The following is a 144,179-nucleotide window of genomic DNA, read 5'->3' as shown; positions in this document are numbered from 1 at the left end:
CAACTTATGTTGTTGTAGCACCCCCATGCCCATTCCTTTTAATGGTGGTCTTGTGCCTTTAATGTGTGTTGATCTGGGCAGTCTCTCTCTTTTAAGGAGGCAACTTATGTTGTTGTAGCACCCCCATGCCCATCCATTTTAATGGTGGTTTTGTGTCTTTAATGCGTGTTGATATGGGCAGTTTCTCTCTCTTTTAAGGAGACACTTATCCCAAGAAATGCTAACATGCATTGAGATGCCAGCCTTTTAAAAATGTGACCAGAGGTAACAATGAGGACCATTGTCGAGGTTTTTGTAGAAAAACTCCTGTTTTTGAAAGTAAAAAAAAGTCGTAAGAAAGTCACGCAAGGTACAAAAAAGTCGCGGAAAATACGATTGGACCGATCAAGCGAACGGTCGGAGCGTTCATGGATAAGTAAATGTGCCCCATAGTCAATTACTAGTGATACAGGTGTCCATTATCATTTTATATAATAATTAGCTTCCACCGGCTGAAAAGGGTGGATGCTGCTCTGAAGCCTAGAACACAAGACCCCAGTAAAAATGAATGAATGATGACCTAGTGCAAGGTGTAGTAGAACTAGAAAAATCAACACAGGGATGACAGACTGCAGGGTAGAACTAAATGCATGAATGAAACGACATTACAGAATGCCCTAAAGAGACCAGCCCTTTAGTATAAGTCGGGGAAGAGGGACCCGTGAATGAGCTAATTAAAAGAGATGGATTAGCAACTGCACTAGTACATTCTAGGGGGGCATAATTATTATTATTATAGTGTGTAAGCCAACATCACCAGTGATGTTGCCCATTGCAACCAATTAGCAATTAGAATTGAATGGTCACCTACAAGACAGAAAACAAAAGCAAAGATCTAATGGTTGCTATGGGCAACATCACCTGTGATGTTGGCTTACACACTATAATAAATATGCCTCACATGTAAGTTAGACAGTTTAAGCTACAAAGAGCAGCACTGAGCTCCAAAATACTGGCGTTAAAATTAAGGACCACAGTAAGTTTCCTGCTTGAGGATCTGGACCACTAGATGGCATAGACAGTCACTATTTAGTGGGCTGGTGGGGTGCTGCTTGGGCCTCTGTGTACTTGAAAAGTCAGGGCCTATTTTGAATAATCCAGACCTGAAATAAACCTATGTTTATGGTTTATAAACCTCTGGTGTTCTAATACACTGATTTCACAGCATGAAAGATGTAGTTCAACACACTGCTCCCATTCTCCACACAAAATCATGAGAACACAGCTGAGAGAGAGGGTCATAGTGTAACTGTACTCTACCTCCAATCTAGCTTGAGCCTTGTTTTGGGCCAAGTAAGGGTTACAACTGCTTTAAAACAAATTGCTTGCATACTAACTAACTATTTTGTTATGTAGATTCACATTATCATTATTTTTTATTGTTTTAGTCTGCTACAATGCAATTTCTTATGTGACTTCATAGTGATGGAATCAAATAATGGCATGAGATCACAAAAGCAATATGAAAAACTGTACTACAGTCTTTTGAAATGTAAAATATGATCTGGGTGTATATCTATCATATAATCAGACAAATAGGAGACCACTTTCAGATATTATGAAGACTAAAGGCACTATATCTTGAGAATGCAGCATTTATGTTGTGGATGGTTAAACCCATAAAAGTGTTCATGACTGAACGAGAATCGCCCATTGGTTGCAATTCTGACTCCAGGCAACCATGGGATGGGAAAATAACAGTAATGAAGTCATAGTGAAAAATATCAGCATCATGATTAATCTTTAGCACTGTCCCAAATGATTATTACACTAAAGCTTTACATGGACCTTTGATGCAAGATGCACTAGCAATATGAAGCTGCCTATAAAGACAAATCTTTGTAAAATGTGTTTTAAAGCGTAAAATCAGGTTTACAGGCTGTCCTGAAAATGTCATAAAACAGGGGCCTGATCTGGGCTGCACCTTCCGAGCTCCATATGGGCTCCAAAACAAAATACAGAAGCCAGCGGATATTTGCACACAACCAAGCACAGCATAAACAGAGCAAAAAATGGCCAATTGCAGCCTATATTTGTTCTTGCCACACTTGCCCATGGGTTCTTGTTTTTATTACCTAAGAAACTTGTGTTGATATTGCAAATTAATAAAAAAAAAGCCATATGGCCCACTGCAAATGCATTAGACAATTTTAATAATAACCTTATATTTTACTTTATCCCCAGAAGCCAAACCCTTACATTACTTAATAAGGTGTAATAGGGTCATGATGCCATGTTATATACTTTAACTATTCATTTTAAGTAAAGTATGTTTATAAAGTAAATGATAAGAAAAATGTTAAGGTACTTTAAGAAAAAATATTAAACTACATAAAATGCTTTTGATAAAATGTGCTGCTGGTGAAACTCTACATTTCAAGTGAACTCATTCATTTAAGGCTTTGTCCTGCCTTTCACAACATGTATCAGTGAAAAAAATCCATCAATTTTTCAGAGCCTTTAAAATCTACTCTTCTAAAATGCCTAAGGATCTGTCATCTACACATGTTAATTATGGCAACCCAATTCTCGCCAATAGAGTTGCTGTCAGTTTGGCATGTGAATCCCACTCTCTGTAACAGCCTGCCCGTATTAAATTTCTACATTCTGATTATCTACTGAGTCCTGTTCTGTTTTTAAACCTGTACGCTAGAGAAACAGGGTAAGAATCAACTAGACAATCCCGATTAGACTTTACATGCTTTAATTGAATTGGGAAAACCACTTGAAATGAAAAAGAAGAAAGGTACTGACATATGGTCCTTAATGAGGCAAATAAGATATGAGAAAGTAACAAATGTCAGGGAACATTAGAAGAATTGGCATCTGATGAGAGAGGGAATTCATCAGCATAGTATTTCCATTTGGGATTGGAGCTTATGGCCCATTCTTCCTTTGAGCAAGATGAAGGTTCTGATTCCTTGACTATTAGTGTCAGATACTAGGCAAGTTAATGACAAATAAGTAGTACTCTCTAAGTCCCTAATGTTGATTCCTAAAGCTTGGAAGTATTGTGTTGTGATTGAATGATCCAATGTGTCTTGCTGCAATAAACAGACAAAAAAAAAGGAAACAATGAGTAGTGTGCAAGAATGTATAATGAGGCAACCTCATTTGTTTTTACAGAGATGCACCCGTATTGGCATATACCAGCAGCTTATGGCAAAAGCAGTCCTTAAACTGTTTGATCCTGGCAGGGGGCAGGAGTGAGTGGTTTGGTGCTGCAAGCCAACATTGCTTTTGGATTTTGGAATTCTGTGAAAAGGAGTAGTCATTTGAATTTGGAACAAATGTGACCATAACTGACAATTGCTTTACAGTCTACAACAGTTGTTAGCTTCAGTACGAAAATGACACACATGAAATAGATATACCCATACTGTGTAATCAGTGACTACAGGGTGATCATATAAGAATGAAAATATACCATCTGCAAAATGAATTCCATAAATGGATGAAAACTGCATGCTTTTCCACATTTAGTAGTGCAATACTTACTTTTTGCAGGTCAGCACCTGTCCCACAAATCAACATATATCAAATGTTAACCACAGCACCAAGGCTAGGCAAGATACTTTCATGTACAATTATTTTATTCCCTATGATGAAAAACAGCTCTTGAATAAGCTAGAATGAGCTCACTCATTAGAAACGTGAGGCTACAGTGCCTCTCTAGCAACAGACAGTTTCTGCACTGTGTGCTACCAGAAAGCACTTACTGTGGGAGCTATTAACTTGTAAGGTCAGTTTCTAACTTTAAACACCACAGAAATCTATATTTTTTGTATGGAATAGTTCCTTTATTGCTATCCTGTGGGGCTTGGAGCAGCCAAGGGTTGTCCAGTCAGGTGTGCTGGTCAGTTGAGCAGAGAGACTCTGGTCACACTTGGTATGTATCAGGTCATCATCCAGAATGCACAGGCCACACACAAGCATGCCTTCAATAATATGTTTTACCAACTTTCAGCAAACTTTTCCCATGCTGCCTCAGATTCTCTAAAATCTTTGCCTACCTTCTTTATTGCTTGCTTTTGCACATCTTTATTTCTATTATATTCCATCCCCTCTGACCAGTCTCAAGAGCTTCACAAAATAAGAGACAATAAGCTCAGCAGGTGCAATTAATAGGGATAGGCGTGTATTAAAGGAACAGTACCCTATTTTTTACATTAAACTTATGCCTTCTACACACTTTTATTAGCATATTTAAAATACAGAAATGTTAATAGCATAAGTAGATTTTAAACAAAGACCATTACCAGGTATTCTCAGGGCTCAGGCTGCAGCACTTCGTTTGACACACTTCTGGGCAGCTTCCCCCTCCCTCTCCCCGTACAATGTCAGAAGTGCGCTCCGCTCACACAGAAATACAAACAGAGCAGGAGATAAGAGGTCCTCCATTTCCCAACCCTCTCCCTAACCAATACAAAAAAAACCCTATAAATAACTTTTAAAGCAGTCTCCTCATGCTGGAAAATGCAGGAAACTAACTTCCGGTTTTAACAGGAAGTCGCCATATCGCCTTTTTAGCTGTGCCCTATACAGCCAAGGTAATGATTTTTATTAAATAACCACTTATAATATTTAAATTTCGGTCTGTTATATATGTTAGTTAAAGTGTTTAAAATGTATATTTGTAATGTAAAAAAATTGTGTTACTTTTCCTTTAAAGAGGTCACTGCAAAACTCCTAATATGCCATTTTATAGGAAAAACATAAAATATAATTAAAATATATTAAAAGAAGAAGGAAGGCAAAAAGCAATACAACAAAAAACATTCTTACAATATTAATTCAAGAAAAAGTTAAAAGAATAAGTAACAAGGCAATTTTATATCAGTGTTCTCAAACATCAAGTACCAGCCCTGGCTCTTAACGGATTGGTTCATATTTGATCCTTGGGCTTGGTAAACCAATGAATGAAATGGGAATTTGAGACAAGAGAATACAATATTAATCAGTCTGTCAAAACCCTCATTGCCCTTTACAAATGTTTTTCTAGCAAACTTTTTCTAGTCAAACTAACAGGCCTATAGTTTTCAGGATCTCTTTTAGAAAAGTGGCACCACATTTTAAACTCACCAACCTTTAGGGTTCAAGGAATCCTGAAAAATGCAGTAAAGAGGTTTGAAAATCACAACGCTAAGCTCGATTTGTCCCCTGGGATGAATACCATTGGGTCCTGGTCCATTATTTACCATTAGATAATCTAGTCTCTTATTCTATTGAACAAAACACATAGTGCTTTCAAGAGGTACTGCTCCTGCCTTTTTAGTGCACTGGGCTCAAGGCAGAATGTGCCTTTAGTAGTAACCCTAAAGGAGGTATTTTATACAGGACTCCAGATTTGCTTGCATTCACAAGTACATTAAAGGAGTGTCTTGTGAAAGGGGCACAGATAAGGGGAGGGCAGGGGAGTCTAAGTCCCACACACACGATACACTTTCCTCGATAGATATCAATGCCATAGTAACTTGTTTTACCACTGGGTACTGGGTATCATGGGGACCACAAATGTAGAATTTCTGTTGCATTAAAAATCTTAGATTCCTAAACAGATTCTGTATATTAGCACTGCTGCTCTAACATACTTCCCAACTATTTTTGCGGGACAGTCCCTCTTTTAACAGCTCAGCCCGCAGTCCCGGATTCTTACTGAAAAGTCCCTCATTTCCCTTTGATCTCCTTCTCTGAGCGCTAAGAAAGATACAATGTTTCTCAAACTTAATTAAACAGGTAGCTTTTGGCAAAGAGCCCAGAAATCTTAACAAGCTACACCTCCACCTAGATACAATTGTAACTAATAAGCTAAATAGGTCTCTTGTGGGAACTGAGCTTAAAGGGCACTTTTACCTTTTTAGAAAAACTGTAATAACACATAAAACGACCCCAAAACCCCCAGAAATGTGTTCAAGCTTTAAATAATCTGCCAAAGTTAGTAAAATGGAAGTGGTATATAGGGGTGTGGTCGCAAAAATCGACGTGGGCAAAAAATTTTCACTGCACTATGCGCGCCATTTCTTTTTGTCCGTCTTTACATTTCCCATGTGGTATGCTCTAATGCAGATTATTATTTCACAAAATGTTTTGCAGGAGTACCTGTATCTGGTACTGTCATGGCTGGATGAGGTCTGGCTATCATGGCTTTAGGAGTGGTACCTCCACTTTTAACACAGGGTTTGATTAAAAGTGCATTATTGAGTGGCTGATTAAGAAAAATTGTTGTTGTGACATTTCACAATGACAATATACTGCAGGAGTTTTTCTATGTAATGAACTCATACATTACGAGTATGCCTGTTTAACTGCTTCATACATTACCAGGATCCTACAATAAAAAAGTTGTTATCATCAATGTGTTCTTCTGTTTAGGGCCTTTGATTCAATTTCATCTGTTTTGTGTCTTCTTTCCGCCTTTAGTGTCTAAACATTTGAGGTGTACCTTGAAATATCATCACTTAGTGAGACTGTTATGCAGGGTAACAACAATGAACAAACGTGACTTTTCATTAATGTATTAAGCAGCAGCAGATCATAAGGGAATTAAAAGATTATAAGTAGGAGATATAGGGAGAGGTCACTTGGCAGAAAATGCCCATTTCCTACACTAATATTCCATGGACATATTTCCAGAGAAGCCAGGTTTAAGAATAGTTCATTAAAGAATTGAAAGAATTAATTGGAGAATAGAGAAGGTCATAAGGGGTCCTATTTCAAAGAGATGTATGTGCTGTACTCCATTATGTTGTAATCAGCCATTTGCTTTCATCCTAGGAATTTTAATAGTTCTTACTAATACTGAGGATTCAGAAAACAGATTTTTTTTTTGTAAACCTTAAGGAAAAATGCTATATTCAGCTTCAAACACTTGGCTGTTTCTGCATTTTTTGAAAGAGGTTGTATTGACTTCACAGGCATTTTTTTTTCTGCTTAATAAAAAAAAAAAACATCCAAATGCTTGTAATTTTGCTACCATAGCAAACCGCATTTAATAGATGAGCCTTGCTCCATAGATGACACAGCGAACATCAATCATTGCTGGGTTTTATTCCGATTTGTTATGGTTGCTGTCTAGGTAAAAAAATGCTTATATCGTGTAAATGTCTCCAACTATATATATGCACATAATGTATTCACGAGGGGATCGTTTATGAGTGAAAACATATCTGCTCCAAGTACATGTACTGCCAACATTATGTCACAGATTCGCTAAAGTACCCAGTAACCAAGCTATCTAGATTCATCTGTATTTTTTTTTTTAAAAGGAGTAAAAAATAAATTATTTTTCACGTTCGACTCTACAGTGGAAAGCAATTTCTAAGAAAATGCAGTGGTTAAATTGCATGCTTATTTTCAAGCTTACTACTGAATACTAATGGGAAATGCCAATCTTTGCCAAATTCTGAATACATTTAAGCCAAGACCTACTTTTGCAGCTTAATTGTATAACCCTTATTCCAACTACTCCTGTTTCTAAAGAGGCAAAGGGCAGAATTCCCACTGATTTTCCAGTTGTGATTCAGACAAGAATATTATTTGCATGGTCTGAATATTTTTCTTATATTTGTGTAGGGGTGCTTCCTCACGTCAAATAAAAGAGGGAGATTTACTGGATCCTGATTATTTCAGTAATACAGTATGCATGTAAGTATGATAGGGACCTCAGACTGCAAGCTCCACTGGGGCAAAGGCTGACATGACTGATGAACATTTAAAGTGAAGTGCTACGTTATATGTCAGATGCACATAAATAAAGTATGATGCAAAATTATATCACACATGCTTTTTTAATAAGAGGTCCTTCTCCCTTCTTCCTTCTGACTGTTGACACTTCCCATCTATTACCTGGTAATCAACACCAATCTGTTCACTAACATGTGCATAGTCTTATCGTCATTCCCTACTGAAATGCCTTTTTAGAGAACAGTGTGTTTAAAATTAACTTTAACTATTAAGTCTATGTTTTTTACATTTCTGCTTTCTCTTAATCTAGTGAAATTAAACCTGACACAGATTACAATGACAAACACCAAATTTAAAGCTGCATTTGCAATTTATCTTGTTTGTATCTTTGGCATTATGTAATTAATATGGTTAATTGTATAAAAAATGTGATTAAAAGAATCTCATGAACACTTTGATTTGCATGTCAGTTTTCTGTTAGTCCGCCTTTCCAAATATCCTGCCAGCAATTGGGCAGGTTTAGGAATATTACGGGTATAGTATGTTGCTGGGCAACACATTTTTACTGTAGCGTAACCGCAAACGCAGACACCTAGATTCTATGTTCCAGCAGGTGGTTACTTTCCTCGTTGGCAGGTAAAGGAATGCATTTCACAACATTTAAAAAAACACATGTGATATCACAGGGTGTAATATTAAATGAAATAGAAGCATAAAAAAAATGTGTTAAAATAAAATAACTATTTGCTTAGATATAAAAATATGCTGGAAAAATCATACTTTAGAAACAGCACATAATTTATATATCTTTTTTATATATCAGTGACAAGATAATCTGAACTATACAGTCACTGTTTATTTCTTGTACAGCCTCTGCCCTAGTTTTTGATCTATAATTTATATATATTGTCCCATTATATACTTGTAAAGAGTAATAATGTGTCTTCACAAGTGCCTTTGCTCTAGAGAGAACAACCTCATCCCAATAGTCCTCATAGTTAAATTGTTCCATTCCTTTTTATCAGTTTAGTTGCATGTGCACTCCTTACAATATCCTTCTTAAGGACTGGTGCCAACTGAAATGCCCCCTTTGCAAGTTATTTTATTCACTTTAGTAGCCACTGACTGACACTGTCTACATTAACATAGTTTGTTATCCACAGAAATCACCAAATTCTTTGAATTAAGGAGGCCCGAAACAAAACATTATTTTATATATATTTAGAACTAGTATTTGTTATTTCTTCTAAAGTGCATAACATTTCATTTGTCAACATTGAACCTAATTTTTGAGTTTGCTGCCCAATTTTAAAATTTAGTTAAATCTCTCTGCAAAGAGGCAACCTCCTATATAGAACATTTTTGGATCAATTTAGTATCATCAACAAAAACAGATATAGTACTAACAATGTCCACCTCAAGGTAATTAATAATTATCAATCAATAAGTAAAAGACCATGGACAAACCCCTGAGATTCAATGCTAACAATACTGGTCGAATAAAAAGGATTTTCCATGTACCACCGCTATTTGTAATATATTTTTCAGCCAGTTCTCTTTACAATTACAAAACTTATGTAAAATGATGTTCCTGATTAATATCCCTTAACTTAATCAATAACTTTATGGAAGTTATTGTATCAAATGATTTAGTAAACTCTACAGTAAGTAGATCACATCCACTGCTACCCCAAAGTCTAGGCTTCTGCCAATCTTCTTATAGAAGGCAATTACATTTTTCTGGCAAAATGTATTTTCTGTAAAACCTTGCTGGCACCAACTCACAGTATTGTGAGTTTTAGGCAATCCCTCAGCACCAAGACAGACTTAAAAGAAAATTAAATTGGTTGGAAATCCCAGAGTTGAGCTTTTATAGTACCTTAGGGTAAATACTATCCATTTTTGGACCTCTGTTTACTTTAACATGTTCTAGTCTATTTTAAACTTCCTCTTGTGTCAACCACCCATCAAAAGTTAAATTATTATAGTTGGTTCTGTAAAAAAAGATCCCTTCACTAGCTGGTAATTTGGTTTTGTAAATAGATGAACATAGTTCAAATGTTTTTCTTCCCTTTGATAAAAAGGGTCTCAACCTTTTTTGTTTCATTTCATTTTTACATAACTAAAACATAATTACGGGTTTATATTACTAATCACTGCAATGACTTTTCTCAGTCTTTATTTTAACTTGTCTTATTGTATTTTTGCATGTTTTATCATCCTTTTGTACTTTCAGCAGTCCCAACTAAGCTGTATGCCTTAATGCACATTTTTTCTAACCTTTCTATCAAACCATAATGGTTTGCTTTGCTACACCTTTCCTTGCTTATAATTATTGTTCCTTAAATGCCCACCCATGACATTTAGCATATTAATAAACCTTAGTTACCTTAGTTACCCCAACTCACCAATAATAACAACCTCACCTAGTTGTAGGCATAATTCTCCTCATTTATTTGCCTTCTTCAGCCTCTTTACAGCTCTCACATGGTGGTCACTGACCCCAGCATACATAAACTATTGCTTTGAGAGGCTATTTTGTAACTTAAACTTTTATTTAATATAGTTGTTTTTAAAAATGCTTACCTACGTGGGATGTTGAACAAAATGACAAAAATGAAAAAGGGAAAAGTGAAAATGAAAAGGGAAAATACAATACAGGAAATAGAAAAAAAACAGCAAAGAGATACCTAAAAGAACAATGAAGTCATTTCTACTATAGTCACTAGTCATTCGGGTTACCTATGTTCATCTTCCAGTCTCTTATAAAAACTAATGCGTGGTTGCTAGAGTAAATAATTCAAAAAACAAAAAAACAACCCAATAAATAAAGACTTCTTGCAAATTGTCTCACTCAATCACTGTCTACATAATACTTAGGGGGGCATTTACTAAAGGGTTTTTTTTGGGGTGTAGCTTTTTGTTGCCAAAAACCTGAATTTGATGTAGAAAAACCCCCAATTTTTTTGCAATTTGTTATGCAACAAAACCGCAACAGATCTGAATATGTAAATACACCATCTAAAACCTCTTAAGATCATGTATAAGTCAATGGCAGATGTCCCTTTAACTACTGGAAGATCTTTCTTTGCTTCATGGTTTTAGAGGTTTTTAGGGTTTTTTTGTGCAACTGTATAAAAAAGTTGCGGGTTTTTGTCCCTTTTTCCTGTTTTTTCAGTTCGGATCTTTTGATACATGACTGCTATTTGTGGAAATTAGTTAATTTGTGGTTTTAAATAAATATAAATCCAAAAATAATTTGTTTTAGTAACCGCCCCCCAGAAATTAAGGTAACAGTAAACTACTACTTTTGGCCAAATTGTCGGAAGCACTTTGCTGACCCTTCTGCATCCAATGTATTTATACTGAATAGTAGTAAACTATCACTGCCATGAACGTGACACACAATGATCAGTAAATGGCTTCCATTACACAGTTATGGAATTCTGTCTGTCAGTACAGTATAGAAAATGTTTTCACAGGTTTGTAAATCAGCTGGCTTCTGCTGCAAGAGTCAGATCTAGCAGAAAAGGACAGATAAGAAATCACATTTACAAATATTATTAAAACCATTGAAATTTTTATAACTGTACATTGCAAAGATTCTTAGAATTACATTTTATTTTTATAACAAAATAACAAAGCTTGGGTAGAGCACCCCTTTAAATATGGTTTTAGCACAATTTTTTCACAGTGCCAATTTGCCATTCGGCGCATAAATGTACCAATAGCCCCATATGTCTTGACTAGCATTAGATAAAGAGATAAACGTCCTCTGCAAAGAACATAAATGTCCTTGGAATGATGTACATAATCTCTAGGGTACAGTTGTAAAGTGGCGTACAAAAAAGAAGCACAATATTACAATTTCTATTGCTGCTTTTTTACACCACAGTTTTCTGGTTAAGTTTCAGTAAGCTTATAACATTGTGTAGTGATGCTGTAGCCATGTTTAAGTTAGTAAAATAAGTAAAGTGAAGCTTGCAAAGAAGCCAGAACAAGATAGTAGTTATGTTGCTTTTTACACTTGTCGCTTTGTATTCAAGGAATTCACAAAGCAGAGTGAGATATAATAACTACACAAATCCCTATATAACTCTGCCAGTGGCTCTATTATAAATAGCCAAAGGAACGTGGAGCTTTGACATAAAGAATTTATACAAAAGGAAAAATATGATTTTACATACTGAAACTTGAAATCTGTATACAATTTTTTACCTATATTTTCAATTTCTGTTTGGCATAAAATTAACAGTGCAAGACTAATAAAAAGGCCCCTCAATCTATAGTTACAAAGATTCACTCATCTCTTGCATACAAAGCAAATTTAACAAAACAGTCATCTACCATAAAATAATTTTCCATAAATTAAGTAATGTTTAGCGGCACTCTGAAAATAGTAATAACATGAATGTTAACATAACTGCATTCAAATCTGATATTTTGAATCTATGCTAACAAAAATCGTATTAAAAACATATTTTCGTTCAAAGTTCATTTGGGAAAAATCTGGTGCATTTTATTTACAGCACAGGAAATGTTGCAATAATCTATATTTTATAAACATCTATATAGAGTAAAAGCATGACACATTGTATAATTACATTTCACAATAGACCCTTAGTATAAAATATTTATAACACATATTGCTAATGCTATGAAGCTGATACTATTTTCCTGCAATATGTGACAGGGTTATTACATTAGTTACAAGACCCATCATAAAAAGTAATGCCCAATTTGACACACTGTGCCACAATATAATGTTTGCAGTAGCCAGTAAAATATATGCATTTCTTGAAGACTCCAAGTTATAATAAATTTCAATATTTTCACCTAGGACATCATAATCATTTTCAGTCTTTTTCATATCTGCATCTGAAAATGATTACCACATGTGACTTTTCAAAGCCACCTTTTATGATAAGTGTGAGCAGCTGCACGCATTTTAACCTTTGGGTCCCTAAAATTACACTGATATAATTAAAGTGGACCTGTCACCCAGACATAAAAAGCTGTATAATAAAAGCCCTTTTCAAATTAAACATGAAACCCAAAATAATTTTTTTATTACCACATCCATACCCATTATAAAAGCATTTTAAAATCCCAGCTGTCAATCATGTAATGCCTGCCCCGCCTCTATGCCTTAGGCATAGAGGTGGGGCAGACAGTTACTTTCACTTTCAATTCAGAACTTCTTAGATGTCACTGCACTCCTGACATTCCTCCTCCCTCCTCACCATCTAATTGTGTAACCAGTGCATGGACATGGGTATCAGGTCCCCCCATACTGGCACAGAAACAAGATATTGGCAGGATGCAATGCCTGCTTTGATAAAAGTGTCCACAAAATGGCCCCTGCCTGCTTGCTGCAATTGTGAATTCAAAGGCTGAAGAAAATAAGATTAAAATAATTTATATAGTGTAAGTAAAGTTTATTTTGCTTGCCAAACACAATAGAAAACAATTTGAAATTATTTCTTAAGGTGACAGGTCCACTTTAAGCTTCAAAAGAATGTGTCAGAAAATGCTAAAAGTCTACATTGGGTTTACTGTAAAAAGCACGCTAACATTTTAACGTCAAAACTCAAAGAAATATTTATAGGCTTAAACAAATAGTTCTAATATAACAGAACTACACTATACAAGATTACAAGTACCCATCATCTCATAAACTGCAAGCTCTTTAGGAAAGGTTGATCCAAACCTCTTATATGATTGGTGTTCACATTAACAAATGGTTTTAAAGGAGAAAAAAAAATGTTAGACACCCTCTAGTGACTACAACGGCTTACTTGAGATTTTCAATGCATATGTGCTATGAATAACATAGCACTAATAGGAATTATATTTAGAGAAAGTATAGTAATCATATTTATATATTTAGAGTAAGCATCTGTAATAAAGTTTGGTATGTTTACTTAGGAAAACTAGGGAGTACAAATGGGAAACTAGCAGAGAAGGTTTATGTCCCTCTTAATCAAACTGATGTTCTCCATGGCCAGTGTTCCCTTAATGTTCCCTATTCTTTTATCATGAAATCATTGTGAAAATATTACATATTTCTTCTAGTTCCAAACAGCTACACAACTATGCATTTGTACTTATCATATGTAATACATAAAGCACATTAGTAAATAAACAGGATTCTTTATATGGCAGATAACATTGTTTTCCCCATTTCTTTGTCAATTTCAATGAATGTAAACCAATACCAAATTACTAGAAAAAAAATCCACACACCAACGCTATTTATTTTTAAAACTGTTATGGAAATTTAGATACCGGAGCTCATTTGAGGTAGAGGAAGGTAAGGCTTATCAGGACTAAAGAACAAAGACAGCACAGTGTTTTTATAGACTTTGTAACTCATGAGCATACAACATAGAAATGTATGAGTATAGATGTTGCCAGTTTACCAGTTTATGTAAGCGCATAGAGATTTGGCTCCACAGCACAGAAAACAAATAACTGCTCTTACAGCCAAACATTTGGCTCTTTCTTCAAGGCCATGGTAGTAGTAACCAAGATTGGCTTAAGAACAAAATCCGTCCAAGTCGGGGGGAGAAGCTGTGGGTAAATCTGCACACACAGAATTCATTCCTTATCAAAGTACATTAATAACACACATCTATGTTTATACTTAAGTATATGTGTTTTACACAGCCAGCACAGTTGGGAAACTCAATAACTAAACATCTATAGCACGCAAGAACAGTTAATTTGGGCGGCAAAAATTTGACTGCAGTTTATGGGTCACCAAAGATAAGTGGTATTTAGAGATAAAACTAAAAAGCATTGGTAGAGGACAAACCATAATACTGACTGTTATTCTATTATTTTCTGGTTGTGGTAATTATATTGGGACAGTATAAATCATAAATAATTATGTTCATTTTTTATAGAATTAAATATTAGGGTTGATTCACTAAACTGCGTTAAAACGAACGTTATTTATAGCATGCGATAAAAATTTTATCGCGTCTATTTTTCCGCGTCTTAACGCACGATTCCCTAAAAGGATATTTGCGTTACTTTAGACGCAATGCTGTGTGCGTTATTTAAGTTGCGAAGACTATTTTTGTCCGGTATTCGACGCAACACACGCTAATTTACGTGTGCGTGCTACTTGTCGCGTGCACACGTGGGCTACTTTTCGCGCGCACGCCATATTAGTCATACACAGCATTACGTTCGTAAAACTACTTTTTTTTCAAATGACCATGTCCCTGCAAACTGGAGGCTACATCACTCTAGGGCCAACACAGACTTGAATAAATCACATTACAAAGACCTTATTGTGTTGCCAAAAGCTCATGAACTGTACTTTTCTATAATTACCGCCTGCTCCAAGTAGGTGTTAATTTTCGCATAGAGTAATGCGATATTTAGCAAGTGTTTGTGAATCATGCGCTAGTATTAACGCAATGCGGTAAAATTAGCGCATGCGGTTGCGCGCTAATTAACGCACGCAATATGCAACTTAACACATGCGATAATACTATAGCGAATCGCACTTTTTTTCTATTTTAACACAAAAAAACATGCGATATGCGTTATCGCGCTTTAGTGAATCAACCCTATTGTGTTTCAGTTAAATAACAGGTAACTGTGAAACTTTTCAGCCCATCTCACCCTAACCTTACCCTGAAACTTTTCAGCCCATCTCACCCTAACCTTACCAGTGGAACAAAAAGGCTTTATAAACTGCACACTCTTCCAGACCAGAAAGCATGTAAATATCATAGCCAGCATTGCAGTAGCTTACAGGTCCCATGCAGAAACAGTTTGTCAAGTCTTATCAAACATCAGCAATTCTGGGGTTTTTAGTGCTGTGGCTTTGCATGGGTATATGGATGCATTGCTATTTTTATCTTTAAAGGGATACTGTCTTGATTTTTATGGTATACTTTTTCTTTCTAAATGACACATAGCAAATAATTCACTCTGCCATCTCAGTGCATTGTTCCTGTGTCTGAGCTTTTATAAAAAAAACAGTGCTACACATTCGATCTGTGTTCAGGTAACCTATTATTTCTCCTACTCCCATGTAACTGGAGGAGTCCCAAGCCAGACTTTGATTTCTTACTTTTGAGTGCTATTCTGATATCTACTGGGAACTGCTATCTTGCTACCTTTCCATTGTTCTGCTGATTGGTTGCTGCAGGAAGTGGGGGAAGGCAGGGGGGTGATATCACTCCAACTTGCAGCTCAGCAGTAAAGTGTGACTGAAGTTTAGCAGAGCACAGGTCACATGGTTGGGCTAGCCCAATCTGAAATTTCAAAATTGAATATAAAAAAAAATCTGGAATTCAATTACTCTCATCAACCCTCACTGTTCACAGTCCTTCAATGTGTCTATTGTAGCCACTAGTGATGAGTGAAATTTTTTGCCAGGCATGGACTCACAGCGAATTTCCGCGTTTCGCAATTGGCGAATTTTTTTTACAATTTTGCAAACCGAAACAGGACAAATTCGCTCATCACTAATAGCCACATGATATCCTAATCCCAGCATTCTCCCTTTATACTGATGCACAAAAACCCTATCACTCCAACCTGTGATTGCTGATTAAAAAGGGATGTGCTCTTGCTAGGTGAGGCTTTATTAAGAGGTTACTCCATTTCAAACACCAATTATTTAATTTCAGCCCAACTGATGGCGATGTTTTATTGTTGCCTTTAGTAAACTTCCTTTTGTGCTACGGGATCATGGGTAATACTGCAAGGATTCACTTTTTTATTGTTTTAACATTGTTAAATGAGGTTTCTCCTGATATGGCTGATTTCTTGTTATTAACTAGAAAAGATCAAATAAATATTAGATAGGATAGACCTCTCAGGACTGTCCAGATGAACAATGAAAACTATATGGCACCTTTCCATTAAAGTAGCTATATCTTATATTTTCCTCAAATACGTCCTTATAATTTTAAAAGAAAAATCTCACTCTATTATGAAAATTTACAGATTATTATAATAAATTATAATTATGCCCTACATGAAGAACATACCAATAATCCTTTACCCTACAGAAAACATGACCTTTGCGCTCTTTTCCACAAAATCAAAGATAATCCTGATGTACGAAGGAAAATAAATCAGATACAAGAAAATAACGAGCTGGACATAATTTAATTACTAAAAGGACATAGCAAGACAAACCTAATAATCTAAATTCTCTAGATGGCCATCAGTGCTGAAAGACATACTGCTGATTTCCCATATTTTTTCCAATAGCGCTTCAAGCACTTCTTTGGTAACACAACCCTGTCAACAGTATAAAAGACCTAATGTTTAAGGGAAAATTTGTTCATGCACAAGATAAAACTATAATCAGAAAAAAAGCAGACTTTTTAAAATTTACTCAATCACAAGACCACTTTCCCAGAATGAATGTAATTTTCTATAACCATGGGTATACATTATGAAATGACATATAATTAACCTAAAAATATACACATCAGCTGAATCTCATATACATACAGTGCCACTGACTGGCTGCCAGTCCAAATATACAATGCTATTATAATGCTTTGCTAAGAAATGGTTACATATTTTATTTAAGGACAATGAAAAAAATACAAAAATGAAACAGCAGAAATTGCTTTATACAGAACACCTCACAGAAATATCATCAGAGCAATTGGAGTGTGACCCCTTTGTGACTGGTTAGTTTCTCCCATACATACAGTCAGCTCAGATGTATAACTTTCTACAGCCATAGCTGAAACCTCGTGTAGGTTGCTCTACAATATACTAAAAGTTAATATAAAGGTGAATGCTCCCTTTAATTGCATTTGTCCTCCAGATGGTGAAAGCTTTATTCAGCCATGACATGAGGTGATTACTAATGAGATGCCGCATGAGCTTCAGCTTAAAGTGGACAGTGTACTGTTGTTTTATCCATTCCTATAAGAATGTTGTGTATATCTTTATATGCCTCTTCTGCTCACAACTGGGAGGAGAATTGAGAAAAGATTTAGATACAGGATGGGGAAGTGAGAAGGAGGAGCAGAGAGTAGGGAGAAAGGCAAGAAATGAAATAGAAATAAAAATGTTTCTTCCCTGCAGCCTGGCTTCCACATGTGGTGGATTATTCTATTGCTGTTGCACAGTGTAAAAGGATAACTTTTTATTATAAAAATTCATCAAACTGTACTAGGTATTTAAAGGAGAACTCCACCCAAACACAGCTTAAGCTTTTTTAAAAATAAACATAATTTTAAAGGAGAGAGAGGACTAGGAAAGGTAAAAACTAAGTAAGCTTTATTAGAAAGGTCTATATACAGTAAATACAGCCATAAGCACTCACAGAAACGCTGCACTGACTTCTCTGTCACTTTCTTTTCCTGTGCCAGAGACACGCAGCTCTCTCCCCCTCTCCTGCTCCCTCCTCCCTCAAGAATGTCTTACAAACTGGGCATGTACACCAGTCTTGGTCTTGCTGCAGAAGCGATGCATTATGTGAACTTTCTTTACAGAGCTCAGCTTTTTTTTTCTATGAGACTTCTGATCATCTTAACAGGCGAAATATGGGGAGACTTAAGGGCACCATTGAGAGAACTGAAGGTATGCCTGCAGCTTGAGATTAACACTTTATAAGCCTTTCCTTCTCCTTTAAGCAACTTTGCAATGTACTGTACATCAGTTAAAAAACATGCAGCCTTTTTCATGATTTTTAATTTAATAATATGGTTTTGAACAGTTACCTAAGCCTAGCCCCCTGTTCTACTGCTGATCTGGCTGACTACTTTGAGATTTAAAAGAAAAATAACAGTAATCGACTGTCCTCAACCTGCCCTCAGCCGACATTCTCAAAATCCCAAAAAAAAGTTAACAATGTATGTGTCCCTCAACCAAAGATTTTTTTCCTAGCTGCAACCAACACTCTCATGCTGTGAGTCACTGCCACATTTCACCTGCTCTAACTGGCTGCTTTAGCAGTTTGCAATGCATTACTGACACCCAGCATGGTTGAGATGTTATAGGGGGAAAATGTAGGTTAAAACACATTAACAAACCAATTATATCTCAAAAACTATAAAAAAAAATCCACAGCCAGATTTTTTAATACCTTTCCCCTTTCTAGTTGTTATATTTGTACACAAATGCCTTGGTCAACGAATGCTCATCTCACAAAGTATTGGTGCATAGGTGTGTTCCATCTGTCTAGTTGCTTTTTAAATATGGAAAAACATGGGCAAATTTGAAGTTTTTGTCTAGGACATGATTTATTTATTTTTCTCGACACTTTGCAATTCTATGTGTTTTTGATGAATTTAAAGCAAGTTATATGCAGGTCAATTAAGGAATTATAAAAAATATGGACTGTACGAAAAAAGCAGAAGTCTCAGCATATCTTTAAAAATATAATTAACCCATATTTGAGAAATTATATGATGAGTTATGGGCTGCCATCTAGTGGGGAATATCACAAGTTGAAGGAATTTTTTTACTAGATAGATTTAACATCCTGGCATGATACCTTATGAAATTATTTTTATATCAAAATTTTAAAGGAGCAGAAGCTGTTTACCAGACAGAAATGCAACTAAGAAAAGTCCTATGTAAAATTGCAGACAGGGTGCTGTGGTAGCTATGGTAGGCAAGTAAGCAGAGGGCCTGAAGCATAAGAGACAGGGGCACCAATTCTTTAGCGCCAATTCTTCCCAGCATAAGTCAGTTCATAAACAGTTCCACACTGTGGAACCTTTACGGGGTTTCACACCATCCCCAGTGACTTTCTCACATCCACGGTGACTCTCGTGAACACTCACGCTTCACCTTAAGCCTTGCTAACTCCTCTCAGCTGTCATCCGCCTGGTCACGACTCTCAGTGGCTCCTCGCAGTGGCAGGTGGCACCCCCAGCCCCTCTGGGAGTTCCTCACACAGTCAGGCAGCCTTCCTGCCCTGTGCCCTGTTCTGAGAGACCTTTCCGTGACTCCTGGCACTTCTCTGGGTGACTCCTCACTTGGTTACTGCTCTCTCTGCTTCTTGCAGAGGCAGGTGGCACCCCCCACTCCTCTGGGAGTTCCTAGCACAGGCCGGCAGCCTTCCTGCCCTGTGCCCTGCTCTGAGAGTCACCTACTCTGAGTAAAGCACCAATTCAACTCAACCCCCTACTGTGTAATCACACAGCCCTTTTATTTGCTGCTCCCCTGCAGCCTAATCAGGCAGCTCCTTACAGCTGGGCCAACTGAAGACGTTAAGTGGAGTTTGGAATGGAAGGTCTTTCCTGCTCTCCCTCCATTCATTCCAGGGACCTATTAATATGGCTTTTCCTAAGCCAGTAACTTCCCTCCAAAATCTCCAAAAACCCTACTAGTCCCACCGATCTATTCCCCTTCTTGCTGCCTCCTTTCCCAGGCTGTGCAGGGGAGCCAGTGGCACTCAGCACACTGCACAATGAAATTCCAATGTAATTTGCAACTTGATTTTCATTTTATAATTTTTGTGCTTTTTGAAATCAGTTATTTTCCATGTTACATGTTTTTTTTTATTATTATTATTAATGGGGCTTTAAGAAGTATTGACCAAGACGACCTAAGAATATTTCTAATCTGCAAGTGTTCTGCATGGAGTGGGCAAACTACTGTTAATGGGAGAAAAACTGTTAGGTGGCTGCAAGAAACATTTGCAGGTTGTACATTCCACCAAAAACATTGGTACTAAGTACTAAATGGCGGAAAAAACTAAATGAAATTTGACTAAGGTTAAGTCCAAATAAACATTTTATTAATGTTAAGAGATTGCCATTTATTTAAAGAATTAATTCAGCATTTCTATGGGCAGCAGATTTTTGTGGTCACAGGATCAATATTGTGTGCAATTAGACATATGGCTTTGAATACATGAGAAATTGTCTATGAAATATCCATTAATAGACATATCAAGAAGTAGTTAATTGTATGGCCTCATGAACAAATTCATATTTATTTTACCTTGGAGGTCAGCAGCCATTTTTCTTGTCAGTGTGATCTCATTGGATACAACTGCTAATGTGTTAAAATTGGTCAGTGGGCGAAAAGTACCAATGTGCTTGTGGTCTACAGTATATCCAATACACCCTTTTCTACCATGCATGTAGATTCTACATTGCTGGCAAGGTAGGTTAATTGTCAACTGGATTCTAGTTTACACTGTGGGATAAAATTCCTTGAGTGAAGCTTTTACAATTTCCTACACCTGAGCATCAACCAATGCTTCTGTCATACTCATATGTATTTTGGCAGTGATGTTTCTGCCATGAAGCAAGCTGGAAACCTTAAAGGAGACATATAGCATATGTTAAAAAAAGCAATAATGAATAATATATGGGTGGATATCTGGGTGGGTCAAAAGCATGGTAGGAGGGGGATAGCCAATTACAGCTCTGCAATCACATAAGTAAAGACATGCTTCAGTTTCCTATGAGGCTGACCTAGTTGCTGGTTCCTATCCAACAGTGCAGCCTGGGAAAGGAAACAGCAGGAAGTGGAAAATAAATCATTGCAAAACATCTTTTTTAAGCACTTTCCTTTTATTTTAGACAAGTATATTACATTGGCACATTTGTGTTTTTTTTTTACAAAATACAGTTTATCTCCTTTTAACCACAATAAACAGCCAACTTCCAAAGTGTTAAGTAATGGAATCTCTGCTGGTCAAGAAGCTCAAACACATCAAATGCAGTCTCCAAAAGCACTTCCCAACACTAGGATAGTTCCTTAAAAGAGAAGGCAAGGTAAAAACTAAGTAAGCTTTATCAGAACGGTCTATGTAAATACAGCCTTAAGCACTAACAGAAAAGTCCTCAATCAAAAGAAACACAGAATTTATTATCTTCTTTTTTGTAAACATGTTCTTCGCAATCAGATTTCCTGCTCTCAGAAAAATCTTTCAGGACACGGCACAAATCTGCTCAGTTTGCTCCTCTCTCCCAAACGTGCTGTGTAATCAAGTTTAGCACAAAAAAAAAACACAAATCGTTAAAAAATACCACCACTAATAAATGGCCCCCTTAAAGTTAAGATACTTTATAGTCCTGGACAAGCCCCCACCCTCGAACAGCCCCAGTGATGTGATGACCACGGGGGGGGGGCACCATTGCACCCTAGTCAATGTCATATATATATATATATATATATATACCTGTATATAAATATTATTTTATTATTTCCCCCAACCGGAGTGCAGGCTCTAATAGCCCGCACCTCAGGGTGACAGGTGCCCTTTAAAAGAAGTACTAGTCAGTTGCAATGGTGGTATGCAGCTAAACTGCTCATTCTGTAAGTTGGTAGTGTTAAGGAATATTTCTTAGCTCTAAAATTCTTTTTATTGTTAACATAAGAGTATAGTTTAATGTCAAAAGTATTATTTGCCTCTTTTTATGTTAATAACCCTTTAGGTACCAGTAATGCTGTTTGTGCTGTGCAACTCTTGTCTGTCAATATCTCTTACAGGGAGTGGATGCCCACGTTTTTCTCCTTGTAATAGAAGTTCTCTTGCGATCGTGTCTCTGGGTCGCTGAGTTCACTGTTGTTGTTATCATGTTTACCAACCTCATTACTCATTATTTTAGAATAAGGGTTCTCTTCATCCATTTATTTTCTTTAAAAAAAATCCATCTCCATTAATCATTTTTTTCTACAGTATTGTTTACCAGATTGTGTTGTATTTCAGAAGATGCATTTGAACTGCCCATAACTGAAGACTGTAAATTGAATTATAAATTAAATAAACATATAAGTGGAACAGAAAATTAACTGATGTTTTCATTTTTTTAAATGTTCCTGATTCAAGGAAATGGTTTGTATTTCTATGAATTTGCTCTGTAATCATCAATGTCTGGCTTCAAAGTCACCTTAAACTATCTGCAATAGCATACAGTACATCTTAAATATGGTAAACAGTTTGGTAAACTGTAAAGTGCATGAACCATACACCTGTGCTCCTGTTATGTAGGCTGGGGGCACGCAGTACACTGCACTGTAGGACAGAAACCAATCAGCAGCGAGGCTGACCTGATAGGGAACTGAAGCCTGTTTTTGCTTGTGTGACTGCAGGGCTGTGATTGGCTATCCCCCTCCAATTGTGCTTCTAGCAGGGACCATTAGGGCACTCCCACCCCCCATTTAAAACACAGACAGAAACCATAGCAGATGCATATGGGGCTCCAATAAAAGGGACCATTTTTACAGATAGTATAACATTTTAGCCCAGAGTTAAACCAACAAGATTTTTTTCATTTATCCTATATGTCTCCTGGGCAACTTGTGTTTTTCTCCAGTCAGATGTGCACAAATCCACTTTCATTTAGAGAACTTGCGTCAAATTCACTCTTTGTAGTGATGAGCAAATCTTTTTGGCAGGCATGCATTTGCAGCAAAATTCTGCATTTCGCCATCAGCAAATTTTTTCACTAAACTGTGGCAAAAATTTGCCGTTAAAAAATGTACTGAGACAAAAATGAGGCTGATACAAGAAATGCCCACTGACTTTAATGCATTTGGAGTGAGAAAAAAACGGCCACTGACTTTAATGCATATGGAGTATGAAAAAAAAAATATCGCCCATGTAAAATTTGTCAATGCGTTTTTTAATTTTTTTTACTGTTTTGGCGAATTTTTCAGCAGTTTTGCTGATTTCTCGGCGGATCAAAACAGGACAGATTTGTTCATCACTAGCTCTTTGCGCTCAATGTAATGTAGTTGTGCTCGGTGTCACTCAGTCCTTCCTGCCTTCCATTTCAAATTGGGCGCTGCTGCAACACAAGACACTAGGTGCAGCGCAGTTGTGCCAAAAGAATAGGGGACACACATCATTGCACGCCAAACACAGTAAGTGACACCAGGCAGACTTAGAAAATATTCGATGCAACTGCAGACGATTAGCAACAAGGCACACTCGCATTTGTGTCCATTTTGGTGAATCGGGGGCTACTGTAACAAGAGATTCACTTCATCTGGGAGAAACATGGCCACTGGGCTCAAAATTAAAATTTGCATACTGCGTTATTGTAGGCGAATGCCAACTTATGTGTTCATTGTATCAAATTGACTGCACTGGCTGAATGTGATTGCTAGAAAATGTTTTCTCATTTTGTTTTTTTTTTGTAATGGCTGTATGTTGTTTGCTGCAAGTCTTGCCATATTAGCCCTGGATATACAGATACACTGTATTTAAACATTCATCTACATCAGAAACTCCATGTATTTCAATGACAAACAAGACAATTGTGTCAGCTAAAAAAATGCAGTGTGAAGAATTCCCTTTTAGCAATCATGTTTTGTGTATTGTGCATATCAGATTTTAACATCAGGTAATCTTTATATATTAGCAAATATGTATTACTTGCAATCTGTTGATGTGAGGACATACAACAAAAGTTGTAGTTTAGGCTGTAGTCAACTAACAGAAAACTGATTATGCTTTGTACCCTACCATCACACAAGGAGCAGTGTGGGCTACTATCAAATCAATATCACATTTACTTGCAACATGGAAGGGGTCATAATTCACATAATTCATGATCAATGACATTGAAAAATCTGTACAACTAGTTTTAGCGTGAAAAGTTGTAATTGCCTGCAGATCTGTTGCCTGAAGTAATTTTTATTCCTTTTTCATGTTTTCCTATTAATTCTATTATTTTACAAGGAAAAGTTATGCATAAAGTTGATTCATTTTATGTATTACAGGAAATTATTTATTTTTAACAGTTTACGCATATTCATCTGTTCATTTTAAAACCCATAAATAAATAAGATAGTTGTTGTAAAAATGAATTATTAAAATATGTTCTTTGAAATAATGTTCACTGTTTACTCAAATGCTGATTTCACATGGAATTTGAACTAATATAGGTGATATTTGCACTTTTAATTTCCTTGTACATATTTTATGGATATGAAACTAATATATTCTGTCACTGCTGCGTAAGTAATCTATGGTAATAATTATGCATGCACACACTGTGAACTATTTGAATCAGTAAATAAAAATGTACTGCTCTTGCATGGCCTATATTTATAGACAATTTCATTTTGCAAGTCTAAGTTTGTTGCTTTAAGATTTCTATTTTGTGCACTAAAAAATATACCGTAGACTAAACACATTGCAGTTCAGGCTAAACATTACTTCTTAACTACTCTAAAATAAACCATGTGACAAAATCGGATTAGGATAAAACAAAAATGGAGATAAATTACCATTTTTGATCTGCGTTGATCTGATCCTCTTTTTCCCTGTGCACTTGATCTGCCTTTGCTTTCATTGCATAACAAACATATTCTCAACTCCCAAATGTGCAAAAGGGATAGAGAGAATTCTTCTGGATACACAGAGAAATGTATGCCTTGCAGACACAAAAAGCCTTCAAAGAGCTTAAAGAGGGGCTGCCTAAAGCTGATCTGAGATACCCAGTCTATTTAAAGGAATTATTAAAGGCACAGTTTTGATTGCTTTGTTTTTCATATGAAAATCATTGTTGTTTCTGATTTTAATATACAATTTTTTTGAAGTTCTGTAATGTTAACGCCACAACGGCACGTTAAGTTAAAAAGGATATTGCATAGATTTTATCTTCTCATTAGTCGAAACGATAGTAAACAGAATTCTAAAAGCTGACAATAAACCGAAAATGAGGTTATTCTGCAGCACTGTGGTTGTCAGAGTTCTGAGCATAGTTTAGTGGTTCCATTCATGACTCTATATTACCAAATTACTCCCTGATGATGTCTCAGATGTGCTTTTGTCTGCAAATGAGAAGGCATAAAATACCAAGACATTAACGTTAAATTACAATCGTTAATGATGTAAATACGAAAATAATTACTCTATCATACCATCAATTGCTTTATGTTCATTACACACGATCCTTTAAGGCCTTAATTTTCTTGTTATAACACTTTCCTCTATTTTTAGCTGATTATTTTATAGCCGCAAAACAGTACTTTAGCATTGTTCAGCAGTTACACATTTCATTTAATTCTGTTTAAAGCTTCATTGAAACTTCATTTGTGCGACACATATAGGGCCATGTATTATTGGCAAATATTTCACTTACTTGCTAACAAGAAGTTAGAGAGAATCATGGGGAAAAGATATGTACATTGTTAGCACTGTGGATAAACCTAAAATATATAACCGACACATCAAAGTAAGAGCTTAGAATTGTGTTTAGAAAGAAGAAAGAAATGGCATATGGGCAGTTAGTGGTGGTGCAGGCAGCATCAGTTAAATTTCTGAAGCAATTAGTAGCAGGCCACAGTTGAAACAATGAGTATATATTAACATCAGGAAAACATACATGGTAAGTAAGAACTGAATACCGAACACATACTGTACCTAAAGTCAAGCAAATGTTGTCATAATATTATAAGTCCAAAGTTAATATTTTTCAGGGAAAAATATATAATGGTCCAAATGTTAAAAAATATAAAGAATGTTAGTAACGGTCATAAGCAAGGCTTCCATTCGCACATTATAGGTTTTTAAATAAAAATAATTATTTAAAAACCAAATAAGGGTCATGGCTGTATATACCCTAAAAAACACAGTGGAGAGCTTATTACTCTTTATCTTCTTAAAGTACCATGCGAGCAGGCAGCCCAAAATTTATAGACAACAGATATACATATTTATGAAAATTATTTTTCTTTAAGACATTTTAGACTTAAAACAAGAAACAATAATAAGCACTTTCCTTAACATTTTGCCCATAGAAAATTATCACCATGCCTCCAAGTCCAGAGGCATTATAGTGAAAAATGAAATTTAGTGCCACAGAGTGTTGACTCAGGGGCCAATACTAATTTCCTTACATTCCCTACAGTAAAATATAGATAAAATGACCTTACTCAATCCAGATCTAGGGACAGGAAGCCCAATAATTATAACAGTCCAGCAACTTTATCATCCATACAACAACCTGAAACAGATAATTCTGTGAGAATCACATACTACTGACAGGGTTGAATGGGAGAATATCTATGTTTACAGCAGGGTTCTCATCCGCTATGACATATTGATATAAACTTAACAAAATATGGAACAGTAAATTATGCTTTAAGATATAAGAAGTTATATGCATTTTACAGTTTGCTATTATCAGGTTGCATATTCAATATGGTTGAAGAGAAATATAGATTGCATTATATTGAGGACAAAAACTACAACATATACAGGTATAGGACCCATTATCCAGAATGCTCGGGACCAAGGGCATTCTGGATAAGGGGTCTTTCCGTAATCTGGATCTCAATACCTTAAGTCTACTAAAAAATCAATAAAACATTAATTAAACCCAATAGGATTGTTTTGCATCCAATAAGGATTATTTATATCTTAGTTGGGATCAGTTACAAGGTATTGTTTTATTTCTACATAGAAAAAGGAAATCAATTTTAAAATTCTGAATTATTTGATTAAAATGGAGTCTATGGGAGACGGGCTTTCCGTAATTCGGAGCTTTCTGGATAACGGGTTTCCGGATAAGGGGTCCGATACCTGTATTAAGAACTGAGATTGCATATGTGGCGCAATACAGAAAGCCAGATGGTTTTTGCAAGGTCACTTACTCAAAATGCTGAGCGGTGTAATACAACTCAATATTTGTGGTATTTTACTAACTTTGCCTCTGTTACCTGTATTTATAGTTCCTAATTCGAACCCCCTGCACAGACAATCACTTTGACTTAAATAAATACTCAAAAAATTAAAGAATACTTGTTTTTAATTCTCTAAAATTACTATGTACAGCCCTGAGAATAACATACCTTTCTCCCTACATGCAGATTTATTTTGTTTTTCTATTACAAGCAGCTGAAAGGGAGCCTGTCATCCAGAGATAAAAAGTTATAGAATTAAAGTCCTTTTCAAATGAAACTTGACACCTTATTTCTCTTGTTTTTATAAAAGCATCCGAAACGTGACACCCTATTTCTCTTGTTTTTATGAAAGCAACCGCAAGTGTTAGAAACTCATTTAGAAATGTCAGCTGTCAATCATAATTGCCTTCTCCACCTCTATGCCTCAAGATTACATGTATATGCCAACTAACGGAATAAATAAGCAGCAGAATCAAGCAAATATACATACCTACATAAATACCATGGTTTTACACCGGGGCGGGCCCATGTGGGCTTACCTAGGACAAACAAAGTTTTTCACCACTTTGGAAGTGTGATGTCCACTTTCTTCTGTTGCCAGATTCTATATACTTAGGTACATTTAGTAAACAATCTATTATCCAGACAATAATTATTCAAAATATTTCAAACCAGCATAGTTACTCCAAACAGTATGTATTGTTATGAAATAATTTTACCAGGTTATTTGCTTCTCTCTAACAACAATGTTTGATATGTTGATATAAGTGTATATTCATAAAACAGTGTTACTGTTACATGGAGTGGGGAGGCCTCTTAAAAAAGGTTGTGTAAGGACTTGCAAATCCACCAGTCAGCTTAGGTCATCTGCCTAATATGTGCTTAGCATCGGCAGGATAACGAGAGATATACGCTCCCATTAACCATAACCTTCTTATAAGCTAAAGGGGGGGGAGCTTTACTTTTCTTTTTTCCCATAGACCAATTATTGGTCTAAAGGGTGCGAAACAGAGAGAACCTCTATTATCTAATACTAGGTAAACTGCATACAGGGAAACAAATAACCTCATGACCTGGAATTAATTTTATAGACATAGATTTGCTAAGGAGTAACATGAAATTACAGTATGCATCTGTATATTAAACACCAAACATTGACAGAAAATAAAATATTCTCTGAGCCGTATCAAAATTGTGGTCTTTCATCAAATTGCATGGAGCCCTTCATGGCTAGAGGCCCTCCTCATACATGATATGCCATTATACCTGCTCTAGATACAGCTTTCTAACTAAAATAGATGCTATGGATGTTTTGCTTTATAATTTCAGGAGCTAAAGATGTTATAGCATAATTTAAGAATTGCATATCATATTATATGGAGTGCCATCCGGCACACACTTCAAAGACCACAACAGAGGCACTTGCCCTGTCAATCCTCATTATTATCCATCTGAATATACCCTTGCACATGGTGATCTTGAAGCATGAGTTAGTAGGTCATTGTTTCAGTATAAGAACCAAAGATTTACAGATATAAAGAAGGTCACATGCCCTTAACACAAAAGTGGCAAAAATAATTATAGAAACTGTTTGTTTGGTGACTTGGAGGAGGGGAAGGGATGACCTCCTGTTGTAATCACTACGGCTAATGCACTAATGCAATTAAAGGATCGGAAGCATGGGGTCATGGAGGGCACAATGACCCAGCTCTGACATTATACACAATATGGTTATTAGCAGGTGGACAAGAGATGTCGCACGACATGGGAAATTACTAATAAATTAGTGTCGCTGTCTTTGCATTATAATATGGTACCAGGAATCATGATGTTAAATTGTAAACATAATCTTTGCAAGCGAGAGCAAACCATGAGGCATTCAAAAGTGACCATCCTGCAATCATTCATTTATTGCTAAGTTACAAAACTTTGCATCTTGCAGCTGCTACTTTTAGAGCTGAAAACCTTAACCCGATATCATTGTTATGTTGTCATAGTTATAGTATAGGTTACTAGCGACTAGATCATACACTCTGGTAGTGGGAAACAATATATATATATATTTTTTTTTTTTTTTTTTTTTAATTGCCCCATGCAAGTGCTACGCTGCCTATGCATCTGCCTAAAAATCAAGAGCTGGGGCACTATGCATGGTGTCTCGATAAGGCCGTCCCCAGAAGGAATTCCTTCCCAGTGCTGGTGGCTTAGAGCTTAGATAACAATTGTTTCCCCCAACTGGAGTAAGGGCTCCACTAGCCTGCAGCTTAGGTGGGGGAAACATTTTTTTGACAATAGGTCAGAGGTGGCCCTAAGCAACCCGGTCGGCCACCTTGCCACCACCTCTTCATCCCTCTCCTCCACCCCCAGCGCAGGGACGCCGTAGAGGGGGAGCGCAGCACGCAAACACTGTGCAGCAGGGGAGCAATGGGTAATCAGCTATGGCGGTAAGAGATCCCAGACTAGAGGTTGGAAACAGAGGCACCTTCTTGTCTAGTGCCCCCTCACTGTTGCGCTCTAGGCAGGTGCCTCTTCTACCTACCCCTAGTTCCGGCCCTGCTGCAGGTACCCTTTAAAGGAACAGTAACATCAAAAAAATTAAGTGTTTTAAAGTAATTAAAATATAATGTGCTGTTGCACTGCAAAAAACTGGTGTTTTTGCTACAGAAAAGCTACTATATAAATAAGCTGCTGTGTAGCCCCGGGGGCAGCCATTCAAGCTGGAAAAAAGGCACAGGTTACATAGCAGATAACTAGTAGATAAGCCCCATATAATGGGGGTTTATCTGTTATCTGCTAAGTAACCTGTGCCTTTTCTCCTTTGAATGGCTGCCCCCATGGCTACACAGCAGCTTACTTATATAAACTATAGTAGTCTTTCTGAGGCAAACACACCAGTTGTAGCAATGCAGGGCAACAGTACATTATATTGTAATTACTTTTATACACTTTCATTTTTTGTGTTACTGTTCCTTTAAGGTTGGAATTGTAAATACAAATTCAGTATCTCAGCAACATATCTGTACACTACTTACTGCAAGATCAGTTATATTTTAATAAAAAAGACAAGAAGCTATAAAGTTTATGACACACACAAGATCAAAATGCCCTGTTCTGCCATAGTTATTTATGGGTAACTTTTGTTGCAGTGACAAAAGGAGCTCAGAAATCATAAGCAAGCCATTCATCTACTGATAAAATTGTACAAGTTAAATTTGTATGAATTTTGGTAGTATGGTGAGTGGACAATTCTGATGCATTGTTACCTACAGATATTGGTCAGTTCATGGACTGGATTTAAAAAACTTCACCTGCCAGTGCACAAGTGCATAGTGTCCCAAGAGGAGCAATAGTTCCTCTTCAGTTCCTACTTTTCTGATTGTTTGGGCTGTCAAGCCAAATAAACAAAATAGCAATGTGGCCAAACCTTGTAGGGCTACTCAAACAGTAATGCGCCTTCTGCCCACAGGCTAGTGGGTCATATAGCATACAGAATCAGCCAGTGGGTGACCACGTTAAGTTAGGGTTTCTGAGCAGCAGACACCCTTTAACATCACCTCTGCATCTAGCTATATGGGAAGCTCTATGGGAAGTGACGATAGGTGCACAGGGGCATTTAAATTGCCACTGTTTTCCACTTAATTACACTGATGGTTAAAATGCCATAGGTTTGATACAGTAGATGAAGGTTTAAGGCTGGGAGAGATAAGAAACATTTATCAAAGCAAATGAGCATCCAATCCAAAATATCCAAATATGTCAAATACATGAATTATAAAAACTTGATCTCTTACAAGAAAGAGGAAAATGGTGACATGTGGACATATCATTCTTTTATTATGAATATCAAAATTCAACACCATGAGTTGCCTCTCGCTCACTGTGTGCATTTAAAATAAATGGTCCTTTCTGAACACACATATATACAGGGGTGAAAACATATTAACGAGGTTCATTAATGAAGGGAAAAAAAAAAATCTAGTGAAGACTGTGATAAGTATAGAAAAAGTAAAGTCTGTAGTTAAACTGATTTTAGTACTTGTGTATTTAGCAGAAAATACATATACAAGTTAGTGTAAAAGTCTAGATTTTAAAGCCAGAGTATTGAATCATGCATTGACTGGTGGTTAAAACAATTCAACTAACAGCCCTCCAGCTGTTGGATTCAGCTCCCTGCACCTTTCAGTTTGTGGTGCCAGCTAATGCTGGACAGGCACAGTTTGGAAATCCCATATGTAGTACATATTTTTTAAGCCTTAAACATTTTTGATAATTTTACTACTGTTGTATGATCAATGTCATTAGAAATGGCCTTATAATAATTTTCCTGCCCAGTCTTCGCTAGGCAATTCTCATTTAAATAAACCTCAACAGGGGTCCATTAATACAGACATTGATATGAAGTCAGTGGAAGAGTGCAATCTAAAACTGCCACTAGAGTGAAAGATATATTAAGGCACAAACAGATGCTGTAGATATGTGGGAATATGTGTGTATTTTCCCATTATACATATTGGTAGATATCATGTATAATTTAGATTTTATTATCATGTATTTTAAGATTATAATATAAAAATCAATATACATAGATATAGATGATAGGTTGATAGATTGATAGGTTGATAGATTGATAGATACAGATTAAAAAAATCAACCTAAAGCAGCCACGTGTTTGTGGAGTAGAAGATGACAGGGGGCAGGATGAAGATTAGACTTTCTCACTAGTATCAGATGTAACAGGTAGCTCCCCCCAGTCCTGTCCCACCAGGATAAAAGAGCCAGACAACACACACATGCCCATCAATAACTTAGCCTGCCGCCTCCGATCCCCCCCTGCCAGCAGTAGCGGAGATCAGTGCGTGTGTGCCTGCACCAGAATGCACAGAGTGCCATCACCCACCGCTTGCTGCCTGCACTGGCAGTTTTACAAAGCGCAGGATGCTCAGGTTACCTGCATGGGATGCGGCGTCTCCCAGGGCTGTCCTACTCCAAGCAGACCTCGGAAAGCTGCAAGAGCAGCAGCGGGAGGGCTAGTGCAGCGATGACAGAGGCGGCACGGCAACAGCATCAGAGAGCTCCTTTGGTCCGCAGGAGCCCGGCTCCCTCCCCTCCCGCTCAGTGAGAGGAGCCGGGCTAGTGCGCATGTGCGGAGGTGCCTGCCGCTCCTGCCTCATACCTGAGCATGCTGCCTCTACCGCAACTTCTATGGTACGTCAGCGCGGGAAAGTGGAAGCTAGCAACTCAGTCAAATTATTATTAAGTCAGGATGTTTCAAGGAATTAAGATTCTTTGTTAAGCTGACCATAAAACTATACAATTTCTGAATATTTCTCAAAGGAGTAAACTGTTGTCCTAAGAATGTAGCCATTTTTAACCTAAAAATGGCCCACACCAACTGGGCATGGCAACTACATACTTCTACTAGAATGTAGTGTCTAGTTCATTCTGCTGAGGGGCAGCTTAAAATTTAGGATAGTAGAGAAAATGTCATTCTTCTCTTTACTACTCCCACATCAGTTGCCCTTCTTACCACCCTGTGACATACCTCCCAACATGTTGAAAAAGGAAAGGGAAAAAAATAAATGCTGCGTGCATGACCACGCCCATTTTTGAAACCACACCCCCTAAATGTCACTCCCATTTGACTAAATTTGGCAGGTTATTTAAAGTTTGATCACATTTCTGGGGGGTTAGGGATCCTGTTTTATTTGTTATTACAGTTTTGCTGAAAAAGATGAAATTGCCCTTTAAGCTGCAAGTCTCAGTTCCCCCAAGAGACCTGTATAGTTACAATTATATCTAAGTGCAGGTGGGGCTTTTTACCTTTCCGGGCTCTCTGCCAAAAGCCCACTAAGGCCAGGCCCGGATTTGTGGAAAGGCCACAAAGGCCCGGGCCTAGGGCGGCCCCGCTGCAACTAAATTTTTGAATTTTGCTCCCATACGGAGCAATGGGGACCTCTCCCCACTGCTCCGTATGGGAGTTTAAATGTATTGTGTGCGCAGGTGAGGGCAACCCGTGGGGGCGGCCTAGGGGCGCCCGGAACACGAATCCGGCGATGACTAGGGCTAATGTCAGACTAGGCGTCTGGCGTATATATTCGGCAAGCGGAAAAGCGCTTGCATTTTCATTAGCCTTATTTAATTAAAAGTGGGAAACAATGTTTCTAAGTGCAGGTGACGCTTGTTAAGATTTCTGGGCTCTCTGCCAAAAGCTACTTTTAATTAAATTTGTATCTTTTTTAGCTTCAGTGCAGGAGATCAAAGGGAGATGATGGACTTTTCAGTAAGAATCTGGGACTGTGGGTTGAGCTGTCAAAAGAGGGACTGTCCCGCGAAATTCGGGACAGTTGGGAGGTATGCTATGTGCATACTGCCTGACAGATACTATTTCCTGTTAGTCCTGCTGATATGCTACATATGCCTTCAATTCTGTATTTAGGTTTGGCGCTGATCCAGGCAAGGGACTGCAGCACCCTCCTCCTCTTCTTTCTATTATCAGCAAGCCAGCACAAGTGTTGGGCAACATGGGTGGGGCATTTATTTTTTCAGTCCTTTTTTTCAATATCAGTACCCAAGGTCCCTAAAGTTGCCTCTGTATATAAAAATTTGGCACTGTATGTAATAAACTTTAGGGTGAACAATTATTATCTTTTATTTCTATAATTCATAATAGAAATGCACCTGTTGTACTGTGAGCAAAGAAATATGGGAAAGTGCAACTGATTTTGGAAATGCAGCACCCCTTTATTAAATGAACATTGTTTTGTACTGTGTTCATAAGTCGCTCATTGCATGTAATGTATCAGGGCATGAGCATGCACTCAGCAGGCAGCTCACTGTGGAACGTGCTTGATCTGTTAGCAACCACTGCACAATATGCTTGAGGAGCCAGGACCAACTATATCAATATAAATGTAGGGGATCAGGTCACCCTTCCCCCTGTCTGCCTGTGATATTATTCAGCCCAGTTACAGGCAGGGGAACAATCTGATTAGATTGGCACCCCAGTATATATCTGGGAAAAGAGGAATGCCCAGAGAGACTATGGGGTATATTTATCAAAGAGTGAAGTAAGAGCATTTTTAAGCCCACTAGAGTGAAATTCCACCTTCCAATCATTTGTATAGGATTTCTTAAAGAGTATTTATCAATGAGTGAAAGTTTACCCTTTTATACAAGCAAGGATAGAAGATGTGGGGGACCTGTGTGAGGACAGGTGTTGATTATATACCTGCTACATGGGAGTTGCTACTAAGTCTAAGGGTGGAGACACACAGAGCTACTACTAAGTGTGTTTTACGAGAGGCAATTCTCAGTATTGTCAATGGCAAGGTATTTTCTGGAGTTAAGTAGCTGTGAAAAAGTAGCAGCTACTAGTAGCTCCATGTGTGCCAGAGCCCTAAGAGCTTTTGAGAAAGGACATTTTGCATTGACCTGACTGCCTTATCTAATCCTCTCTGGAGTTGATTGTGGGATTGTTAGGGCTCTGGTACACGGGGACTCACGAGGCTTTTTCGGCGATTTCCCGAAATCGCCCAGCCGCGTCTGCCATCCCGCCGGCGACTTACATGTTCGCCGGTGGGATGGCAGGGGGAAGGCAACTCGGGGAGATTAGTCGCCCGCGAGCAGGGAGTTTTGCCGCGGGCGACTAATCTCCCCGTGTACCAGAGCCCTTATAGTAAAAGGACAGTGCTAGTTAGACAGTGTGTTTGTTGTGTCTGCTTGTGAGACAGATAGGTCCCCAACTGCCCCCATTGCAGGATTATTATCGGTATCAGACACTTATTGTTTTTCTTTACTTTTATACAAGGTACATTTTTTTTGCTGCAAACTGTGTGGTTTTTTGTTTTTCTAGTGAAATTCCCCTGAGGTGTACTACTCAGTGCTCAGTGGAGGCACTGCGCTATTAATCCCAGTTCAATAAACAAAAAGGTTTCAAGGCTTCTGTATTGTCATATATACCAGCCAAGAAAAGTGAGTGTGATCCTATTCTACTGGAGTGTGCCAAGAAAGGGTTACATAAATAATAATACTTTATTATACCAAAGCCTGGCTGTAGTACTATTAACTCAAGCATACTGTTGCCACCTGATGGCTTACTTCTCCTGTATCGGTTTCAAAGTCACCTCTGCAAAATATATTAGATTGTTTGGCAAATAAATATAGAGCTCATTCTCGATCATGGATTTATTCCTCACTAATTTAAAATAAAAAATAAGATTGTTATACATTTCAGACTTGGCAGACAAGAAGTGGAAAGAATATTTAGAAGCCCCCTGTGTAATATTCTTACTTACAAGTCAGTTTTCTCAAATAATTATGTTGCATCAGTCTTACATTAGGGGGTACGTTTATGTGCCTAGTTTTTTAAATATACTTATTTTAGAGGGCATTTGTGGTATGTCTATCAATAATAAGCCAGTTCATAAAAAAAAACAAAAAATAAACACATCAGCAGATAAAAGAAGATTAGCATTGAGAGGGCTGGGTCAAGGTTTGATAAACAGAATCTTAGCAAGCAGCAAAATAGATGTGAAGACTAAGCAACACATTAGTTTGGTACATTAACTGGTCGGGCAGGCAGTTGACTTGTGCTTTGTGTAAGACCTTACAACGTATGGCTTTTAAATTATGTGTTTTTGATACAGACACCAAAAAAATTAACTTTCTTCCATTCAGTTTGTTTGCTTAGGGTCCAAAAGGCAAAGGCGATGGAGACATTAAGATCTGGAATGAAAGACAATATTTATCATTTAAAGTTTAAATGCTGTCGTATGGCATTGTTTAATGTAAAGAAGAAATATACAGCATATTTTGGAATTTCTACATAAAGGTATATATTTAATACAAAAAGCTTGTAATTATGTATTCTGCAAAAACGCTATTCTTTATATTTTGTTATTTATATGGGTAGGGAATGCCATTTTGCTTGTGACAAGAAAAACTTTATCTGTGGGCTCCAGTAAAACAGTCTACAAGGTTTACCACACTGGCAATAAAAATTAAAGCATTCTTCTTTAGCATTTCCAAAGCTCAATAAAACCTACTTACAGCTAAAATTGTGTTTGAAATTCATAAGTAGGCATTAGCAATGTTTTTTTTTTAAAGTGACAGTATAATCTAAATAAAGTTTATATTTGTGCCAAAAAGGCTTATGCTAATTTGTGAAGTGCTGTAAAAAAAGATATTTAGTAATCTCTTTGTTAAATAATTACAACATTATTCTTATGCTTAAGGGGTGCTGTTCTCCCTCTATGCTACTTTATGTTCATATTAATGTAGTATGGGAGATTAAAAATGCATGGCACAACTGTAAGGCTTTTTCCTATTGTGTTTTACACAGTTACATAATAGAAAAATAATGCATAATACAAAGAAATGACAGTGCCTTATATATTAGTGGAGGCTCTCTGGAATACATATTGTTCACTTATACGTATTGTTCTCTACACATAACTATATTTCACATTACCAGTAATTTTAATAGTGCACAAGTACATGTGGCAATATACAGAGCTTCCTGTGTTCAGCAGTACTGTGTTTATTAGGGGGGCTTGAGGGTTACGTAGTTGTCCCTTTTCCTGCCCACTACCCTTTCCTTAACTAAATAACACTCAAGTTAGGGAACGCCATCGGACAAAGGGCACAAAGGAACTCTTTCTAGCAGTGGGCTCTGCAGTTCTTTTTAGATTTTTTTATCTGAACAAGTGCCGGGGAAGTGAGCAATAAGGAGTATGATTTTATTCCACTTAATGTTTTAGCACTTTTGTCTAGTGCACTGATAAATGACCCATCTTTTTTTATTTGGGGGAGGCATATTTGAAACGAGAGTCTGTTAGAGATGCATCATGTGCATTCTGGGTTTAATCAGCCTTAACCTGCCTCTAATGGCTAGACTTTAGTTATATGAAGATATACTGTAATTCCCCAAAAGGTGTTCCTAAAATGTAAAATAATTATCCAGTTACCACTTCTCTGTGTAACTGCAGCTGTCATGTAATGTGATTTAACTGTATGCTCTTTCCTAGAATTCAGTACTTTAGTAGCGCTAATTCTTATTCACTGGACCCCTGCTCCCTACTCCCCACCCTGGAACTCCACATATACCCCTACTGAAAGTGCCTCCAGCACTGCAGCCACTGGCAACCTCACCACCACTGTCTGACCTGCTGGTGGTCAAATGATCCCTTTAAGATGTGCACTCATGCACATGAACACACATATTTTAAGATCAGCAAACACAAGTTGTGTTGTGAAAGCACACAAATTATTACTTATTCCAACATCCAACCTTTGCGCACACAAACATAGCACAAGTGGGTGAAGTGGGAACATCTCTCCCAATAAGTCTTCTCTTTGTCTATCTGTATACATTTATCCTGGAATACTATCCTGTGATGTCCTAAACCCTTTCTGTCATGTACCTAGACCCTGATGCTGGACCTCTTGCCTCCTTATTGTTTTGTGTCCTGAACCCTTTCTGCCTTGCACCTAATCCCTTATATTGGTTCTCTCTTGCCTCCTTTTCCTGTCCTGCCCTGAACCCTTCCTTCCATGTACCTAGTCTCTAACCTTGATCCTCTTTTGCCTCCATTTTCTGTTCTGTCCTGAACCCTTCCTGCCATGTACCTAGTGTCTGATCCTGGTCCTCTTTTGCCTCCATTGTCTGTTCTGTCCTGAACCATTTCCACCTAGTCTCTGATCTTGGTCCAATTTTGCCTCCTTCTTCTGTTGTGTCCTGAACTCTTCCTGCCATGTACCTGTAATGTAATTCCTGCCCCCGGTGCCTCCTACTCCTTGTCTGATTAATAGTCCTTCAAACATAAAAAGGGCAACACATTAAGGCTTTAATGTTTTTTATATTAATTAATGTATAAATGAAGCATGATGGAAGTGTGACAGACCTGGCCAAATTTACTTAACCCATACAAAAAAAAGGGTTTTGATCAATGTCTTAAATAAGTGTTGATCTCAGAAATTCTTCCTAATAAAATCTACAGCAGAGGAGGATTAGATTTGAGACCAGTTGTTTGTTCAAAATGCAACTAAGAAAGGATGTGCCAACCCATGACTATGCCCATCAGAGGTTGATGGTTAGGATCTTTAGGTTGATATAATGGTGGCTTAGCAACTTTATGAACTATATGAAAGAATTAATTATTTATAAAGCATATTATGCAAGTTAATATGTGATGTCGGTTTCCCTTTTTGTCCTTAGTTTAGCAATGTATTTATGACACATATTTTTCTTAAATATGTTTATTAATGCTCTGTAGGGAACAATCCCTCAATCTCTTCAAACAGAAGCTACCTTTTGGAGCACTAGAACATTATCTATTCAAGTCCAGTCCTAGCATTTGAGGGTCAATTCCCAAACCTTTTTGCAGTTTTGTCCTCCAATTTGTGTCTGTATGTTATCCATCCTCTTAGGGGGTTTTGTGATAAAAGGGACTAAGTTTGACCAGGAGCAGGTAACCCATAGCAATCAATCAGCAGGTAGAATTTACTGGTCACCTGTTTAAAAGCAAACATATGATTGTTTACTATAGGTTACCGCTACTGGGCAAACTTTAATTTCATATGAGGGTAAGCTGTAGGTTCTAAGGGGCAGCCAGGGATCTCCTTCCTACTGTGTCTTATTCTTATTTATATAATACTGATATAGAATCTGGTTGCTAGGGCAGTTTTTTAGACTTTGACAATATCTTCCTATTTCCTATACATATTCATCCCTACTAATCCACACCTGTCTTGACCATATGTTATTAATGCCTACATCTGACTAGCCATTTGAATATTTTCCTTTCTTTATATATTCACACCTAAATTAACTCTGGGGAATCCAAGCAACCAGTATAAACAATTGTAAACTTTGCCTTGTAATGAGGTGAGAAAAATCTCTGCTCGCCACAGCAGCGTGCTCACATTGCTGTCACAGTTAAAGGAAAGAATTCTCTGTACGGGAAACATTGTTTTTGCATTGTTAGGTGAACTGAAATCTTCAGAGATAAACAAAGCCCTAAAATTGTTTGAGATGTGACAGCTCTAATGAGTTCACACAAGAATTATGCAAACATTATTAAGTGTAATAAACGCATGTCAGCAGGCAATGCTGTTGAACTGTTTATGAAAGCAACATGAACACTTTATTAATAATGTCTTTTTAACTTTATGCAGAGGGTGTAATAAGCTTTTAGCTTTGCTGTTGCTTCGAAGGAAAATCATTACATGATAAAAGATGAGCCTGTTCAGGAGAGCCACTGTGGTACTGTACTCCCTCATTCATAAACGCTGTATACAGGAGGAAATAGCAGGAAGCCTGCCAACATTTCCCATTTAATTATTATGCTGCCAGATCTTGACTTCTTGTTACTACTTCCTGAGGCAACATCTGGTGGCAATAAGAAAAACAAAGCAAATAAATAAAAAGCATAAAAAATCTAACACTCGTGATAATTTTTCTTTATGCATCTCCTGATGAATCATCAGATAAAATGCAAAGCTGGTTAGTGAAAAGCACAATGCTTGGTTGTGGAAACCTTTGTGTGTTTGAATTTGCTAATACAATTATAAAATCAGAAAATGATATTTCAAAATGAATGTATTGCCTCGGATTTTGTACCTGTTTAGAACAATACAAACTCAACTTCCCCCGAGATATATCAAACTGTTACAAAACCAAATGAATGCATTTATCTGGCAGGGGAAAAAACCAAGAATAGCAGCTAGAGTACTCCAACAACCCAAATTAAGCGGGGGCATGGGAGTACCAAACTTATTCTATTACAATAAAGCCTCACTGCTGGAAACTGCCGTCAGAATGCACTGCCCACCAGAACTGAATAAATGGACTCTAATAGAAACGGACTATACTGACAAACTAACGCTGCCAAACCTGCTGTGGCTACCACCAAAACTTGGACCCAGAAACCTAGCAATACTGCCAACAACTGGATTAATCCTACAGACCTGGGACAATACCAATAAAAACGGGAAACTGGGAAAATTTCCCTCACCAATTACTCCCATAACCAACTTACAATTCCTTATACAAGACCTCCCCATACAAAGATGGACAAACATCAGTATAAACACACTGGCGGACCTATATTCCATCAGAAACTATCTAACATTTCAACAACTGCAAGAAAAGTACCAACTCCCCAGCAAGGAATACTTCACCCATGCCAGGATTACAAATTACTTAAGCAAACACACACGAGACTATAAAAACAAAAGGCAACTCACCGAAATCGAACGACTATGTAGAATTGCCCAAAATGGTCCCAGAGGAATACTATCCACATGCTACCGAGCTCTCTTGGAACTGCCAACAGAACATAAACATGCATTCATGGAAAGATGGGAAACAGACTTACAAATTACCTTAACCCCAGAACAATGGACCACCATCCTAGAATCAACTTCTGGAGCAACAAGATGCACAAACCACCTCGAAGCTTACAAAAAACTACTGTACAGATGGCATCTAACCCCAACTAAAATAAATAAAATAACAAACACCTACTCCCCCCTGTGCTGGAGAGGATGTGGGCACCCAGGCACCTTACTGCACATGTGGTGGCAATGCCCACCGGTAGCAGAAATTTGGAGACTGGTGTTCAAACTAATAACTTCAGACCTGGAAAAACCATTACCAAACAAACCAGAAGTAGCTCTACTTCTACACCTACCAGAACAGACGTCACATCCATGGAGAAAACTACTATTCCATATATTCAACGCAACCACAATGCACATAGCAAAACACTGGAAAACTGGGGGCCCGCTCAGCATAAATCAGATCATCCAAGGACTTAACACAAGAGCGACAATGGAAAAAATGGCAGCTAGCAAAGAAAACAAGCTTGATCAACATGAAACAACCTGGGGTCCATGGACCACCTACCAAGATAAAAGTAACAACCCAAAAGCATCTGACGGCAGTACCACAACCCTAAGCTAAACAAAGATGAGGCCGCATCCAAAATGGTTTTTCCCATATGTATCCCCCTCCCTGAAAGAATATTGATACTAACCTTTTTTTTCATTCTCTTCTTAACAACCACTAACAAAATGACAAACCGTGTGTCGCCATAGAAATTGTATAAACTTTGCAATACTTTATTGAGTTAAATGTTTACTTTTTCCCTGTTTCCCCTCCCACTACTACACTACCTTCCCACTTTCCGCATCTCTTTTACCTGGATCCCAATAGGCAGATCCCGAGGCGTTCCTTTCCCCTTTCTTTTTCCCTAGGAAAAGAGTACAAACAACGATTAAAGGAAACATTTTTTAAAAAAAGAATGTATAACTACAAAACAACTGTGAATTGTAACAATACAGTAAAAAATGTTTATTTTCTCTGATATACCTGCACAATAAAAGAAAATGATATTTCCATAACCAATGTGATATTTTAGAACAGTAAATTGTAAGTTCTGTGGGGCAGGGACCTCCTTCTGCTTGTATCTTGAATGTGACTGTACTTTGTACTTATTTGTATTTGTTATTGTATAGCCCCCTGTTTGTTATATCAAATGTATTATTCTGCTGTACAAAAGTATCACCATGTAACGTAAAATATGTACAATATATATATATATATATATACACACACACACATTTTAAACGTCACTTTCTAACTTCAGACAATTAATAGAGCTATTGAGGAATTCCTATTGAGGAATTTTATTGCCAATAGATAAGCCACAGTATTGCAAGCTAGAACGCTATATTTATTCTACGGAATGCTTTACCATACCTGAGCAAACAGCTATAGATGTTCCCTCTGTTTGTTTAAGATAGCAGCTGCCATTTTAGCTTGGTCTGACTGCACATCCATGCTTGCACTCTTCTGCCTGGAACTGCTTTTAGCTCAGACAACAACATAGAGGGGAGGGGGAGGAGAAGAAGGGAGGGGGGAGAGGAGCAAAATAAGCAGGCTTGTGCCGTGCCCTGTGCCCTGAAGGATTTTGCTGAAGATCATGTACACAAAACAGAAAGAAATGTTGTGTTTCTTTTCACTGAGGGCTCAGAGCAGCAATTTTGTAAGAGTTTATGGATGTATTTACATAGACCTTAGGAATAAGTTGTGGGCAATCACATACTTCCCCATAAGTGCAGCAGGTTGTGAGTAGCCAATTGCAGCTCAGTCTTGATGCAGGGACAGATGAACTGCAGCTTCCTGGTAAAATTTACAATAAAGTAGAAGAAAAAACATATTTATTTTCTTTTAGAGATGTACAATTAAATTGCAAATATTGTTCTTCCTTACAGCATGTCTCTTTTAAAGTTGCCAATATCTCACATACAGTATATGCATAACCAATACTTACTTTAACAAATATGCTTTCTTCCTCTTCTAGCTGTCACAGCTTTGGTGAGTGAAGAACATGTCCAGTTTAATGGGATTGATGGCCTCAGAACATTGCTGAACAACGGTCACAACTGGTAGAAGCAAGAACTGACACTAATGTAAGGTAATCGCTATTATATTAGAAACATATTGGTGACAACAAAAGCAAAATATGTTTAGTGAAATATTAAATAAGAGGTGACTTCATACTTTTTGTATCCTGCAGCATCATGACTCACAAACAATATGACACATAAGGTAGTGATCAAATTCATATTCCACCATAAAAACAAGCACTTGGTATCAGTGGTCACCAATGACAAAAGCAAGAGCTGATACTAAAGTCACTGAGAAATTCAACCTTAAAATCATATCTGTTATATTAGTGACTTAAAATATATCAAAATATACTACTTAGCGAAATGATAAATAAGATGCATCATTTTTTGCAGCATAATCAAACAAGGATCCACAATGTGGCACACAAGTTAGCTGAACAGAGGATTAAGCATTCAATTCTGCCATAAACACAAAAAAGCATTTTGTTTACACCTGAAGATGTGTAATAATTAGTTAATTAGAATACTGCAAAAAAATTACTTAACTTCACTCTTTCTAGTTCTATAAACAAATGTATTCTGTTCTCTTTTCTTCCAGCCTTAGAACCCCATGGTAGATTATGTAACATAAGGTGCAAAGTTACCTGTTTAAAGGCAGTGTAATATGCAGTGAAAGATGTGGTGTTCTCACTCCTAATTTTTGCAACAGTGATGTCCAAAAATCCCTTTCCATTGCAAGTAGTGAGTATTGTTGTAGTTAAATTACTTAAATCACTTAATTGTGCTGTAGGGACCCATAGGGTTAAATGCCCTATGGAGTGATATCCCTACCTCCTCACATAGATCCCTTGTTACTGGGCAGAAGCCTTTGTAACAGTTTATAGTTATGCCTATCTTTAATGGCCCATATGGTTGTCCACACCCCTTGCAGCCTCATATAGTGTCTAGCAAGGAGGTGTGGCTTCCTCTTTTGCTGCTGGTCTGCTACCTAGTACAACCCTCCATTGAGCCTGGGTGCAGTATTAACCCCTGAACCACTGTTGGCTGTAGGGATCCGGTCCAGTAAAAGGTATTCAACCTTGGGACTTCTGGCTAGTAGCTCATATCTATCTCCACTGTGGTGCTGCGCTGTTCTGTACTTTACAACTGCATTTAACGACTGTATCATTCTACCTCAATTGCTGTGAGTATTGACTGATCCCTGTACCAATAACAGTTGTCTTGGACAAAAAAAAAAATAATTAGTTCATCTGCAAAAGCTCCTGGCGTCCTATTACTTTAACACATTACACAGTACCAGTGGGAGTTGTAGTACAACAACATTGTTCAGTTAACCTTCCACTTAGCGAAGGCCCACTCCTTTGAAAGAGAGTCCCATGCTCTAACCATAGCCTGGCGTTTAAAGTGCTAATTAGCCAAAAAGGGGTTACAGTGCAAAAATGCATAATAAGGCATTTGGTCACTGCAACACAATGCCACATCTGTCAGTGCCTTTAAACAGGTAACTTTGCACCTTATGTTAACTAACCCCCATAGAATCCTAAGGCTGGAAGGAATTGGCTGGAAAATTTTGTATTGACAAAATGCCATGTCAGTCTTTGTCCTTACAGGAAACATTTTCACTGATGCTATGGGTTACTGACCCTGGCCAAACATTGTGCCTTCTTTTTTCTACTTACTTAAGCTATCATCTGCCACCACTGCCACAGTCCCATATGTAACCCTTATATCAATGTGAACACTTTGTAGGAATTAAAGGAGACCTGTCACCCAGACATAAAAAACTGTATAATAAAAGTCCACTTTAAATTAAATTTGAAACCCAAAAAACAGATTCATAACCCTTAATAAAGGCATGAAAAAGTCCCAGCTGTCAATCAAATATTGTCTACCCCGCAGAGCAGACAATTGCTTTCACTTTCCATTCAACACTTCCTAGATGTCACTGCACTCCTCACTTTTCCTCTCCCTCTTCACCATCTATTTGTGTAGCCAGGGCATGGGCATGGGCATATAATAATTAAATAGTGTAAGTGAAGTTTATTTTGCTTAACAAACACAAAATAAATACATTTGAAATTATTTCTTAGGGTGACGGTTCAGCGTTAAATTTGAGGGACCCATTGGTGTTACTTTGGGGGCCAGGTTCCCCATGCAATTTTTTTTTTTTGGTGTGACCCACAACACGTGCAAAGTTATGGCTCATCCACAATTAAATGTGCATCCCGGGTCACCCACAACCCACCCCTCCGTTCCCCAGGCTTTTCTGGGGTCTGCCCCAGAGGAAAAAAGGCATGGTTGCGTAAAAAAAAAACCTCAGCACGTAAAATAAATTGTGGTTGTGTCAAAAAAGTTGCAGCTACATCAAATAACTTGTGGTTATTTAAAAAAAAAAAAAAGTCACGCGCATCAAAAAAGTTGTGCTGTAGCTGCATTTTGCAGATTTTTTGCCATTTTGCAAATTTTCCTGGTAAAGTGAAACAGGACAAATTCACTCATCACTATTCACCAATACTAACCATGTGGCTTTTATAATACTCACCCAGACATTGCCTTATATTCGTATATGTTTACGACTGTAATTCAGCTGTTGTTCTGTATTGCAACTGGTTTGCACCTGACTCACCATTTGTATTCTAGCAATGGTAAGCTAGGTTAAAATAAGGTAAGATAGTGTAAAACATGTATTGCATAAATCTTTTTTTTACATTAAACTAAACATTTTGTAAATGCATCTTCATTTTACAGGATTTCAGTTTCACTTAAAACCAGAAAAACGAATTATAAATAATAAAATATAGGAATTAAGTGTAAACAATGTTCCAAAACACAAATTAAAATTAAATTACCCTGACCTGTTTCTCTGCTCCCTAGACTGCCATTGGTTTGTAGTAAATTATCTGAGGATACAGTAGGCAAATATGGACTGAAAATGTCCTTACATATTTGCTGCATATTGTAAAGCAGTGCTTTCGAATGGCAGACCCACAGACAAAATATGGCCATCGCTGTAGTTGGGTCCAACGCCATCATAGGAACCCAAGAGCTACCTCTCGAAGGCTGCTGCCCTAAGCACAGGCTATATATGGCTCTCAAAAGAATTTGTTGGGCTCCCCTTTTGCTAAAGGGTCTCATGAACTCTTGTGTATGACAACATTGCATGGATAAATTTTGCTGCTGCAAAATATAATGTCACATTTACACTGTGACATTTACAATGTAATGCTAGCAATGTTGACATTAGTTAGTCTTATTTAAAAGTTAAAGTGTAATCTGCACAGACTGAATAAGTTTGATTCCAAAATGCTATCTTAGCATAACAGTAGCTTTAAAGGAGAATGCAAGTCAAAATTTAAAAAGCATACTGCCCAATAGTCCTATTTTTTAGTAAAAACACCACACATTTGGCTCACCTTATCAAATATTTACTCAGCTTATCAAATATTCTTACTTCACATTTTCTAGAACAGGCAGCCATCTCTAAAAAGGTATTCTCCCTTCCTTTCCGTCCTTGCTTCATACTGCACATGTGTTTCATTCCCTCCCCCCCTCCCCTCTGCCAGATCCGCTTCTGATTGGCTGGTGGGCATGTGTAGCTCAGAACAGCAGACAGGATCAAGTTACACACATGCTCAGAGAATAGGAAGGCAGCCGCTGGCAGCCTACAGGAAGGGAAGAGAGATTCCAGTGATGTCACTGTAGGCTTCACACTGCTGTAGGCTGCCAGCACCATATCTCAGAGAAGCAAGCAGGGATCTGGGAATTTAGATATGCAGTAAGTACTTAAAAAGAATGCCTTTAGACTTACTTTTAATTTATATTAACCTTTCATTGTCCTTTAAAGCAACCAAGAGAAGCACATATACATTTAGAGAACTTACTTTGCAAGTATTGAGGTAGTAGTATAGACATCCTTAAGCAGCATGCTAGATTCTCCTAGTCAGCAAAGAAGTTAGGGTTAGTACTAACTTTCTTTGGTTTTGGCAATCTCTCTCCTATAAAAGCTAATTACAGGGGGAGGATTAAGCCCTGTGACTGGAACCAGTTTCCTGGCCATGAAACACTTATCCCAGGAAATGCAACTATGCAATGAGGAGTGACTCTATATAAAATGTGACTAGTGGTGAATACTTAGGACCACTATATAGGTTTTACCTTGACATGGTACGGTGGCTTGTCAATTTTATGATCATAACATAACTACATTTTAACCCCCTGTTTTTGAAGTATATGCAGTTGCAAAAATACTACATTTTTTTAGCTAAAAGTTTGTTTGTAGCTAATTTGATCAGATCAGTTGCACTTCCATTTTGTTTAAACTTAGCTTGAACAATAGTTACAAAGGGGCTAATAAAACATAAATAAAACAGATTTACTAAAACTCTAATTTTTCTCATTTTTTAAAAATTCAAATCAACTTATTTCCACCAATATCTGACATTTACCAAAAAATCTGAACTGAAAAAGCACGTGGGAAATGTCCTGGAAAGTCGCGGAAACTGTGACTTTTTCAAATTGTCACATGATAACCTTAACTTTTGATGAATTCTCGCACAAAAGCTTAAAACAAATTAATATTTGTATTTGGATAGAAAACTAGTATAATGATAGATTATAAAGTGTGGAGGTAAACAGAACATTTTCTAACTGTACCATTGTTGTCAGGGGTACATTCTTGGTCCTCTTCTTTTTAACTTGTTTATTAATGATTTTGAGGTTGACATTGCAAGTAATCTCTCTATTTTTACAGATACTACTATGTGGGCCATTTACTAACGCTCAGATTTTTTTTTTTCCCCCTGATTCAGATTTCTAGTACTAAAGAAAGCGATTTTTAAAAGATTGACTATGCTTCCAAACAGCTAAATATCTGTATCTGACAATTTGTGAGCTAAAACGTGCCAAGTCAATGACATGAGTGTCTTCCCTTTCCTTGAAGATCCTTCTGGGATTTGGATTTTTGATGCTGGTTTTTTGTGCGACAATTTTAAAAAGTTGCGGTTTTCACGTGTCAAGTTGAAAAATTCTGGATCTTTACAACTAGTGATGAGCGAATCTGTCCCGTAACGCCATAAAATTCGTGAAACAACAACATCTGCAAAACACATTTATTGTGTGACTATTTTAGCGTCCGTTTTTTCTGATGTGCGCATCTTATTTTTGTTGCACATGTCTCTTTTTACGCGACTGCACCCAATTTTAATTCCACACGCCCTTATTTGACAACCACGCTTTTTTTGTGCTGCGTGACAGATTTTTCTGCATCGAGTTCGAGTTTCGCAAAACAATTCGCCAGTGCCAAAATGCGGAAATTCGCTGCAAATCGATGCCTCTCAAAAAAAATTGCTCATCACTATTTACAACCTTTCTGTCTCTTTTCTCACGTTGACTTTTTCAGTTCAGACTTTTTAGTAAATGTAAGACATTCGTGGAAAAGAGTTTATTCAAATTCATTTTAGTAAATGTATCCCTAAATTGTGCAAAACTATAGGTTCCATATGGGATGTTATTGCTTTGCAGAGAGATTTGACCAAACTGGAAAACTGGGCAAATTTCAATGTTGATAGAGGCAAGGTTATGCACTTAGTTCAGCCCATTTTTATATGTTGTCTAAGCAAAGCTTACAAAACCTATTTTAGAAAGTAGATCATACATATTTATGACTTTTTGTTAGCAGAAAAAAATGTATGTCTTAAATTAAACAAAGTGTAGGGAGTTTTATAATGCCTTAAATCTGCAGTAAGCATGTATATAAAAATCCATATTTTAAGACTGTCCTATCTATAAATATAGATAATAAAGAACTGTGGTAAGAAAACTGAACAATTTGGAACTGAAGCAGTGCACCATTTCAGATCCACATAGGTATTCACACCACAGGTGTATGAGAACAGCACACCAGGATTCTCACAGTGTGCCCAAAGAAATTTACTATCCCTCAGGCAACAAGATTACAACTAATGCGTGATAGTTTTAGGTGGCACCTAGAGAATCAGGTGACATCTGAACATGATTCTTTAGGCGCAAGTATGCCAATTGATACAGGCCATCGCAGGAACCCTGGTCCTATTACAACTTTTGAGGTGGTGGTAGCTCCGGGGTTCCTCTGCTTTAATAGGCACAATTGCTCACCAAGCACAACTAGGGGGCAGCTTTATCAAAGTCCGAATTTTGGATGTTTGGAAGTACGATTGGCAAATATTCGGATTAAATACGATAATTTCTGATGTGCGTTAATTGCGCAATAATTCGTATCGTGGTCGTTTGAAAATATTGTGGTACGATCCGAAAGTTACAAAATTTTTGTATCCGATTGATCATAAACAGAGCGAAAACCTTTCTGACTTTGAACCTTCAGTGCATAATTTTGGAAGCCTCCCATAGGACTCAATGACACTCTGCAGCTCCAACCTGGCCAAAGGAAAGTCACGATACCGAAACTTGAATGAATAACGAAACTTTCGTAGTCGTTGCGACAAATACGATTTTATTGAACAGATTGACGCAAAGCATGAAAAAGTCACGTAAGTGCCTTTAATGAATTGTGCAAATTTATGCAATGACTGCAGCAAAGTTGTGAAACTGCAATTGAACTAGTAAGTTATGTCAAACTTAATTTAAAAATTAGCTTTTGGCAGAGAGCCCAGAAAAGTTAACGAGCTACACCTGCGCTTTTTGTGCCTCTTTGGATTTTTCAAATGTTAGGAGGTATGCCTTGGCAGGGGATGCCCAGGGGATGTCAGGTTTCTCATATTTTATATAAAGGGAGTCCATATGTGCTCTATCTCTTTTCGTCTGCCCATTTGCTGGAAGGAGTTGCGTGGTGCTAGAGGGCCTGGAAGGGAGGTTGGATCCAGTAGGAGAATTAAGTGCCAGTAAAGATTTATAATAGCTCAGTCTATGAGTGATCAGGGGAGTTATTAGAGCAACCAAATGCTCCAACAAGGAGGCCAGTAAACTAGCTTGTGGTGTCAGTTCAGCCAGTATAGGAACTTAAGTGGTCAAGGTCAGAAATAAATAGATTACTGAAGTAATACACCACTGTAAGCTTTACCAAGTGCTTGGGATTGTTTCACCAAGGCAGTCAGTACTGCCTCTTAACCAGGAATTTGTTATTCCTGCATTAGCTATAAATTAAGAGGCAACATTTAACATTACAGCTGTTGGGGAAATGCAATGCACAGCATTGACTAATATAAAGTGTATTTATATTAGTCAAGCTATGACATTTATAGGGGCATTATAAAGTATAACTATTTTTTGCACATAATCACATTGGTGCAATAATTTATGCTATTATTAGTCTTTTTTAAATAAAAAATATAAACACATTTACTCTTTATTACCTTCCTACCAGAAGCACACGTTACAGTACTCCCTGTAGAAATTATGATTGAATACATGTTCCTTCAGTTTCTGTATGAAACATTCAACATTTTACATCAAGAGAACAAACGAAGCAGAAGAGTGAGGTTTAATTAACAAAACATGAGTTTTAAGTCAGTGAGCTAAAAACAAAATGGATGTCTTCACTGGCAGAATATGAAATACTTATTTTTGCAGCAGCCCTAAAATTATTACACTATCCTGTAAGGTGGTTATAAGATGAAATAGGATATAGGATGGAAAGGCCTTACCAAAGGGTATATGATATATGTAGTACTTTTTGTAATTTTTTGGGTGGAATCCATGTTTTGACTGTCTGATTGCCGGGCATGATCAATGATGTAGGAATGTGTATGTTTCTACAGTAATGGGTGTATCTTCATGACCTTATATTAAATTGCATGACCAATGCAATGGAAAATGCATTCAGGTTAAACTCCTTTATCATGAGAATGGATTTGAGCCTTGTAAATAATCCCTGATTTTGTTTATAGATTTCAGAAAAAGAACAAAGCATGATGATTGTTGGTATGTTGATAGGGTCAAGGGAATAGGATCTGTGCCAACTAGATATTGGGTAAAAAATCTGAACGTCATTATTTTGGTATCTGTTACTTACAATCTTAGCTTTATTTAATGAGATTAATGTATATGGTAGCCAAATTTCAGATTGTAATTTTCCCTTTCCAAACTGTAGAAAACAGTGGAAAAAATAATTTCTATTTATATATAATCCCCATCATTTTAAACTGCTGCTTCTTAGCTCTTAAGAGGATAGTTTTCAAGTGTGTTTTGTTTCACTGAAGTTCATGAAAGTAAAATGATGTATGTTGGAAAGTGTTTTCTATTCTACTAGATTTCAAAGAAATGTACATAATGAAGGAAAGCCATACATTTCCCCTTTGCCATTATAGTAAGGACTTCATTTTGGGACCTGAGACACCAGTGCTTCAATTTCTTAGACAACAGTAGTCTCAGAGATTAGCACTTACTTTCTTATTCTGACATGGACTTCTGGAGATTTTTTTATAGCCATGGTTAAGTTAATTTAATAAATTAATTTACATCTCATACTGGAACACACCAATAGAGGGAAAACTGTAGATTTGTGAACCTTTTTTATTTAATTAATTAAATAAATAAACTGCAAACTCAGTGTAAATAATGTAAACTTATGTAATATTTGGCATTTTTCTGTGGTGCATGGATCATAAGGAGATGCTTCAAAATACATCACACAAAAAAATCTTAAATATATGACACACTGACACAGTGTTACAAGATAACTTTTTTCACAAGGGTGTATCTCAATGCTATTGTTACCTGGTTGCTCCTGGTTAGAAAGAAAGACACATATGATTTCAGAACACTTTATTTTAGCAAAATAGGTGATTAAATATGTAGGTATTCATTTAATTTTCTGCTTACCAGGCAGGCGCCTATGCCAATTCCCACTTGTTGTTCTGGTTTCTCCAGTTTTAACAGATATAAAAGGAGTAATCTGATTAATGATGAAGGAAACCAATAAAATTCACTGAGGGAAAGGTGCAAATATTAGGCACCCTACAGTCAGCAATAAATGCTTTCAAGCGTCAGAACAAAGGTTTCCTTGCACAAGCTTAGGGTTGACACCTGCGCAATACAATAGGAGAACTGTGAGCATGCACCCAACCCAAGCCTGCACAATGTATAGTTTGTGGTTGAAGAAAAACAGTATTGGAAGAGGAATACTGCCTTTGGGGAAAGATTAGCACTTTTGCTAAGTGGGGTGCCTTCCCTCATTCATTTCAGGTTTCATTGTCCTTTATCTTTTTAAAATTCTGAAAAGAAATAGCTTAAAAAACTGGATCTGGGCTAATGGATAGGAAAATGATGTTATGAGTTTAATTTAGCTCTTTGTTAAAGAAGCCAGATAATCTTTCATGCACTATACTGAATTTGGTAGCAATTTCTTTATTTTTAACATATCAAATACCAGATCTTACAGGCTGTGAATGTTAAGGGCTCTGGCACACGGGGAGATTAGTCGCCCCCGACAAAACTCCCTGTTCGCGGGCGACTAATCTCCCCGAGTTGCCTTCACCTGCCATCCCACCGGCGGTGGGATGGCACACACAGCGGCACGATTTCGGGAGATCGCCCGAAAAAGACTCGCGAAATCGCCCGCGAACAGGGAGTTTTGTCGTGGGCGACTAATCTCCCCGTGTGCCAGAGCCCTAAGAAGGAAAAAAGATCAGATATATTAGCAAACTACCATACGACCTAATTAATATATAATTATGAAAAACACTTTTCACTGACAAGATTTATAAGCACTTGGCACTAGCTATCAATCAAATAGCCTCTATTGCCGTTGCAATAATAGTAATAAAGATACTAATTGCATTTTTGGTAATCCTTAGAATAACACAAGGGGAGAGGAAAGGAGATTTATTCATCAACATAGAAGGTTTTTTTTTACAATAATGTTAGAGATGTGACAGAACTCCTTGACTATGGAAGTGGTAAAGGCTGTCTCTGTATCTTAAACATTTTTTTAATTTAGATATATAGGGCCTGATTCACTAAAGGGCGATAAAAATTATCGCACGCTTTTTCGCGTTAAAAAGCGCAAAATAATTTGCGCGCGATTCACCATAGTATTATCGCGTGCGAAAAATCGCCATTTTCGCATGGGTTATTTCTCGCACTAGTTTTACCGTTTTGCGTTAATTTCCGCGCTGAAAAGAATACGATCGCATGATTCACTATAACTTTTGCGCGCTAAATATCGCATTCGGCTATGCGAAAATTAACACCTACTACAGGCAGGCGAAAAATTATACAAAAGTACAGTAAATGATTTTTTGCCAAAAAAATATGGACTTACAGTGTTATTTATTCAAGTATGTGTCTTTTTACTCAATTTTACTAAAGTCTTGGCATGTATGGAATTTCGCTACTAATATACAGTACTATAGCGGTGAATATGTTGTCGCCAAAATATACTGTACTGTAGCGGCGAATATTTTTTTCGCGCAAAATACATTACTATGTATATTTTGGCGATATTTTTTTTTCGCGATTTTGTAATCTCGCGAATTGCGGACATTTTGTGGCGATTTTGTAATCTCGTGACATGTGCGACTTGGGGCCATTTTGTGTCATTCAGCCAAACTGAGAGGACCATGCCTGGGGTTTCTGACTTGCTTCCAGGGGAGAGGCGCTATATTATCAGCGTGCTCCTGCGTGCAGGATATGACCACCCACCTCCGGGGGACTTAGGGGTCCACGAGAGGAAGAGGGCAATCCTGGCTGAGCTAAGACAAGGTTTGCTCGCCAGGTTTGCCCTTGATGTGTGCCCCCGCCAGCTCCGGCGGCTGTGGTCCGACCTTAAGCGCAGGAGCCCAGAACTGGTCGCTGAAATTAGAGAAGGTAATTATTGTACTTTATTATGCTTTTACAGTATACGTTCAGTAAAAGATTTAGCAAGTAATTTGAACTAAAGGTACAAATGTAAGAAATGTCAGGGATGATGAAAGTAACATAGTAACATAGTAAGTTGGGTTGAAAAAAGACATACGTCCATCACGTTCAACCATAATGCCAGTGAGGAACTGAAATGTTGCGCACAATAAACCTCTGAATATTATTTCACATCTTTGTGACTCCTTGTCAAAATCCTGTGTGTGCTGTCACCCCATGCTTGTCTAGATTTTGTTTTGCCACAGGCACCCAGGTGTTATTGTTCTTTATGGTGTGCAGCTTCCCAGCACTTCCTATTGTATATATATATATACACATCTATTTTCAAATACATATGCATAAATAAGTTTAAAGCAGGGGGGAAGCAGCAAGGAGCGGCCCATAGTGTGAGTCATTTGGGGGAAGGGCCATAAATGTTTTAGGGGGCCCTGGCTAACAATGTCTGTGTGTCCTTTGTATTGATGTGAGGGTTCACAGGGGGAGGGGCCATTGGGGGCATGGGAGGAGGGGGGCCCAAAAAATGTTGTTGTGAGGGGCCCCGTTATTTATGATGGTGTATGAATGTATATATATATATAATATATTACACAAAATAACATCTTGCAATACTATTTCACAGAACTTCAGCTGGCGCCTCCTCCCCAGGCCCAACCCCAGGCCCTCCAGGCTCTACCGGCCCCAGCGGCCCAACCTCCTGTGGCCCATCCACCGGCCCCAGAGGCCCATCCACCGGCCCCAGAGGCCCGACCTGCGGCCCCAGAGGCCCGACCTGCAGCCCCAGAGGCCCAAGAACTGACCCCAGAGGCCCAAGAACTGGCCCCAGAGGCCCGACCTGCGGCCCCAGAGGCCCGACCTGCGGCCCCAGAGGCTCGACCTGCAGCCCCAGAGGCCCAAGAACTGGCCCCAGAGGCCCAAGAACTGGCCCCAGAGGCCCAAGATCTGGCCCCAGAGGCCCAAGAACTGGCCCCAGGACCATTGGGCGAAGACCCAGAAGAGGCCTCCGAGGCCGAATATGCCCCCGAGGCCCCAGGGTCCCCCGAGGCCCCAGACACCCCCCCCCCTTCTTTCCTCCCCCAGTTTCCCCTCAGTTTCCCCCCAGGCCCTTGGGTTCTCCCCCCAGGCCCCGGACTCCCCCCAGGCCAAGCGCTGGGCGCCAGGTTCTCCTGCGGGACCATCAGTGCAGGAGGACCTGGCCAACGTGAAAGCTGAGCTGGCCCAGCTCCGGGGGGAGGTGGCTCAACTCCAGAGGGACGTGCGAGAACTCAAGGGCAGCAAGCCCTAAGTTTTTTTCCCCCCCTTTTTTATTTTAGTATTTTAAGTAAAAGTTTTTATTTTTCTACTTTTGAACTGAGTAATGTGTCATTATTTATCCTTCCTTGATATGGTATTCTATACTTTCATGTAGTTTCCCCTACACTCTTACATTTATCAGTAACACATCAATATGCTATATGGGTTAAATGTTTGCAAATATTCTGCCAACAATTTAGTCTTTAGCCCATTTTGCTGAATAGTAAAACTTGCGTTAATTAGTACGCAGCGTATTTTCTGGCGAGTGGGATAACTGCCAATCCAATGTTTTGTTGCCAGAATAATTGCAATATTATATTTGTTCCCATTTAATAAATATTTTGCCATTTATTCTGTGTCTAAAATCTCTAACTTAATTTAAGCCACTTTAGCAAACAGACCCCTAAGTATTTGGCTAAATATTCTTAAATGCCCCCCCCATTTTATTATCTCTAGCACTTCTTTTTTTTTCTTACTTAGATTTTTATAATTTTTGGGGGTTTTTTTTGCAAATAAACTTTTATACAGCACCTCTCTAGCACTCTGTGCTCTCCCAGGGCAAAATGTCGCCATTTTTATGCTGCCGATTGTCGCGTATTTCACGCGATAGGTTTGTCGCGACAATTAGCGCATGCGAAAATACCGCGCACGCTATTTATCGCATTGAAATACAGCGCGTAAAAAAGCGCGAGTATGCTTATAGTGAATCGTGCGAAAAATCGCCAAAATTAAGCAGCGGTAAAAATTTTAGCGCACAATAAGAATAGCGCACGTTTTATCGCCCTTTAGTGAATCAGGCCCCTAGTGTAATATAGGGATATTAATAAAAGAGATTCATCTAGTGATATATCTATTGTAGGCCCTTGAGAATATTATGGATAACACCTAATTTTTCATTTTCCTCTGGATCAATGTAATTTGGATATGTGTCACCAATATTATACAGTGCTGAATATCCTAACAGAACTTAATAAATACATTTATACATACATAAATACTTAGGGGCAGATTTAAATTCAGAGTTAATAGGATATTTTTGGATGTGCGTAAGTGCGCGTATCGTGGTCACACGAAAACATTGTGGTACGATCCGAAAGTTATGAAATTTTCATACCCAAACGATCGTAAATGACGCAAAAAACTTTCTGACTTTGAACCTTCACTGCATGATTTTGGAAGTTTCCCATAGGACTCAATGGCACTCTGCAGCTCCAACCTGGTCAAAGAAAAGTCACAATAACGAAACTGTAATGAATAACGAAACCTTCGTAGTTGTTGTGAGAAATATGATTTTGTCGCACAAATTGATGCAAACCACGAAAAAGTCTCAGAAAACAAAAATATTGTGGAAAATACGCAAGGTTCTATAAATTAAAATACCAATATTTTTCTTAATAGTACACAATCGTGCTTTTATAAATGTGCCTCTTAATGTCATATATCTGTAGAAAAGCAATAAAATAAAAAAAATAAATAAATGAATGTTACCACAGTCTTACCAGAGTTCATTTTTTGGATGAAAGATTTGTGTTTTTTATCTGCCTGCTTTATGGTAAAAAGATTGAAAAAAATGATTGTTTATAAAAATGATTGCAAAGTGACTTTGGGAAAATAAGCATACATTGTAAGACTTTGTAAGACTGAGCCAACTGGGAGATTTTCTGGTACCTACTCTGGTAGCCAGCTCCTGATAATCGTAATCTTAAAAATCTTAATTTGAAGAAATTTGTCCCTTGTGTTTTTATTGTTCACAAGTTAAAATATGAGATAATACAAAAAACCCTTACCCTTGAGAAAGGCATGCAGCAACAAATAAAACGGAAGTTGCTGAAAAATTCTTTCTGTGGAGACAAACACATAACATTAATTAATAATACAAGTTTTAAAGTTAAAGATATATAATGAATTCAGAATTATGTATTGGTTATTCAATAATCAAGTTACACTTCAATATTTTCCTCTGAGCAATTTGTCTGTCTCTCTAGATGCCATCATTTAAAAAAAAAAAAAAAAAAGCAAAGCATTCTTGCAGAAAGACAGGTGAGTTCATTAAGAGTAAAGCTAATGTCAGACCAGGGGGCACATTTACTAATCCACGAATCTGAATCCGAATGGGAAAAATTCGGATTGGAAACGAACATTTTGCGACTTTTTCGTATTTTTTTGCCATTTTTTTTGTCGCCGTTACGACTTTTTCGTAGCCGTAACGATTTGCGCAAATTGTCACAACTTTTTAGTAGCCGTTACGATTTGCTCGTATATTGTCGCAACTTTTTCGGATTGACCGCTCGTAAACGGCGGGCAAAGCTTTCAGACTTTGCATGATTTTGGAAGCCTCCCATAGGACTCAATGGCACTCTGCAGCTCCAACCTGGCCCAAGGAAAGTCACGATACTGAAGCTTGAATGAATCCGAAACTTTCGTACTCAGTGCGACGGATACGAAAAAGTCGCGACAATTTACGAAAAAAATCGCAAAATACCGATCATTACGAAAAAAACACATTTGGACACTTTTCGGACGTTCGTGGATTAGTAAATGTGCCCCCAGGTGTATGGCGTATATTTTTGACAAGCTGAAAAACGATTGCCGAAAATATCGCCATACGCCTCCTGCCTGCAGCCAAATGAATGGAATACGCTTGGGTGCAGGCACATGTAGCCGATATCCGCATAAAAATGAGAGAATGCAAAGTCTCGCGTTTTTATGTGTATTTCGGCTACATGTGCCTGCATCCGAGCGTATTACATTCATTCTGGTGCAGGCACAGGTAGGAGGCATATGGCCGTATTTTTGGCAAGTGTTTTTCAGCTTGCCAAAAATATATACATTTTCTTGGGTAGTTTCCTCTAAAGAAACTGTCAGAAAATATAAGGAAGCTAGTGGGTGACAGTTGACTCAATAACATGGCGCTATGGCTTATACCATAAAATTAAATGGTTAAATGGGCAAACTGGAGTGACTAATTGGTCCTTTTCTGCAATCCAAATCATAGCAAATTACGCAATGCTTTACAATAATTTATAATGAACAGGGATCTTAGAATAATTTGACGAACAAGGGTTTACACAGTCAGAATTGGATCAGAGAGCCCTACTCGCATGAGCTTACAATCTACAGGGTTAAGTATACATATTTAACAAAAGGATTATAGAAACAGGTTGGTGATTATGATTAGGGATGAGCGAATTTGTCCCAATTCACAGCGGCAAAAATTTGTCAAATGTGGCTACCATATACCGTATATACTCGAGTATAAGCCGATCCGAATATAAGCCGAGGTACCTAATTTTACCTAAGAAAACTGGAAAAACTTATTGACTCGAGTATAAGCCGACTCCCCCAGTTACATGGGAGAAGGAGAAACAATAGGTTACCTCAAAGCAGTTCTAATGTGTAGCGCTGGCTCCTTCTGAAAGCTCAGACCCAAGCACAATGCACTGAGATGGCGCCTACACACCTATATGTGAGAGAATGAACTACTACTCCCACATCCCCACACTGACAGCAGTCCAAGGGTGCTGGGAGTCACTAGCATTTATGTATAAAGTCTACCCCCCCCTTCAGTTTGTGTATTATTGCCTTTCCGTACAGGGGACTGAATGCTCAGGCTTGCTGCTCCCACTGTACAGAGCTACACAATGCCCCCAGCATGATTGCTAGGGCAGAGGGGTTCCTGGCACAAAAATACAGAGAGGAAGACACTGGGAATGCCATTAACTCACCTCGCCTGTGACTGGGAGTTACAGTAATAGGAACGCTGGCGGCCTGGGGTAAATAAAGGGGAGCCTCCCCCGGGGGTGCATGGTAACGCTAGATTGTGGGGACTTACAGAGAACCAGGGTTACCATAGCGCATCAAACGCCCTCCCCCTACTCTGCTTAAACGAACATTCACACCACCGTTGCCTGTAGCAAATACTGGGCAGGGTCGCCATTTGGTAAGGAGGGAGGGGGCAATGGCCTTCCCAGGCCCAGTGAGTTTTGGGCGTTATGGAGGGCCCGGCTGTGCTTCACTTACTTGGATTAACGGGCCCCTTGCTGTCAGCTAGCTACATACTACAGAGTGGAGGGCGGCAGCTAGGGTGCATGTTCCTTCCCGGTAGCGTCTAGGTCCCTCTGCCTCTCACTGTAGTGCAGCGGTAGATTCAAGTGGAGGAAAAGTACCAACTGATTCTGGGGTGCCTGCATGTTCCTAGCGTAACGTCTAGGTCCCTCTGCCTCTCGCTCTAGTGCAGCGGTCCCTCTGCCGCGGTATATTCAAGTGGAATATTCATTCATGACGCATGTCATCGATTTACCGTATATATTCTAGTATATGCGCGAGTATAAGCCGAGGCTTACTTTTTGAGCACATTTTTAGTGCTGAAAAACTCGGCTTATACTCGAGTATATACGGTAACTCCTTTGACGTGCACAACTTTTTTTTACGACACTCTTACTTTTTCTTACTTTTTTTTACACAGCCGCAATGGTTTTTAATCGGACCACAACTTTTCCACCACTTAGCAAATTTTTGTCACTGCAAATTTACTTTTTTTTTTTTGCAGCAGTTTCGATAACACATTTGCCAATGCTAAAATGCAGAATTTCACAGTGAATCCATGCCTGGCAAAAAATTTGCTTATCACTAATTATGTTACATTAATTAAGTTGCGTGAAGGAGATCAAAGCTGAGCTATAGGGAGGGGCTTCATTGATAAGGGCCTTAGGGTGAAGGCACATGGAACTACTAGTAGCAGCTACTTGTAGTGGCTACTAAAATAGACAATGCTGATCATTTACTGATAATAGTCTCAACCTGTGTTTTAGCAGAGGCAATTCTCAATATTGTCTATGGCAGGGTATTTTGTGGCGTTTAGTAGCTGTGACAAACTAGCTGCTACTAGTAGCTCTGTGTGTCTTCACCCTTATATGTAAGTGTTAGTAATATGAATTTGATTGTAGAGGAGATTGGAAGCCAGACAAGAGATATGCATGGATGAACGGCTGATGTGGAACAGTGAGACAGATGAATAAGCCTAGCAGCAACATTTATAACTGATTGGAGTTGAATGGTTAGGTGTTGGAATGCCTAAAAGAAATAAGTTACAGTATTCAAGAAAATGCACCCAGACTATAAATGCACTTAAAATGAGGGTCTGATAACATAGAACAGAGGTTCTGAAATTTGTTCTAGTGTTTAAGAATACTAATCTAAGTAAGGTGAACAAATCCTTGGCTACCTATTTATCGCCATGATGGAAAGTCATGAGAGAGACCTAATTAATGTTTGATTTCAGGGTATAGTTTTAGTATTTCTGATTGTGGTTTTGGTAGCTTTTATGTATATTTTAAACCTGGTGTAAGCATACATGTTTAAGGAATGACTATTTGGTGGAAAATATAAAGGAAAAATACTTTTGTTTTCATATAACACAGGAAACTATAGTGTAAGTCACATATGGTTAGTATTTAAGATTGTTATGTATAATGGATATGTAATATACGGTTTTGTGTCACTTTAAGATAGGATGCAGGGATTGACATTGTGTGTGAAATACTGGGTATATAAGAGTATGTTTGGGAGGGGGCATTTCACTTCTGATACAGCCCCACATGGGGATGAAATGCGCTGGTTGCTAAGGGTATGTCCTATATCCACTATGTATACCGTGCTGTTTTCTGCTGTTTTAAATTTGGAAGAACACATGTGAATGTTTTAGAGAATATGTATTCCGACAGAATTAGTCACTTTTGCTTTTAATGTGCAATGCCTGCTGGGATTCATGCAGAGGAAATTCCTGTGACTTGTATCTGATTTTCCATAGGTTCCACTGGTTGATGAAAGTAAAAAAGAACAAAAGAAAGGGTGTGTTATTTGAATCTTAATGTCTGTATCAGGCACACCCCGGGTGTTTCCCACCCTTCATAGCTATACAAAACAAAACAAGGAGATTTTTTTTGGGTGTTATGCCTTAAAATCCAAAATTTTATTGAAATTTATAGTTTAAAATAAGTATCAATTACCACTCATAAAAACAAAAATCAAAACAGGAACAATTAATAGCATTCCAATTGGCTAATTAGTTTCAGTGCAGAGTAGAGTGGTAAGGAAGGCGATTAATTCATTAATGGATGGACTATGTACATTGTATGCGGTATACAATTAAGTGCTTCAGTTCAGAGATTCTCAAATTCATTAAATGGGAGTTGGGGCCAATCGTGGCCATATATTATGCATATTACCTATTAACTAATTCATTGGAAGTTCTGTTTTTAAGAATTCAATTATCCGGTCCAAATCACGGACATCAATTCAATTTCTAGTAAGTATTATAAATAGAAAATCAATATGAGCGTTATTATTGTCTCAGCAGCGCTCACAACCAATAAATAGGTGAAATAAATAAATAAATAATTCAGTAAATAGATAGAGGAGTAGATATATTTTTAACTCAAAACACGCGTTAATATACTCCGCGTTCTTATCAGCACATGGAAGAGGAATCAATCTGGCCGTCCTCCCTCACGGAAGTACTACCATCTAGGCTGAACTGTATCAAGCTCGCAATGAATCCTCAGCATTCGTAGCTGTGATGAGTCATGCCAACCTCTCGTCACTCTGTTACAGTTAAGGAGATAAAAATTCTACCCATCAAAAACCTCCCACGCACTCTCTCTCAACAAGCGGCTATCAGGAGCGACCACCACTCAGACAGATCAGTCCTGTCCCCTTCGTGAAACCCACTCGCCTCCCTTCCACCCTCACAACCCACACCCGCCCATGAAAGTAAGCCTGCAGTGAGGTGAGCCTGTTAACCTTTTCAACACTCAAGCTCTACTTTGCACTAAAATGAGGAATCTGCCAACTTTTTGGCAGTCTGATAGATGCATCATGCACAGTACTGGTTTTCACCATTTTTGCATTAAACCACATCTTTTCCATAACTGTAACAGTATAGATCCAAAAATGTTGAGTTGTGTTGCTGCTATAGCAAATGCCTATACTATATAGGAGACCTATACAACCTTTATAATTCAAGTTATATATTAATCTATACTGCCACTTCAGTTAAATCAGAGGCCACACTTGTGGATGCTCTAGTATGTCTTCTATCCTTTATTTACAGAAGAATTTAATAGTTTCTTAAATATTGTTTCCCTCCCTATACAGTACCTGTAGTACTTGTTCCCCAGGCTCCAATTACAGCACCACGAATGTGTCAATATTTTCTATGGATAAATTTATAGCCAAATCTCAAAGGAGTTACTCGAAGTCTCATTGGGATTTCATTGCTGCACTCAACCATCAAGTGTATTGATCCTGGTAAAGTAATTTACCTCATATCCGCAGGTCCTGTCAGTAATGACACAAATTATACTCTGAGTCTTTTATACCCAAGAAGCAAAGAATTTAGAAATGCTTCTTTTTTGTGTTTCTTCACAATGCAATATATTTAAATAACAAGCACTGTAACTAAAATTTGCCTGATTTCAGTAGCATTTTAGCTCTGAATAACAATATTAAGAACAAGGATTTAATGTTGTGAGACTACCAGTGTAGTGTAGTGTTTCTGGTACTTGGGACCATTTTGTTTTCCGTGCATGTGAGACCATAGAAGTGATGCTAGGCTTAACTAAAAATGAAAGTCTGAATTATTCTTGCTTCTTCTGAGTAGTGGGTGACCCTTTATATTGTTTGTATAAACAGTCATTATATTGTTTTAAATAAGATTCTATTATAGTGATTGATTGAAGTTCTCTTTCCTTACGCCACTATTATTTTTCCACGAATGGGAATTTGCTTTAAAGATGGACTTTACCATAAGTGTTGGAACACTTCTCCTACCTGTCAATAGTATGGGGCCTATTTATTAAACTACAGCAGGTACAAAATAATCGTATTTATTCGGACTGTGCGTATTTTTGCAACTTTTTTGTATATTTGCACAATTAGTTTGTACTTTACGTAACTTTTTTTTTACTTTGCGACAAAATTTGTGCGACAAAATCGTATTGTTTCGCCAAGTACGAAAGTTTCTGATTCATTCAAGTTTCGGTATCGTGACTTTCCTTGGGCCAGGTTGGAGCTGCAGAGTGCCATTGAGCCCTATGGGAGACTTTCCTTGGGCCAGGTTGGAGCTGCAGAGTGCCATTGAGCCCTATGGGAGGCTTCCAAAATCATGCACAGAAGGATCAAAGTCGGAAAGGTTTTCCCGCCGTTTATAATATGATTTTCTCGTAAGCATTTTCATGATATTACAATATCACATTTTTTTTACATGAATCATGTAAGCGTCCATCGAAAACCTGCTGTAATGTAGTGGATAAAAGTTCTCGACTAAAAAGCCAAAAACCGTGATTGATAAAAAAAAAAAATCAAAATTTTTGCCACTAGTTGCATGACTCAATGATAATGAGCACAAAAGTATTTTTGAAGCTTGGATTTTACAGACTTTTTGCAGACTATGTTGCTCTATTTTTATGGGTACATTATCAAATTCTACATAGACTGACCCAATAAACTTTTATTACATTTTAGTAAGATGCAGCTAAAGCAGGGCATTGCGGTTACAAACATGGTGCTTTTTTGTGTCTCCTCATTCTCCAGGCTTTGAGTCATCCTAATGAAAGGAGAGAAAAAATCAACCAAGTGCGGCAAATGAAAGTAAACATTTAAAACAGAAAATATGTTCTGTAGCCCAAGTTTTGCAGTTTTACTAAACCAAATCTGCCCTAACCAGTAACCCACAGCAAGCAATCATTGTTATTTACAAAATATTGTAAATAAAAAAATGTTATTGTGAGTATAAGAGTGTTCAGAATTTGTTCCTTTAAATCTTCAAAATGTCATAAATGCAGGTTCTTTTTTTTCCTCTGCTCTTAAAACGTGCACAGTTCACTGTAACAATCAATCAATTACACAATAATAACAAAGTTAGAGTAGAAAAGATGGGTGAAGATTGATCCAGTACTAAAGTGTTAGGAAATATATAGCAGAAAAAGAATGCGAAAGGTGATGACCAAGTGCTGTACAATATTCCTGGAGCCAAAGAGGCAATAAATTATTTGTCTCAGATATAAGGAACAAAGAGATTTATATGTGCAATCATGTCTTTTTTTAACTTCTGATGTGTCCCCCCTTGAAACCATCAATCTCCACATCACATCAGCTACATTAAAAAAAAAGTGTTAAGCGGAGAGATAGTTTATTTTATAAAAGCATCCAGATAAAGAATTATTAGAGGGTCCCAATATGTAAGCAAATAAATGTAGGGCCAGTGGAGCCAGTTGGTTCTGTAATAGTGCTCTGGGGCTTCGATGGGTAGAGAGAGCTAAAAAGATTTTGCTCCAGTAACATTAGGAACAATGGAATACAAAGACCACAATTGATGTACTAAATATTATTAGCACAAAATATGTTATGGGATGGGACCTTTTATCCAGAATGCTTGGGACGTGGTGTATTGCAGATAAGGAATCTTTCTGTAATTTGATTCTCCTTACTTTAAGTCTACCAAAAATCATTTAAGCATGAAATAAACCCAATAGGATTGTCTCCAATAAGGATTAATTATATCATAGTTGGGATCAAGTACAAGGTACTGTTTTATTATTACAGAGAAAAAGGAAATCATTTTTTAAACTATGAATTATTTGATTAAAACGGTGTCTATGGGGGATGGCCTTCCTGTAATTAGGAGCTTTCTGGATAATGGGTTTCTGCATAAGGGATCCCATGCTTGCGTATATATATATATATATATATATATATATATATATAAATAGGAAATGCCGGCACTCATGTCAAAAAGAGAAAAAATGTCTGGGTGCAGTCTTTGGTAATAGGAGAACAAATGTAGGAGATCTCCTCCCTCTCTCTCTCTCTATATATATATGTATAGAATTTATGTTTAGTGGCAAAGTAGAGAAAGCCACCTGACATGTTTTCCACAAAGTACTTAATCACAGGATCATATGGTTTTCCCAACTGTTTAGCTAGCTGTGGCCCCTAGCCATTCTTTATTTGTGTAGCATTATTGTGATAGACTGAACTAATCAAAGCTTTTTTATGTGTTCCTAATTCCACTTTTGTTGTTAGATGGTACAGTAAATGCTTAAATGATTCCCAAATTTATATTTCAAATCAAAGATGGGTCTCTCTATGGTTATCGTGGAACTATATATCCATGTTAGTCAACAGCATTTATTTATTACCACAGTGATTGATCCCTGACAAATTGGATCAATGTGTTATTGATCTTTGTTTCTGAAAAGCACTTCTAAGAAAGTGAAATAAAACAATATAGACTAAATACACTTGCAAAAAAAACATTGCACACATCTTTCTATAGGATTCTTATCCCAAAGAAATCTTTATATTAACTTATTATATATAAGTTAATATTAAATATTATTAAGAGTTCTTAGTTATTACTCTTATAAACTCTTCAGTTCAGTTATTATGAGTTAGCGTATTTTAGCATGTAAGTCTGGATTAAAAAATCTCCAGCAACGAGTTCCTTCATCCATCATTAACAATTTCAAAGACCTGAGTAATTCAGCAGTAGCAAATAATTATATAACAGTCCACAATGCTGTTCTGTTATGCTAAATTTGATATTATTTGGCTCAATTTTAATGAACCAGTTGTAAAGAAAGCACACTATAAATAAAGAGAAAGAAAAAAAAATCAAAGAAATTAATAAATTAATATTAGTGCAAAAAATATCATTTATGGGAGCTTTTTGTGATATTCTTGCATGACAACAGGAGCATATCAGTGGTCTTTGTCCTGTACATCTTTAACAAGTATTTGCTTCGCCCGTTAGCTCCCAACAAAGAACAACTTATACATTCAGTACTGTTTATAGCATAAATCACTTGAGGTGTCTACCTCAATTGACTTAGAAACTTTTATAGTTAAATCCTTTGATACTCTGTGGAGGCTTAACGTTCCGGTTCCTCCTTAATCCATTACTGTATTACTGAGAGTTGATCTCATTTGCTTTGTAGCCAAGATTTTTGCTCAGTTTGATGTAGCAAAAGTAATTATCAACTTCGACTGCATAATAATCTGTGGAACCTGTAAAGAAATATAATTGGGTGACTGACCTCAACACCTTACTTGCATTTATGTTACTGGGACATTGAGACAAGGGTACAATATGAATTTTAAGATTCAAAAAGAACTTCACATCTTAAAAGAAAACTATACCTCATACTAATACCCAACAGTGTGTTTATATCATATTAAGTGCCCAATATAGGAGCCTTTTACTTTTTTTCTGTGCTTAAAGTCACAGAAAAGAAAGTTGTGACTTTTTTGAGATATACTGTGAGACAAAATGTGAGACATATTATGCTAAATTTGGTATTATTTGGCTCCATTTTAACGAACCAGTTGTAAAGAATGCACACTAGAAATAAAGAGAAAGAAAAAAAACTGAAAGAAATTAATACATTAATAAGAGTTGTGAGACAAAATGTCTAAAAACCTAAATCCGACAATTCGCCAGCTAAAATCTGTCAAGATGATGTAGAAGTCAATGGCAGATGTCCCTTCCCTGGAGGATCCTTATAGAGGTTTTTGGATTTCTTTCTGCAACATTTAAAAAAAGTAGAGGTTTCAGTGCGACAATTCGGAAATGAGAAAAGTTAGAGGTTTAGTAAATCTGCCCCTTAGTGGCCTATTAAAGAATCTTACTAAACTGGTATACATATCATTAAATATTGCCCGTTTACATCTTTTCCCATGAGCCACCATTTTGGGATGGGCTGTGTGCTCCCTCAGAGATCACCTGACAGGAAATAATGCAGCTCTAACTGTAACAGGAAGAAGTGTGGGAGTAAAAGACAGAGTATTGTTCATTAATTGGCTGATGTGGCCTAGAATGTGTGTGTCCTTTGTTTGTGTTCATCGTGATTCGTATGATTCCAGGGGGCAGCCCATAGTGCTCAAAATGTCAATTCTCGATTTACAGGATTACCCAATGACACTTTCTATTAAAAAAAAAAAGTATTATTTATTGATAGATGAAGCAGGGTTTTACAGATGAGCTGTTTATGCAATTGTAACACCTGTTTGGCCATTTAGGGGTGAATCTGGGCTAGTATATAGTAGAGCATGTGTTACATGCAATCCCCCTTTCCCAGGATGGGCCTCCGCTAAGTGGGAGATGGCCTATAGGAGCTATTTTGGAGATGAGGATGTTGTTGAACTACAACTCCCTGATGCTGTATGGTGTAAAGGTAGTAATTAGGATGCCAGAAGGTTCTTTGTTGAATAACTGTAGAACGTTTATTGTCACAGGTTGAAGCAGGGTTATACTCACAATAGTTGAGGTAGATAACACAACATTTAGTGGCAGTTGTTATAGGCAGAAGCAGAGTAGCACTACAATGGAGGCAGATGTGGAACAAGCAGAAATCCTAAGGATGATCACCCTTTACTGGACCGGATCCCTACAGCCAATGGTGGATCAGGGGTAGATACTGCCTGATACCTGTGTCTGAACTGTGGTCCCTACAGCAAGGTAAACAGAGCCTGGGTATGCTGAACCCTTACTCTCTCCTATGTTGGAGCCAATACTGCTCTTACTAGATAGCCCTAACGATATCACACTATCTAAAGCGTGCTATAACAGAATCTATCCTACCACTACCTTCTCCTCATTCACGGGGCCCTGTCCCCGACTTTCACTAGAGCACCAAGGGGCTACTCTAGGGCAGATGGCTTTACTGGGGCCTATTCTGATCCCAGGCTCAATGGAGTTGTTCTCTGAGAGTCAGAAGGCAGCCAAAGAGGAAGCCACCCCTCCTTGCTAGACACTTTATTAGTCTGCAAGGGGAGTGGTCATCCTAACTAAACCAATAAGGCATAAGGTATAGTGAACTAGATACATGGGACTTTGCCCAGCAACAGTACTAGGAAATAGGCAGTAGGGAATTAAAGCCATAGGGACTCTAATACCTATGGGTCCCTACACAATATATCATTTTTGAGACTTGCATTGGAGTATAGTTTTCTACACTAGGTAAGTAAATCAAACTGATTCACTGGGAAAGGAGTTTAGGCCTTGGTGTCACTTCTTTAGCAAGAGAAGTCATCTGCTAAAAAAAAACTTGGGGATGGCAGAGTTTTGACTGCACGCTTCCATTCCTGAAGACCTAGTCCTACCAAAAATACTTTGTGCTATCAAAGTGTTTCAAGCAACATGTATTGTCATTAAAAAAAATAGGACTCTTCACTCAACACTCTTCCATGACATTTGGCAGCCACTATGTGAACTGGCAGCCTACATGCCGCTCTGTTTGCCAGTACACCATGCCAAGGATCAATTTATACAGTATACTTGGTAAATATCTTTTACCTAGAGCCTTATTTGAGTCCATAAAGCAAAGGCAGTTAGGCATATTTCCTCATCATATCCATCAACACATTTGCAATAAGCTAAACAAATTATCCCAGTTATCCTTTTTTCCTGAAACAAAGAATCCCTTTTTTGTATATGACCAGATTTTAGATAAATGCTTTGGTATTTCCTTATCTTTTAATTCTGAACATTTCCGGGCATTTATATGGTTTTACTCTTTGTTTACTTGGCTGGATCATCAAACATTTTAAATAAGTAACAAAAATGAGCAGAATGCAGGAAATTAGTTATTCATATTGCCACAGAGACAGGATATAGTTTTATAAACTTGAATTGTGCAGATTGTGACATTGCATCGGAACATCTATTAAAATATTTTGCTGAATCATCTTTTGAAGCTACTCTAGCTTATTTATCATTTATTTAAAGAAAGTGAAATACACAGTGTATGTAACTGAATCCATCTGCATGCTGTCACATAGTTCCATAAGATTAAATATCTATAGGGCTCAGTGTGTGCAAAATACAAAGTTCAAAAAATTTGCTTCTACTCATAATGCAACATTCTCAGTATGCCAGGGTAATTGTGCCCACTTCATTAAGTTGCAAAATTTTCTGCCAGATACATAGGCTTGATTGTCTTCCTGAAGTTTCACAGGGGTGAAAAATGTGTGGCTATACCTGGAAGTGACGTCACGCACATGCGCAAATGTCAGATTAAAGCCCAAAAAATCGAGACCCCTGTATGCACAAATGCTCTGGGTCATATCATCGCTTGCGTACTGTGCATGCATGCCCAGATTTTGACCCAAACTTCAGGGGATTTCAAAAAGATCAGGGGGACGCTATTGGATGATGGGAGACATGGGAGGAAAGCCAAAATTGGGTAACTCCTGGAAAAATTGGGGGGGTTGACAGCTCTGGGGGTTGTATGCAGGTTGGAAATATCCACACAACCAGCGCTGCCTCAGAGGTCCTAGCTGCCTGGGGTGGCCAAGTTGATGCCACCCCTCATGCTCTCCCCGTGTTTAGCTTTGTTGCATCAGAAGGTATAGAGGTGGACTGCATCGTGGGGAGAGGAGTTCAGTAGCACTCTCTGCACTAGAAGAGCCGAAATTCTAATTTAAAAATCTGAATTTTTGGTTCTTTAAGTTACCAGTTATTGTTACTTTTTATGATTAATCCTTCTATTCCGACCCTCCCGTATTTATATTCCCATTTCTCATTCAAACCACTAGCTGGTAGCTCTAGTATGCACCCTAACAACCAATAGCTGCTGAAGTTCCAAAACATATAGCTGCTGAACAAACAGCGGTTATGTGGTTGCTAGGCTTCAAATTACTAACCAGGGGGTGGTTTTAATGGGAGACTGATATATATCTTAGAAGAAGAATAAATAGAAAGACAAGTAACAAAAAGTAACAATAAAATTGTAGCCTCACGGAGCAATCGTTTTTGGGTGCTGGGGTCAGTGAGCCCTATTTGAAAGTTGGAAAGAGTCAGGAGAATAAGACACATAATTAAAAAACTATAAAAAATTAATAATGAAGACCAAAAAATTGCTTAGAATTGGCTATTCTATAGCATATTAAAAGCTTATCCATTATGCTACAATTGTTCTTTATAGAAAAAAACTCCCATGTTTCCAATTTCTTCCAAACATGGTGCCCAGATAGCTTTTTAGTTAGACATGGGGAGGGCTCTGATCCCTTGTGAAAGGCCAGGGGAGGATAATAACAGACTACATTTTAGTAAAATTCAAGTAAAATTGGTAAAATTTGGCAACATTGTAGTGCAGATTCATGAACATTTTTGCTGATGGCATAACTGTGATAAGTGTCCCAATCAAAAAGTTCACTCATCCCTTGTTTGAACTGTATCTACATTACAATATGCATGGAAACATCTTCCTCCCTATATCTTGTAGGCGAATGTATTGTAGCAAGTAGCCAAATCACTTGCACATATGATAGCATTAGAGAACCCTTTGAGTTTCTGGTATGTAATGCCAACCTCCAGTAGAAGTTCAGCATCATTAATGTTTTTAAGGATTTAATTTATTTCAGTGCATTACCTTGTTAACGTGGCAACATTAATTTAAATACATACAATCAAGGCCTTGTATATAACACCGAGCAGCTACTAACAATCCTGTTTGTAGGCTAAATCTGGCCGATACATGTGCCAATATTATATGCTTCTGAGTCCACATATAAACAAAAGAGGACATTTTACTTACCATAATTTCTTTTTCCTTCAGGTCCATAGAGCAGCACATATGAGTTAAACTCCCTCCTGTCAGGTAGGACAAGTGAGAATTAATTAATTAACCACATTATTATACCCCCCCCCCCCCCCCCCATATGAAGCGTCTTATAAAAAAGTACTACATAAATAACTTAGGAAAACAACTTGTGCTGCTGTATGGACTTTACTCTTTTCTTCACGTCCTATACTGCAGCACATAAGGGACATAGCAAGTAACAGGGTGGTTAATAACTCATTTCAAGTCTGCCTCTTGCAAAGCATCAATGACCAGCCTGTAATTTCTGGAGAAAGTGTGAAGGCTTGACCATGTAGCAGCTTTTCTGCTGTAGAACCTTGATAAAAATTAGAGGAGACAGATTAGTATGTCTGAGTAGAATCTTTTACCATCTAGACAGGGTCAATTTAGAAACTTTCAGACATTTGTTTTTGCCTGAAAAAGCTACAAATAGATTTTCTGACTTCCTGAAACTTTCTGTCTGTAGCAAGTGTTGCTTAAACACGCAGCAGACATCCAGGGACTGATATCTCAACTCCTCCTCCACAGACGGATTCGGGCAAAAGGAAAAAAGCCTAATTTCCTGATATATGTTCACCTTGAAAGCAACTTTAGGAGTAAAATCTGGAAGAGTTCTAAGGACCACTTGGTCAGGAAAAAATTGTAAATAAAGGCTTACAAAAAGTAAGTAAGGCTTTAAAAGTTAAAGTCTGAATTTTGATTATCCTTCTGGAATAGGTTATAGCTGTAAAGAATGCTGTTTTAAAAGAAAAGGTGCTTCAAAACTATTTCCTCTAGGGGTTCAAAAGGGGGTTCACATAACTGTTCAAGCACAACATTTAAGTCCCATAGGGTTACTCGATTCAGGACAGGAGGTCTTATCCTCTGGGCTATGTTAAGGAATCAGTGGGTCAGCTGACCAGGAACTCAGGCAGGCAGAAATAGCAGAAATCTGAACCTTGAGGGTATTAGGGCTTAACTTTCTGTCTAACCCCTGCTGCAAAAATTCTAGAAATTCATTGATAGAAGGTTTTTCAGCATCCACGCCCTGTACAGAGCACCAGTTCTAAAAGGGCTTGACAACTCTTGAATAGGCCCTGTTAGTTGAGGACTTCCTGGATTGAAGGAGCATACTGAGAACTTTATCAAACAGTCCAGAGGAGGTTAATAAACCTCCAAGCAGTAAGTCTTAGGCGACTCAGCTCGGGCGCTGAAACTGGCTCTGAGAAAGTAGCTCTTCGCTCTCGGGAAGAACCCAATAGTCCAGCGTCTGACTAATCTGTTGAATATTTTCTGATTCAAGGACCACACCTTTGGATCCAGCATCACTCTGCTTAGACGATATGCAAGAATATTGTCTTTCCCCTTTATGAAGGCGGCAGCAGAAGTATTTAACAGATTCTTCTCTGCCCAATAAAAAGTTCACTGGGATTCTTTTAGGAGAATCTGGGATCTGGTTCCCCCCGATGAGCAGGAAAAATGCCGTGCCCTAGACCCAAGAGCATCCATTGCACATGCGTCAACTGTGCCACTGTCTGCCTGCTGTAGCTGCAACTTGCGGGGAGTGTGGCGCCCACTTGGGGAAGACTACCACTCCAGAAGTCCCCCAAATGGTTCTTCAAGTCAACTAAGGCCCTGGATAGGTGCTGTAAGAAAATCTTCTCACAGCAGCATGCCTCACTCACTACCTTAAGGAGGTAGGACAAGAAAAAACACGCATTATATGGGGGGGTATTATAATGTGTTTAATTAATTCACACTTGTCCTACCTGACAGGGCGGGGGATTTAACCCACCCGTGCTGCAGTATAGGACATGAAGGAGTGGGTGATTTATTGGCCCGTGTATGGGGTCTACCTGACCAATACGTGTTTGGGGTTTTGTCAGATGTTGAATATAAATGCTGGAAAATCCTGTTGGGCGGCTGCTTTTAGCTCAGATGTAGTCTTCTCCCTTCGGGTATGCAAAGGTTCTACTTGTAATTCCTTCATTATAGGGACAGTATACACCTAAAAACTTTGATAACAAAGAATGCAAAACAGCTTTTGTTCAAAATGCATTCTCCCTATTCTTTTAAATAAATAAATAAAAAAAAATATTTTCCTGATTTTGTGCCATTAGGGCTCTGGCACACGGGGAGATTAGTTGCCCTCGACAAATCTCCCTTGTCACGGGCGACTAATCTCCCCGAACTACCATCCCACCGGCGAAAATGTACTTCGCCGGTGGGATGGCACACGCTGCGCAGGAGATTTTGGCAAATCACCGAAATTGCCTCGCGAGGCAGAAAAAAAGGAAGCCTTTTTTAAAAAATGTGAATTATTTAATTAACATGGAGTCTGTGGGAGATACACTTTCCATAATTTGGAGCTTTCTGGATAATGGGTTTCCAGATAATGGATCCCATGCCTGTACATTAAAATTATCTTTTTAATACACAGCCAAACTGAAATAAAGTGTTAGCATATATGAAACAACTGGTTTTAACTTGACCCCCGAACCCCAAGGACATTTTTCTAACAGGAACTGGGTCATGAACTTGAGTGACAGAGCTGAGCCAATTATCTCTTTGCCAGATACAGCGTATAAAGACTGAGAATAGCGGTTCCTAAAGACAAATAACACGTCTAAAAAAATTATTCTAGGCAGAAGAACATTTCTCTGTAGTACCACAACAATGGTTTCTGAGATAAAATTGGTTGATAATGCTCTGCCATATCTTAGGAAGTAGTTTGAATAAATATTATGATGAAAACATATCACTCTAGTTTTATTTGAGTGTTATTACTAGAGACAGACATTAAATTTAAATTAGTGCAATAAAACAGGGCATTAAGCATAGCAAAAAAGAATTTCATGGATCTTGTTGACATTGTACATGCATCACTGTAATTATAAGCTACAAATCTTTTCTTTGCTGTAAGCTAAGGCTTGTTAAAATCTGATTGTTTAGGCCTCAGAAAGACATTAAAGCAGCAAGGTGCAATTATATTTGTAGCAGAATTGGAACACTTGACTTTTTATTAAAGGGAACACTTAGGGGTCTTTGTATCAATCTCACGGTTGTGTCACGCTGACATAGGACTGATTCCAAGAAAGGCATAAATGCCAAACTTTGCTTGCATTTAGCATGTTTAATGTGTTTATATATAAAACAGAATGATATGGTCTAATTACAGAAAGGCTTTATTTATTACTTTTAAATATCTGTGTCTAGGAGGAACACCCAATAGACCTAAGTTAAAAATGTGTAAAAAAATTTTTTTGCAACTCAACTTTTGATATTCAATTTAAAATGCAGAACAAGCAATGCTACATCAATAGGGGTTGTTTCCTATTATTTTAATAAGAGTGAATGCTGGTTAAAAATTATTTGATTGTAAGTGTATTTTTTATGTTTTAATTTTGGGACACATACAGGGCATCACTGCATGGGGGCAAGCATTTCTTTGTTATTTGTCTATCGAAACTAATTAGTATTGTTTCAATAAGAAAGTTCTGATTTACAATACTTATAAGTTTTCATTCATCCCTCTTGCATTGTTATCAAATCATTGCAATGGGGGCTACAGAGAGGGATTAAATTCAGCCATAAAACTAGGCTTACATGAAAGTGCTTTTCTTAATCTTGCAAAGCTAATTTTAAAGAAAAATGTCTACTTCCATTGTTAATTGACATCATAAATGACTTTGCTGAAATATCAAATAATTACTTTACAACAGATGCTAAAAGCAAGTATTGGAAATATAGAGATATGCAGGGAGAAGAAATTTGTGCCTTAACAATAACGAACTGCCTAACAAAGAATTAACCAGTGCTGCAAAGCAGGGAATAGTCTTAATATGGGCCAGAATTTTATATATGTGTATAAATATATATCTATAGAGAGAAGAGAGAGAAACATGCACTTCAATAACCATGTGATACTATTTACAAGATAGCTACTGAACAGTAAAACATAGCACTAAATAGCTTTATAATAATAGAACTACCTCCCTACTTGGAAACCCATTTTCCAGAAAGCTATGAAGTACAGGAAGACCATCTTCCATAGAGTCAATTTTTAGCATTTTTTTTTTTTAAATTATTTTTCCTCTGTAATAAAAGAAACAGTACCTTGTACTTTATCCTAACTAAGCTACATTAATCCATATTAGCGGCAAAACAATTCTATTGGCTTTCAAAACAAAGGCAGTAGTGGGCTGTAATTTGTTCTACAAGGTATTGACTTGGAGTAAATATTTATGCAACCAACAAATGTCTGTTTTTTCATTACTTTAACTTTGGTGGCACATTACAAAATATTTTGAACCACCTCACCTGGAAAATATAGAAAGAGGTGCAAAAACAAAAAAGTAAAAGAGCTTTAAGAACTGGAAAGATATCTGCGACAATGCAAAAAAATCCTCTATCTGTGTCTAATTTAAAGAGAATATAATATCTCTAAGATCTTGCTGAACTGGTATTATACCCCACAGATACCCCATAAACTTTTCCCCTCAACCTCAGACAGATGGCGAGAATAGAGACAACTTAGAACATTGCCCCACATAATGTTGGACTGCACAAAGGTAACCCTCTCCTTGGAAATGGTGAGGGGGCTCCTCCAGCAGGTCCTCCGGACCTATATACAGAGACCCTTGGATCTTTATCTTCGGGAAACCCATACTCAGATACACTAAAAGGGCATATTTATTATAGTTTGTAAGCCAACATCACCATTGTTGTTGCCCATAGCAACCAATCAGCACTTAGATTTGAACGGTTATCTACAAGTTAGAAAACAAAAGCAAAGACCTAATTGGTTGCTATAGGCAACATCATCATTGATGTTTTCTTACAGACTATAATAAATATGCCCCTAAGTCAGCTAGGAGACTGATGGACCATAATATGATGGCAGCCAGGAGACTAATCTGTCAGCAATGAGATTAGCCAATTATTCCAAAAGATAGGGAATTACAGGACAAGATAGAGGAGATTGAAAGGTTGCAATACCTATCAGCATTACATAGGTGAACTGTGTATAAATATAATCAGATAAGGGGCAACTGGACGTATTATTTCTCAGATGGGAGACAGGCTTACAATACAGCACACAAAAAGAAAGGGGGAAAAACGCACACAAAACGAATTGCTAGTGTAAAAAAATACCTCCAACCTTGCGGAGTGCACATACAGACCAAACGTTTCAAGAGCTACATGTTCTCTTCATCAGTGGAAAAAGTACACACTGATGAAGAGAGCATGTAGCTCTTGAAACGTTTGGTCTGTATTTGCACTCCGCAATAAACAGGTTGGAGGTATTTTTTTTACACCAGCAATTCGTTTTGTGTGCGTTTTTCCCCCTTTCTTTTTGTGCTCATTATTATAGGCACCTGGCCAGGTGCATCAGGAGGATTTGCACCAGTGGTTAACGGACTGAGTTTACGAGGAACCGTGAGTGTATGGACTTACTTTGTTACAATACAACACAGACCACCATTTATAACTAAACTATGTCTGACCTTCTATTGTTTTTATCTTTAACTGATTTTTTTCTTATTTGCTCTGTTGTGCTTAAATTGTTTGTAATTAGATTGTGCAGACATTATGCATCTCAGACACTGAATAATGTGACTCTTTTCTGGTATACTCAATGGCTATACTCAAAGTTATTTTACACAAATCAAATGGGAGAGAAAATTCATTGTGACAAAACAAAATGAGGAATATCCAAGGGGTGGCCTACTTAAGGAAGGCTCTATCTTTTGGAAAATGAATAGACTTACTACTGAGCTTAGTATATGGTTAAAATATAATGTTTCAGCATGAATGTAAGATCATTTGAACATGCAGCTGTTACATAACTGATTCCTGCCTCCTCAACATATTTTTTGAATCATCTAATCTGTTCTTAGATCAAGGAATGGTTTTGTGAATAATGTATAAAGTAAGCAGGAGGATCGCAGGGTAGTCTTTTAAATTATATATGAATCTACTAGGATTTGGAAAATGTTGAATATGCTACTAAATGCAGAATTTTTAACAATCCATTTCATAACTCTATAAAATCATTTACCAGCAACATAGATATAACCTTCTTTAACATCATCCAAAGCAAAAGATTAATTTCACATTTAAAACAAATTATAATGTAAAGATGTTATGGAGATTGTTATTGATGTAACACCTAATTAAAAAAATGACTGCATTTACATAGAAAATGACCCTTGCTAAATCTATCACATGATCACTGATTGTATTTGCTTTATGTGAAAGCACTCAGCAAGCTGTCTCTCTACATGTGTCGGAGTTGGTTATTTAGCCCTTATACATTATATAGGCAAAGGGAGCATGCACCAATGTCCTAACATTCCATCAAAATATGACTCCAACACTTTTAGAAAGAGAGACAGATTTTTGAGAGGGGGATACTGAAGAGTAACTTGATTATTTCAGAAATGGGACACAATTTTAGTAGTTAGCTTCTAGATAAAGCTTATGTAACATTTTCATTTGCAGTATAGTTCTCCTTTAACAGCAGGGGCACATTCAAATGGTGTAGTGTAATAAAAGCCACAAAGTTATCACCAGGTCTATTAAGCAGTAGCAGCCAATGAAAAGTATTATTTATTAGACAGTAACTGATGTAAATGATAAACAATCTCAGTAAAATGTGTACATATGTCAGCACTATATAAATAGAAGACTAACATACTGTATGATTGGCTGCAATAGGTCACCAGAAATGGTGTCATCTCTCTGACTTTTAGTACAGTATATTGCTAAGAATGCTTATTAGAGTATTGCAGACCTGGTGCTCATGATTGGGAGGGACAATGTGTGTTGTCCGTATCCTTTTGTCATCATAAATAATATATATTTTGTAATAATAGTAATATATAACTAATTACAGTATATACATTGGGAAAGTTCAACCTGAAGTGTGTTCCAAACATATGGGGGCATATGCTGGGAGCTGCTGTACATCAACACGTGCCAGGAGTTGCATTACAGGGATATAAAAGATGCTGATGTGGAAAGATCAATGTCTGCACAATTGTATAAGCTGGAGTCAGAATCTTTATCCACTCAATTTAATCATTAATATAATTTTCAGAAGTGTCACCTTTTAGCAGTGAAATTTTGTTTTTGAAGCTCAGCTGAAGTGTCACTATACCTTTGTGTTTTAGTTCGTTTTAATTTAGCAAACGGAAATATTACAAGTGAATGTATTATTTTCTCTGTTTTATGCTCCTCTTCTGTAAAATGGTCATCTACTCTATTCTAATTCATTTAATCTATTCAGATCCTTAATAGCCTCCTTGCCTACCCTTTCCTTCACAAGTTTTTGTAAAGTAAACACGTTTTACTGTAATCTACAATGTGAGATTCAAGTATAGCTCAAGCATACAACTGAACAGATTTTACATGTGAATAGGTGTATAGGTAGGTAACATTCAGCCCTCCCATTGCTGATGAAGAACACAGCACCACTTTTTAATTTTTCTTGTTTAAACTTTTTGACAAATATTTTAAGCACTTTATATGAAGTATATATGAGATATATCAAAAGTATGGGTCTGGCAAATGTGAGGGGGGGGGCAGGAGAGGGGAGAGAAGAGAGACTGTGCAGACTCTGGCCTCGGGAATTAAGGATGAAGTCAGAGAGGAAGTCAGACACTGCAACATCATGTTTACAAAAAAGAGACAAGAAATCCTGTGTTTCTTTTGCAGCGTTTCTATGAGTGCTTATGGCTGTATTTACATAGACCTTTCTGGTAAAGCTTTCTTAGTTTTCAACTTTCATCCTCCTTTAAGGGGATTGAGGCTAAAACTTAAGGAAATAATTTGAAAAAAAGTCGAATAACTTCTTTATAAACAATTATGATTGAAAACATAAGGACATATGTACAACTAAAAGTCATACAGTTGGAATGGAATTTATTATGTATTCAATAAAAAGATGATTAAAAAAAAAAAGAAAATAAATCTGACAGAGTAAGGGCTCTGGCACACGGGGAGATTAGTCATCCGCGACAAAACTCCCTGTTCGCGGGCGACTAATCTCCCCGAGTTGCCTTCACCTGCCATCCCACCGGCGAAAATGTAAGTCACGATTTCGCTCAAATCGCCGAAGACCTTTAGGGCTTAAATGGTAGAAAATAAAATTACTTATGCAGTCTTTGGCTTCACATACATTGTTTACAAGGTAGGAATCAAGTAAATATGTGTGACAAAAGATAGAGGTCCAAGGCTACTAGCTAGCATACTACTGTTGCATTGTTTAAGCTCAATTACTCACTCATGAACAGGAACGAACTGAAATCAATGTGATTTTCATTTCAGTGAAGTTACAAAGTAAGTTGTTTAGAACCATAGCTATAAAAGCTGCTCAAACTTTGCAATATTTCTCTTAAAGCAAGAATTAATTAACATAAATAATCTCAAGCAATCATCTGTTGTGAGCCATGTAGGGAAACTTAATTTACAAGCAGGACTAATTATATTTTATGTCACCTTAAAAGCGGGAAGGTAAATTGAATAGCAGCATGCTATAATCAATTAGTTAGTGTTTGAGTTCACAAGAGTCTGCTGGAAAACACAATGCAATGTACAGTTATTTTAATCTTTACAGTGGTTTGTAATGGAAATATAGAAGTTTTGTCTAATAGATAAAAAACAATTTGACAAAAAAAATTATGTAACAAGACTTCACAAGTTCACAACATAGAACATAATGTAGGTCTTTCTTTCAACAATAAAATATTATATTTTAAAACCATCTTTTGATAACACTACTATAATTCAGCTGTCTTTAGAAACGGTGTCCCATAAGGACTGTGTGAGGCCCATTTATCAACATTTTTTGTACTTTTTAGAGGTTTTTGAAACCACAAAAAAATAATTTTCTCTAAAACCACAAATGGCAAATTAAAACAGCCTTTTAAAAAAGTACGAATGGAAAAAAGCAGAAAAAATGTGAAAAACGGTTTAATTTTGACTTACAAATAAATGCGTAAAAAAACCAGATAACCTCTAAAACCACAAAACAAAGAAAGATTAGCCAATCGAAAAAGGATGTATAAAAGGATGTATTTTTACTTTTGGATTTGATGCAGTTTTGATGCATGTTAAATGGTTTGGAAACAAAAATAACTATCAAGTAAGTTACTGTAGAGGATGGTGCAGATCCCTCGTTGGGTATTGAGCACCGGGCTGAAATATTTGGAAAGGCCAGGGTGTGCTGTGAGTATTTTTAAAGATTGTTTGAAATGGTCCCAGCGCAATGTGGCAGATCCAAGCAGTGATAACCCCCTGTGTATTTATTTTGTGCAAAGGTGTAACTTTTTGGGGCATGTTGGACAAAGGGGCATGACTGGAAACATTACACCTTTGTACAAATCCCCTCTTGGATCTGCAATATTGGGCCAGTATTTTTTTTTTTGCTTTTTGTCCATTTCAAGCAAGCTTAGCAATTTAGAGTACAACAAGCACCTCACACCTGCTCTGTTTGTGGCTGGATTATGAAATATGTAAATGCTAACCCCCTATGTTATATTCAGGTGTTCCAATATTCAGGGACTATGAGAAACGTTTGTCTGCCATAGATCAGAAGCCAGCTTAACAGTGAGTCCAAAAGTGATGGAGCTGCTCAAACCACAATGCTGTATTTTCCCCAGTACTCAAATGTATTTGTGACCACATTAAGGATTTGGACTCCCCACAATTGCGTCTGCTCATTAAAATGAACATAATTGTGAATTTGTGTGTTTTCAAAGATGTTAGTTCAGGCTTACATTTTTTGTATTTGTTTGCATTACAAGGCATTAGTGTATGTTTTTTGGGCACAAGTCTATTGCATCTATTGTTGCAACCCACTGTGGAAACCTTGGAATTATGGACTAGCTCAAGGGTTCTCCAGCTTTAATAGGCATACTTGTACACAATTCAGCAGAAAAAGCAGGATGGACACAACTGGCTTTAGTGCAACCATACAGAAATGAAAGGAGCTTGTATTTCTGTGGTGCTCTCACTTGTTTACATCCAGTTCTTTTTATATACCAGTGCACATGTATGTGATATTATAAAGGATCAGGAGCCTCTGACATTTAGCTGCTTACAGCTTACAGTCTTTTCCATTACATTGCATACAATCGTATTGCATGCCTTACCTTGTTTGTTAAAGGGCGGTTCACCATGAAGGCACGCCCATTCTTTATTCTTGATTCTCCCCATCATGTTTTTTGGGTTTCTTTTTTTAAACATTGTTTTTATTTGCATATTATCAAGTATATCTATTACAGCATTTTTGATAATGCATTGTCTTACACTTGCATCTTGTTGGTAATAGAATGTTAAAGAATGATAACATTTGAGTTTAACATTTGTAACAAAATTAGAACTTTCAGCTCATACCTGGTTTTTCCTGGGCCTCCCCATCATGTTTGCACTTCTACATTGCACCTCCTACCTACTTGTTTTTTTTTTTATTTTATTGTGCACGTGTTTCTGTTATACACAGGCACATCATATTTTGACATGCCTCCATACACATGCGCTTCTGACATACACAGGCATGCCATTTTTGAAACATCTCCACACACCCCCAATTCCGGTTTGGTGTCATAGTCGGCAGGTTACTATAGTAAACACTGACTCTTCACTCTTGTGTACACACATAGTGCCTTTACTTGGTGCCTGCGCTTTGCTATAGCGCTTATGGTAGATTTGTCCCTTCCCTTCCATGCTTTGTACAGGCGTGCCTTTTGACAGATTGAGTGGTCACTGACACACGATAAATTACTTTGTCACTTTGTGCACTTTTGGTGCTGTTGTTATTTTAACGTATTGCAATAGAATGTGTGTTTATTTTTATTTTTCATGTGCTTCCGTGATTACTATTGTGCACGCTTTTGAGGCCCATCCAAAGGGGAATTTGTTCCAAGAGGAAGCAGCAGATCACCGTTTATCAACACAGCATTGAAGATCTCTTTCAAATTTAACCACCAGGAAGCACTGAATATTTAAAAAACGTTTTTTTTTTTTTTTTTTCTTAAATAATTTTACTAGCAGACTTAAGGTAGACGATCCGAATTACGGAAAGACCCCTTATCTGGAAAACCCCAGGCCCCGAGAATTCTGGATAACAGGTCCCATACCTGTAATGATATTTGCAGTTTGGTTTAGTGAAAAAAAAGTTATTTACACATCTACTTGCACTGGTAGTACCACATAAAGTATCTTCACTCTGCCAGCTAGGGACCATGCCAGGGAGCAATTGTTACTGTGCATGTACTTTCATTGATCTGATCGTCTGAATTGCATTAGCCAATCAGATCACGGATAGTGATGGGCAAAATAATTAGGCAGACATGGATTTGCAGCGAATTTCTGCGTTTCGCCATTGGAGGATTTTTTCACGAAACAGGCATCAAAATTCAATGCAAAAAAATTCACTGCGCATCAAAAAATTGTCTCCCGTGGCAAAAAAAAATTGTTGTGTGCATAAAACAATTATGCGCATAAAAAACAAAGTTGTGTGTGTCCAAAATTTGTTGCATGTGTCAAAATAATGAGGTTCGGCACAATTTATTTTTAAAGGAGACATTTTATATAAAGTTCATATTCAGTTATAATATTCATCCTCCCTCAAAATGTGAAATGATGCAGAATGAAAGATGTTTTGAAAGCATTTTACCTCCTAAAACTGTCATTATATGAGAGCTGCACACACAACCTCTCCAGTTAGAAGCCAGAGCAAAATGAAACATGGGAGTGTCACTTCAGTCTCCCACAGGAAGTGGTCACAGCACTGATTGACAGGCTTTACTCAGCAGTAGCAGGGAAACCCCTCCCACTTTCCTCCTTCTGTGTCTCTCTGGGTCTTGCACTGCTGCCAAAGGGGGGGGGAAGAGGAGCGAGTAGAGCAGGAACGGACTGCCTGTGACATTGCTAAGCCCCGCCCACCCTATGCATATTCACTGCACTTTAAGTAGCTCTGCTGTGTCACTGAAGTCTATCTGGGCCAGGGGCTCTGAGCAACATACTGAAGATTCTAACCGGAAGCTGGCAAAAGATCTGGGTAGAGCACAGTTTTCAAGCAGTTATTGACATATTTGAACCCAAAGGTATTAAAATAAAAGCGCTTATTATTATTTTACATTATTTTACATGGTTTAGTGCACTGTAAAAATTTATGGTACATATCACCTTTAAAGGAGAAGGAAAGGCTAAGTCACTTGGGGGTGCCAAAATGTTAGGCACCCCCAAGTGACTTAGATCGCTCACCTCATACCCCGGGCTGGTGCCCCTGTACGGAGAGAACAGCACCAGCCCGGGGTAGCAGCGAGCGCTTCCTCCTTCCTGTAGCGCCGCGCCCATGCGCAATAGAGTGAAAAGCCGAACTTAAAAAACAAAGTCGGCTTTTTACTCTACTGCGCATGCGCCGGCCGACGGATTTCGCCCGGAGAAGAGAGAGGAAGGAGGAAGCGCTTCCTACAGGTACCCTGGGCTGGTGCTTTTTTCTCCTAACAGGGGCACCAGCCAAGGGTACAAGGTAAGCGATCTAAGTCACTTGGGGGTGCTTAACATTTTGGCACCCCCAAGTGACTTAGCCTTTCCTTCTCCTTTAAGCATTTTCGCCGTCTCGAGTATTTTTTGCCGTTCCGCAAATTTTTTCAAAGATTCACAAATTTATGCAAATAAAGGGCACATATGTAGCAGAGATCAATGCCTGAGCTTCCTCCAGGCTGCTTGAGACATTAGAATGACGAAGACAAGACCTTAGTCTGTCAGGGTGTCACCGATCCTACTGGCTTAAGGTGGCCATACACACTAAGATCCGCTCGCTGGACTAATTTTTAAACCTGCCCGATCCAGATATGGCCGATTTCCGGCCAGATGTCAGTCGCGTTAGTGCTCATATACAGCCTAATAGAATCGGCCCGTGTATGGCCACCTTTAGGCAGAGAGGAGAGACCTAAGGATCTATGCAAAACTATATTCTGGAAATTTAATAACTAAAATGACTACATCTCCTTAATTTTTTGAAACTGTAGTAAAGGTGAACCAACCCTTTAATTTACTTCCCCGTTCTCTTTTCTGTTACCCCTAAACTAAATTATACAAATAAAGACTATAAAAAAGTTTACCTTTACATTAATGGTAGTGTTTGGGGAAAGTTTATGTTCCATATGATATTTAATTAAAATATCAGTCGAGTCTGCCTAAGATAGGGTCCCTGAAGTCCACCAAAAATTCACAGTGTCTGATAGTTTCTAGAAAAAACTGGCACAAACTCACTGCTTTGGAAAACACTGAATTATCATGTGCTTTTCATTGGTGCAACTTTGCTGCTTTTATCTTTTACATCTTTTCATATTTCATTTACACTGGCAAAAACTGATAAATATCATTGGTGTCTGCTTAAATACAGATAAAATGTCTACAGAGATTTTTTTTCTAATCCTGAGAGTATTCATCCTAACTACATAGCTAAAGACTGTCAGCTAATTTGGGAATATTTTGTGCTGCTATATTTTCCAATTAAAAAGGCTGCCACGTTACGTTCTGCAGAGAAATGCAAATGAACAAAGTTAATGAACTCATGTCACTAAATAAGAATATTTTCTACTCCTAATGCTTTTAAAGAAGACATTCATGAAGACCCAAATGATTTTCAGCAGATAGCATGCAGGAAGTACAGCACTAATGTGCGATGTTCAAACTTCTAAAATATACAGTGTTGCCCATATGTACAAAGAAGGTGCATCTGGAGATGTACAGGAATAAATACTATTTAAACTCAAAATGTTGCAGTACTGGAGCTTATAACTGCACACACCGCAATTTTAAAATGTACACATTTAGGAGCTGAACATAGCTGTTGGATAAATATTAATGTACTTGTTATTCTCATAGAAAAGCTTCATACAAAAGCAAAAGTGGAGCTAAATTAATTCAAGTGAAATCTAAAATTGTGTTTAATTAAACTTATTCACAGAGTTACTCATGTCTATAATTTCTTAAATTTGTCTTTTTTCACTTTTCTGAATGAGGTATGGGTAAGCTGCAATGTACAGGGTGCCCTGACAAAAGAGAAAACCTGCAATTAACAACTGACATACACATAGCGAATTGTACACTAATACAGTTTCTGGCACCAGCGGCATCATCTTGCCGGAAATGACTATTCACACCTCTACTGATGCCATCAAATGTAAGCCTGGTTTACCAGCGTGGATGTGGGTACCTGCAACATGCTGACATTTTAAGAAAAACACTGCTCTGTGGATAAAAACATGGGGATTTGTGTGCATTTTTGTACATTGTACAAGTGGTTGTAAATTACCTCTTTATGTGGTCTTTATATGTTACACAGTATCTGGTGGTGTTGGTCATGCATATAGCATTTCTCATTATAGCTTATGTGCTTGCACACTAACAAAACATGCATAAATATTTGTGCTATACTGTGGCAGGCATTTTACTTCCTTGAAAATTTTTGTATCTAGCGGGAACTGTTGCGCAAAGCTAATGTTTTATATTCTGCTATTTTGTAGTGCCTGCTACAGGCGGCCCAGACCTAATCAACACAGGGCGCTCCCCCTATCTCCCTCCCCCAACTTACGCACAATTGGGGAAGAGGGTCAGATGGGTGGGTGCCCTGCGGGGACAGTGTGAAGGCCGCTGTAGGGGCCCATTGGGGGGTGCAGTGGGCCCTGCACAGCCCAGTCTGACCCTGTTTTGAATCCTCTACACATGACTGCAAGGATTAACACTGATCTCCATTTCGTATGTAGGTGAATCCCTGCATCTCCCACTGTGCTGATTCTGTGCAGGGAGAAGGGGAGGAGCCCCACAGAGCTGTGAGCTGACAGGAAGGAAGGCCTGCACAGGAAATGCTGGGAGAGAGAGAAGCAGCAGTATGAGGGAAAGGTGCTGTGAGAGCCCACATATTACTGTGTGTGGGAAGTCAGTGGGGAGCAGGAAAGCTCACTCTGTTTAGGGTGCAGAAGGAAAGGGATCCTTGTCAGGGCTCTGAAGTACAAAACCTGCTCTTCTCAGGGCACAGAAAGCCAAAGCGAGTTCATCTCAGAGCTCTGAAGAAACTGCTACATAAGTGGGGATTCCCCTGCAGCTCAGAGACCAATCAATCTGCAATAGTATGTGAAGTAGCTCCTGGCTGGCAGGCTGTGTGTATGCAAGTTATTCAAAGGTACAGTGTCCTGCAAATAAACCTATAAACCTTATACCTGTAAGTAATTGTGGATCAGAACAGTTCCCAGGGTGGGATTTTACAGCCCAGTCTGTCCTGGTCCTGGCTGGAGGCACCAAATTACAGTGTATCGGCTCTCCCATATAGCAGAGACACAGGACCCTGTAGTGCCAAAAGGTGGAAATCAGTGCAGGGTTTCCTTCAGTGACTGAATAGGGCTCTCTAGGAGTGAAAGACAGGAAGAATATCTAGAAAGGGCAAACGGAAGCCCCTCCATTAATTTAATTAAAGCTTATAGTTTTACAGTACAGGTGTAGGACCCGTTATCCTGTTTCCTTAATAGCATTTTTAATTGCAAGGCATATTTACAGAAATGCCAAATTATTCAACATTTATAAACACATGAAAATATATTTTAAATAATATGTAACTGTATTTTTTTTTTTTTAATTTTAACATTTATTAGATTTGTATAATTTATAAAAGGGGTGATTTTGCTAGCTATAACTACTGTGGTGTATAGGGTTCTTTGTATGCTTAATTAAATACAATTCTGTTAAAAAAACAAACAGTCTTAAAGAAGCCATTCTTGCCAGCAGCGTATTGGTAAAGATGTAATGAGACTCGGAAAACTGGCATTCACTGTGTAAACTGCCATACAATAAATAGAATGCAGTTTTGTGACAATAAACTAGCAGTGAATTCTGTTAGTGTATTTCTTCATGAAACATGTTTATGTTATAGTCTACCATTTTTATGTCCGACATTTATCAGCATAAGGTGCATTTCATGACAGTCGAATAACTACATTCAGTTAGAGTTGTCGCCATGTGCCTTCGGTATCAAGACACATGCTGATTGTATCAAATACAGTTGACTGTCTTAGTGCTGCAAATAGACAAGATGATTACATTGTTCCTCCAAGATATGATGTAACATTATTCGCATTGCAAGGAACTGAAGGTCAAGGTTGTCAAAGTAGAGGAAAGATATGATGCACGTTAAACTCATTGTAACGTGATGAACATAGTGAGCAAGGAGCAAATCACTCAGGGTTATGTTCATAAGGTTTCCATTTAAAAACTGAATGTAAAATCTAATCCAATTTAAATAGGATTTGCATAATGGTAAAAATCAATATTTCACAGTTCAGGTTGTGTTCAGGAATGAATCACAAACAATAACAGATGTAATATGCAGTACAAGAAAATATTACAACTGTTTTGTATGCCATTTTCTATATACAACATATATTTTAATTATTATTATGAATTGTTACAAGCCACCGCTTGCAGATCTGCTACTGAGACTTTGTACAGAAGCAAATCAAACCTATGTTTAATGATGCTTGGCTGCAGTGGGAGGCCACACTCCTAAGAAGAGACAAGTTAGTAATAGCATTGACACAGTTTAACTGCCTAGTCCCAAATCAGTAGAACAGAGTTCAGAGAACAGAGAATAGAGGTGACCCCTGCTCATTGATAATTCAAAGAAAGATAATCTAGAATTTGAAGGGGCTGATAGCAGTTACCCGAGTTCAAGGTGAAGGTAGCATGGAGTTTAGTAATACAGTGTACAGTGCAGGCATATACCTATAAAAACTGGAGAAGATTTAGAAGCTGTAGATCAATCAGTATGATAAAAAGGGTACTTTTATGGTCAGTGTACAATCACACAAGGGTAATGAACACTCATTGATAGCTGACATTTAAAGGCTACAACCAAGGGAAATCAATTAGACACTAACGAGGACATTATTGACCTGTTGCCATTGTGGTTTTTTTTGTTTTTTTGCAGTATTGCTCATTATGCTGGACTCTTCTTATACAGTGAAACTTCATTTTTATGTGAACTGATTTTATGTTTTTTAAACTTGATAAAATGAGCCCATACTTGTCAGGGAATATAATTTATACTATTCTAACAGTTATACGACAGTGATGACACAACATAAAGTAGTGCTGAACGTTTGCATGTGAACATGACCAAAACAAGCATTTGCAATGCTTACTAGTAAATCCCATTTGTTATGACTAAAAATTGCCATACACCAGCCGATCATAGCTGCCAAGTGCTAACTTAAGTTACATGAAATACAATAACCAATAGGCATTTGAATGCAATTTTGTTTTCGGCATAATACCAAACTGAACTTAAATCCTAATTTGCATATGCAGAATAGGTTAAGGAAAGGCCAGATCAGTGCTGTCCAACATTTGTGATACCAATGGCTGGAATTTTTCTAGCCTACGTGGTGAAGGGCCAATAATGGAAGCCATTTGGCCATTCCCCTTTTTTAAACTGCACCCACTTCAAACCACGCCCATGTTATCACAAGAGCTTTTAAGAACATACCCACATTAATGGCAGTAGCGCAGCAAAATCTCAAATGGTTGGTGCTCACTGCAGGTATATTATGGTTTATTATATTCCTCCCCTGTGGATAGCACAGCAACACTCAACACATTATTATACACCTTAGGGACCCCTAACAACTATTTCCAAGTCCTAACAAACTCCCAGAAAAAAACTCACACAGGGCTTACCTGCCATGGGCAGCAAAGGGCAGGCAGAATATGGCGCATATAGGGAGCATAGGGCAGGCAAAGTATGGCACACACAGGCAGCATAGGACAGGCAGAGTATGGCACACACAGGCAGCATAGGGCAGGCAGAGTATGGCACACACAGGCAGCATAGGACAGGCAGAGTATGGCACACACAGGCAGCATATGACAGGCAGAGTATGGCACACACAGGCAGGGTAAAGTAAGGCAGGCAGAGTAGGGAAGGCAACAGGGACTGTCTGATCGTGACCACTCCAAGATGAACAGTTTGTACTGCAGTACATACAGTGACACAATGCCGACATTGCTTCTACTGTCTGTCTGAGTTGTAAACAAAATACTTACAGGTTTGAACAATGCAGGTTCTTAAAGGAGAAGGAAAGGCAAAGTCACTTGTTAGGCACCCCCAAGTGACTTTAATCGCTTACCTCATACCCCAGGCTGGTGCCCCTGTTAGGAGAAAACAGCACCAGCCCGGGGTAGCTGGAGCGCAGCGCTTCCTCCTTCCTGCTTCCCTTTCCGAAAATGCCAGCGGTCGGCGCATGCGCAGTAGTCTGAAAAGCCGACTTTTCTGTTAAAGTTCCACTATTCACTCTACTGCACATGCACTCGCAGGGAACCAGGAAGGAGGAAGCGCTGCAGCTACCCCGGGCTGGTGCTGTTCTCTCCGAGCAGGGGCACCAGCCCGGGGTACAAGGTAAGCGATTAAAGTCACTTGGGGGTGCCTAACATTTTCTTTCTCCTTTAAAGGTGTGAACAATGTAAGGCCTTACTGCCTGAATCTGAGGTGTGAATAATGCAGGGGTCAGTTAATCTTAGTACTGATTTAAATTTGACTATTTAAATTTTACACAAAGGTAAGTAGTCACAGCAGCCCGGGCTGGTGCTGTTTTCTCCTAACAGGGGCACCAGCCCGGGGTACAAGGTAAGCGATTAAAATCACTTGGGGTGCCTAACATTTTGGCACCCCGAAGTGACTTAGCCTTTCCTTGTCCTTGTCATTCGGAAATGGTTCGGCCAGGCATGTGGATTCCTAATCTTGCTGATAAAGGCCGTATCTAGGCCAAACCCAATCGGTCTTTATATTTTGGGTAAATCATCAATCAATATAGCATTCTTCCACTGCTCAGAATTCCAGTTTTAATGTACATTATAATTAGTATATTAGAATATACCAGGGGCTTCTTGCATTAGCAGTGCTGTGACCATGGGCTGCCTCTGGTAATCTTTAAAACAGAAATTCTACATTTTAAGCCAGCAATTCTTCTCTTTCTTGCAGGAGTGTACAACTGTGCTTTTTACACTAGCGAACCTGGGCCCCCCTGCAACTATCCAAGAAAACCTAAGGTATAGTGATCCAATTTACAGAAAAATCCCTTATCTGAAATCAGGTCGCAAAATTTTCAGATAATGGATTCCATACTTTATATATATTTTGTATATATATATATATATATATGTGTGTGTAATTAGTACTTTACACTGTTGAGAATCCCTAAACTCCTCTGTTTGCTGTACCTGAGTTTTAATAAGCAAGGTAGTGCAGTGGCCTTTGGCAGGTAACATTTAGCGCTGCTTCAGGTTCTCTTTTCTGCAATCTGCCTTCAGGAACTTGTAAGTCTGATGCCAATTTAAACCTAGCTTCAACTTTGGATGCTCAATGTTAGTATTGCAGAGAAGATGATATGAAGTGGTGTGAGCACAGCTGGGCCAAGAGGTGCTGGCACCCAAAACAAGTATCTCTTGCCTCCAAATCACACACCTCCACCTGCTCTGTCATTTAACCATATGGATACTTAAACACCCCTTTTCAGGAATATGGCATAGGCAAGGGAGGACTTAGAGCTGCAGGAGTGGAGAGTATCATGCATATGACTCTGCTGCTTACTCCTGCTTCCAGCACTGACCCCTACATATTTTCATCCTCCTTTACAGCTGTGATTCTTAATGTGGTATTTTCAATACTTGCCATATATTACATACAGTGAAACCTCAATTTTACATCCCCTGATTTTAAGTTTTCCTGCATTTTACACCATTGTTTTGTGGTCCCACTAATATATAACACATAATAAACTTCCCTGATTTTACATTTTCCCAGATTTTGCACCATTTTTTTTCTGGTCCCCTAAAAAACTTAAAATGGGGGTTCTACTGTATATTGGGTATACTTGGGTATCAACAGGCTGACTCTGCTTTCATGGAAGCAACTAACTGTTATACAGTACATCATGGCCAAGTTAGCACTTCCTATGGCCATGGGTGTTACAAATATCATAATTCTATACCTGAGAAGCTGATCCACTGCACTCTAGATTCTATTGGGGACTACTGGGAAGGTAATGGAGGCATTAACTCATGTATATATATGCAGTAGATACTTGCTTAAAGGCTGTAAGTTTGGACCGGTAGGTGGATGGTGTTATATTTGACAATGTTCATTGAATAATATTGGTGAAAAAGACATTGATAGGTATCCAATCAATCTTTGGAAATCAGCGACCAACTGTCACAAACAATAAACAAAGAGATGTTTGGGAAGACAGTGTCACTAAACAAACAAAGAAGAGAGTCACCTTCCCCAACTGAATCCATGTAAACAATATTGACCATCTCCCAGAAAACTGGTTTATCAAGAATATGGTAAGCTTGGAAATCCCATGGGACAGTGACAGCTATGTGTGACATTCAGTATAACAGGTCATTGGAAATGAATGGAGACCTATGGCAAGGGAAATATCCCTTGGTCTACAGCGACTACTACAGGGCAGTGTTTCATTCTAGTTACGGGATGTTTACATGCAAACATTGAGGGGCTGGGGCCTGGTTGTCATGGAGGGCAAGTGGATATAACTTGAAGCCCTTCCACTTGGTGGAGCAGCAGAAGAAGAAAGAAAGGAACAAGGAACAGGTGATGTATCTGGAAGAAACACCTTTAAGAATAGCTGCACAGACATCATACCTTATACATGCACACACAGACAGTAGCGCAGTATAGTTAGAATATATTTATTAGAAGCCTTGTATGCTGGATGCTTCTCTTCCTATAGGATTCAATGTAACTGTGATAATATTGTTTGATTGTACTGACTGTAGTAATTAAAGTTCTATGTTTATAAGATATCAGAGTCATGGATATGTTATCACAGGTTGATAGAATATATGTGTTATTAAACAAAGCCTGACAGGTTAAAGTCGCTAACCCGGTACTTAGGGGGGGCTTATATACATATATACAGTGTTCAGAGTCAAGGAAAGCCTGACAAGTTATAGTCAATAACCCGGTATTTAGGGGGGCTTTTTACAGATGGGACCATAAATGTTTTTGGGCTTCAGATTTATCTCTGGTCATTAAAATATGTCAGAAGTTGTGCTTAGGTCAACAGTAAACATGTAATCAGTAATTAGGTGCTCTTCATTCTTGTTCTTTTATTATTCACTTTTTCATGCAGCCCCTTCCTTGTCCCCCCATGCTTTTCTGAAGTTATTATTTTAATATACAGGTATTTATTTTTTGCATACTTCAGAGATGTAGCACACATAAAATTAGGATTAGGATAAAATGCTCCTGAAACTATATTCATGCCATGCCGCATATATAGAAACTTATTATTTGTACTGTGTATACTGTTTGTAACATAATGACAGCATTTTGCTTTCAGACAGCAAACCAATAGCCACTTATTGGTTGCTATAAGTAACTAAAACTGGAACTGGAACAACTGAACTGTATTTGCTTATATGATACACTGTACACAATGAAACCAGGAACTTTAGAATTACTTCTTAGATTCTACTATTCTAGAATTACTACTTAGATTCTCCCTTAAAATTATTATGTAATCTTTATAACCAATAGATTGTGTAAGAAACATGATTTTTTTGCCCTTCACAATTTGAAACAACAGGATTATATACCCAGAGCTTTCATAAGGGTGAATTGAAATGATAAAACAGGATTTAATCACATGGTTCCTAATAAAGTAATTAATCTTTCTGCTCCAGTCAGTCCTATTATACAGTTGTGCAAAAACCTTGGGTATTTGTGCCTTTGTTCAGAAAGGTTAATGAAAGGGCACACTGATGGACACTTTGGAGATAAATGGGCTAATTAGATGAAAATTTCACAGTTTAAATCAGTAAACCAGCTCAATTGCTCTCATTCTTAAGTGGGAAAAAAAGCTATTGATCAGTCATGTAGTGTTTTATCTTTGCTGTTTGCATTAATTACAGGAGCTCTGCTGTCTGAACTTGGTATAGTATAAGTCATTTGCACTGAGATTCTAATATTATTGATTACCCAACAGTAAATATTTGTTACTCAAAGATTGATGTTATTGGTTTCCCAAAAGAGCCCCTACTTTTATGCAGGGACTAATAAACATAACTTCATTTCTTCCGATTCTCTTAAAGGTGTGGTTCACCTTAAGTTAGTTCTAGCATGTTACAGAATGGAAAATTCCTAGCAACTTTTCAAGTGACCTTCATTTTTACTTTTCTATAGTTTCTTAATTTCTTTTTTTTTTATAGTTTTCAACCTTTCAAATGGGGGGGAATGATCACTGAACCCAGCATTCAAAAATATTAGTGCTCTTCAGAGGTACAATTTTAGTGTTATTGTTACTTGTTATTACTTATGTTTTTGTTCAGGCCCTCTCCTGTTCATATTGCAGTCTCTTTTGTAAAGCACTGCTTGGTTGCTAGGGTAAGTTGCATGCTAGCAACCAGATAACTACTAAAATTCCAAAATGGAGATCTGCTGAACAAAAAGCTAAATAGCTTATAAAATAATATTTAAATAGCTTATAAAATAATATTTTATTATTAAAATAATATTTTATGAAGACCAGGTGCAAATTGTCTTAGAATATTACTCTCTGCATAATACTACAAATTAATTTAAAGGTAAACAGCCCCTTTAAAAACCAAACATGAACTTTCCCTGACTAACATGTGGACATGTCCCATTTTTACAGGACATAAAACATCACCCGTCACCATAGACAATACCCATTTTCTTTCTATCAAGACGCATTGTAACCCATGTCACCACTACTGTTTTTAATCAATGTGTAAAAGTACAAATTGAAAAATAAAGAGATATAAAAAAACAAACAAACATGAGAATGTCATACCTAAAAGGACACCTTGACACAACTGTTATAGTACAGGATTATATGTCAAAGGAATATATGTAATGGATCCCCTGAGCCATATTCATTTACCAACATGTCCAATAGCAGAATGCACAGTTCTGGGCAGATTTACGATTTCAGCAGAGTCCCAGGTTGGTTAACCAGTGGCCCCATTATCTACCTGTGAATATCTAATGTTAGAATATGACCAGCCAAACACCTTCGCACCAGCCTTACTGACTGTAGATTTTTTGTAACAGAAACATCAAATATAACACTGTGAAAGACAGATGAATTGACAAAACCCTATAATGTGTTTTATTTTTTTGATGAATTTTAGGCCATGATAGGTTTCCTAAACTTTCCCAAACTAACCAAACGAACGAAAACCTCCAGAGAAAAATAACTGTTCATTCTAAAACGTCTTAAAGCAAAACAATAAGTAGCAATATTACCACTTTGCTGAGGCATTGCTCTACCTGCTGCTGCTGCTATTACATGAATCATTTCTGTCCTACAGTTACCGATAAACTGATTCTTTGTCTTTCTCGAAGAACACTAAATGCCTGAAGGGATAGAAAAAAATGCTTAAAATAGCTGGTTTGCCATTCCCAGGGAAGTGAAATTGAACCACTATTTTTTTTATTGGGAACATCTTTTTCTCATTGTCATAAATCTGCCTTCCCTTTAAAGTTTAATTTGGTACATCTATGAAGAACATTAAACATGGTGCTAGCAATAAGATAATGTGTACATATGCATTTACATATATATTTATACAAGTCAGTACTGTAGGATCTCTGTTGACTGATACTTTAGGCAGTTTGCTAAGGTAAATCTCTTTAATGGGAAAATGGAATCTTTGGTAGATTTTTTTATCCTGCTAATTGCTGACATAGGGTGCTGGGAGTTCAGCAACAGGATTCCCTTTTTCTTTTGTCTAGCAGCAAAAGAAATTGCTTCACCAATCTATAACCTTTGTCTGATTTGATAAAGTCACAAAAAAATTTCCATGTGACAAATGAAATATAATAGTGATGTAATTAAACATCCCGACAAGTGCAGAAGTTGGAACTGTGAGTGTCAACAGCAAAATAAAACCACATATCATCTGTTTCATATTAGTTAACTGCTCTGGTTTCTGTGGTACTGTTATGCTTTCCATGAAAAAAGGATATTGGGCAAGAAAAAATGGAGATTGTGTAGCAACTCACCGGGGCTTCTTTGCAAACACTAGCCATTTTTGCATCCGAACTGTCTACTGCAGGGGTGTCAAACTCAATCACATAAGGGGGCCGAAATCTAAAACACAGGCTAAGTCGCGGGCCAAATTTTTTATTTATATTTTATATTTATCACAATGTGTAAAAAGTGGAGTAAGACATTACCGGTGATGTTGTTCATAGCAGCCAATAGATGCTTTGCTACTGTTGAAATCTGATTACTGATTGGTTGCCTTGGGCAACATTACTGGTAATGCTTCACTCCACTTTTTACACAGCATGATAAATATACCCCTTAGTCTTAGTTACTATGTGAGGAAAATGGAAATTGATCAGGCTGGATAGTCAGACACACTCACCAAGGGCCACATAAAACAGCCAGGCGGGCCGGATTTGGCCCCTGGGCCTTGTGTTTTACATATATGGTCTACTGCAATTTAGAAACAAAAAGCAAATGCTTGGTCAGTTGCTACTACAAGATTGCCCATTGTTGTATCAGTGGTAGTGGGAGTTGGACCAACAACATGGTTACAAAGAGGTGAGATTTGAGTGGATTTTCTATAACAGTAACCTACTTGCAAATAAGATGATTTTTTTGTATTATATTTTTATCTAAAGCATTAAATCTTGGAATAATAAAAAACAACTGAAATATGCTTTTTGCAAAAGTCTCCATGTCTTCAGAGCTACCCTTTGCAGAAATTTAACAGCTTTAAGTATTCTAGTTAAGAACATACCTTCTGTGTACTCTGTTTGGGAGTAGCTCTAGCCCATTTTGGCAGCTTTTCTCCATGCAATTTTCAAACAATCCAACAGATTTTCATATGAAATGAGGTGAGGATTTTGAATATGCCATTGTAGGACATTAACCTTTTCTAGCCATTCCATTATTTTAGCCCTGTGTTTTGCCCTGTCTCTATGGATTTCCTCCACATGTTCTGGTTTGCTCATACTCTCCAGAAACATACACGCAGATTAACTGGCCATAGGCCACGTAAATGTGATTGGGAATTAGATTATAATCCCTTCTGTGGCAGGGACAGATGTGATTGATGTATAATTTCTGTTAAGAGTTGCAGAATATGCCAAAGCTATAAATAAAGAATTATAAATACACAGTGCAATATAGCTAATATTAATCCTCTCAACAGTGGTGTTATCAGAGAGGAGATAGACCCCTCGAGTGCATGAGTGCCCAGGTCTGCTTTCTTTGTAAGGGTGTTGCAGGTGACCTGTATGTATGCAAAATTGTGGGTTACTTGTGATTTTTTGGGTGTTGTTGGTGACACACAATTTCCATTGGAGAGGGGGGCAGCAAATAATTGGGCCCCCTTAATAACACCACTGTCTCTCACTCATGATATTTGTGTGCATAAAGTGGTTAAACTCCTACATAACATAACATGTAGTACATACTACACAGAAAAAATACTCCATTGAGGACAAATGAAATATACTTGAAATATATTTAAAAAGAATGAATCCCCCTGTATATCTGAAAGTTTTCTATCCTTGCATATCTCTAGTGTGTGTAGTTGTAAAGAGTCTTCAGGTAGACTAACCTCATAAGCTTGTTTAAAAGAATGAAATACTAATGTAATGATAATTACCTAGTGAAAATAAATAATTGGGCCTTTAGATAAAATAATAAACTGTCCAAAAAAAAAAAAGCTGGGAAACAAAACAGATGCTAAAAATGCATGCAGAGAAATATTGTAATTGTCTCTGAATATTCTCACTACAAATTAGATTTAGTTGCCTTAGGCTTTACTGCCACTGTACGAAACACAGTTTGTAAAAAAAAAAATCCTGAAAAACAGTAAAAGAAATGATTGGTGGTTTCTAAGTAAAGCACGCTGGTATAAACTAATAAAATTGTTATTAAATTAACTAACTGTCTGCAGGTACTTTTATCACTTGTTTTTAAGTTTAGTTCAGATCTGATTCATACGGTTACTTTTTTGAGTTATTCCCCGGGCTATTGTATTTCTCATGTTAAAAGCATTATGATGTTATGGAACAAACTGTGCGCTGCTAGCTTCCCTTTTCGTGCTGGTCTATTTCAGATGTTCCCTATGGTAAAATATTTCAACAATTGACAGTTAGATTAAAGCAAGGATGTTCCACAGCTTCAACAAGATGGTTGAATGGCCATAAAGCTCCACACAGCCACGTGCACAAACTGCATTTTCTCCCAAAAGCTTGGACAGAAGGCTTTCTAAAGCTGTTGATGTCACATATGTCAGGTAAATAGAGAAATATTGACTTAGTTGTTCCTTGTTGAGGTAGCATAAGGGTAAATCAGGCCTTCCTATATGTTTAAGCCCTGAAGCAGTGTCATTCTATTTGCTCCTCTGATCATCAGAGCAGCTATAAAACAAGGGAGGGCTTGATCAATAAAGACTTACATTTAACCCCTATCACCCTTGAACATCATTAAACCTAAACTCCACAGGGAGGCTGATATTAACTGAAAGAAACAGACCCGATAAGGTAGAATTGGCATTTTTGCGTAGAAATTGTGTCTTTTGCACCAAGTATATTAAAAGGGCTTTTGTTTTATTCTAATGGGTTATCATAACTAGCAACAATTTTGTGTCTGTTTTTACTTTGTTACCCTTGGCACAGACTGCCAGCATCAAGAGACACAGTAAAATCCGATATAAAAAGGAACATTGACACCAAACATTAAAAGGTACAGTTACACAGACCACGAAAAAGCAAGAGCATTAAAAATAACATAACTCTTTGCATCAAATATCACAATAATCCACAGCATAATAAAAAACAATGCCCCACAGCTGGCACAATTTTCATAATGTTATGATTAAATGTTTATCACTAGAGGACAGCATTCCATAATGTTAGGACAAATTAATGATTTAACTTGGAAATTTTGAGCAGATGGAAAGGTACTGAGACCTGGCACCTATATAAGGGGATTGGAAATGGGAAAGGCCTCTTTGGCCTAATAGATCATAGTGGATGGAGACATGCAGAGCCTAAAATTAAGGAATTTTCCTTGGCAAGACTATGTTACTGCAGGCTGGACATGGTGGAACTAGCTAGTGAGAAAGTAGACCTATGATTGCTTATCTAAGTGGTGAGAGGCAGCTAGATTAGTTATCATGGACAGCTGCTGCACTACTGAGGTGGTTAGAGAAGAAATAGCCCCAGCAGAGTAGGTCTGCAGGTAGGGCTGGTAAGTCTAGGTTAGTCTTTGTTCCCATATAAGCTGCCAGTGGCAGCCCTAGGTAAGGCTAATGTCAGACCAGGCATGTGGTGTATATTTTCAGCAAGCTGAAAAACGCTTGCTGAAAATACGCTTCTACCTGTGCCTGCACCGTAGTGAATGGAATACGTTCAGGTGCAGGCACATGTAGCCGAAATACAGATAAAAACGTGAGACTTTGCATTCTCTTGCGTTTTTATGTGGATATCGGCTACATGTGCCTGCAGCTGAGAGTATTCCATTCATTCTGATGCAGGCACAGGTAGGGGCATATGGTGCGTTTTTCAGCTTCCCGAAAATATACACCATACGCCTGGTGTGGCATCAGCCTAAGAGGTAAGCAATTAGATTCACTGGGGGACAGCTGCTTTGACACTCTTGTCTTTTCTTGTCCTTTACATCTACATTACCACATATGGATAAATAGATTCAAGATGGGCAGACACAGCTGACTGGAGAATACTGCTTTGGGAATTTATGAGTATACGATTTATTATTCAGAATGCTTTGGACATGGATCCCAGATAAGGGATCTTTCCATAATTTGGATCACAAGTCTGCTAAAAATAATTTAGAATAATTTGCTTATAACGGAGCCTATGCTAGCATTCCTGTAATTCAGAATGTTCGGGATAACAGGTTTTCGGATAACATAGTTAATTCAGTAATATCTTGGAGAATTTGAAACACAGACAACCTCTGTCACTAAACCTACAGAAGGACTAAAACTAAAAAGTGAATTTACGAGGATGTTGGGAACTGTAGTTCTGAAAAATATAATAAAATGTTGTCCATGCATTAAAATGCAGTCATATTAATTGTAAAATGTAACGGTGGTGGTAAAAGACTTTATTGCAAAAGCTACGTGACAAAGGCACATGAAAGGTGGTAAAATATTTTCATCAGCTTTTATCTTCCAAATTGGACTGTACCACACCAGAATCTTTGGCTGCTATACTCAAAACAAATAATTGATTTGCACGTACAGCTTTGACAGTCTTAGCATTCTGTCCTTTAGTTTGCTCTTGCTTGTAAGCCTTACAGTATGAATGCTGAAAAATGGGAAAGACGGTAGCCGCAACACCGAACATCGGTTAGAAGCTTGAATCTTTATTGAGATGCTCTAAAGTGTTCCACACCCCTGCCCTTAGTTATGGGAATGTACGAGAGAAAAGTGCTGGAGAAAAATATAGGCATACCTATTTCAGTATAACACTTTTTACTTTAATTATTCCCTATTCTGTCAGTTCACTCCACTCACTTCTGATTATTGTCTGAGGTGAAAAGGAGAGTCTTATCACTTTTCTGTATGCTTATACAGCTTGGCCTGTAAAATATCAACACATGCATAAAAATAATAATAAAATGCATTCTCAGTTACAGAAAGCATTTGCAGCATACGAGAGTCACGAATTACAGAGTCACAAAAGGACAAATCGTTCCGGCTGCACATTTTCAGTGGCAGCAGAATTTAGGAATATTACTGTATGATCGTCTTTCCTCCAAAGTAACTGACTGTGCACACACTGGTCATGAACACTCTAAAAGGCGCTACTGTTAGCCCCAAATGGGAAGCATATTCTTTGCTGTCTTGCATATTTACCAACCTAATGTCCCTCTAGATAGCCTATAGTTAGTATGTGTAACTGTAATAGGCTACATGAAATTGCTGTAGTAAAGACCTACTGCTGAGAGATGACAAAACAGGCTTTTTATGACTGCTGATCTAGGAGAAATTTCACTTATTGTAGTTAACTGCTTGTTCACAATTAGATGCGTACTGATTAAGCCTGTTTGTTGAGTCTGATTATACAGTGCATAAAATGGCCACTTAATGGTCTATGTTTAAACAATTAGGGTGATGGGTGCATCAGCAAAGCAACTAAACAGATTCTGCACCGTAAAGTAAAAAATGCAAGGAACTGAGAAAGCAAACTTCATATCCAAGGTGAAGGAATGATAACGATGCAAATTAGCAATATGATTCAGCCATGAGAATCTCTGTAGATGCAGAGGGCATGGAGGAAGGAAAAAGCACCCAGTGTCAGACTGAGGAGCCAGGGGCCCACCGGAAAATCTTAGATTGTGGGCCCAGTCTCCAAACACTTTTTCCTTGTCTTTTCACTCGCATTATTTATTCTCTTAACCACTTCCCCATACATATTACTATTTATTCTTCCTTCTATTTATTTTCTTTGATAGCATATAGAAATGAGGAATGACCATGGTATAGGCACACAAGGGAAATAGCTGGGTGAGCAGGAGCACCCACTGACACCTGGGCCCACTGGGAGTTTCCCTGGTATCCTGGTGGGCCAGTACGACACTGAAAGCACCCACAGTATAACAGTAAAAACAAAAATATGGCCCCTGTTAAAGAGGTCACCCCCAAATTCAATATTGGACAATATATATATATATATATATATATATATATATATATATCCTATAAAGTATGTAGTAATAACCAACCACACAGGTATGACAATGTCATAAAATTCTGTAACAAGTACTGGAAGCCTTATGATGATCCATGGTACTTATTGTTGCTCATTATAGCAGATTGTGGCAGTCAGTGTCTGGCTGAATTATTACTACATACTATGTACTTTTACTAACTGTATATATTACATGTATTATATATTATACTTATATATTACATGACACCTTTTTACATTTCTATTGACTGCAAAACAATATTGGCGCATGCATGACCAGCTTTAGTTTTGCATCTAATCTACATGTGGGGAAGATTAGAGGTAAAAATTAAGGCAATATAAGAATGTCTTGTAGTGTACCTTGTAGGACCCTGGCACAATGATTATAAGTGCTCATATTTGACCAAGTCATTGGAAAGTCATTCATGTATGTCAGGAGATTAAATTAAACGTTTGGTGAGCTGTAAAAAACTTACACAAGTGTATACCTTATTTCCTTGTTAGTGCTCTGTGCTGCACCCAAAGTAATCAACAAAATCACATAAGAAGGAAGGACTCCAGCAGTGTAACTGCAGTGATTTTATTAGGGGTAGTGGCAACTACTAGGGGTTAGTGACCCCTATAAACACTACAGTAGCTTTTACAGTGGCCTTTTTACTTTTTTTTATGGAAAAATAATTTTCTAACATGCTAAGAGCATTGTTGGTGGTTTAATAAGATTTAGACATTGGTGAAGGTGAACAACCCCTTTATGAATATCTGGGATAAAGAGTTTGATACAGTACCTCACTGAACGTTAATGATAAAATTGAGGTATATTGGCCTAGAACACAAAATTTGTAATTGGATAGAGAACTAGCTGAAGGATAGATTACAAAGAGTGGTGGTAAATGGAACATTTTCTAATTAGACCAGTGTTGTTAGTGGAGTACCGCAGGGGTCAGTCCTTGGTCCTTTGCTTTTTAACTTGTTTATTAATGACCTGGAGGTGGGCATAGACAGTACTGTTTCTATTTTTGCTGATGACACTAAATTGTGCAAAACTATAAGTTCCATGCAGGATGCTGCCACTTTGCAGAGCAATTTGACAGAATTGGAAAACTGGGCAGCAAACTGGAAAATGAGGTTCAGTTATGCACTTTGGTAGCAATAATATAAACGCAAGCTATCTACTGAATGGTAGTTTGTTGGGGGGATCCTTAATGGAGAAGGATCTGTTTTTTTTTTTAGATAACAAGTTGTCTAATTCCTGGCAATGTCATTCGGTAGCTACTAAAGCAATTAAAGTGCTGTCTTGTATAAAAAAGGGCATTGACTCAAGGGATGAAAGCATAATTTTGCCTCTTTATAGGTCCCTGGTAAGGCCTCACCTTGAATATGCAGTGCAGTTTTGGGCTCCAGTTCTTAAGAAGGATATTAATGAGCTGGAGAGAGTGCAGAGACGTGCAACTAAACTGGTTAAGGGGATGGAAGATTTAAGCTATGAGGTTAGACTGTCGAGGTTGTTTTCTCTGGAAAAGAGGCGCTTGCGAGGGGACATGATTACTCTGTACAAGTACATTAGAGGGGATTATAGGCAGATGGGGGATGTTCTTTTTTCCCATAAAAACAATCAACGCACCAGAGGTCACCCCTTTAGATTAGAGGAACGGAGCTTTCATTTGAAGCAGCGTAGGTGGTTTTTCACGGTGAGGGCAGTGAGGTTGGGGAATGCCCTTCCTAGTGATGTGGTAATGGCAGACTCTGTTAATGCCTTTAAGAGGGGCCTGGATGAGTTCTTGAACAATCAGAATATCCAAGGCTATTGTGATACTAATATCTACAGTTAGCATTAGTGGTTGTATATATAGTTTATGTATGTGAGTCTATAGATAGGTTAGTGTGTGCTGGGTTTACTTGGAAGGGTTGAACTTGATGGACTCTGGTCTCGTTTCAGCCCTATGTAACTATGATACATACAGTATCATCCAAACCCTACTGAGAATGAACAGCATGCACTTAATTTACTTAGGAACAATCGGAAGATGGTTATTAATTAAGCAGACAAACAGGGAGCAGTGGTAGCTATGGAAAAACATAAATATAGTACAGGTATGGGACCTGTTATCCAGAATGCTTGGGACCTGGGGTTTTCCAGATAAGGGATCTTTCCATAATTTGGATCTCCATAACTTAAGTTTGTTTAAAATCACTTAAATATTGAATAAACCCAATAAGATTGTTTTTGCCTCCATCAAGTACATGGTACTGTTTTCCTATTACAGAGAAAAAGGAAATCATATTTGCTTATAATGGAGCCTATGGGAGATGGCCTTTCTGTAATTTAGAACTTTCTGGATAACAGGTTTCCGGATAAGGCATCTTATACCTGTACTGAAGTAATACGTCAGTTAAATGTGCAAGGGCATTACTGTGTTATTGATTTTAGAGCCGCTTTCCAAGTTTGTTGACTACCACTACCCCAGATATTGGTTGGTAATCTACCCACCTGTCTTAAGGATACTACTGACTTGACAAAATTGATGAATGTAGGTACTCTTGAGGGTGATTTTATGCAGTATAGACATCTAAAGTCTATTCGCCTCAGTTACAGAAGTGGAGGGGCTTAATTGTGTTGAAGCAGCTTTGTTGCACACTACCTTGCCAAATGCTTTGAATTATTATAGTTTGGGCTGTTTAGAAATATTCCTAAAGAAAAACTACTTTATGTACAATGGAGTATTATATTGGCAGTGACAGTTTTCGCACCTGCAAATTTATTTGTATATGGGTTAAGGAACCCTATTTAGCACATATCAAAGAGTTATGACACCTTGTGAATACGCATCTTAAGGAGCATAAAACTAATATTTGGAACTTTGAGATGAATTCCCACACAGATACCCTTGTGTCTAGGCATTTTTTATGAATAATCACAGTGTTTGTCAGTTGAAATTGAAGGTGTCTGCAGTTGTATCAAAAGCAAAAAGAGGGGGTGATTGAAATAAGTTGAAAGACATCTAGGTCATAGAGCAAGGGCAGTATTATATATTCATTTCAATGGAAAGTGTAATTATGGGCATACTTGTGTGTCAGGTGATTGTTATTCGAAAAAGCTGACTGATGCAGTACAGACAAACAAAATCAAGTAAAAAGGAAGGAAGGACTTCAGCCCAAAGGCTTTAACAATCATAAATCAGCATCAAAGAGTGGGATAACATGTTTAAATAAAAAGCCATCTTGAATTCAGCCCATGTATTGTTAAAAAATTATGATAGAATTGTTCTAATGTGAGCACTTTGACTATAATGTGGAAGCAATGCTTGAAAATATCTCAGCAATTGCACTTAAGATGCAAAAAAAACAGTGTTAGTTTTGTAGTTTTGTCATATTGGACCTAATTTTATTTTCACAGAAACTCTAGTTTTTCAGTGTTTATAATTCTATCAAGCTGACAAAGGTAATACAATTATCAGACACCCAGCATAGTACCTTTTGCTACTACTAAGTTTAATATAAAACATCATTATGTTAGTTTTCCAGATACCTGCTTGATTTTAATCATTTACTAAAAGCAGTTGGTGCCACCTTGTGGCTGACTTTGGAACAGCTTTGGGATACAATTCTTGTGCATTGATTTGTAAATCAATGATCATCAAGTATTCTCATAGCACTGAACTGCAAACTATTGATTAACTAATTCACTAAAACTAACTTACTACAATTAGGTGACACTGTCACATTACAAATACATTAAGCACTGGTTTCTATGTCATCAAATCAACTTGTGAAACTAAAAATGTAATTTGGAAAATCCAGTTTTTAACTGTGCTGTGGGAATAAGAAGCTGGAAGGCATATTTTGCCAGCTCCTGTACCATTATCCACTATAACATATTTAGTATATAGTCATGTACAGGTAACTAACATCTGGAAGGAGAGGTTGACACATATAGAAGAAATCATGGTTTTTGGTATAGATAGAGTATACCATGGTGCTAGTTTTGTATACATACAAAGATTAAGGGGCAGATTTATTAAGTGTTAGATTAGAGCTCACCACAGAAAAACTCCCACCATTTGATAAATACACTTCTAAAAATCCCATAGGAATGAATAGAAAGTGGATGAGTTTTCCTGATGCACCAAACAGGGGCGGGCCGAGCTGACCGGGCGCCCTAGGCAACCCGGTCGGCCACTTCGCCCCTGTACCTGCATCGCGCACCCCCCCTCCCGTGTATTTTGACACATGTGCAGATGGAACGTGCGGGGAGGGGGGGGCTGCGATGTGTGATAATAAGTGACGCAAAACAGATCGCAGACATGGGGTAGGCAGGAGAGGCTCCTGCCTGGCGCCCCCCAGTCGTTGTGCCCTAGGCAGCTGCCTCTTCTGCCTACCCCTAGTTCCAGCCCTGGCACCAAATCCCTATTTTCGGGTTTGCCCTAACCCCGAATCCACTGCAAAAGATTTATCTGAATACTAAACATGAATACTAATTTGCATACGCAAATTAGGCGATGGAATGGTTAAATAGAAGTGCACAGTCAGGCACTTGGATTCAACCGAATAAGAATCATGCTGAAAAAGGCAGACTCTTGACTGAATCCAGGATTCGGTGCATCCCACCTAATTGCATTCGTTTTTGAGTTGCCATGAATGTGACTTTGAATTAATTACTAATCATTTTTGTATTGTAAATTTTATATTCTCTATATACAGTATATTGTTAGTCAGTCTCTAAGTTTAGGTAACTGATAGCAGCACAGAGCATGTGCAGTGAATCAGCTGAAAAGAAGATGGGGGGCTACTGGGGCATCTGGAGACACAGATTTTGTATTCTTTCTGTGTCAGGAAGCTCAAAAAATCTGCAGATATCACTATTGTTACATGTCTGAATTTTCCCCTATATAGTGTTATGCACATGTGAAATATGTCGTGGGTTTTGGATGGTGTTGTGGACTGGAGCAAAAGAGCTGAAAATCACATGACTGGGATAATGTGATTATTTATATATGAATATGCTAATAAATGGTCAATATTTCCCTTCTTGTTCAGTAATACATTTGCACATTGGTGCGGTATAATGTGAATGCTATGATTTCTGTTATGTTTTAAAAAAAAATAAAATAAAATGAGAAAAGGTGCCATTTATCCACTGCAAAAAGGTGTTGCTATATTTCTGTAGATGATGACTTGATTAGATTATTCAGTTTCCATTTCCCGTGGCTATATATATCATTTCCAAAATGCAGGGCACTCACAAGTCATATAGATGCTTTATGTGGTTTTTTTCACAGTACACAATTTTTTAGTAAACTTGAGAGAGAAAGTGGTGGATAGCCTATGTCTTGCAATCCTGCTCTGCTTGAAGCTGCGTCAGTAATGCAGGTTAACAAGTGGGAAAACCATGACATGGGAAAACTTCAACCTATAGATAAGACCACAGAGTGGAGAACGCTTGTTTGTAGGATTTATATATAGTGAGCAATTGAAGGTATCCTATTTGTGCCACTCCCACTTGGGTTGAAAAAAGACAAAAATCCATCAAGCTCAGTGCCCCCAAACAGGTGTCACTTATTATATCACTCTTTAACTGAAAATCTGTTTTACCTTACTGGGACAGGGACTGATGTGAATGATGTATTACCTCTGAAAAGCGCTACTGAATATTAGTGATGGGCGAAATGTTTCGCCAGGCATGGATTTGCGGCGAATTTACATGTTTCGCAAAACAGATGAAAACATTTGCAGAGGAAAAATTCGCTGTGCGTCCAAAAATTGTGGCAAGAATAGTCGCACGTCCAAAAATTGTCGCAAGAATGGTCGCGGGAGGTAAAAGAATAGTCGCACATCCAGAAACTGTCGCAAGAATAGTCGCAAGCGGCAAAAGAATTGTCGCAAGAATAGTTGCGGGTGTCAAAAGAACAGTCGCACGTCCAAAATTTGTCGAAAGAATAGTCGCACATCCAAAAATTGTCACAAGAATAGTAACACATCCAAAAATTGTCGCAAGAATAGTCGCACATCCAAAAATGTTGCAAGAATAGCGCAAGTGTCAAAGTATAGTCGCGCGTCCAAAAATTGTTGCAAGAATAGTTGCGGGCGTCAAAAGAATAGTCGCAAGTGTCAAATCTTCCATCGTTTATTCGCACATTTTTTGGCGGAGCAAAACGGGACAGATTCACTCATCTCTACTGAATATGTCAGCACTTAAAAATAAAGCACAATAACAATAATAAGTGAACATTTCTTAACCGACACTATTACTATTTGCTTGACTTTGGCTTGGTCTTATACCCTTTGTTAGTGATGGTGAGCCACCTGCTGGTTTTGGGTGTATTTGCTAACTTCTACATTAGAACAATTACTGGTTTTTAAGTTATCAGGTATATCTAAATAATACATTGTATTTATAATTGTAGTAAATTGTAGTCCATAAATTCATACTGCAATAGATGGTGCTCTTTCTCTTTCTATAAAACTTTAGGCTACTGACGGCCAGAAAAGAATATCGAGAAGTAAAATATTTTTTAAACTGCAACTCCCAGAATTTCCTGTCCGTAAAGACAGGAAAGAAATGGAGGGCCAGGGCCAGGAAGAGGACCCAGAAGTGTTAGGCTGCAAGGGTATGTGGGGAACGTAGTCCAGACAGTTGATTGGGTAGAGGGCACAGGAGGAGATAAAAGGGTTGAGTGGGGGGAGGCTTGGCGCCATTTTACAGCCCACCCCTACCCACCCCTTTAACCAACTGTTAATCACAGCTATTGAGAGGGGAGCAAGTGGCTGGAGTCAGTCAACAGGAGCCATGGCGGAAGTTATGCAGGTCAGAGGCTAGGGGTGGTGGAGATTAGCCAATATTGAAACGGACAAAGATAAGGGGAATAGCCTCTGGAATTTGTTATGGTGGTTTAAAGGGGATCTCCATAGGAGCAGCCTTCAGTGGCTAGTGGTGGAGATTCCGCTGGATAGTGTTATAATATTAACATGTTGGAATTGTAAAGTTATATGATTGTTAACTTATGTTTATTAAACTTGGCTGCAGCCTTTTCAGCCCATTGAAGATGTGTAAGTCTGAGTGTTAGTAGAAAGGGGATAAGAGTCTGGGGTGAGAGGGGTCAGGAATTGCCCATGTCATGCTTGAGTGCTAGCTTTTGCAAGTTTGGAAAGTATTTAACGAGCATGTGCGGCAGTGGAAGAAAGGTTGCAAACTTAACTGCCTGCTCCACTGTGTAATGTATATAATAAAACTTTTTACTAAAAATATATTTTTTTTGGTCAGAAAAATAGCCTCCCATAACCATGACTTAAAAATGTACTATGGGCACCTACCGCTATTTCAGTCTTTTCTAAGGAAATTTCTGATTGTTGTTATAGCATTATGCATAATGCACTGGTACATAGTATGTGTTCTGTGCCTGCTGTAAGTTATTCTTATTCCCCTAGAGAAGGAAACTTATATGATATAAAAATAGCAATGTTCAAAGCATGCACTTGTTTCCCAGCATCCACAAAAACCTCTTGTCATTAAATGATATAGTTTAGCAGGGATTTGGCTAGCTTAGCATGAATACCCCTACTGTTTCTTATATATATAGCAAATAAAAAAATAGTCTAGAGACAGCTAATCTTTTATAATAGAAATTTGGACTCGAATAGGTTATATATTTATTTATGTTTAGAAAAAAATGGAACTTCTTCTTCCAAAAGCCCTTTCATTTCTGGTAGGATTCAGTAGATATACACATGATCCTTTCTTCTGTCTCTTTGACGTTATTAGATATTCCACACATTCCCTGCAGTCAACATAATGCCATGTCAATATTCCTGCAACCAATGGTGAAAGAATGAGTCCCAGCAAAGTTCACTCTTTTTGTAATTTAAATGAAAAGCATTGCATTTTAAGCTAATGCCTTAAGGCACCCAACTAATGCAATATTGCTTCTCTAATATCACAGTATTTTGGATAAGACCTTCCTTTGTACTGCAAGTATGTATCTCTGCTTGGAGAAACACAAAATGGAACGTTTGAAACGTGAAATTGGTTTCTTCTGAGTACTTGAAACCAACTTTGTCCCTTAGGAAGATGTATCACATTTTTAAATAACCGTATGTTAATTAATGTAAGTATTAATGTAAGCTTGGAGTTTGGCTGTGCTATGCACCTCCCACAGGAAAAAAAAATCTAGAGATAGGTGCAGAGAGCAGCATGGAGGTGGTGGTGGAAGGTTTCCACTTGTTGTACACGCTTGGTGTTGGCTTTTTGCACTGCCATTTGATCCCGAAGACGGTGGTTTTTGGCTCTTCACTCGCCCATTTGGCTTTGTTAGTTGTTGATTCATTCACATTTCATTATTAATACTACAGTTTTATGTTGTGTGCTTCCTTGTAGTTCTACTATATCTTTTTTGTTTCACTTTGGACTTCTATCTTGAAGGTGGGCATACCTGACAGGGAACTGCAATTTATCTTTCCCTGTTCAAAGGCAAACCCTTCAAATTACTTATTGGCAAGCCTTTCACTAACATAACGGCAAATTATTGAGACATTAGCAAAGCAAAGTTTCAGGTAAGCAATCACAATCACTGGGGGGGGGGGGTGCATAACATTTTTTAAACCCCCCAGTGATTGTAACTTTTCTTTTCTTTTAATTGCCATTATGTATTCTGATGCAGGTTAGTGCTTGTGTGTTTGTCTGATGATGTATGTATGTGTTTGCGTGTAAACATCTGCATAGTTTGTATGTGTGTGCACAGTATATTTACAGTATATACTGTATATATATATATATGCATGAATGTGTGTCTGTATACTTTTCATTGTAGCAGCAGAATCTTAGGAGCAGTTTTTTCATACAACAAATAACAGTAATTCCTTTTTTCTTTGCTGTTGACCATATATTGCAAACTAGAGCAAGTAAGTCTAACAGTAACAGCAAACTTGCTGTGTGCATTGGTTAACTATGTCCAAGAAATCCACTTAATGTTAAAGTGTGATTTTTTGTAGCTAAACAATATATCATCCATCATCCTGCTACATTGGTGTAAGTATCTTGGGAGGATGGGGTGTAACTGCACAGGTGCCTATCAAGGTTTTGCCACTGTCCTGTCCTATCAATAATCTGCACAACTGCATTGCACACCTTATGAGGATTCATCTCTCTAAAGCCATCTGTAACCTTTCTACCCAACACTCCTGAAAATATAAATTAATAGTTAATTAGTAAATTAAATAATGCCTTTATATGGATACATCTAAGATATTTTATCGTGCTTTAGGGGCAGGGGTGACCATTGCAAAATCAGGCTTTATCTTATAGTTTTACTACACATTAGTCTCCAGTTTCACACTAATTCCACTTTATAAATGCAATTACAAATTTCATATATGGGCAACCACTTGATTAGGCACGGGTTCCAACTATTCAACTTGTATGGCACGGCAGATACATTAGCCCTGCACACCAATAAAGTGACCGGATTTGGGACGAAGGGCTACATGAAACCGGGAAGAGACAATGACATGCTAGTAGGATTTGGCAAGGAATGCTGTGGGTAGGCAGGAATAAGAAATGCAATAATTAAAATGTCTAGTGAATGCTATACCGGGTGCTCTATTAAAGGGGAAGTTCACCTTTACATTAAGTGTTAGATGTTATAGATGGAACCATGGCTCGCAACTTTTCAATTTGTGTTCATTAATTATTTTGTATGGTTATGTTTTTTAAATATTAGCTTTTCTGTTCTTGCTCTTTCTTACTAAAAACGCTATCTAATAGCTAGGGTCACTGACCCAAAATCAGTTTTACTTCAACTCCTAGCAACCAGATAACAGTTTACATTTCAAGCCTGAAAATCCAGAACAATGTTATTTAGATCATAAAACTGAATTTTAATGTTCTAATGCCCATCTGAGGTTTATACATATGTGGGAACACTCAGAAGTCCAATCTGCTGATGTATATTAAAGCCAGAAAACACATTCTTACCTTTGTGGCAAAGCTTTCTAACTGCAGAATATGATTTATTTTAAAAGATGTGTTTACACTTACAGTTTATGTGTTTCTTCCCCAGTGATCAGTATTAACTTAGCAGTGACTACAAATGCATGTAATGTAAAAGGGACCTCTCCTTGAAGAAGAGACCATGGCACAGCCAGCGCAGCACAGGAACATAAGACCTGAGACATGGCTGAGTAAGAAACATTCATATTTCCATCTGTACAACTGATTTTAACGCAAATAAACTGTTTAGTTAAATTATTCCTTTGCTCTTCAAAGTAGATAGCCTAATATATAAATATATATAATATAATAATATAAAAGAGGGAGTTTGCTTTTAGCTTTTAGTATGTTATAGATAGGTCTATTCTGAGCAACTTTTCATTTGGTCTCCATCTCTTTTTCTATAGTTTTCAGGTCATAGTGCCACTGACCTCAACAACTAAAAAACAGATTGACAGTAATGCTTCAGTTATATAAGTATTTTTATTTTTTAATTGCATTTATTTCTGTTCAAGCCCTTTACTGTTCATCTTTCGTTCTGACATCTCCTGGTTGCTAGATTAATTTACAGATTATCTTAGAACACCACCATCTACCTTATATTAAAAGTCAACTTAACCTTTAATTACAGATAAATGATACCAATTGGCTGTCTTTTCATTGCCCACATGATCATTGTCAAATGCATTAAAGGAGAAAGAAAGGTAGAAAGAAAGGTAAAAACTAAGTAAGCTTTATCAGAAAGGTCAAAGGTCAGAAATGTAAATACTCACAGAAATGCTGCAATGAGTTCTCTGTCAAAAGATTTGTTGTTTCTGTTTTGCTGTGCCAGAGACACGCAGCTCTCTCCTCTCTCTCCCCTCTCCTGCTTCCCCCTCCCTCAAGAATGCTAATAACCCTCTCCCCCCTCCTTAGGAATGTGAATCTGAGCCAATCAGCAGGGAGCTTCCTCATAGTGTTACTACCTGAGCATGTACACTGGTCTGGGTCTCCGTGCAAGAGTGAGGCATTATGGGAAGGTTCTTTACACAGCTCACAAGACTCTCCATTCCTACTTTAGAGAGTTTGGTGGTGCAAAATAGAGAGTTTTAGAAAAGGTTATGTACTTGTTTTCCTTCAGTGATTTCCATCTTGCTAACAAAAGGGAGTTTTGTGTGCCTGTAATTCTATAATATACATGTCATTTTTTTTCTTAAGCCCTCATGAAAAAAATGTCTGTCTACTTTAATTTAACTTGAAACCTTAAAAGCATGTATTCAGTGATATATTCAGCCTTTCTTTCCCTATGTCCAGTACAAAGCTGTGTAACTGATGTACATTTCACATCAACTAAGCCTTGACAATATATATGTTCATACTAGTAATGAGCAAGCATGGTTTCACAGCAAAATCCCACATTTCGCCATTGGTAATTTTTTTGTGAAACTGCTGTGAAAATTTGCCTCTATAAAAAAATTTGCAGATGGAGAAAAAGTTACGTCAAACAAATTGCAGTCACGTCAAAAAAGTTGTGTGCATCAAAACATGGTAGTTGCATTTCACTAGTTTTTTTGCTGTTTTGCTAATGAAATGAAACAGGACGCTCATCACTAGTTCATACCAATCCAAAGTACACTAATTATTTTGTACGCTAGAGAAACTGAAAAAATTCTTGTCCCTGATGGCTGAATTTAAGATACCCTGTTTGGACAATGGATGATGGTAACTGTGTGACCTGCTTAATATAATTATTAAATATTAATAACAATGATCTATAATAAAGGATAGAGCCACAAACCTTATTAAACCCTCTGCCCAGCACACATGGCTCTTTTTATGTCTCTTTTTTAAGGCTGCTATTTGTAGGGCTCTTACGTAAGTCAGATAAGAGGCAACACAGAGATGTCTATGACAGCCACTGCCTCTCCGGTGAGGTAATAGCCAATAGTTTTTGTGTTGTTTGTAGGTTGCTTGTGTTGCATTATTTTTGGAATGAAAAAGAAGTCCTTATTCTTTACATGATTTTCCTTTGGATGATGTGGCCTGCTGAGATCGACCTACAGTTGGGAAGCAACCGATGGACTCTGTATCCTTTGGGAACTTGTTCAAACTGTATACTGAATGCATTTTTTGCCTTATATTTTTGTTTTATTTATTTTTTGTGCTTATTTAATACCCATTCTTTGGCTCTTTTTGATTAGTAGTGCTTAAAATGCATGGGCTATTTTGGGATTTTGAATATGTGTGCTATGAAAGGGGGTATAGTTTCTATATATAATGTGCTTTTATGTTTGATCTAAATGCCCCTTTATACTTTGATATCAGCCCTAAGCACATTTTGCCTGCTTCTGATCTACATGCATGCCTGAACTACCCAGACTCTCCTCCTTATGGTTTTATTTATGGTTGACACCTTTTACTCCTGACGAAATCAGCGGTACGCACGGAGTGATGCACCTCTCTTCCCTCCCTCCGATATTTACCTGCTTGGGCTTTATTATGCAATACAGTTGATAAGCATACCTATTGGTTTAATTGGAATTTTTTGACCGTTCTGTATATGCTGAATTGGTGATATTCTTACCTTTTGAACCGAGTAACTGTATATACTTATTATATTTTGTACACCCAGGTATTACAATATGAAGGCAAGCAGTCGCTCAGTACTGGATTGTTTGTCTTTCACATACTTGGCAGTGTGAAAACCAATGGGGAGAAGTTTGGTTCTATTTACTCTTTTGTACCATAAATGATGGAAGGCTAATTAGTATAATAAAGTTTGCCTTTTACATGATGCTGGTGCAGAGTTATGGTGTCCTTTGTTTGTTTCATGGGGCTGCACACAGCCCTGTAAATTTCAGTTGTGATGTCATTGCATAGAGGCTATGGGACAAGTGGCAGTTGGAAACAGAGGTCTAGAGACGAGCACTTACGGCAGTTGGTTTCAGTACTTGGTTTGTCTCAGACCAGAGTGCATCTCTTGGCGATTCCTCGATCCTCCAAGTGATTTCAGAGTGAGAAAAAGCGATTTTTTTTTGCAGCAGAAAGCAAATTCACCAACTTTGGTTGAGAGGAATTGCTTTTGAAGAAAGAAGAATATTTCTACAGAAGAAGAAAATCAAAAGTCCATTCTTTGAGACTTTATTGATACCATCAAGATGAAGAGAAGGATCGACGACGTGAGCAGCAGCGAGGAAAAAAGTGGGCGAAAAAGGAAGAAAAAGAGAAGAATACACAAGTGCAGCTCCAGTGAGGAAATAAAAATGGAAGGAAGGAAAAGACCCAGAGAGAGTGAGAACAGCGCTACATCAGAACGTAAGTAGAACCTGGTCATTTAATATTTGCTCATCAACTGCCATTCTTCTACTGTCTCTACCTAAATGTATGTCTATAGATGTGTGATGGTATACTGTATATTTATCTGTCTGTTAATCTATATCAATATATATATATGCTTCTGTGTAACTATCTCTAGATGTGTAACTATCTTTAGATTATCTATCTCTTTTTAGGAGCAGCTGTTTGTAGGGCTGTCTCCCCAACTACACTGCTTTAAAAAAAAAAAAAAACAGGGTTTGTGGCCATCATCTTCTGTGTCATTTCAACTTGTTTTAGACTTCCTGGTGTGCACCCAGAAACATGTACACTTAATGCTAAATACAAATTAGCTTCAGTATGCATACTCCTGGCTGAATGTGATGTGGCTGAAGATGGAGGCCACCAATGTCACTGCACAACTGAACCTGGGGTTCTTTAAAGTACCGGCAATGTGGACGGGAAAGGGGCAGGGGGCTCTATGCAGAAGTCCCATGATAAACATATGGTAGCATGTAGAAAGAAAAAAATATTCCTATCCATTTTTTAAATGTGTCTATATCTTTTCTCTCAAAAGGAGGAAGTGAATTGAAGAGACCCCGTGTGGAAGAAGAACTTCCTCTCCCAGTAGCAATCAGCAACTGCACCATCCATGCTGAGCTTGGGAGTGGAACATACGGCAGAGTAAGTGCTGGGCTTCAGGAAAATGATACTTGTGTTTTATTATTTAGTACTAGGGGATATAGAAATAGATAATTCCATGAATATTTACAAAATCTTAACAAAAACTTAACTGAGGTAAAAGGGTCCCTTTTTATAATAATATAAATGGCTTCTTACTTGCGCTTGTGCTATAAACGTATCTGACTTGGGACAAATATTTTATGTTTATTACATACTGGTAGAATAAAGCACAATTTGGGGCCCTGTGTCACTGTGCTGGCTTGTGGGGCAGCACCAAAAAGGTGACCTAGCATGGCAATAAAGGTAAATCCAGCCCTAAACCATAGAAGTGACCTTCTAATGTTTTATATCTTTTTCTGCTATGTCTTAGGTTTGGTTGGTATCTTTACAAGACAGGATCCAGCATATGGCCATCAAGGTCATTAAGAAGAGCAACACCAACACGTCCAACATCATCACAGAGGCACGGGTATTGAAGACAGCAGCTGGATGCCCATACCTTTGCTCTGCCTATGGTTCTTTCCAAACACAGGTACAAGAGAGTGTCACTAACTTATTTGGCTAGTTCATTTTAACTACCTTACATTTTAGCATGGTATGAAATGTCCTATACAATGAAAACCTAAATCACTGGAGTGGGTACCAACTGCGTTTTCAAGTTTTCTGCCCGGCCTGGGGTTCCCATTTCTAAAGCTGCATTTTTTGCATTTTCTCCCTGGCATCCCTTATGAATAAGTAGACTTGTGTGTGCCCAGTAGTGTAAAATTGTGGGGTTGTCTGAATTCTGCAGTGGAATACCTGGGCTATCGTAGTTGCAACCTTATTTAAGAGTATTCTTGCTAGGGTTTTAGGGTTTTATAAACTGCACTAATTTCCAGCACAATTCATAAGGCAGCAATGGACATCAGCTGGCTTGTATTTTATTAGCTCCAAACTAGTGTACTACAGAAAATGCCACCTGTAGCTCCATTGCCAGCCTACAGTCATAGGATGCTAGAAGGCCTAGAGTACCTTGAATTTGAGAGGCCTGAGCCTATGGTGAATATGTTTTTAAGCTGTTTTCCTTAAAACTCTTTTTTTTCTGGAAGATCCATGATTTATAACATTGGGAGACATTTCTGAATCTAGAAAGCATGGGTGAAAGTATTTAACTGTGTGTGTGTGTATATATATATATATATATATATATATATAGGCCTAGGGCAGCACAAGCTAAATTATACCCCTTGGTGCAGGATATGTAAGGGCATAAAGCAGCTTAAGCCAAAATACATCCTTCAGTGCAGGATGCATTAAAGTGAATGGCACCTGAGAATTCTTATCTTACCTTTTTGTTTCTTTAACCAGGGGCATGTTCTTCATGCTATGGAGTATGTCAGCGGAGGGACCCTATGGAGCGTCATCAAGAACAGCGTCCGGCTAGAGAATGACTTAGTAAGGTAAGTGACTGCATGAATGTTTGGGGTAACAGAGCAAGAACTGTCCTAGAGTAACACCTAAACACCAGCCTTTGCCTCACAAAAATGCCTCATATATTTGAATTATTGAGTGTGTGTAAAAGGACATAAAGCTTATGTTGCTGTATCGTGCATACATAACACCTTAACATTTGTAATTGCATTTGAAATGGTATGGTCTAATGAAACTGGTACAATAAGCAATGCTACTGGGGTCCATTGTGGCATAGAGTAAACAAAGGGGCAAATGGGCAGTTTACATTTTGCCAAATTCTAATTTGCTAGAATGGAGAGCAAAGAGTGTCTCACCCTGTATGCAGTACTATGTCTGTTATGGCAGAGATGCAAAGGCAGGGAGATAGGGGGCACATGGGCACCACTTGGGAATCATTCAATATACTACAAATTAAAGGACAAGGCACAACCCCTAAGTGCACTGTGCTGTGATTATATGCATCTTAGCATTCCTACAGTTGTGCCTAGCCCAGACTGTAAACAGGGTTATGATATTAAATAATACATATTATAGTACAGACATAGCAAAGATATTTGTTCACTATGGAAATGTTAATTTATTTTTTCCCCCAAAGATTCTACGGCAGCAGAGCTGGTGTGCGGCCTGCAGTTTCTCCACTCAAATGGGATTATCCATCGGTATGTGAGATTTATAAGAATCCTATATATTATCCTTCTGTGATGCTTATTTTGTTTCTACAATACAAGCTTAAATCTCTCTCAAATGACATTACTTTTAGGGCAATTTTAAATAGGGCATTGTGTGACCTATGTGAAATTATGGGCAACAAAACTCTCTTCCATTGCAAACATTTAAATCACCCAGAAAGCATTTTAATACTTTCACATTCCTCGCCAAAAACACCCTGTAAATTTTAGGGAAGAGGTTCACATCACTTCTCACCCCAGTTGGTACTGGCTGACTCCCAACATTACTTACCTACTCTATCTCAATTCTATTGGAATTTTCTTAACCCTAATCTCTACCTTGCAGGGATCTTAAACCATCTAATGTCCTAGTAACCAACGAGGGACATATAAAGATCGCTGATTTTGGCTTGGCAGCTGAGGGCATCTTTGGCAATAAAAAGATCAGAGGTAGAAAAGGAACACCTGCCTTTATGGCCCCAGAGGTATGTGACTGTGATGTAATTTAAATGTATATAACACGGAAGTACTTATGTCTGTAAGTATTTACTTGTGCTTATTTGTATGTATGTATGTTTCATTCATTTTTTAGGCATGCCCCAGTGATAACATTTGCTTACCTTTTACCCCAGGCTCTTCTTTAAAAAAAAACACCTCTCTGACAGGGGTGATTCTGTTATTGTGCTGCCTTAAGGGGACTTTGAGGGTGCAATGGCTCCCTCTGCACTAAAAGAGACAAATTTCTGGTTTAATAACCAAAATTTTGACTCTTACCTTGCAAGAGCTCACTCCTCTCTGGGTACTTTCCTACAGGGACCAATCTAATAGTTCCCATCCCAGTTAATCCTTGTTCTACTCAGGGTGGGGCGCATGTGCAGTATAGTAATTGTTGGGCGATCTTCTGATCTACATGCATGCCTGAACTACCCAGACTCTCCTCCTTATGGTTTTATTTATGGTTGACATGGACTAACACCTTTTACTCCTGACGAAATCAGCGGTACGCACGGAGTGATGCACCTCTCTTCCCTCCCTCCGATATTTACCTGCTTGGGCTTTATTATGCAATACAGTTGATAAGCATACCTATTGGTTTAATTGGAATATTTTGACCGTTCTGTATATGCTGAATTGGTGATATTCTTACCTTTTGAACCGAGTAACTGTATATACTTATTATATTTTGTACACCCAGGTATTACAATATGAAGGCAAGCAGTCGCTCAGTACTGGATTGTTTGTCTTTCACATACTTGGCAGTGTGAAAACCAATGGGGAGAAGTTTGGTTCTATTTACTCTTTTGTACCATAAATGATGGAAGGCTAATTAGTATAATAAAGTTTGCCTTTTACATGATGCTGGTGCAGAGTTATGGTGTCCTTTGTTTGTTTCATGGGGCTGCACACAGCCCTGTAAATTTCAGTTGTGATGTCATTGCATAGAGGCTATGGGACAAGTGGCAGTTGGAAACAGAGGTCTAGAGACGAGCACTTACGGCAGTTGGTTTCAGTACTTGGTTTGTCTCAGACCAGAGTGCATCTCTTGGCGATTCCTCGATCCTCCAAGTGATTTCAGAGTGAGAAAAAGCGATTTTTTTTGCAGCGGAAAGCAAATTCACCAACTTTGGTTGAGAGGAATTGCTTTTGAAGAAAGAAGAATATTTCTACAGAAGAAGAAAATCAAAAGTCCATTCTTTGAGACTTTATTGATACCATCAAGATGAAGAGAAGGATCGACGACGTGAGCAGCAGCGAGGAAAAAAGTGGGCGAAAAAGGAAGAAAAAGAGAAGAATACACAAGTGCAGCTCCAGTGAGGAAATAAAAATGGAAGGAAGGAAAAGACCCAGAGAGAGTGAGAACAGCGCTACATCAGAACGTAAGTAGAACCTGGTCATTTAATATTTGCTCATCAACTGCCATTCTTCTACTGTCTCTACCTAAATGTATGTCTATAGATGTGTGATGGTATACTGTATATTTATCTGTCTGTTAATCTATATCAATATATATATATGCTTCTGTGTAACTATCTCTAGATGTGTAACTATCTTTAGATTATCTATCTCTTTTTAGGAGCAGCTGTTTGTAGGGCTGTCTCCCCAACTACACTGCTTTAAAAAAAAAAAAAACAGGGTTTGTGGCCATCATCTTCTGTGTCATTTCAACTTGTTTTAGACTTCCTGGTGTGCACCCAGAAACATGTACACTTAATGCTAAATACAAATTAGCTTCAGTATGCATACTCCTGGCTGAATGTGATGTGGCTGAAGATGGAGGCCACCAATGTCACTGCACAACTGAACCTGGGGTTCTTTAAAGTACCGGCAATGTGGACGGGAAAGGGGCAGGGGGCTCTATGCAGAAGTCCCATGATAAACATATGGTAGCATGTAGAAAGAAAAAAATATTCCTATCCATTTTTTAAATGTGTCTATATCTTTTCTCTCAAAAGGAGGAAGTGAATTGAAGAGACCCCGTGTGGAAGAAGAACTTCCTCTCCCAGTAGCAATCAGCAACTGCACCATCCATGCTGAGCTTGGGAGTGGAACATACGGCAGAGTAAGTGCTGGGCTTCAGGAAAATGATACTTGTGTTTTATTATTTAGTACTAGGGGATATAGAAATAGATAATTCCATGAATATTTACAAAATCTTAACAAAAACTTAACTGAGGTAAAAGGGTCCCTTTTTATAATAATATAAATGGCTTCTTACTTGCGCTTGTGCTATAAACGTATCTGACTTGGGACAAATATTTTATGTTTATTACATACTGGTAGAATAAAGCACAATTTGGGGCCCTGTGTCACTGTGCTGGCTTGTGGGGCAGCACCAAAAAGGTGACCTAGCATGGCAATAAAGGTAAATCCAGCCCTAAACCATAGAAGTGACCTTCTAATGTTTTATATCTTTTTCTGCTATGTCTTAGGTTTGGTTGGTATCTTTACAAGACAGGATCCAGCATATGGCCATCAAGGTCATTAAGAAGAGCAACACCAACACGTCCAACATCATCACAGAGGCACGGGTATTGAAGACAGCAGCTGGATGCCCATACCTTTGCTCTGCCTATGGTTCTTTCCAAACACAGGTACAAGAGAGTGTCACTAACTTATTTGGCTAGTTCATTTTAACTACCTTACATTTTAGCATGGTATGAAATGTCCTATACAATGAAAACCTAAATCACTGGAGTGGGTACCAACTGCGTTTTCAAGTTTTCTGCCCGGCCTGGGGTTCCCATTTCTAAAGCTGCATTTTTTGCATTTTCTCCCTGGCATCCCTTATGAATAAGTAGACTTGTGTGTGCCCAGTAGTGTAAAATTGTGGGGTTGTCTGAATTCTGCAGTGGAATACCTGGGCTATCGTAGTTGCAACCTTATTTAAGAGTATTCTTGCTAGGGTTTTAGGGTTTTATAAACTGCACTAATTTCCAGCACAATTCATAAGGCAGCAATGGACATCAGCTGGCTTGTATTTTATTAGCTCCAAACTAGTGTACTACAGAAAATGCCACCTGTAGCTCCATTGCCAGCCTACAGTCATAGGATGCTAGAAGGCCTAGAGTACCTTGAATTTGAGAGGCCTGAGCCTATGGTGAATATGTTTTTAAGCTGTTTTCCTTAAAACTCTTTTTTTTCTGGAAGATCCATGATTTATAACATTGGGAGACATTTCTGAATCTAGAAAGCATGGGTGAAAGTATTTAACTGTGTGTGTGTGTATATATATATATATATATATATAGGCCTAGGGCAGCACAAGCTAAATTATACCCCTTGGTGCAGGATATGTAAGGGCATAAAGCAGCTTAAGCCAAAATACATCCTTCAGTGCAGGATGCATTAAAGTGAATGGCACCTGAGAATTCTTATCTTACCTTTTTGTTTCTTTAACCAGGGGCATGTTCTTCATGCTATGGAGTATGTCAGCGGAGGGACCCTATGGAGCGTCATCAAGAACAGCGTCCGGCTAGAGAATGACTTAGTAAGGTAAGTGACTGCATGAATGTTTGGGGTAACAGAGCAAGAACTGTCCTAGAGTAACACCTAAACACCAGCCTTTGCCTCACAAAAATGCCTCATATATTTGAATTATTGAGTGTGTGTAAAAGGACATAAAGCTTATGTTGCTGTATCGTGCATACATAACACCTTAACATTTGTAATTGCATTTGAAATGGTATGGTCTAATGAAACTGGTACAATAAGCAATGCTACTGGGGTCCATTGTGGCATAGAGTAAACAAAGGGGCAAATGGGCAGTTTACATTTTGCCAAATTCTAATTTGCTAGAATGGAGAGCAAAGAGTGTCTCACCCTGTATGCAGTACTATGTCTGTTATGGCAGAGATGCAAAGGCAGGGAGATAGGGGGCACATGGGCACCACTTGGGAATCATTCAATATACTACAAATTAAAGGACAAGGCACAACCCCTAAGTGCACTGTGCTGTGATTATATGCATCTTAGCATTCCTACAGTTGTGCCTAGCCCAGACTGTAAACAGGGTTATGATATTAAATAATACATATTATAGTACAGACATAGCAAAGATATTTGTTCACTATGGAAATGTTAATTTATTTTTTCCCCCAAAGATTCTACGCAGCAGAGCTGGTGTGCGGCCTGCAGTTTCTCCACTCAAATGGGATTATCCATCGGTATGTGAGATTTATAAGAATCCTATATATTATCCTTCTGTGATGCTTATTTTGTTTCTACAATACAAGCTTAAATCTCTCTCAAATGACATTACTTTTAGGGCAATTTTAAATAGGGCATTGTGTGACCTATGTGAAATTATGGGCAACAAAACTCTCTTCCATTGCAAACATTTAAATCACCCAGAAAGCATTTTAATACTTTCACATTCCTCGCCAAAAACACCCTGTAAATTTTAGGGAAGAGGTTCACATCACTTCTCACCCCAGTTGGTACTGGCTGACTCCCAACATTACTTACCTACTCTATCTCAATTCTATTGGAATTTTCTTAACCCTAATCTCTACCTTGCAGGGATCTTAAACCATCTAATGTCCTAGTAACCAACGAGGGACATATAAAGATCGCTGATTTTGGCTTGGCAGCTGAGGGCATCTTTGGCAATAAAAAGATCAGAGGTAGAAAAGGAACACCTGCCTTTATGGCCCCAGAGGTATGTGACTGTGATGTAATTTAAATGTATATAACACGGAAGTACTTATGTCTGTAAGTATTTACTTGTGCTTATTTGTATGTATGTATGTTTCATTCATTTTTTAGGCATGCCCCAGTGATAACATTTGCTTACCTTTTACCCCAGGCTCTTCTTTAAAAAAAACACCTCTCTGACAGGGGTGATTCTGTTATTGTGCTGCCTTAAGGGGACTTTGAGGGTGCAATGGCTCCCTCTGCACTAAAAGAGACAAATTTCTGGTTTAATAACCAAAATTTTGACTCTTACCTTGCAAGAGCTCACTCCTCTCTGGGTACTTTCCTACAGGGACCAATCTAATAGTTCCCATCCCAGTTAATCCTTGTTCTACTCAGGGTGGGGCGCATGTGCAGTATAGTAATTGTTGGGCGCTTACTGTACTACACATGTTTCAAGCTTCAGTCAGCTTTAGTCAAAGGGACAAAGGTACACTTTGGTTAAATGCGAGAGATTTTGACCCATGGGGGTTGGCACCTCTCCTGTGATTTTAGGTTTTTAGGATTTTTCTGTGGGGGGGGCTGTGTAGAAGGGCAATAGTAAATAATAAAACTGTATTTTTATCAAGAACTGTAGCTTTGTTTTTGTACATTTGTACTATTTGCAATATTTATTTTTTTTTACCATTATTGCAACCACTTTAGGGCACAGAGTTTACAATTTGGGTTTAGTTAAACAAATGCAGTCATGCACTTAACGATTTAAATACAAATCTGTTCTTTCAATTCTAGATGCTAAAAAAGGAGAAATATAACACAGGAATAGACTGGTGGTCATTAGGGATCACCATATGTAAAATGGCCTCCGGGACCTTACCATTCAAGGAGGGCAAGGCAGAATGTCGTCCATCTATTCTACTTGCAGAGCCTTGCTTTCCAGAATGGTTTAGTGCAGAATTGCAAGATCTCCTGCAAAGGGTGAGTACAGGAATTTATGGAATGGATGCCACTAGTTCTACTATAATATATCTATTCCCAGAGGTGCAATACTGTTCCTAGAGATCTAGCAGTAGCACTAACTGGTATAGGCAATTAGACTGTATCTCTGTGCCATGAGGGTATTACTAGCAGGTGTGTAGCTTCAGCTTGGCAATATATAAATATCTGATAATGTCTTTTTCCTTTAGCTCCTGAAGAAGGATCCAAAGGAACGTCTAGGCTTGAATGGAAACATTCGGGAGCACCCATTTTTTAACACCATTGATTGGGCGCAACTAGAAAGCCAGAATGTACCACCTCCTTCCCAGCCAGTAGCAGTAAGTACATGACTGCAGCATCTAATGAGATACCACCACTGTTTATTTAGAGACCACAGTACTCAATTGGATCTATTATCCAACCCCCAGATAACTTAATAAAGCAGTTCTCTGCAGTGTTTTGTATAAACACTCAGTTCCCAATTTTTGCCCAATTTATTGTTCCTATGTATTAATAAAACAATGCCCTATAAGTTACTCAACTGATAATAAACCCATATTAATGTAAATGTTTCTTTTTTAATTAATTACTATTATTTGGTACATTATATGGTGGTGTGTGGTGCTGCTTATTATAAATTATCTGGGAAACTCTAGATGTTAGTAAATTAATACATGTTCAGGGATAGAGACTAAATAACAATTGACTGACAGCTTGACCAGAACCCAAGTGGCATGAATAATGAGACTGTCTAAGTTATAGTTTCTGGAGTAATATTGCTAAACAGGGTGCATCTTCACTTCATAGAAAATGTCAAATGAGAAACAAGGCTCCCAGCACCTTTTAGAGCCACAGAATCGCCACAGGTCGACAAAATGGACAGGGCTAGGCCTGGGTGGGAATGAACGCTGTGCAAAACTCGTTATAGTGTTGCAATAATTACATAATCAATGTGCACCTAATATTTTGTTTTGGACTAATACCTTAGATTATGTTGTTTATCGTATTTTCTGTTTTGTTTTACTGCAGCTGTCCTCAGTGGATCTAAGCAAGACATATAAGGAGCCACCATCATTCTTGGAGTCCCTGAAACACAATATCAGTTCAGGTGATGTATCCCTGCAAGATATGTCATGCCTGGAGTCCATTTCACAGTGCCAAGCTGTTTCTGGACCTTCAGACACTAATGGCATTCTTAGGCCCCACCATCAGCCCAATACCACCATAACCAGCAGGCCCCATAATCAGCTGGGTTTGGTTCTGCTGCCCTCTCCAAGAAGTCTTAACTTCTGGTGTCTTGTCATCACAATTGTCATCATTATACTGGCCTACCGGCGGTACCATCGGTTGCCATCATCCTAGTTTCTGGCCCTTGATATCGGCTTCTACCTTTGGCTGTTTTTATCACCTTCTGCCTTTTATACCTGCTGCCTCTGCTAACCCTCACCACTAGGCCTTGCCATCAGCCTTTGTCTCACACCACTGACCCTTTCCATTGTTCCCTGACGTAAGAACTAGCACTTTTCTGTAGGCATTTCCCTTTGTCTTTGTGGCACTGTTACCTGAAGCAAATGTTTCTGCTTCCCCCCTGTTTGCACCACACATTACACACTAATATTGTCCCCACATTTTAGTCTAGCTCCAGTTCCTTTATTTATATCTATCATGTTTGGTGAAAAGATATAACCAAAATTCTAAACTTGAATTTATTTACATCAAAGTAGCATAGGTATAGGCTAGTATTTAGAAATAGGTAGAAAGCAAAACATTAAACAGGACACTGGAATACAGGCTACCAACACTACTACACATAATACATCACTGATCCAGGGACTTATCCGACTGCCATATTGGAGTCAGGAAGGAATTTTTTTTCCCCTTCTGAAGCACATTGGACACAGCTTCAGATGGGTTTTCTTTTGCCTTCCTCTGGATCAAGATAAATAGGAATTTTATGAATACATAGTTGTACTTAAATTTGAACTTAAATACTAAACTACTAAATTAATAAATACAAAAATAAGATGCCAGCAATTAAGATGGTAGAAGATAAGGAGATTAAATATTTCATTCAGTATTCCCTTATTAGTATTATGGCACTGCCCTCATTTATTGCTAGTTTAATTCTTTGGACAAATTAGCCTTAAATTCAGGAAAATAAATGAAATAAATACAAATTCTAGCAAATAAATATGTGACAAAGTACAAAAATAGATTAAAATATTGCAGAATGTTATATAGCTTAGCATTAACTAAAAGCCCCAACTAGAATAATGTAGGGAAAACTGAAAAAGGGAATGGTGGCTGTTTGCACCCACCTCTGCGCTGTATGTGCCTGTCACTATGGACACAGTGGATTTCAGGCAGAAAATAACCTGGCCAAAATCTGCCCTGTGTGCACACTGACATATTTCAGTCCTGTCAGTACTCACAGATACAGTGCAAAGGGGGGCAATCTTGTTTTTATACTGCAGGAGAAAGAGCAATGTGTGCTAAAGGTCTAAGGCATATTGAATTGGGCTGGCTATAGTACAAATATTTAGAGACAAACCTGGCTAAAAACTCAGACCCCTTCTTAGGATAAGGTAGGATAAATGTGCAAAATACTTAGGACCAGCAATAAAGTAGTGGACTTTAATGTAGGACAGAAATAACTAAACTAAACTGATTTAAATAGATAATTAGCAGCCATATTAGTGCACAGGTGAAAGGTTAGTACATGAGGTTTCCCTGTATTTGTGGATACTTCTTTTTTAATATATAATTTTTTATTAAATTTTTAAAACAGGAAGTACAGACAGTACATGTTTAATATGAACAACACAGATAATGTATATTACAAATAAATTGCATTGTAAACAAAATCTTTACCAGCTAATAAACATATTGGTAATGATGTTATTTTATTACAACTGTGCTTTCTTAAAGAGATAAATAAAGACAAATAGAAAATTTACTGCCTGACTCGTTTATTATATCATTATTATATTGTATATATTATCTTACTCAATTATGTGTAAATGAGGGACAATTCAGATCCCAATGAAGAGGCCCGTTGGGCCCAGGGTTCCTGAATCTTGAGTACCATATAGAATATTTTATTTATTTCTTTATTTGGAGTAACTTTTTTGTGCTTGTTGTGGATTGAAAGGCATTTTCTCTTTTTTGGGTCCAAGCAGCAATCATTCTGATTTGTGCTTCTTGAACCTGAGAAAGAAGAAATGTCTCGCTCAAAGGCTAGTTGTAAAAAAATTATATTTTCTTCTTCTGCTTCTCTAATACAGTGGTTTGGGTAGGTTAGGGAACTGCCCAGAGAGTCTACCTGCACATGGTGGCGAGCATGTTATCCTTTGGTTAAACCTATGTAATTACCAGAATGATTATTGAATGCCATTCAGGTTGACCAAAGATACAGGATTTCTGATTGGGTCTCGGTCACAGAAAAGCCAAGAGAGATGCCTGCAGATTAAACCAATTAGGAAATATTCCTTTTCCTGAGTTTGGCATTCTTCTTTCTGTTGGGCAGGTATCCTGTTGTCATAGTATTTCTTTTGTGTCAGACCATATTGGACAACAACTCCACTGAGTTATACCCAAGGAATTTTATTGCCGTCCTACACACTACAAAACACTTGGGTGATAATACACCATATGTGTCACTACCCTTAACCTGTAATATATAGTAATGTATGTACACCATAATAGAGAAAGCTTCTTTAGTAAATAACAAGTCACCTAGCCCACGCAGTCCAGCTGGAGGCCTGAGGGTCAGATGAGTTTCGCACAAAGCGAAGTCTTATACAATTATATGGGTGCTTGTATGGCCAGCTTTAGGCAATATTTGGTGTGTTAATGTTTGAAGAGAGAACAATCAAACATTAACATCATCATCATTAGCAGCAGCATCATTTATTAGAGATTAGAACTCACCACGGAAAAATTCACCCACTTTCTAGTTATTCTGATGGGATTTATAGAAGCCCATTTATCAAATGGTGAACAATAAGTAATAAGTGCTGTGCAATCACCACTGGATGCAGGAAAAGGTGGTGCTGCCGGTGGCATAGAGTTATGTGGCACATAATTTATGTGACTTACATAGAAACTGACAAAAATTCTGCTTGTTATCAATGTTATTAATAGGGCAGAAAGATAAACAAATAGGTAGGCCGGTATTTTTTTTTTTTATAGTAAAGGTGACAAGCAACCATAGCTGCAAATGTTATGGAAAAAAGTAATTTTCTCACCATTTCCAACCATCTGGTGACAATGAACTGTTGTCCATGAAACCCTGCACTGATTAAATCATTAACTGAAGTCCGTGGAAAATGGGAGTATTCAACTCCTCAACATTGTCTGTTTTGATAAATGTGGAAATTGGTTTGTAAGCGGGCCACTAAAGTACAGGTATGGGACCCGTTATCCAGAATGCTTGGGACCTGGGGTTTTCTGGATAAGGGGTCTTTCCGTAATTCGGATCTCCTACCTTAAGTCTACTAAAAAAATTATTTAAACAGTAATTAAACCCAATAGGATTGTTTTGCCTCCAATAAGGGTTAATTAAATCTTAGTTGGGCTCAAGTACAAGCTACAATTTTATTATAACAGAGAAAAAGGAAATCATTTTTAAAAATGTGACTTATTTGATTTCAATGGAGTCTATTGGAGATGGCCTTTCCGTAATTTGGAACTTCATGGATAACGGGTTTCAGGATAAGGGGTCTGATACCTGTAATTGCAATGTTTGGCCACTAGGGGTAATAAATGGTTTAAAATTTAGAGGTGTGTACAACTTTCCCTTTTTTGCTATAGTATTGGGTAAGGTTTAGTTAGGTTCAGTTCTAGAAGGGTGTGGCTACAGCGTATTAAAAGGAGAGTAGGAGAGGGTATGGCTTTCTATTGGCAATGGGAAACATCTGCAGCAGCAATACGGGGCCCTGAGTACACCAAAGACAGAGGAAACAGCAAGCAGGAAGGAAGACACCAGGTGTGAGTATTGCAGGGTAGCTAGAATACAGATTCGTTTTTCGTAAGAGCTCATCCTAGGGCATGTTAGGCAGGCAAGGACAGTTAGTATGGGCAGCACTGCCCCACCAAGGTGAAAGAAGAGGTCAGCACCTCAATGGGTACCCCACAAGTTAGGGCCCAACTGTTAGGTAAGGGTATAGTGAGGAGCCTGGTTTGCTTCAAGCTGATGCCTGAGAGGTTGTTCGTTCGGAGGACCCAAGAGCACCTGGCAAGTCTGGCACCATTGGGCTAAGTCCTGTGACAGGGGGTGTGGAGTCCCTCTGAGGAAAAGTACTGGAGGCTGAAGGTGGGAGGGGTGAACGAACAGAAGAAAGGGCAGTGTGTGTGATTACTTGGGACTAACTGTATATGGAGGTGTGTTAACCTGCTTGGTGGAATTAACATCTTGTGTGTAGAAGAAAGTGCCTTGCCTGTTCTGCATGCATGTACAAAGTTGGAATAAACATCGCTGCTCCCTTACTAAAAATGTTTTTGTTTTTAGAAACTATAAACTCCTGAGAGTTTTTTGATTAAAACAATTCAATCAATGATGTATTTGTTAATAGTCACAATAATTTGTAAGTTGTAAGTACGAAAGTTTCAAATTTTGTTTTATTTTTATCCAAAATGTTTGGGAAAAGTTTTTTTAAAAAAAATTTGAGAATTGTGGTGTGAAAGGTTTATGAAATTTTTGAGAATGTATTCTCAAACGGACATTCATATCCATGAATCCTCCAGTGGCCATTTTAGGAGCATTGGCACTCATTCTTGGAAAACAATTATGGGGCACATTTATTTATCCACAAATTCTCCGAGCATTCGTTTGATCGGTCCAATCGTATTTTCCGCTACTTTTTCGTACCTTGTGCGACATTTCCGAAGCTTGCGCGACTTTTTTGGCGCTTTTGCGACTTTTTCGTATTTTGAGCGCAAAAAAATCAGATCGGTTTTGCTGCTGTTTACAATCGTTCAGTATGAAAATTTCGTGACTTTCGGACCGCCAATACGATATTATCGTGACTAATACAATTTTTTTCGCGATCTTCTGATCTACATGCATGCCTGAACTACCCAGACTCTCCTCCTTATGGTTTTATTTATGGTTGACATGGACTAACACCTTTTACTCCTGACGAAATCAGCGGTACGCACGGAGTGATGCACCTCTCTTCCCTCCCTCCGATATTTACCTGCTTGGGCTTTATTATGCAATACAGTTGATAAGCATACCTATTGGTTTAATTGGAATATTTTGACCGTTCTGTATATGCTGAATTGGTGATATTCTTACCTTTTGAACCGAGTAACTGTATATACTTATTATATTTTGTACACCCAGGTATTACAATATGAAGGCAAGCAGTCGCTCAGTACTGGATTGTTTGTCTTTCACATACTTGGCAGTGTGAAAACCAATGGGGAGAAGTTTGGTTCTATTTACTCTTTTGTACCATAAATGATGGAAGGCTAATTAGTATAATAAAGTTTGCCTTTTACATGATGCTGGTGCAGAGTTATGGTGTCCTTTGTTTGTTTCATGGGGCTGCACACAGCCCTGTAAATTTCAGTTGTGATGTCATTGCATAGAGGCTATGGGACAAGTGGCAGTTGGAAACAGAGGTCTAGAGACGAGCACTTACGGCAGTTGGTTTCAGTACTTGGTTTGTCTCAGACCAGAGTGCATCTCTTGGCGATTCCTCGATCCTCCAAGTGATTTCAGAGTGAGAAAAAGCGATTTTTTTTTGCAGCGGAAAGCAAATTCACCAACTTTGGTTGAGAGGAATTGCTTTTGAAGAAAGAAGAATATTTCTACAGAAGAAGAAAATCAAAAGTCCATTCTTTGAGACTTTATTGATACCATCAAGATGAAGAGAAGGATCGACGACGTGAGCAGCAGCGAGGAAAAAAGTGGGCGAAAAAGGAAGAAAAAGAGAAGAATACACAAGTGCAGCTCCAGTGAGGAAATAAAAATGGAAGGAAGGAAAAGACCCAGAGAGAGTGAGAACAGCGCTACATCAGAACGTAAGTAGAACCTGGTCATTTAATATTTGCTCATCAACTGCCATTCTTCTACTGTCTCTACCTAAATGTATGTCTATAGATGTGTGATGGTATACTGTATATTTATCTGTCTGTTAATCTATATCAATATATATATATGCTTCTGTGTAACTATCTCTAGATGTGTAACTATCTTTAGATTATCTATCTCTTTTTAGGAGCAGCTGTTTGTAGGGCTGTCTCCCCAACTACACTGCTTTAAAAAAAAAAAAAAACAGGGTTTGTGGCCATCATCTTCTGTGTCATTTCAACTTGTTTTAGACTTCCTGGTGTGCACCCAGAAACATGTACACTTAATGCTAAATACAAATTAGCTTCAGTATGCATACTCCTGGCTGAATGTGATGTGGCTGAAGATGGAGGCCACCAATGTCACTGCACAACTGAACCTGGGGTTCTTTAAAGTACCGGCAATGTGGACGGGAAAGGGGCAGGGGGCTCTATGCAGAAGTCCCATGATAAACATATGGTAGCATGTAGAAAGAAAAAAATATTCCTATCCATTTTTTAAATGTGTCTATATCTTTTCTCTCAAAAGGAGGAAGTGAATTGAAGAGACCCCGTGTGGAAGAAGAACTTCCTCTCCCAGTAGCAATCAGCAACTGCACCATCCATGCTGAGCTTGGGAGTGGAACATACGGCAGAGTAAGTGCTGGGCTTCAGGAAAATGATACTTGTGTTTTATTATTTAGTACTAGGGGATATAGAAATAGATAATTCCATGAATATTTACAAAATCTTAACAAAAACTTAACTGAGGTAAAAGGGTCCCTTTTTATAATAATATAAATGGCTTCTTACTTGCGCTTGTGCTATAAACGTATCTGACTTGGGACAAATATTTTATGTTTATTACATACTGGTAGAATAAAGCACAATTTGGGGCCCTGTGTCACTGTGCTGGCTTGTGGGGCAGCACCAAAAAGGTGACCTAGCATGGCAATAAAGGTAAATCCAGCCCTAAACCATAGAAGTGACCTTCTAATGTTTTATATCTTTTTCTGCTATGTCTTAGGTTTGGTTGGTATCTTTACAAGACAGGATCCAGCATATGGCCATCAAGGTCATTAAGAAGAGCAACACCAACACGTCCAACAACATCACAGAGGCACGGGTATTGAAGACAGCAGCTGGATGCCCGTACCTTTGCTCTGCCTATGGTTCTTTCCAAACACAGGTACAAGAGAGTGTCACTAACTTATTTGGCTAGTTCATTTTAACTACCTTACATTTTAGCATGGTATGAAATGTCCTATACAATGAAAACCTAAATCACTGGAGTGGGTACCAACTGCGTTTTCAAGTTTTCTGCCCGGCCTGGGGTTCCCATTTCTAAAGCTGCATTTTTTGCATTTTCTCCCTGGCATCCCTTATGAATAAGTAGACTTGTGTGTGCCCAGTAGTGTAAAATTGTGGGGTTGTCTGAATTCTGCAGTGGAATACCTGAGCTATCGTAGTTGCAACCTTATTTAAGAGTATTCTTGCTAGGGTTTTAGGGTTTTATAAACTGCACTAATTTCCAGCACAATTCATAAGGCAGCAATGGACATCAGCTGGCTTGTATTTTATTAGCTCCAAACTAGTGTACTACAGAAAATGCCACCTGTAGCTCCATTGCCAGCCTACAGTCATAGGATGCTAGAAGGCCTAGAGTACCTTGAATTTGAGAGGCCTGAGCCTATGGTGAATATGTTTTTAAGCTGTTTTCCTTAAAACTCTTTTTTTTCTGGAAGATCCATGATTTATAACATTGGGAGACATTTCTGAATCTAGAAAGCATGGGTGAAAGTATTTAACTGTGTGTGTGTGTATATATATATATATATATATATATATAGGCCTAGGGCAGCACAAGCTAAATTATACCCCTTGGTGCAGGATATGTAAGGGCATAAAGCAGCTTAAGCCAAAATACATCCTTCAGTGCAGGATGCATTAAAGTGAATGGCACCTGAGAATTCTTATCTTACCTTTTTGTTTCTTTAACCAGGGGCATGTTCTTCATGCTATGGAGTATGTCAGCGGAGGGACCCTATGGAGCGTCATCAAGAACAGCGTCCGGCTAGAGAATGACTTAGTAAGGTAAGTGACTGCATGAATGTTTGGGGTAACAGAGCAAGAACTGTCCTAGAGTAACACCTAAACACCAGCCTTTGCCTCACAAAAATGCCTCATATATTTGAATTATTGAGTGTGTGTAAAAGGACATAAAGCTTATGTTGCTGTATCGTGCATACATAACACCTTAACATTTGTAATTGCATTTGAAATGGTATGGTCTAATGAAACTGGTACAATAAGCAATGCTACTGGGGTCCATTGTGGCATAGAGTAAACAAAGGGGCAAATGGGCAGTTTACATTTTGCCAAATTCTAATTTGCTAGAATGGAGAGCAAAGAGTGTCTCACCCTGTATGCAGTACTATGTCTGTTATGGCAGAGATGCAAAGGCAGGGAGATAGGGGGCACATGGGCACCACTTGGGAATCATTCAATATACTACAAATTAAAGGACAAGGCACAACCCCTAAGTGCACTGTGCTGTGATTATATGCATCTTAGCATTCCTACAGTTGTGCCTAGCCCAGACTGTAAACAGGGTTATGATATTAAATAATACATATTATAGTACAGACATAGCAAAGATATTTGTTCACTATGGAAATGTTAATTTATTTTTTCCCCCAAAGATTCTACGCAGCAGAGCTGGTGTGCGGCCTGCAGTTTCTCCACTCAAATGGGATTATCCATCGGTATGTGAGATTTATAAGAATCCTATATATTATCCTTCTGTGATGCTTATTTTGTTTCTACAATACAAGCTTAAATCTCTCTCAAATGACATTACTTTTAGGGCAATTTTAAATAGGGCATTGTGTGACCTATGTGAAATTATGGGCAACAAAACTCTCTTCCATTGCAAACATTTAAATCACCCAGAAAGCATTTTAATACTTTCACATTCCTCGCCAAAAACACCCTGTAAATTTTAGGGAAGAGGTTCACATCACTTCTCACCCCAGTTGGTACTGGCTGACTCCCAACATTACTTACCTACTCTATCTCAATTCTATTGGAATTTTCTTAACCCTAATCTCTACCTTGCAGGGATCTTAAACCATCTAATGTCCTAGTAACCAACGAGGGACATATAAAGATCGCTGATTTTGGCTTGGCAGCTGAGGGCATCTTTGGCAATAAAAAGATCAGAGGTAGAAAAGGAACACCTGCCTTTATGGCCCCAGAGGTATGTGACTGTGATGTAATTTAAATGTATATAACACTGAAGTACTTATGTCTGTAAGTATTTACTTGTGCTTATTTGTATATATGTTTCATTAATTTTTTAGGCATGCCCCAGTGATAACATTTGCTTACCTTTTACCCCAGGCTCTTCTTTAAAAAAAACACCTCTCTGACAGGGGTGATTCTGTTATTGTGCTGCTTAAGGGGACTTTGAGGGTGCAATGGCTCCCTCTGCACTAAAAGAGACAAATTTCTGGTTTAATAACCAACATTTTGACTCTTACCTTGCAAGAGCTCACTCCTCTCTGGGTACTTTCCTACAGGGACCAATCTAATAGTTCCCATCCCAGTTAATCCTTGTTCTACTCAGGGTGGGGCGCATGTGCAGTATAGTAATTGTTGGGCGCTTACTGTACTACACATGTTTCAAGCTTCAGTCAGCTTTAGTCAAAGGGACAAAGGTACACTTTGGTTAAATGCAAGAGATTTTGACCCATGGGGGTTGGCACCTCTCCTGTGATTTTAGGTTTTTAGGATTTTTCTGTGGGGGGGGCTGTGTAGAAGGGCAATAGTAAATAATAAAACTGTATTTTTTATCAAGAACTGTAGCTTTGTTTTTGTACATTTGTACTATTTGCAATATTTTTTTTTTTTTACCATTATTGCAACCACTTTAGGGCACAGAGTTTACAATTTAGGTTTAGTTAAACAAATGCAGTCATGCACTTAACGATTTAAATACAAATCTGTTCTTTCAATTCTAGATGCTAAAAAAGGAGAAATATAACACAGGAATAGACTGGTGGTCATTAGGGATCACCATATGTAAAATGGCCTCCGGGACCTTACCATTCAAGGAGGGCAAGGCAGAATGTCGTCCATCTATTCTACTTGCAGAGCCTTGCTTTCCAGAATGGTTTAGTGCAGAATTGCAAGATCTCCTGCAAAGGGTGAGTACAGAAATTTATGGAATGGATGCCACTAGTTCTACTATAATATATCTATTCCCAGAGGTGCAATATTGTTCCTAGAGATCTAGCAATAGCACTAACTGGTATAGGCAATTAGACTGTATCCCTGTGCCATGAGGGTATTACTAGCAGGTGTGTAGCTTCAGCTTGGCAATATATAAATATCTGATAATGTCTTTTTCCTTTAGCTCCTGAAGAAGGATCCAAAGGAACGTCTAGGCTTGAATGGAAACATTCGGGAGCACCCATTTTTTAACACCATTGATTGGGTGCAACTAGAAAGCCAGAATGTACCACCTCCTTCCCAGCCAGTAGCAGTAAGTACATGACTGCAGCATCTAATGAGATACCACCACTGTTTATTTAGAGACCACAGTACTCAATTGGATCTATTATCCAACCCCCAGATGACTTAATAATGCAATTCTCTGCAGTGTTTTGTATAAACACTCAGTTCCCAATTTTTGCCCAATTTATTGTTCTATGTATTAATAAAACAATGCCCTATAAGTTACTCAACTGATAATAAACCCATATTAATGTAAATGTTTCTTTTTTAATTAATTACTATTATTTGGTACATTATATGGTGTGTGGTGCTGCTTATTATAAATTATCTGGGAAACTCTAGATGTTAGTAAATTAATACATGTTCAGGGATAGAGACTAAATAACAATTGACTGACAGCTTGACCAGAACCCAAGTGGCATGAATAATGAGACTGTCTAAGTTATAGTTTCTGGAGTAATATTGCTAAACAGGGTGCATCTTCACTTCATAGAAAATGTCAAATGAGAAACAAGGCTCCCAGCACCTTTTAGAGCCACAGAATCGCCACAGGTCGACAAAATGGACAGGGCTAGGCCTGGGTGGGAATGAACGCTGTTCAAAACTCGTTATAGTGTTGCAATAATTACATAATCAATGTGCACCTAATATTTTGTTTTGGACTAATACCTTAGATTATGTTGTTTATTGTATTTTCTGTTTTGTTTTACTGCAGTTGTCCTCAGTGGATCTAAGCAAGACATATAAGGAGCCACCATCATTCTTGGAGTCCCTGAAACACAATATCAGTTCAGGTGATGTATCCCTGCAAGATATGTCATGTCTGGAGTCCATTTCACAGTGCCAAGCTGTTTCTGGACCTTCAGACACTAATGGCATTCTTAGGCCCCACCATCAGCCCAATACCACCATAACCAGCAGGCCCCATAATCAGCTGGGTTTGGTTCTGCTGCCCTCTCCAAGAAGTCTTAACTTCTGGTGTCTTGTCATCACAATTGTCATCATTTTACTGGCCTACCGGCGGTACCATCGGTTGCCATCATCCTAGTTTCTGGCCCTTGATATCGGCTTCTACCTTTGGCTGTTTTTATCACCTTCTGCCTTTTATACCTGCTGCCTCTGCTAACCCTCACCACTAGGCCTTGCCATCAGCGTTTCTCCCATACCACTGACCCTTTCCATTGTTCCCTGACATAAGAACTAGCACTTATCTGTAGGCATTTCCCTTTGCCTGTGGGGCACTGTTACCTGAAGCAAATGTTTCTGCTTCCCCCCTGTTTGCACCACACATTACACACTAATATTTCCCCACATTTTAGTATAGCTTCATTTCCTTTATTTATATCTATCATGTTTGGTGAAAAGATATAACTAAAGTTCTAAACTTGAATTTATTTATATCAAAGTAGCATGTAATTGTATAGGCTAGTATTTAGAAATAGGTAAAAAGCAAAACATTAAACAGGACACTGGAATACAGGCTACCAACACTACTACACATAATACATCACTGATCCAGGGACTTATCCGACTGCCATATTGGAGTCAGGAAGGAATTTTTTCCCCTTCTGAAGCACATTGGACACAGCTTCAGATGGTTTTTTTTGCCTTCCTCTGGATCAAGATAAATAGGAATTTTATGAATACATAGTTGTACTTAACTTTGAACTTAAATACTAAACTACTAAATTAATAAATACAAAAATAAGATGCCAGCAATTAAGATGGTAGAAGATAAGGAGATTAAATATTTCATTCAGTATTCCCTTATTAGTATTATGGCACTGCCCTCATTTATTGCTAGTTTAATTCTTTGGACAAATGAGCCTTAAATTTAGGAAAATAAATGAAATAAATACAAATTCTAGCAAATAAATATGTGACAAAGTACAAAAATAGATTAAAATATTGCAGAATGTTATATAGCTTAGCGTTAACTAAAAGCCCCAACTAGAATAATGTAGGGAAAACTGAAAGGTCTAAGGCATATTGAATTGGGCTGGCTATAGTACAAATTTTTAGAGACAAACCTGGCTAAAAACTCAGACCCCTTCTTAGGATAAGGTAGGATAAATGTGCAAAATACTTAGGACCAGCAATAAAGTAGTGGACTTTAATGTAGGACAGAAATAACTAAACTAAACTGATTTAAATAGATAATTAGCAGCCATATTAGTGCACAGGTGAAAGGTTAGTACATGAGGTTTCCCTGTATTTGTGGATACTTCTTTTTTAATATATAATTTTTTATTAAATTTTTAAAACAGGAAGTACAGACAGTACATGTTTAATATGAACAACACAGATAATGTATATTAAAAATAAATTGCATTGTAAACAAAATCTTTACCAGCTAATAAACATATTGGTAATGATGTTATTTTATTACAACTGTGCTTTCTTAAAGAGATAAATAAAGACAAATAGAAAATTTAAATTATAACTTACTGCCTGACTCGTTTATTATATCATTATTATATTGTATATATTATCTTACTCCATTATGTGTAAATGAGTGACAATTCAGATCCCAATGAAGAGGCCCGTTGGGCCCAGGGTTCCTGAATCTTGAGTACCATATAGAATATTTTATTTATTTCTTTATTTGGAGTAACTTTTTTGTGCTCGTTGTGGATTGAAAGGCATTTTCTCTTTTTTGGGTCCAAGCGGCAATCATTCTGATTTGTGCTTCTTGAACCTTGAAGAAGAAATGTCTTGCTCAAAGGCTAGTTGTAAAAAAATTATATTCCCAAAGTGTTCTTCTTCTGCTTCTCTAATACAGTGGTTTGGGTAGGTTAGGGAACTGCCCAGAGAGTCTAGCTGGACATGGTGGCGAGCATGTTATCCTTTGGTTAAACCTATGTAATTACCAGAATGATTATTGAATGCCATTCAGGTTGACCATAGATACAGGATTTCTGATTGGGTCTCGGTCACAGAAAAGCCAAGAGAGATGTCTGCAGATTAAACCAATTAGGAAATATTCCTTTTCCTGAGTTTGGCATTCTTCTTTCTGTTGGGCAGGTATCCTGTTGTCATAGTATTGGGCAACAACTCCACTGAGTTATACCCAAGGAATTTTATTGCCGTCCTACACACTACACTTGGGTGATAATACACCATATGTGTCACTGCCCTTAACCTGTAATATATAGTAATGTATGTACACCATAATAGAGAAAGCTTCTTCAGTAAATAACAAGTCACCTAGCCCATGCAGTCCAGCTGGAGGCTTGAGGATCAGATGAGTTCCTACAGGGGAGTCTTGTACAATTATATGGGTGCTTGTATGGCCAGCTTTAGGCAATATTTGGTTTGTTAATGTTTGAAGAGAGACCAGTCAAACATTAAAATCATCATCATTAGCAGCAGCATTTATTAGAGATTAGAACTCACCATGGAAAAATTCACCCACTTTCTAGTTATTCTGATGGGATTTTTAGAAGCCCATTTATCAAATGGTGAACAATAAGTAATAAGTGCTGTGCAATCACCACTGGATGCAGGAAAAGGTGGTGCTGCCGGTGGCATAGAGTTATGTGGCACATAATTGATGTGACTTACATAGAAACTGACAAAAATTCTGCTTGTTATCAATGTTATTAATAGTGCAGAAAGCTAAACAAATAGGTAGGCCGGTATTTTTTTTTTATAGTAAAGGTGACAAGCAATTCCAACCATTTGGCGACAATGAACTGTTGTCCATGAAACCCTGCAATGATTAAATCATTAACTGAAGTCCGTGGAAAATGGGAGTATTCAACTCCTCAACAGTGTCTGTTTTGATAAATGTGAAAATTGGTTTGTAAGCCGGTCACATACCTGTATATTAGAGTACAGGTATGGGATCCGTTATCCAGAATGCTTTGGACCTGGGGTTTTCTGGATAAGGGGTCTTTCCGTAATTCGGATCTCCTACCTTAAGTCTACTAAAAAAATTATTTAAACAGTAATTAAACCCAATAGGATTGTTTTGCCTCCAATAAGGGTTAATTAAATCTTAGTTGGGCTCAAGTACAAGCTACAATTTTATTATAACAGAGAAAAAGGAAATCATTTTTAAAAATATGACTTATTTGATTTCAATGGAGTCTATTGGAGATAAACTTTCCGTAATTTGGAACTTTATGGATAACGGGTTTCAGGATAAGGGGTCTGATACCTGTAATTGCAATGTTTGGCCACTAGGGGTAATAAATGGTTTAAAATTTAGAGGTGTGTACAACTTTCCCTTTTTTGCTATAGTATTGGGTAAGGTTTAGTTAGGTTCAGTTCTAGAAGGGTGTGGCTAGAGCGTGTTAAAAGGAGAGTAGGAGAGGGTATGGCTTTCTATTGGCAATGGGAAACATCTGCAGCAGCAATACGGGGCCCTGAGTACACCAAAGACAGAGGAAACGGCAAGCAGGAAGGAAGACACCAGGTGTGAGTATTGCAGGGTAGCTAGAATACAGATTTGTTTTTCGTAAGAGCTCATCCTAGGGGATGTTAGGCAGGCAAGGACAGTTAGTATGGGCAGCACTGCCCCACCAAGGTGAAAGAAGAGGTCAGCACCTCAATGGGTACCCCACAAGTTAGGGCCCAACTGTTAGGTAAGGGTATAGTGAGGAGCCTGGTTTGCTTAAGCTGATGCCTGAGAGGTTGTTCGTTCGGAGGACCCAAGAGCACCTGGCAAGTCTGGCACCATTGGGCTAAGTCCTGTGACAGCGGGTGTGGAGTCCCTTTGAGGAAAAGTACTGGAGGCTGAAGGTGGGAGGGGTGAACGAACAGAGGAAAGGGCAGTGTGTGTGATTACTTGGGACTAACTGTATATGGAGGTGTGTTAACCTGCTTGGTGGAATTAACATCTTGTGTGTAGAAGAAAGTGCCTTGCCTGTTCTGCATGCATGTACAAAGTTGGAATAAACATTGTGTGTGTTGCAACTCGCTGCTCCCTTACTAAAAATGTTTTTGTTTTTAGAAACTATAAACTCCTGAGAGTTTTTTGATTAAAACTATTCAATCAATGATGTATTTATTAATAGTCACAATAATTTGTAAGTTGTAAGTACGAAAGTTTCACATTTTGTTTTATTTTTATCCAAAGTGTTTGGGAAAAGTTTTTTTAAAAAAAATTTGAGAATTGTGGTGTGAAAGGTTTACGAAATTTTTGATAATGTATTCTCAAAAAGATTGTGAAATTTAAACGGACATTCATATCCATGAATCCTCCAGTGGCCATTTTAGGAGCATTGGCACTCGTTCTTGGAAAACAATTATGGGGCACATTTATGTATCCGTGAATTCTCCGAGCATTCGTTCGATCGGTCCAATCGTATTTTCCGCGACTTTTCGTACCTTGCGCAACTTTTTCGGCGCTTTTGCAACTTTTTCGGATTTTTAGCGCAAAAAAATCTGAACGGTTTTGCCGCTGTTTACAATCATTCGGAACGAAAAATTTTTGACTTTCAGATCGCCAATACGATATTATTGTGACTAATACGATTTTTCCATAAGGATTTTCGCGATCTTCAGAAATGTTAGTTTCCAATCCAAATTTTTCCTATTCAGGATTCGAACTCGTGTTTTGATAAATCTGCCCCTATGTGTTTCTTTATGGTATTCAATGGGAATTATTAAGTCTTACTTTCCTTTCCATGGTAAAAAATGATTATAATCCCTATGTAATGTGCCCTTCCTCACTGGACACTTTTTATCTCATACTTAAAGCTCAGCGCCCCCAAACAGACGTCATTTATTTCACTCTGTAACTGAAAAGCTGATGTGAATGATGTATTACTGTATTATCCAGTAGTATATGTCAGCACTTTGAAAATAAAGCACAACAACAATAGGAAGTGAACATCTCTTAACCTACACTATTACTATTACTATCTGAGACTTGCTTAGAAAATCTCTTTGGAAGGAGTCGATGAGGAGCTGCATTGCTAGTGCAGAGACCGCAATAACCAGAATTTTGGTTCTCAAAGCTACCAGGAGTGGCTTATTGCTGCTGCTGGTAACCTGAGGGGTACTTCCATCTGAGGTGAGATTCTCAACTAGCCTCATGGCAGCGCCCCTGACTATAGGGCTTGTGACTGTAGCTTCACCACCACACCCTCTCAGGTTCTCTAGTCAATAAGTTACCCACATTATACACTATATATATATATATATATATATATATATATATATATATATATATATATATATATATATATATATATATATATATATATATATATATATATATATATATATATATATATATATATATATATATATATATATATATATATATATATATATATATATATATTGTTTCTCCACTGGAGCTTCAATGCATCTTTAAACTTCAGCCCTAATACCTGAAAAGTAAAATAGAAACAGCTGGCTTTATCTGATGAAGTTCATGCAGCAGTCAGGGCCCCTGTTCCTAAACCTTTGGTATAAAGTAGTGGCTAAGGAATTGATGTCTCTTATAGGAAATAGGCTACAAAAAGCTTAGACTGGCAGGTTACCCTATGAAGATTAAACATTTTTCCACATGTGAAACAAGGAGCATGTTTTATATGACAAAGTGCCCCTGCGGCAAGGTGAATATCGGTCAAACAAATAGATCTGTTAAGACCAGAATAAAAAACACACAATGAGGACATTATAAACATTAAAGCAGTCTCTAGACACTTTCATCAGTTACAACAGAACCAGTAGCAACTGTGCTGGATGGTGTTAGAGGTGGTAAAATGTTCCTCTAGAGGGGGGAATATCACTAAGCTCCTCTTGCAGGGAGGCAGTGTGGATAAAAAGACCAAACGGTTTCGCTCCTAATAAATTAAATGATACACGTAGTGTAAAATTCTTTATTTAATTGGGTATCAGATATGCATATTAATAATGACCTCTGTTTTTTTTACAAATATAAACTGCCCTAGTGAGACTTGATTAGCATGTGGTAAGACAAGCGGTATATTTATCATTCTGTGTAAAAAGTGGAGTAAAACATTTCTGGTGATGCTGCTCATAGCAGCCAATCAGATGCTTTGGTTTTCTAACTGTTGAAATCTAATTGCTGATTGTTTGCCCTGGGCAACATCACCGGTAATGCTTCACTCTACTTTTTACACAATATGATAATATGATAAATATACCTAGGCCCGGATTTGTGGAAAGGCCACAAAGGCCCGGGCCTAGGGCAGCAAAAATTGGGGGGTGGCATGCCGCCCCGCCGCACCAAGATATTAAAGTTGTTCTTGCATACGGAGCAATGGGGACCTCTACCACACTGCTCTGTATGTGATTGTAAAGACCCGCGCATGCGTGTGGGGGGTGCGCACATGCCGTTCGCGCATGCACGTGTGGGGGGGTGGGGCAACGGACAGGGGGCAGCCTCGGGGCGCCCGGCTTACAAATCCAGCCCTGAATATAAACCCAGGTTTACATCTGAGTATTAAGTTGGTAATGGGTAAAGTGGGCAGTAATTGAATTATCATATTGTAATTGTGCTGTTTGTTGTGTTGCGCGCTTCCTTTCTCTCAGACTACGCTTTGGTGAAGACTGAAAGTTTTGGTAGTTCCTGGGCTTAAAATTTAAAGACTTTGAACTCTTGGGGTCAAGCTCCCATTTATGAACCTTGGAGCAGGTAATACAGTGTAATTTAGAAATAAAAAGTATACCATAAAAATCATGACAGAATTTCTTTTAATAGAAGTGAAACACAGTTTTGGCTTTTCGTTTGTCTTAATTTATTGTGATGTTATAGAGAAGAATTTGCCTAATGCCCCAAGATGGACAAAATGTAAATTGCTGCTTATTGGGAAGAAAGCCAGCTTTTTAAAAAAAAAACATAGTTTCAAGCAACTTTGACATACACATCAATTAAAAAATATGCAGCCTTTTCATAATTTTTAATGTAATAATATGGCTTGGAACAGTTACCCAACCTGGCCCCCTGTTCTCCTGCTGATCCGACTACTTTCAGACTGAAAAAAATATCATTAAGGAAAGGAACATCACCGCGCAATGCATTGTGGGTTATGTTATCCCTGTACACTGTCTGTAAACTGTGGAGAAGTTGTTATAATTTGTAACATTGATGTTTTATTCCCTCCTCCCCTGCCAGGATTCCAAATGACTCAGAATGAGAAAACTGTTTTGCAGCTGGATTTCAGCATGTAAAAATGGTATTTATTTATACTTCTTAGAGGAACAGAATACAATGATGGGTATTTTAGAGGTTTTTGTGTTGTGTGGGGCTCTTTCACAAATTTTGGTTCAAAGCTTGAGTTCCCCTTTAAAATAATTCTGCTCCCAACAAGTAGCCTCTGGAGTTTTCAGTTTGCTGCCAAGTCCTTGGTGCATGTGGCTGCTGGCCTTTTCCAGGGCTCTTTGCCATGTGGCTGCTGACTTTCCCCCCTGTAAGTTATTCTGATTCCCCTAGAGAAGGAAACTTATATGATATAAAAATAGCAATGTTCAAAGCATGCACTTGTTTCCCAGCATCCACAAAAACCTCTTGTCATTAAATGATATAGTTTAGCAGGGATTTGGCTAGCTTAGCATGAATACCCCTACTGTTTCTTATATATAGCAAATAAAAAAATAGTCTAGAGACAGCTAATATATTATAATAGAAATTTGGACTAAACCGGGTTATATATTTATTAGATTTCTGTATTATTAGATATTACAAATTCCCTGCAGTCATCACAATGCCATGTCAATATTCCTGCAACCATTGGTGAGAAGAATGAGTCCCAGCAAAGTTCAGCACTTATTCTCACTCTTTTTGTAATTTAAATGAAAAGCATTGCATTTTAAACTAATGCCTTAAGGCACCCAACTAATGCAATATTGCTTCTCTAATATCACAGTATTTTGGTATTTTTGGATAATTTTGGACACTTTGTACTGCAAGTATCTACGTCTGCTTGAAGAAACACAAAAAGCAAAGTTCTTGAAACCAGCTGCTTTGTCCCTTTTGAAGATATATCACATTTTTAATTAACTGTATGTTAATTAATGTAATTATTAATGTATGTCTCGGGTTTGGCTGTGCTATGCACCTCCAACAGAAAAGAAATCTAGAGATAGGTGCAGAGAGCAGCATGGAGGTGGTGGAGGAAGGTTTCCAATTGTTGTACACGCTTGGTGTTGGCTTTTTGCACTGCCACTGTGGTTTTTGGCTCTTCACTCACCCATTCGGCTTTATTAGTTGTGGATTCATTCACATTTCATTAATACTACTACACTATGTATTTTTATATTGTGTGCTTCCTTGTAGTTCTATTACATCTTTTTTTGCTTCACTTTGGAATATTACGCAGAGTGGAGGATTAAGGAGGGTGCGATTGATTTTATACTCTTTCATTGTGATGGTCACTATAAGCACCGGAACCTTTTAGACTGGTATTTATGGAACTCCTCATATTTTACAACAGGGGGTGCAATATTTATTATAACATTATAAGTGAGTTATGTGACAGGAATTACATCACTAAGCACCAATTATAACTGATGACATCACTAAGTACCGTTTATAAGACATGGCTCTTGTGTATAACATATGTATATTATTGTGTTCTGATTACCTCAATGTCAGTGTCAGCGAGGATGCTGAGTCTTCACTTGCTAATGTACACAGGGAAACAGTAAAAGCAAAGCAAACATAAGACCTGGCCATTCTGTCAGTGCCTTCAGTTAATGACAAATTATAGGCAGGAGAAGTATGTTCTTTTCTGCTTCCTGTTTACATCTGCTTGATTTCCACTTCCTTTGAAGATTGACTGTATGTAGGCCAAGTTGCAATTGCGTCTTCATATGAATGTCATCAATAAAGGGATATTCTTTTTTTAACAGATGTGCATGATGTGTTATACTGTACTTGTGCCAGTAGCTACAAATATAAACGTTTTTAACTTTGAACTTGCTGGTAATGCTGTAATACAGATTTAACACAAGATGCTAAACAGTTTCTTGTGAGGACTTACAGTTACAGTCTTTTGTGCAATAAAGCCAATACTATTATTAAAGCATCCTTAATGAAAGGTGTAAGTCGCCAAAAGCATTTATTAACATTAAGCAAAATTAGCCAGAAGTTTCCAGATGACTCCTTTAGGAAAACAAGTAGAGGATGGACTTGTGCTTGACAT

The 144,179-nt window shown here is 38.0% G+C and overlaps 3 protein-coding genes across 4 annotated transcripts; all 3 read left to right on the top strand.

The window, feature by feature from the left end:
* Positions 1–85,371: 85,371 nt before the first annotated feature.
* On the top strand, positions 85,372–115,912 carry LOC101731335 (putative protein kinase C delta type homolog). Of its 2 annotated transcripts, XM_031904496.1 has the most exons (8): positions 85,372–85,695; positions 89,542–89,609; positions 110,340–110,460; positions 112,215–112,334; positions 112,684–113,563; positions 114,141–114,247; positions 114,618–114,779; positions 115,595–115,912. In XM_031904496.1, exons 5-8 carry the CDS (start codon positions 113,407–113,409, stop codon positions 115,688–115,690), a joined length of 522 nt encoding a protein of 173 aa, XP_031760356.1. In that variant the 5' UTR covers positions 85,372–85,695; positions 89,542–89,609; positions 110,340–110,460; positions 112,215–112,334; positions 112,684–113,406; the 3' UTR covers positions 115,691–115,912. The 2 variants fall into 2 exon arrangements, with proteins under 2 accessions (XP_031760356.1, XP_031760355.1); XM_031904495.1 differs by having other exon boundaries at positions 112,215–113,563.
* Positions 115,913–117,301: 1,389 nt separating this feature from the next.
* Positions 117,302–125,434, top strand: LOC101731454 (protein kinase C delta type). The gene is made up of 9 exons (XM_031904635.1): positions 117,302–118,244; positions 118,821–118,927; positions 119,298–119,459; positions 120,269–120,360; positions 120,969–121,031; positions 121,387–121,525; positions 122,293–122,478; positions 122,688–122,816; positions 123,508–125,434. The coding sequence occupies exons 1-9, from the start codon at positions 118,088–118,090 to the stop codon at positions 123,838–123,840; spliced, it is 1,368 nt and encodes a 455-aa protein (XP_031760495.1). The 5' UTR covers positions 117,302–118,087; the 3' UTR covers positions 123,841–125,434.
* Positions 125,435–128,561: 3,127 nt separating this feature from the next.
* LOC101731405 (protein kinase C delta type) lies at positions 128,562–134,166 on the top strand. The gene is made up of 8 exons (XM_031904046.1): positions 128,562–129,507; positions 130,085–130,191; positions 130,562–130,723; positions 131,537–131,628; positions 132,237–132,299; positions 132,655–132,793; positions 133,557–133,742; positions 133,952–134,166. Exons 1-8 carry the CDS (start codon positions 129,351–129,353, stop codon positions 134,090–134,092), a joined length of 1,047 nt encoding a protein of 348 aa, XP_031759906.1. The 5' UTR covers positions 128,562–129,350; the 3' UTR covers positions 134,093–134,166.
* The last annotated feature ends 10,013 nt before the right edge of the window (positions 134,167–144,179 follow it).

Source organism: Xenopus tropicalis, chromosome 6 (assembly GCF_000004195.4).
Source record: "Xenopus tropicalis strain Nigerian chromosome 6, UCB_Xtro_10.0, whole genome shotgun sequence".
Lineage (NCBI taxonomy): Eukaryota > Metazoa > Chordata > Amphibia > Anura > Pipidae > Xenopus > Xenopus tropicalis.
The sequence above is the reverse complement of the archived record's forward strand: the minus strand, read 5'-3'. Positions and strand labels throughout refer to the sequence as shown.

Excerpts from the sequence above, each read along its gene's own strand:
- LOC101731335 (XM_031904496.1), top strand. The coding sequence starts at position 113,407 with ATGAAGAGAAGGATCGACGACGTGAGCAGCAGCGAGGAAAAAAGTGGG. Across the intron at positions 114,248-114,617 it reads GGAGTGGAACATACGGCAGA|GTTTGGTTGGTATCTTTACA; the intron begins GTAAGTGCTGGG and ends GCTATGTCTTAG. Across the intron at positions 114,780-115,594 it reads ATGGTTCTTTCCAAACACAG|GGGCATGTTCTTCATGCTAT; the intron begins GTACAAGAGAGT and ends TTCTTTAACCAG.
- LOC101731454 (XM_031904635.1), top strand. The coding sequence starts at position 118,088 with ATGAAGAGAAGGATCGACGACGTGAGCAGCAGCGAGGAAAAAAGTGGG. Across the intron at positions 118,245-118,820 it reads GAACAGCGCTACATCAGAAC|GAGGAAGTGAATTGAAGAGA; the intron begins GTAAGTAGAACC and ends TTCTCTCAAAAG. Across the intron at positions 121,526-122,292 it reads CTGCCTTTATGGCCCCAGAG|ATGCTAAAAAAGGAGAAATA; the intron begins GTATGTGACTGT and ends TTTCAATTCTAG.
- LOC101731405 (XM_031904046.1), top strand. The coding sequence starts at position 129,351 with ATGAAGAGAAGGATCGACGACGTGAGCAGCAGCGAGGAAAAAAGTGGG. Across the intron at positions 130,724-131,536 it reads ATGGTTCTTTCCAAACACAG|GGGCATGTTCTTCATGCTAT; the intron begins GTACAAGAGAGT and ends TTCTTTAACCAG. Across the intron at positions 131,629-132,236 it reads CTAGAGAATGACTTAGTAAG|ATTCTACGCAGCAGAGCTGG; the intron begins GTAAGTGACTGC and ends TTTCCCCCAAAG.